Consider the following 105,554-nt stretch of genomic DNA (forward strand, 5'->3'; position numbering starts at 1 on the left):
TTTTAGCGGCATATTTTGTGGCATTTTGATAAAAAACGCCGCTAAAAATCGAGCATTAGCGGCGCAAAGAATAAAACGCCACTAAAGATCTAGCATTAGCGGCGATTCTTATAAAACGCCGCTAAAGAACATCATTAGCGGCGTTTACCACATAGCGCCGCAAAATCTCAAGACCAACACGCAGCGTTCTGGTGTTGATGTATATTGGCATTAGTGGCGCTTACGAACAAACGCCGGTAATGTATAGTATTAGCGGCGCTTAGTGGAAGCGCCGCAAAAGATGTTAACCAAAACGCAGAGTTTGGTCTTGATGTATATTTCAATTAGTGGCGCTTATAAAGAAAACGCCGCTAATATATAGTATTAGCGGCGCAAAGCCTTAAACGCCGCAAGACATCTTAATCAAAACGCAGCGTGTTGGTCTTGATGTATAATATAATTAGTGGCGTTTAAGGAAAACGCCAGTAAATGATAGTTATAGCAGCATTTGGTGGTAAGCGCCTCAAAATATCTTAACCAAAACGCAGAGTTTGGTCTTGAGGTGTATTAGAATTAGTGGCGTTTGATGAAAAACGCCGCTAAAGTATATCATTAGCGGCGTTTGTGGAACGCGCCGCAAAGTATCTTAACCAAAACACAGCGTTTAGTTCTTGATGTATACTGGAATTAGTCGCGCAAATGGGAAAACGCCGCTGAAGCATAGTATTAGCGGCGCTTTTACCGAAACGCCACAAAAAACCTAAGCCAGACGGCATCGTTTCGAAACTTTTTAGTGCTTTAGAGGCGTTTTTCCTTAAAGTGCCACAAAATCATTTTATATGTTTTTTATATTTAATTTGTTTATTTATATTAATTAAAATTTAATTTATTTTTAATTGAATATTTGTTAAAAATGGAAAAATTGAAATAGTATTATTTAAAATAATTTTAAAAAATTTTAGGTACATGACTGATTGATTTGTAATTTATATATTAAATAATTTCATATATAATTATAAAAGATACGATAGTATTAATTTTAAAATATTTAATTATTTATCATTATAGTTTAGGGTTTAATATATATGCGGTTTAGGGTATACGGTTAATTTAGGATTTAAGGTCGGTTTAAGAGTTACAATTTTAACGTTTATATAGATTATGGAATTATGGATTCTGGTTAATTTAAGGGTTGTAATTTAGGGGTTATAGATTAAGAGTCAGGGATTTAAGGTTTATGGATTCGGTGTCAGGTTAGGCTTTAGGGTTTAGATTAATTAGTGTGTTTTAATTTTTGTAAAATATGGTTTAAGGGTTAGGGGTTAAGGATTCGGGTTAGGATTTAGGGTTTTTATTAATTAATATTTTTAATTTATGTATTAAATAAGGTTTAGGGTTAGTACAAGTTAGGGCTAGGGTTAGTGGTTTAAGGGTTAGAAGATAAGAGTTAGTGATTTAGGGTTTAAAAATTCGAGGTCAGGTTAGGCCTATTGGGAACTTTAATGGCGCTGCAAAATTTTTATTTTATTTAAGGGTTTACGTTATAGAATATATGATTTAATGTCCATGGTTTAGAGTTTTAGGGATTACAGTTTAATGTTCATTATTTTGGGTTAATAGTTTATGTGTTAGAGTTTGTGTTTAGGGTTTAAGGATACTGTTTAAAAATTGAAGAACATTTAGATTTTACTAAAGATTCATGCAATTTAATATATGAATATAAAATATATGTTTTGTACAGTAACATTGGCCACGCAATTACCCTAAAATATGGTTTAGGAAAATTACGGTTTGGGACTTTTGGTTTTGACTTTTACTGTTCGGGGTTTAGGGTTTAGGGTTTGGGGTTTGGGTTTAGGGTTTAGGGTTTGGGGTTTGGTTTTTGAGGTTTAAGGTTTACAAATTATAATTTAAGCAGGTTTAAAACGAGAATTTATTTTTTTTAAATGTATTACTCTCTCGTTTTTTTATTATTAATTTTTCCATTTTATAACTCTGGTTTTAATTTTGGATCAATTTAACTTCAATCTTGGATGACACTATTTTGACAACTCACGTGCTAGTATATTTGTATTCTATTCTTAGCGTATATATAATTTAAAATAAATTATAAATATTTTTAAATTTTGTAGAAATTTTAAATTTTTTTAATTATGAAAGCCGTTAGAGGCGTTTATCTCAAAACGCCGGAAAGAGTATTTAACGTTAAGTAAAACTGTGTCGTTTCCTATCACTGGGAAGGGAATGGCGCCGTTTTGTTCATCTGTATTAGCGGCGCTTCAAAAAACGCCGCCAAGTTGGATTAGGAGTTAATGAAACTGCGCCGTTTTACGTTGCTATTAGTGGCGCTTTCCATAAAACGCCGCAAAATTTTAATTATGTTTATTGGAATGTTGTCGTTTTTGTCTATTGTATTAGTGATGTTTTTCGGAAACGCCACAACATTGGGTAAACTGTTGGGGAAACGGCTTCGTTTTGAGTTATAGTTAGTGGAGCTTTACTTGAAACGCCGCAAAATTGTTCAAACATTTGTTGAAACGTTGCCGTTTTGTAAATGTTATTAGTGGCGTTTTACCGAAAACGCCACGAGTTTGAGGTAAGTGTTGATGAAGCGACCGCGTTTTGAGTTATAGTTAGTGGCGCTTAGTTTAAAACGCCGCAAATTTTTGACCTATATTTTGTGGCGCTTTGCTTAAAACGCCTCAAAAATGTTTTTCAATGTTTGATACGATGCCGTTTATCTATGTTATTAGTGGCGTTTATTGGGAAATGCCACATGTTTCAGCTGTTTGTTGATGAAACGACCGCGTTTCAGTTAAATTTAGTGGCGCTTTGATGTAAACGCCGCAAATGGATATTTTTTTAGATGAGAACGGCGTCGTATTTTTTCCATCAGTCTGACCAAATTAGACCCGATATTTCTCCATCAGTTATCCCCCAAATACTCATTCTCCCCCAAATCCCTAAAATTTCCCCTAATCCCTAATAGCCCCCCAAACCCGACCACCTGCTACTCTGCCGTCTCCTGTGCTGCATCACTCTGTCCGTCTGTTTCCGGCGCCGCAACCATCGGTAAGTTCAAGTACTTCCTTCTTAGTTTCTTTTAAACATGTTCGCAATGTCTCTCTGTTGCTTCTTCATTGCTGTTGTTTTGACTCATTCCTCGTAGCAACCCACGCTTTCAATCTTCCAACTTCCCCAGAAGCTCCAAGGCTGAAACCGAGGAGAAGACGCCGCAATTAGTAATTTCGGATTCCATCTTCGCTTTTGGGCAATACCTTTCCAAGGTATAAAGCTCTCGGTATTAATTTCATCATTTAAAATTACTGGCTTTGGGTCCTTAGTTCTGATATGGTTACTTTTATTGGACTCCTTCATGCTCAAAAATCGGTCCTTTATGAGTGAATTAGTCGATGCTTTTGATTAGTTCGATAGTGGGTTTAGGGTACGACATGTTTCTTTTATGTGAAATGCCTTTAGTCTGCTACTTAGAGAGTTATGGCGTGGAAAAGTTATTGGCATTTGTTATATCTAATGAAGTTGTTTTAAAAACTTTTCAATGGGAAACTTTTTTGTTAAAGAAAAACCATTCTTCTGTTTGATTATAATGAATATATATAGGCTTCCTTTTATCATTTCTGATTTGGTTTGATTCTGTTGTAACTTGTTATAACCAAACTGAAATCCAAATTCAATTGCTATAGGTGCCTAACTGTTATTTTGCAGTAATGGATTTAGAGTTAAAGTGTTTTATTTTTTCCTGTTTATTTGGGTGTAATTTACATATTTTTTCCTTTTTTTTTTGCAGTATTTACTCCTATTTTAAATTTATTTTGCATGCATTCCAATTTTAGATGAAGTGGTTGTATGTTTGATATCGAAGTCAATATTTACTTTCATATTTCTTTCATGCCATTCCATAAATCATTTCAAAGAGAGGCATGAATTCAAAATTGTTCGTATCCCGCAAATGGCATTGTTGATAAGGATGCAAAATTTGTTTTCGATGTTAATATAGCCTTGATTTTTCTCATGTATAGTTGTTAGTTGTTATGGGTAAATTTTAAATAATTTTATTTAATTTTATAATTATTCGAATATATATTCATAATTATACTGTATTTATAATTATCGATTTGCAATTTTATCGATTTACAATTTTATTTCAATTAATAAATGTTTAATAATCTATGATGATTCAATAAATTGATCGATTAATTGATTGAATGTCAATGAATTATCAATTTTGGTTAGTTAATTGATTGAATGTTTAATAAATTCATTATATAATGAATTCTCAAAAATTATTACTTGATTGCATGTTTAATATAAATAACTTATTAATATATATATTTTAAAGTTAATATATAATTTCAATATTTATTATATTTTTACAATTTAATTTAACTTATTGATAATATATATATTGTTAAGTAATAATTTTTAAAATTGATATCTTACATTACTTAAATATATATTTTAAGTATATTCTACATGACTTACATATTACTTACTAAAAATATTTTTACTAAAATTTACTTTAATATATTACTTGAATATATTACTTAAATAATTTACTTACTAAAATTTGTTTAAATTTTAAATACATTACTTAAATATATATTACTTACTAAAATTTAAGTATATATTACATTACTTACATAACTTGTTAAAAATATTATAATTTCAATATTTATTATATTTTTAAATATATTTTACAATTTAATTTAACTTATTAATAATATATATATATTCTTAAGTAATAATTTTTAAAATTTATATCTTACATTACTTAAATATATATTTTAAGTATATTTTACATGACTTACATTACTTAGTAAAACATATTTTTACTAAAATTTACTTGAATGTATTACTTAAATACATTACTTACTAAAATTTGTTTAAATTTTAAATACATTACTAAAATATATATATTACTTACTAAAATTTAAGTATATATTACATTACTTACATAACTTGTTAAAATATATTATAATTTCAATATTTATTATAAATAAGATACATAAAAGTGACTAACTATTAATATTTACTTACATAATCAAATTTTGTATTTACAAGAACTTACATAACTTATTAATATTCAATAAACTTATATAACTATCACACATACACTTATTAAACTTACATAATACATAACTTACATGTTAACTTACATAATACATGACTTATATAAAATTCTCAAATAAACTTACATAATACATTAGTTACATAATAACTTATATAAACTTACATGATACACATTACTTACATAGCATACATAACTTACACAACTTAAATAATACAAAACTTACATAACCTACATAACCTACATAATACATAATAACTTACATAACATACATTACTTTGATAACTTACATAACTTACATAATACACAACTTAAATAGCTTACTTAATACATAACTTACATAACTTATACACGTACATAACTTACATAATGGACTTAATACATAAATATATATCATATGATATATATTTCAAAAAACTCATTTGTAGTTACCACTGAACAACATACCCTTGTAATTTCTGGTGAAAATCAGACATCAAGAAATAAGAAATGGACCGGTCTTGGATGAATTTGTCAAAGGTAAGCGACGGTTATCGAAATGGAGTACAGACTTTTCTAAATTTTGCATTTCAATATGCAAGCCAGGAGAACATGATTCTTTGCCCGTGTAAGAAGTGTGTCAACATAAACTGGCATTATCGTGAAGTTGTATACGAGCATCTAATTGTTGATGGGTTTGTTCGGGGTTATAAACAATGGTTTTTTCATGGAGAATGCCCGCCTAGTACTTCCTCTTCAAGGATGGATGTATCTTATGACAGTACTACTTACCACCAGTCTGATAGAGGGGATGACATGGAAGGTATGTTGCGGGATGCATTTAATATGCACAATCATGGTGTCCAGTCGTTCCAATGGACTTTGTGGCTTCGATGATTGTAATATTGGGAGAAATGCTTTTACCGAACCGGGAAGTAGTGTACGTCATGAAGAGCCGAACGAAGAAGCGGCGAAGTTCTACGCGCTACTTAATGACATGAACGACGAACTGTATGAGTGATCAAAATTTTCAAAAATGTCTTTCTGTGTTTGTCTTATTTCGAGGTGATTGGGCCGATGTTAATACAGGTCGTGGAATTAAGCAAGATCAATTTGGTTTTACAATGGTGAATTTTGACCGATTGATTCACACAGGACAACAACTGATAGATGAGCCGTATGTATTCTCATCTCAAGTCAAATAAGTTTTTTACTCAAAAGATCCAACTGATGAGGGTTGGTACGTTGTACTCCGTAACATCCCTAGAGACTTGTTTGACATGGGCAGTGGAAGTAGACATAACATCGACGAGTACAAATCAGAAACTTTGTCCTTTCCAGAACAAAACTTAAACGACAATATCCCTAGTACTAGTGCACAATTTCAATAGGTTCGTCAGGATACCGATGAAGATATTTACGAATAATGATGTCGTAAGATTTTACGATTGTTTATTTATATGTAATATATTATAATTTAAATCTTGGTCTTATTATATATTTCAACTGTTTTATATGTGCTGATATTGTTGTAATTAGTTATTAAGTTGTCAACTATTTTATGTGTATTGCAGATAAAATGCTTAGAAGAAAAATTCTAAGGGGAAGCATTACGAGGAATGATCCTAACTCGACAGAGACAAATAGTACTGAACAGCAGACAGCAATTGGATCTTCGAATGTTTCGATTACAGCTGAGGATCCTATAGAAGTTCAAAGTAATTTTACGTTTAATTTACATGCGTGTGTTTCTGTTTTAGTTGATTTATTTTTCAAATTCTTATATTACAATATACCATTTGTAGCTGAAAATGGTGGGACACGCAGAGGTCGATGACGTACGCTACTTAGAGAGTTATACGAGTTAGATCCAGTCGAGCGTGTCAAAGTTGAACGAAACAGTTTTGGTCAGCCTGTTGGATCAGAAGCTCGACTTTTAGCAGGATACATGAGCATTTTAGCACGAAATCCAAATATGTTGCCTATCAACTACGAGTCATGGCATGAAATGCCCGAAAGCAACAAAAACCAAGCCCTTGATAATATTAAGGTAACAAAATGTTAATGCCATCTATAATGCTTGGGAAATAGTTTCATTTATATTTACTTTATTAACTTGTGTTTTTTGTTTTTTGTAGGCGAGGTTTGCTTTAGAGGTATCGGATGCTTACGTAAAGAAGGCATTGGGAAAAAGATGGAGAGACAATAAAAGTACTTTGAAGAAAAATTATTATAAAACAAAAACAACCCTAAATGAGAAATTGCAAAATGTCCCGCCAGGTATGTTGAGGTACCAATGGGAAGATGCGGTTAGATTTTGGGATTCGAAGAAAGGCGAGGTATGACGTACTTCCAAACTATTGTGATTATTTTGGTTTATAGTATTTTCTATTTACGTACTAAAAATTTCATAACGTAGGATCGTGAACAAGTTGGAAAAAGCAGCAGGCAGAAACAAAAATTCACCCACACAGTCGGGTCGAGAAGTTTTGCATGTGTAGCTCAAAGTGAGGTATTTTAATTTTTTAATATTGTCGAATATGTATAACTTTCATTAAATAATATTTATACTACCATATTGTAGGAATCGAGTCCGGTCAAAAGTTGGACGCCTTCAACTTTTGAAATTACACATAGGAAGAAAGATGGATCTCCCATGACTCCTGAAACTGGTGAAATAATGGTACGTTTACTTAATAAGATTTGACTTATTTTAGTTATTTTTAGTGTTTATTTTCTAATGGTTTAATTCATTGCTTGTAATGCGACTATTGTTATGTTGCATATGTTTTTTAATATATAATATTGTGTTCCTAACTATGTGATTTATTTATTAGGAAAAACTAAAGGATAAAAAGGCGGAGTACGAAGCGATTGCTTCTAGTGATAGTTCTGTTCATCTAGAAGACATTGATAACCGGATTATTACTGAAGTTTTGGGTCCTGAAAGGTATGGTCGGGTTCGATTTCAAGGATCTTTTGTTAGCCCAACCCAATATTTTGGATCCAGCTCCCACCAATACATGGCTTCGGGGAGTCAGGCTCAAGCTGAAGTTCAGAGGTTGAAAGACCAGATGGCTTAAATACAATCGACCACAGTTGAGGTTCAAAGGAAATATGAAGAACTCCAGCTACAACTTAAAGCAGAGGCGGCAACGAGGGAAAGTGCTGCGGCGAGAGAAGCGAAGCGAGCCAAAAGTACGACAAACTCCAAAGAATGACTTGTCAGTGATGAAGATGTTTCAGTCGCAACTTCCGCCTTCATAGTGTATGACATAAATATTTTTATCATTTTAACATCTAACATTTTTGAAAATACTACGAATTCACTTTTATTTATTGATATTAATATAATTTTATTCGTTTAATTTGAAATATTATATAAATTTATTGCTTTTGGCTGGTTTAAATCTGGTTGCTTTTGATTTGTTGCTACAGAAGAGCTGAAAAAATGAAAATTTTAATACAAAAAAATCCCAAAAATAGTGGTGTTTTTGTATAAAAGCGCCGCTAAAGAACACGTTCTTTAGCGAGGTTTAAAAAAAAATGCCACTATTTTTCATGTTCTTTAGCGGCGCTTAAGAATAAACGCCGCTAAAAAACATGATCTTTAGCGGCGTTTTTTTCTAAGCACCGCTAAAGTACATGGTCTTTAGCGGCGTTTTTGTTTGTAAACGCTGCAAACGTTTGCGACGTTTTCGTTAGTGGCCTTTTTTGTGGCGCTTCTGGAAGCGCCGTAAATACCTTTAGTGGCGTTAAAAAGCGCCGCTAAAGGCCTAAAAAAACGCCGCTAAAGACCTATTTTGGTGTAGTGGCTTTTCAGGTTACTTGTCTCAATCACGGTAATGGCGAAAATGAAGTATGATATTCCACTATTGGATCATAACACCAAATTCGCGTTGTGGCAGGTAAATATGCAGCTAGTTCTTGCGCAGATGGATATGAAGGATGCCCTGTTAGGGTTAGATAAGATGGTTTCAAATTTTACGGATGAAGAGAAGAGACGTAAAGATCGAAAGGATTTAACGTAATTACAGCTGCATCTATCGAATGAATTTCTATAGGACGTCTTGAAGGAGAAGATCGCCATTGCATTATGGAAGAAGCTTGAGCAACTATGTATGTCAAAAACCCTAACTAGCAAGTTGCATAAGAAGTAGTGTCTTTATGCCCATCGTTTAAAGGAAAGTGCATCTGTGCAAGAACACTTAACTATGTTTAAAGAAATCTCAGACCTAGAGGCCATGGAGGTTCAATATGATAAAAAAGATTTAGGGTTAATTCTATTTTATTCGTTGCCTTCGTCTTATTCAACTTTTAGAGATACAATTATGTATAGCCGTGAACCTCTCATAGTTGATGAAGTCTATGTTTTCTTAACCACGTATGACAAGATGAAACATCTTATAGTTGGATCCGACTCTCAAGAAGAGGGTCTCATTGTTCGTGAGAGACAAGAATAAAATACTGATGATAATCATGGGAGGACACAAGAGTGAAATCCTTGCAGTAAATCTAAGGGTAAATTGAGATATTCAAACAGAGGTAAAACCTATAACTTCTAAAAGATGAAAGTGCATATTAAATCTGAGTGCTATAAGTTGCAGAACAAGATCAAAAGGGAGACTGCGAATTAAAAGGGAAAACAACAAAAACAATCTGGTGAAGCTGATGTTGTAGAAGACTACAATGATGGTGAACTCCTAGTTGCTTCCGCTGACAACTCTAAAGTGAATGAAGAGTGGATCCTCGATTCTGATTGCACCTTCCATATGAGTCACAATTGGGACTGGTTTACAACATTTGAAATAGTGTCTGAATGTGTCGTTTTGATGAGAAATAATACTTTATGTAAAATCGCAGGTATTGGCACGATCAAAATTAAGATGTTCGATGAAGTCATTAGAACACTTAGTGGCGTACGACATGTACAAATATTGAAGAGGAATTTGATTTTGTTGAATACTCTTGATTCAAAAGGGCACAAGTACACAATTGAAAGTGGGGTTCTGAAGATTAGTAAGGGTTCCCTCATTGTGATGAAAGGGTAGAGAAATACTGCTAAGTTATATGTTTTGTAAGGTTATACTATTATTGGTGATGCAATTGTCGCTTCCTCTTCCTCGTCAGATGATGATGTTACTAGACTTTGGCATATGCTTTTTGGACGTATGAGAAAGAACAACATGAAAGAACTAAGTAAAATAGGACTTTTTAATGGATAAGGCATTAGCAAACTGAAGTTCTGTAAGCACTACGTTTTTGGGAAGAAAAAGAGAGTTCGATTCACTAAAGAAACCTATAACACGAAGGAAATGCTAGATTATATTCATTCTGATCTCTAGGGACCATCTAGAGTGCCTTTGAGGGGTGGCGCTAATTATATGCTGACGATTATTGATGATTTTTCCAAAAAAAAGTTTGGGCATTCTTCTTAAAGTAGAAAAGTAATGTGTTGTCCACACTTAAGAATTGGAAGATTATGATTTAGAAGCAGACAGAAAGACAAATAAAACATCTCCATACAGATAATGGCTTGGAATTCTATTATGATGAGTTTAATAAATTGTGCAAATCAAAAGGGATTATGAGACACTTAACTGTTCAACATACTCTACAGCAAAATGGCATTGCAGAACGAATAAATAGAACAATTATGGGAAAAGTTTGATGCATGTTGTCGAATGCTCATTTACTGAAGTTGTTTTGGGCTAAAGTGATCTCTACAACATGTTTTTGATTAACTGATCTCCATTCATTTCCATTGAGAAAAAACTCCACAAGTGGTATGGTTTGGTACCCCTGCTGATTATTCTGATTTGAAGATTTTTGGGTGTCACGCATATGCTCATGTTGATAATGAAAAATTAGAACCTATATCCATTAAATGTGTTTTTCTTGGTTATAAGGCTGGTGTTAAAGGGTACATGTTATGGTGTCTTGAAAATAGAAAAGTTGTGATTAGCAGAGATGTTATTTTTGATGAAACTGCTATGCTACCTAATTTACCTCATAAAAACTCTTCCAATAAATACTAGAAAAGTTCAAACACACATTTGAAACATGTGGAGCTTTAGATTGATCCAGGATATACAACAACGTTTACTTCTTCACCACAATCAGTACCATAATATTTTATTGCCAAGAATAGACTTAGAAAAGAAATTAAACCTCAAAAAAAGTACATCAAGGCTAATTTAGTAGCTTATTCTTTAAAACATCAAGGCTAATTTAATAGCTTATTCTTTAAACGTGATTGAAGATATAGATGCAAATCAAGAGCCATCTACTTATTCCGAAGCAGTTAGTTGAAGATTTAGGAAAGTAGATGTTTGCCATGCAAGAAGAGATGGAATTGCTTCATAAGAATAGAACATGGAACCTAGTGAAGCTTCCTAAGGGTAAAAAGGTTTTTCATTGTAAATGGGTGTTCAATAAGAAAGAATGGATTCCAAGAGTTGAAAAACCCAGATATAAAGCAAGGCTGGTTGCAAAAGGTTATAATCAAATTCCATGTGTAGACTTCACAAATGTGTTTTCTCCAATTGTGAAGTATAGTTTGATTCGAGCCTTGCTTGGTATTGTGGCCATATATGATTTGGAGCTTGAACAGGTAGATGTAAAAACAACGTTCTTACATAGAGAACTTGAGGAAGATATTTACATGCAACAATCAGAGGGTTTTATGGTCTCAGAAAAAGAGGACTATGTTTGCTTGCTGAAAAGTCTCTTTTATAGCTTGAAATAGTCACCAAGGCAGTGGTATAAGAGGTTTGATTCATTTATGACTACTCATGATTTCAAAAGAAGCAACTTTGATAGTTGTGTTTATTTTAAGAAAAAAAAAGTGATGGTTCTTTTGTATATCTACTCCTTTATATTGATGACATGTTGATAGTAACCAAAAATAAATGAGAGATAAGAAAGGTTAAAACCTAACTTAGTGAAGAATTTGAGAGCAGTAAAGAAGATATTTGGGATGGAGATTCTTTGCACGTTCAATATATAGAGTGCCAAACTTGTTAGTACTCTATTAGTAGCCCACTTCAAAATTTCATCTACTTTGTCTCCATAATTAGATGATGAGATTAACTACATGTTATGTGTTCTATATTCTAGTGTAGTGGGATCTCTCATGTATACTATGGTTTGCTCACGTCTAAATTTATCATATGCAGTTAGTGTAGTTAGTAGATTCATGACGAATCCCAGTAAATAATACTGGAAAGTAGTTTAATGGATATTCAGATATTTACGAGGTACTGTTGATGTTTGCTTACAGTTTGAAAAAACTAGAGATGAAGTTATTGAGTATGTTGATTCTGATTTTGCTGGAGACCTTGATAAAAATATCTCTCACAGGGTATGTCTTTACTATTTGGGGTTGCGCAATTAGTTGGAAAGCCACTTTGCAAATTACAGTTGCTTTGTCTACTACTGAAGCTGAGTACATGGTGATTACTAAGGTTTGTAAAGAAGCTTTTAGTTAAAGGGACTCTTTGATGAACTCAGTAAAGACCTTTAGATCAATATAGTGTTTTGTAATATTCAGAGTGTCATATTCCTTATGAAATATCAAATGTTTCATGAGAGAACAAAACACATTGATGTTCGGTATTATTGGAGAAGCAAAAAATTCATTAATTGTTTGATTTGAATGATATAAGAGGAGAGATGACTACGTCTATTTATAGATTTAAAATCCTTATTCTAATCAAAGTCTAATACGGATTCCACTTCTTCGGCCTTCGGCCTTCGCCCTCACAGATCCCCCTATCTTGTCATTTTTTTAAACATGAATTTGGGTTACACAACTCTAACAGGAGTAATATCATACATACCGATAAAACACATTTCTAGAATAAGGTTAAAAAGGGAGATATTAACACAAAGTTCATAATGGTAAGATTGAACTAAGTTTTTTCCCTTCTCATCTACATTTTTTTTCTTATGATAAAATACCTAATTGTATAACAATTATATCCGAATTGATAGGAATGATAATGTTTCAAAGTTTGAGTAAGATGTTACAAAGGTATGGCATTTATGTGTTAGTAACAAATTAAACCACAAAAATACATGTTAAACTAACATATTGAATTTCATGTACTATAGTTGGGTAAAGAATGACGAAAAATATGCATAAAAGACTATGACTTCATAGAAATACATCTAAAGATAGGTACATTCTCTACTAATTTTTCACCATATAGACCTCTAATTTCGGCCATAATGATCAACATTTATATATGAAAAATCTAATTATGTGCAAAAATCACATCAAAGAGGAAGTTTACTATAACAACCCAAAATTTAGTAGTGTCAAAAAATACGGTTTTAAAACCCCATTTTCGTAAACCAAGTCTGTAAATATAAAATAAAAATATTTACGAGTTAACATAAAAATATATTGAGGAATGATCGAAAAATTTAGCCCATAAAATACTTAATTAAAGCTCGGGGACTAAATTGTAAATGTATAATTACTATGTAGTTTTAATTAAGAAAAAGCTTGAGGATCTAGATAGAAATTAACCCAAGGGGATAAAAATGGTTGTTTAACCAATAAATAACATGAGTTAGTGGATGCTGATGTTAACATCCATTTATACCAGTTATGTCATTAAAATTACATAAGTATGCTTGGTTAAGATAATTAAACATAATTTATTAGTTTAATTAATCATTAATTGGACTATAAATAACAACTTAAGTGGAAAGAAAGAGAAAATCATCATCTTCTCCATCCTTACTTAACCGTTTCACCATAGAAAGAAAAGGAGAAAACCATTTTGAGGTTTAACCATTCGTCCCTTCAAATAGGTATGGAAATCAAGTCATTTTCTTGTAATTTTTATAGATTTGTAATCATGTATACTATGGTTTAGCTAGCCTATGCATCAAAATGATCAATTGTTACAGCTTTAGCAAGTTGCCATTGTTGATAAATTGATGAATTAGGCTTGAAACTGATAGAAATTAAGCTTATATTATGATAATGACTAAATTGTAAAGCTTAATAAACTTGGTTGTTAACTTTGTTGGATCTGGTGCCTTAAGTGTAGTATTTTCGTTAATATACACTTGTAATTTTTTTGAATAGATTGGTTAATAAAACAAATTCACTGATTATATTAATATACTTTGTATAATTATCCTCATATGGTTTTCGCACTCAAAGCAAAATGGGAGCCAATGTTGCTCATTGGTTGTCTAATGTTTAACTAATACTAAGCTAGTATTACGTGATCGGATCGTAGTACAAAAAGACTTGTATTAGTAGACAAACCTAACATGTCCTTAGTCTAAATAGAAATGATCAAAATGATTGAAAGATTAATGTGTATCAAGTCCAATTAGGGAGATGTCTTGTCTTGGGCATTGGAGCGGAGGACTTTCAGAAGATAGAAACATAGCTGTGACTAACTGGATTGACAGTATATTGGATAGGACCCAAGCAGAATAGATCTTGAATCCGTTTATGGGTTCATTCACTTGTAACGTTCATAGTGTGGCATACCTAAATCCTGAATGGCTGACGGACTATATATATATGACTCGTACACTTTGATATAAGTAAAAGCCTGAGTTTAAATGGATAACGAACTAAAAGCTAGTGCAATGGGTGTACGACTTCTATAGTATGTAGCATCATTCACAACAGTTGAATTCATAGCCCAAAATATGGGTAAGTGATATCCTCTTATTGGCATTATTACATGGTTGATGAAAAGTAAACATGGCAACAGGTCGTCCGTCTTTGTGATAAATAACTTAATCACTATTTGATATTGATTGACTTTTCATGAAGGAAGATGTAGTGGTTACCATGAGATAAAATAGGGCTATATTGGAAGAGTGAATATTATCCCAAAGAAATCAAGGATATCCTATGAGGGTAACACACTTATGACAAGGTTATTGGATGGGCATTGAATAGTTGCTTTCGTAATGGTATGTCGTTGAGGAGAACTCAGCCATGTTACTATAGTGGAAATATTTCATGACTAAATAAGTTTATAATTAATAGGTGAAAAGCCAGAACTTAATTATAAATCATTTGAGCCTCAACTACATATGTCCAATCGGTCCTCTACTAGCTCATTGAAACCATAAATGAATTGCATGTTTGAATAGAAATGAACGGAATGAATAGAAAAAGAGAAATGGAAAACATTTAGGAATGATTACGGTTTTCTCCCAAATGGAGAAATGAAATCATTTGGAAATGAATGTAGGTTTCCAAAAATGAAAATGGAAATTGAAATGAAAATAGAAATGTACAATCCTATATAGGATTACTTAAAAAATGATGGAAGAATGAGTTTATATTTTTAGATTATTCTGAAGCCCGAAAATGAAAATAAACCATTCGGTCATAATGAACATATTGAGTTGTGACATGTTGAATGAATTTTCTCGAAATTTTATAGGGGGTAAAATCGTCAAAATTTTACCGGGGATAAAATTGTCAAAATTTTATTGGGGTAAAATTAGGATGAAAAAATTATTTAATATGTAAATATTAAATTTTATTTTGGGAAATATAAAAACTGAATCGGATTGGATCATATTATAGAGTATTAGGTCAAAAAGGCCTAGGAAGTACTCGTAATTGGACCCGATGAGAGAGAGCCCAAAACTCGTTCAATTGGTTCGAGCCCACACTCGAAGCAATTCCTGGTACGAGAATAGCGGAGAAGATCATTTGGTTGAAAGTTGGAAAACATAAAGGATCCGCTTATCCGAAAACACATGTACATGTTCGGTTAAGGTTTATTTCTATAAATATCACAAATCGAGTCGATTTTCAAAATTTTAATTTTTCGCTGTGCAAGAAAATCGTTTTCAAATCAGGATTTTTTTCCAACAAACTTTGTTATATTAGGGACCAAATTGAATAAAATGAAAATACGTCATGAAATTATGCTAGGAATAGAAAGTATAGAGTCCTTAATTAATAAATGTGAAATCAGATTTTAATCCAAAGCTAAATATCGAAAGATATGCTTATCGCGAGTTTAGGGATTAAATTAAGTAAAATGTAAAATATGTGTGGATTTTTATTTGGATGTAGAATGAATGAAATATGATATTGTTTTATTTATTGAATTATCGGTCGTAGAGAAAGACGACATCGGGTCGTCGAGAAAGAAAGGAAAAGCGAGAGTCGTCAACGAGTGTCGTAAGATTTTGATTTGTACTTTTATGATTTGAGAATATCCATGTTAATTGTATGATTAAATATCGATGCAAGTATATAATTTTCGTGTGAATTGATTTGTTGTGATTGATTTTGAATATCGAGATAATGGATTGAATTAAATAAAATGGGAAGTAGTATGATTTAGTGGAGCAGGGTTTGTAATATGAGAATGGATTGAAACATGCTAAATAATATAAAATATTGTGTGTTGATGATGAATTGAAATGTGATCCTAAAATCTAATGTTGAAATTATACATATATATATGAATTGGATTGAAATGAAATAAATGATTGTTATGCGATAAAACAGTGTACAGGGTGCAAAAATGCAAATGTGACCGAACACAAGGTTTGACAGGTAAATGTAAATGATTACAGGGTACAAATATACGAATAAGGGTAATTACATGTATGATCATATAAATATGAATATTGATGCCCATATGAACTTAGTAAAAGGTTAGGATATGATTGGCATGTCAATAGGGTCATATACAAGCTTGTACGAAATATATGATTGTACAAAGATTATTACAGGTTATATTTAGATCTAGCATCTATTGCGGATCATTGAGTATTATATGTCTCTACAGAAACTTTGGTATGATGGAGGTATGTATTTGAAAATGTTTATACCTTTGATGCCTACGGGCTTTGCACTTTGGTGCCTTGATGTAGTGTAGTTTAAGCTCCTACAAGCTATCAGGTGTGGTGCAGTTCACTCGTGTATCCAAGTCCGTTTTACTAGGATTCCATTGGGCGAAACATTGAAATCAAAACTTGAAATTGGAAAATGAAATAAACTAAAATTTGGTAACTATTATAATGTATGATTTGAATTGAAATGGTATGGAATTGTGATTGATATTAGTATATGAATTGATGTGATAATATAGAACTATAGGAGTGGATATATGTAAATCGATATAAAAGTATATAAAAGATTATGTCATCCATTTAGATTCGAGCCTTGGGGGACGAGTGGAATACGAATAAGCCAACAGACTCCAGTAAAAGGTTTGAATGGTAAGTTAAATGGTTAAATGGTTTTGATTGAACATGAATATTGAATAGCTTAATGTCAATGGCATACATGGTTGATACATAAATACTTTTGAATGTTTAATTGGCATAAAGATTAACATTTGACAATTTTATGATTTAGTCAATTCTATTGAAATGTTGAATGGCATAATATGATAAATTTAAATGTTAATATCAAATGAATTGATGTACAAAATGAATATATGCATATTTCATATGATAATGAAAGCTTTTGGCATGTAAGTGTTTGTAATATGGCTAAAGATTGAGCTTGAATTGGTTATATGCTTTTGAATAATACTTGTGTTCTACTGACTTGAATTATGAAAGTACCATTGAGCGTTATCGCTCAGCATATGGTTTGTTTATTTCGTGCTCAAGTATAGGTGGAACTCAAAGTTTTGGGAGGTGATTTCAGCATCCAACCCATGGTCCTCGACTTGATAATGCTTGTATAGTCCTTTTTTTGTTTAATGTATGGCATGTACCTAGGTTTGAGTCGATTTAGCATAGTATGAGATTTTGTTGATATGTAAAGCTAGAAAGAGTAAATTTGATATGACCAAATGGTTAGTTTTCATGTTTGAGAATGATATATAGTTCTGAATTGGATGAATAGATATAACAATTGTGGCATGTAGGTGAATTACTACCAAGTGATCAAATGATTGGTATCATGAAATTTGATTATGTGTTTGAATTGAAATGATGAAATTGATGTAATGCAGATGTATATAATGTGTTAAGGTTTAGAAGTGAACCTATTGGAGATGTATCTTTGGCTAGAAAGGTGAATGGAAACATTGAATTGTTTTGTTTAGGTATTTCCAATTGGTACCTTTTGGACCATTTGGAAATAGGGTTCACGTCGCGACGAGGAACCTCCAAAGTTGCGATGTCAACCCGATATTTTGTAAACTTTGCAATTTGGTCATAATTCAACCTTGGGTTAGTATAAGAGCTTTCGAAAGCTCGTATAAGACCTGAGAATGATTATGTAATATATTGTGAATATGTAATATACTTATCTGCATGTGTAAATAGTTTCATTGTTTATAATTTATCGTAGTTGCTCCGACAATGGATGTGGCATCCTGTAACTCGAACTAGTTAACCGAGTCAAGTATGAAGTGTTACATTTATATAATATATGTGAGATTATAAAAATACTAACAATACAATGCAACATATACCATTTTGATGAGGAATCGATGATCATAAAATAATTTTGTAGTTTTCAAACAAAATAAAAATATACAAAGGTCAAAATATGATGAAATGTGTAAAATTATTACACGGTATGTAACACATGTTTACTATATTTAGCATAATTGTGCTAATTCAATAATGCAATATGTATGCATTCTTCAACTTGTAATATAACATATGTATTTCATTTTGACTAGAAACATTGCCAAACAAGCGGGAAAGCAATTGGAATGCATGTAATATTGTTTAAGAGATGCATCTACTTATATTATATTGCTTTCGACTAATTTATTTTAATTTTTTTGGTAAAAAATAACAGCTCTAGGCAATTACATTAAACTGTCGATTCCTTTAGAAACATTCATGTCTTCATGTAGAACTCCTTCAATTAAGTTTGACGAATCTATAAACAGTAATAAATTTTGTGTATCATTATTCGCACGCTTAGTCAAAGTAATTTTTCCACACACAAGTGAGATACATACTCGTTTAAAATAAAAATTTAAAATTAAATTTATTTTGACCCGCGTTGTAAAACTGAGTCATTATCGGAAGCTAATTGGGTCACCGCATGTAAGGCCGCGGGCCATGAAATGTACGGCCCCGATCCTATTTGTAATTGTATAAAAGCAGCTTTATTATAAGCAATAACCAACTAATTAATGAAAAAAAGAAACAACTAGGTCTAATACTGTCTCCAGTCCCTATACTCTTCTAAATTTGAAATTTAATCTTTCTTTTCTTTTTAATTTCAAGAATTTAGTCCCCTACTTATTCAATTTTTAAAAAAATAAAATCTAATTAATAACACTATTAATTTAATTTTATTAGATTTGAATATATGTTATTAATTAAACTTCAATTTTAAATCAAATGTTTAAAATGAAAATATCACATATTCAAATTGGGATAAATACCAAAACTATACATGAACTTTGATATAATGTGCATTGTCATACATAAACTTTGATTTTGTGTAATTTTATACATTAAATTTTGATTTGATTCAATTTTTAGAAATCACTAACGGCATTATTAAATTAGCACTATTTTATGTTGATATATTGCATATAACTATTATATCGATCCGATATGAAAAATAAATGTATTTATTTATTTTTTAAATGTATACATTTGAATTAAAGTAAAAAATTTCATGTATACATATAAACCATAATTCAAGTTTTACGTGCATAATTGCACCAAATCGAGTTCATGTTAAAACAAAATTCATATATAATTTAATGAAAGTTCATATATAAATCATGTTATCATTTGAGCGCTCTAGATTTCTAAAAATAAAGACAGAGATATTAAATTTCAAAAGTTGAAAGAGTTCCGCAATTAAACAAAAATCGAATTGGTAAATTATTATTTAAATTTAATATTAGGAATTAATTCTACACCAAATAATTTTTATCATCGGATCTCACAATATGAACCCTTAACTAATGGGTGAAACATGAGAATTTACATATTAAATCTACAGCTCATAAGTCATGCCAACCTTAAGCATGCGCTTATGAGGGATATCAAAAATTTCCTCGCTTTGTCTCAAGTTTTTCTTCATGAAATTGTAAGCATAATCTATTAACAATCTTTTCCCTATCCCACTCCCTTTGCTTGCAATCACCTCATTCTCACCTATCAAATGCACCACCCCACCTTCCCATGCTTTCTCCACCATGCTCGTCTCGCTCACCACTCTCTCTTGCCACTCCTCTCCGTTCATCACCCCGTTTTCATCTTCCTTACCTTTCTTTCCATCTATAATGTGAGCCAAATATATGTTTTCCGTGATGAACTCTTTCAACTGCTCGACTAAAGTCTGTTCCAACGGTTCTACTTTGTTGCGTATGTCGGTGTACCCGTATCTGACGACGCAACGGAATATGTTTAACTCCTTTGGTTCCACCCTTCTGAATAGGAACCGTTCTTCGGCTGGAACTTTGCTGATAGGTAGTGACTTGATGGAGACAAAAACAAGGACCGAATGCAATGCTTGTATGTTCGCCACATAGTGCTCGAATATGGGTGGAATGCCTTGAACGAGCTCGGAGTAAAACAGGGCAAGTCCCGGGATTCTACACAAGTTTGTGTCGGAAGCAATGTCCTTTACCCTTTCGAGGGAGAGTTTGTGTTCGAGCTCGAAATTGTACTTCTTTCGGTACACGTTGTTCCAAACGTACATCACGGTCATCAAAGCCGCCGCGAAAGCCAAAGGCAAGTAGCCTCCTTGATCAAATTTGTAAAGGACAGAACTCAAGTAGACGAACTCAATTGAGCCGATGATGACAACGTAGGCCACCACCAAAAGTATATCGGTTTTCCATATCATGATCATGATGAGAACCAACAGGGATGATGTTAGAGTCATTACAAACACCACTGCAATCCCTGCAAATATTACATTACATTCAATAAGAAATGAAATAAAATTGCATTGCATTGCATGAATGTGAACTGAATGAAAATATTACCATATGCATTGCCGATCTTCTCCGTGGTTCTAAATCCGAGAGTTACCCCTACACAAGCTATCATCAACAAGTAATTCACCTCCGGAATATAAACTTGACCTTCGTATTTAGCCGATGTATGAACGATTTTAACACGAGGGAAACACCCCAACGACAGCGACTGTTGGATTATAGAGAATGTCCCCGAAATCATTGCTTGACTTGCTATAATCGCAGCCGCCACCGCCACCACAAACATCGGCCAATACAAAGAGTGCGGAATCGATTTAAAGAACGTATCGGAGACTAAACTTTGGTGTTTACGAAGGAAAGAGGCTTGTCCCGTATAGGCCATGATTAAAGCTGGGTAAGTCACCGAGCACATGCTAATTTGTATCGAACGAACCGTGAAATGGCCAACATCAGCAAACAAGGCTTCGGTCCCTGTTATGGCAAGAACCACCCCACCAAGGGAAACCCATGCATCTTTTTTGTTCCTCTTAAAGTAATCCACAATATATTTTGGGTTTATGGCTTTGATCACTGTTGGGTCAAATTTAATGAAATTGTAAACCCCAATGCCACCAATGAGACTGAACCAGACACAGATTATGGGAGCAAAACTGTACCCCACTTTGTCTGTTCCAAATCTTTGAACCATGAAGAGACAGATCAAAATTGCTGTTGAAATCCAAACAATCCTATCTGTACGTATTAAAACCAAATGTTAGCAATGTTCCAAAATATAAGTATATGTATATGTTGATATATGGACCTTCTGTCATTGCAGATGTAGCTTCCTTGATGCCACCCACAGCTGATAAAACTGCAATGGAGAGTTTTTTTTTTTTTTTAAAAAGGTAAGATAATCGTTTTATGTTAATGGATGGTGAAAGTATATGGGGGGCAATGGGAGGTAACCTGAAATGCAAGGGGTGAGGACGCCATCGCCGATGACCATGGAAGTGCCGAGCATGGTGATGATCAAGAGAAAAAATTTAGCGAACTGGCTGTTTTCAAGCTTGGACTTGAGCTTTGAAGCTCTACGTAAACGGTTGCTGGGTAATTCAAGCTGGAAATTGGATACATCTCGATCCTCGGCTTGTTGACTTGGGATTAAACCCACCCTCGCGTATCGGCATATTAGTGAGTATAGTGCAAATGTTCCACCTGAAAAATACCATTCAATTATGCATAATTCTTTCAAAGGTCTTTGGAACTGTTCTGAACCGGCTGGTCGACCACATGATTAGTATATCGGTTCAGACAAAAACTTGAATCGAATTTTGGGCTAACAGTTCAAAACTTGGTTTTTCTATTTTTAATAATTTTTTAATGATTTTTGAAGAATTTATTTAATTAAAATCAAATCAATCAGAACTGAAAATTAATGGTTTGATCGGCTTAATTATCGGTTTAAATTTAAAAATTTTAATTCCTTTTATTAATTCTCATTTGCACCTAGATTTTAAATTGGTTTTAATTAAGTATCGGTAACATATCAATCATGTTATTTTGTTAAACTTAATTGTCAATTTAAATGTTAAATGGTAGTTTTGAAACACATAAATCAAATTGGAAATAATATTTCTAGATTTTATTGACGGCCTATTTTGTAACACGTTAGATTTGAATTGTTGATACAATAAGTATACATGAACTTTAGTTTGATGTACAATTGTATACATAAAATATCGATTTGATCCAATTCACACAAATTATTAACACAATTGTTGATATAGCATCGGTTTATGTTTATGTATGGCATACATAAATAATTATATTTATTTAATATAAAAATAAATTGATATTTTATTTTTAAATGTATACATTAGAACTACAATCAAAGTTTCATGTGTATAATTACTCCAAATTAAAATCTATGTATTAAATTGCACATAAAACTAAAATTTATGTACAATTTTAAGATTTACCACTTTAAATTTAAATAAGTTGTGCATCATATTTGAAACTAAAATTGAACACATAGACCAAGACTTTTATGAATTAGCCCTTTATTTTAATTTATTTTCATAGGAAAGTCCCTCTCTCTTTCTTTTAATTTATGTAAAGAAATATTTTAGGGATCAAGATGCTTTTGATTACTTCTAAATTAACTTTTCTAAAATATTATTTTATGATTACTTGTTTCTGAAATTACCATTAATCAATTCCCCAACAAGTTGGGATTGACAACGTTTTATGCCAACCCCGACTGATAATTTTTTAATTTTTAATTCTAATTAAAATTGAAGGACTAAAATATAATTTTCTCATGACCACATAAATAAACAAAAAAAAACGCAAGCAATGGATTTTTTTTTTTGTTTAATCAAGACTATTTTCCCCAAGTAAAGTTCTCCCCCAGATGGTTATGTAATTATTTTATAAGACTCTTACATTAACAGCCAATTTGCTTCTTTAACTTCTCTAATCACCCATGTTCAAACTGACCAAAATATAATTAATTAATTAATTAAAATTTGAATATTCAGACCACACAACAAGTTCATGCATCATGTCATGTTTAAGATCTCAGTATTCATTGGATTTGTTGATATTTAAATATAAATATAAATTAATTTCGAGGTAATTAATGAGAAAAACAAAAACAGCTTCCATGCAATAACTTAATCATGTAATAAATGAAATGTTTTTAAAGTCTTTTTATTTTTTTGTTTAATTACCTTCACCATTGTCGTTGGCTCGTAAGACGATAAAGACGTATTTGATCAAAGGGATGAGAGTGATGGTGTAAAAGATCAAAGACAGAACACCCAATATGTCGTCGCTGTTTTTAATACCGTCGGCGAAGGTACTCGCGTAAACGTAAAGCGGCGACGTCCCTATATCGCCGTAAACAACTCCGATGCTTTGAAATGCTAGTTGCAGTATCACCGACCATTCCACAGCCTACTCGCAAATTGTTCAACGTTATTACAAACTACTCATATACATATAATCTGAGACTTTATATATATGTATATACACATACCTGAGAGGCACGAATGTGATGGCTGGGGACCTTGGTGGATTCCAAGTCCATGGAATCGAACCTGTGGAGCTTGTGTAATGATGGGTCGGTTTTAGGGTGATGGGTGTCGGCTGATTCGACATCCTCGGAGTCATCATCGTTATGGTGGGTTTGTTCAATAGGTTCTTCTTGAACGAAGTCATCAGTAGGCATAGTATGTGAAAGGGAAAAAGAAAACAGGAAAGGAAGGGCCGCTGGGGTAAGTGAAAGATTGAAGAGTTTAGCTCCCAAATCTGAGGGTGGGGGATGGGGTTTTTATATTATTACTAATTAGGAGAATATTCTCCTTTCCTCTTCACCAGTTGGGCACTTTTCTTAAAAGGATAAATTCACTATTACTAAGTTTTTATTTTGGTCACTTAATTAAAAAAGTTATAATTTCACCATTAACGTTTTTACTCTTTTTCTTTTCTATGAAATACTTTTATAATTAGTATAATAACAATTTTAATACTTAATGTTTATATTTTTTATTAATTTGATGTTGAGTCTATATAAAATTACAAAATATTCAAAAAATATAAAATTCTATAATTCTAAAAAATCAAAATATCGAATGCATTTAATTTTTATTTCATATACATATTAGTTCGTCAACAATAACATCTTCTAGGATTTTATTTTTTAGAATTTTTATATAGAATTTTCTATTTTAAAAATATTTTAGGTTTTTATAATTTTTATATAGGGTCGGTTGACCAAAAATAATAATTCGATGATCAAATTAAATACTAGAATCAAACTTTTCTAAAACAATCACGCTATATTATCATTTCGTTATGATAGTTAAGTTTTTAGATTTAATCATCTATAACAACTTTTCACTTATAACAACAACATCCATAATTATGAAATATGTTCTTTATTAAATTAGTTTTCTATAGCAGATATGGTCTAAAATTTTAAGTAAAATTATAGTTATTTTATATAAGTAAGACCATTAATTATCATTTATTAAATGAAAATGATCTTAATTAAAATATCATTTCAATAAAAAATTAAATTTTACATGAAGAAATCATTAATTATATTTTATTAAATGAAAATAACTTTGAGTGCAATTAAAGATATCAATTCAATAATAAACTATTAAGTTTCCTAATTACATATTCTACCATCAATTTGAACATCATAAACCTATAAATTGATATTCAATTTAGTATTTCATGATAAATTAATTAATTGAACTTGTTAAATTTATGAACATTATAATTAATCATGTAAAATAAAATATACATAAAAGCAATAATACATGCACCTATTGCATGTCTTTTAATTTTGTTGATTTGATTTTCACTTTCTTTCTTTTTTTGAACATAATTTTTACTTTCTTTGTTTGATTAAAATTCACGATATAAATTCTATGGTAAGCTTACAACGATTAACTCTCAATAACAACTTGTCATAAGTGTGTAACAACCACTTCTCTATAGCAAGCAAGATCTAGACAAACAAACGTGACTATTATAAAAAGGGTTGACTATCACGCTCTCATGCATGGAAAAGAATTAACAATAGTTTTATTATTATGGGTTTTTTTATGATTTGACTCTAAATTCTATCAATTTTTTTTCATTTTGATATCCGAGTTACTATTTCCATTCTTTTTATTTCAATTATCATCGCGCGGTATTCAATAAAATGTGCCATTTGTCATATTATTATTGTTAACTTTTTTAAGTAAATTAAAGATAAATGATAATTCAAGTATAAAAAATATTAAAATACTAAAATGAAAAATATATAGTTCAAGGAATCAAATTGTAATACAAGCCTCTTATTATTATTATTATAAACTTGGCTTCAAAACCCAAGGGATTAGTAGATAAATAATATTATAATGTTATTGGAGTAACCAAAGTTCGAAATTAGATCCAAAGTTCAACAAAAGACAAAATTATAAATAAATAACGTGTAATGAAAAAGTTAAAAGTTTATAAATTTATAATTTAACCCTTCAAAAAGAGTCAAATATTCTACACGTGTAACCGCGGACATCATACATCTTGACTTCTAAATATGTACATATACAATGACTTAAAGAAAAAAAAAACAAGTACTTCGGGTTATCACCAATGTTAGCCCCCATTATTTGATGATCACCAGTGTCGTGTTTGATGAAACTCTTTCAATCTTTCCATCAACTTCGGGTCCAAACTGTCACGCTCGTGGCGTTGGTGGACCCGTATCGAATCACACAACGGAACCAATCTTTTCGTAATCGGATTAGTAGTGGCCTTGATTACTCCACTGATTCTTTCATTCGGTTATATTAAATATATTTATAAAAAGATTAAAAATTCAATTCAATTATTTTACATCAATTCGTTGGTTAATCGATTCAACTTCTTTCTTTAGACTGATGTACCGATTAATTTTCGATTTACTGATCTAACAATCTTAAATGAAACCTACAAAGTTCTTTTGACTCTAGGGGTGTAATTAATCTAAGTTGAGACGAGCTCGAATAATGTCAAGCTTGAGTTCAAGTTGAAATTCGGAGTTTGATACTCAACTCGAACTCAATAAAACATCTATTTTTTTGGAATAATGCTTGAAGATGGCAAGTCCCGGAATTGTACTGAAATTCGTGTTCGTGGTTATCTGCTCGAACTTTTCGGCAGAAACCATGATGGTCGAGTTTGTAATAGTACTTTTTCTGATATATGTCGTTCCAAATGTTTCTCACGATCATTAGAAACGCAGCAAAGGTCAATGGCGAGTACACTGTTATGGAAAGAACGACGCGACCACCAAGGGAACCCCACGCATTCTTTTTGTTCCTCTGTACATTGGGTTAATGGCTTTCACCGCTTTTGGGTCACCATAGATGGAAATGGTGAATGCTTGTACGAAGTAGAAGAAAATGTAGGTTACCTTCTCCGGTATCATTGGCTCGTAAGACCATGAGTACGTATTTGATGAGAGGACTGTGAGGGTTTAGGAGATCAAAGAAAGAACCCTAATATGTCGTCGCCGTCGATCGGTTAAACTAGTGGCAATGTCCCAATATCCCTATATTACGTCAATGCTTTGGGATTATCCAATAATTACAGGAATACAATAAAATCTATTATGTAACGCTCAAACATTTTATCACAATGTATAAACCCACATAATTATATAATCGTTTCATCTAATCCTTTCAACTTATGCTCAAACCTATAGAGTAGGGGATTCAATAATTCGAGCCCGACGTAAATACCCCTCTTTAGCACAAAGATAAGAGGAGAGGAGTACATACATCAAAAATAGTTCTAATACTTTGCTAAAATACAACCTCTAAACTTCTATTCTAGCAGCTTTCAGCCCAATCCCTCATTCTCATCCCTACCATGTGAACTTTCATTATTGTACTATTTTACACATTATATAATTTAATTTTTTTAAAAAACACATAAAAAAACATGGATAATTTTAGTTGAGGAATAACTTAATAGGTTAATTTCAATATACTTTAATGTTTCGTTTAGTTACCAGTGGATAGGGGAGAAACTAGGGGCCTGGCAAGAGTCTCGGCCCCCCTAAAATGAAAATTTTCTATTTAAATTCTTTAAAATTTTTAATTAATAAAAGTAAAATTACACTTTAGCCCCTTATAAATATAAAAATTATAAAGATATAGGCTATTAAAATGGTGAAATTACATTTTTGCTAGCATAAAAATTACAATTTAATTTCATTTTTAAAAATTTTTTGGTTTAGCCTCTGCTAGTGGAATAACATTAGACATAAAATAAAGAATAGTTAATACAAATTTAAACTTAAAATTAGAAAGATAACTAAAATTCCTGAACAAAATTAAAACACGAGAATAACTAAATATTACCAATGCGTTAATTTATTACTAACTTATATAGGAAAAAATTAATAAATGTAAATTTTATCATCTTTTGTTGACTTTATTTTCTCATTTATATATGCCATGTAGTGATGGATCTAGCATTGATTACCCAAAAAGTAATAAAGAACTACAATCATTATGTATTAAACTATTAGGGTATAATTTTAATTACCCCAAATCCCTTTCAACAAAAAAGCCTACATGATGAACTTATTTTATGTAAATTTGAGGATAAATTTGGTATTTTCATTTAGATTTATGTAAATTTATTTTAAAATAATTATTTTATTTTTAAAATTACGAGTACAAATAATGTATCTGAATTAATCATTACAAAATATATCAAAACTTAAATTAAAAATTAATGATTGGATTTTTTTTTTGCAAATTTTTTCTCGGTTTTAAAGAATGGTGAATCTTTAAGGTCCTTTTTTAGGTTGTAAATGAAAATAAAACATGATGAACAAAAATAAATTTTAAAATTTATAGAAATTTTTGGGTAGGCTTCTTAATATGGAGAAGGGATTGTATGAAACTGTGATTTCACGTCATCCTTATTCTTTTCCAATAAGAGCATGACAAATTAGATTTTTTCTCCCGATTTTTAGCATTTTTAGTTGGATGTGAATTTTTTCAAGAGGAAAAAATTGATTTGTCATGGTCCTATTGGAAAGGAATAGAGATGACGTAGAATCACAGTTTTGTACAATCCTTTCTTCTTAAGATAAGTTTTTTTTTTTTGGTAAACTTTAATAAAATACAAAACTTTTAACCGATTATTTCTATAAACTTCCAATATTTCTAACCAAATATTAAATTTTATTAATACTTTGAACATGTGGTTACAAAATTGTGTTTTCTTTATAAATTTGAGTAAATAGTTAATGAATTTTGTAGTTGTTGTAAAATATTGTTATTTAGAACTTTCAGTGTGTTCGGTTACAAAATCGTGTTTTCATTAAGAATTGAAGTAAATAATTTATGATTTTTGTAGTTGTTATAACAAATTATTATTTAGGGAGATACTTTTTATGTATTATATAAATAAATTTTTGAAACCATTGATGTGGTACGTTGATCGGCGTTGATTGTTATTCACCAGCATTTTTCACTTTTTCATTAAATGATTAATTGAATGTATTTTCCTAATTGGCATCATAACATTAAATCAATATTAATAAAGTTAGTGACAAAATTGATATTTTCTAAATTAAGTGAATAAAACAAAATTAATACTTAAAAAATTATAGTTTTGGATTATGGAGTTTAGGGTTTTTCTACTGAAACGGCAATGAGCGATGCCTAGTCAGTCTTTACAGGTCCCATCGGATCTACTAATTAACAAAATTTCATTGCTTTCTGAAGTTCTTCGTCATTCCCCTTTTACCTTCTCCATCGTCTTATTCTGCGTCTCCTAACTTATTATTTTCACAAATAATAATAAAATAACATCAACTCTTTTCAAAGATATCATTGAGCCCTTTATTACATCTTTATTATTCTCGTCATTGTCTTCCAACTTTAACGAGAGTTTGAGTGTTGTCGCTTAAAATACGAGTTTATAAAATTAAAATGTCTTGTCAAATTAAATCGTGCATGGTACAAGATTACCTATTAAGGGGATGTGAGCATTCATGCATGGCACTTGTGGGCTCAAACACATGACCAAGGCAAATACAAGAGGGCTCCCGAATGAACAAATATATATTTAGTGTGGGTTTAGATGGATGCATTTAGTTTACTTTTTGTCTTACCCTACAATATCGCTACAGTATCTATGCATATAACTTGATTTGACCATAATACTCGATGATCGTTACTCTATTTTTGTCTTAAACTCTCAATATTCAATACCCACATTCAACCTTAATTAAATTTAAAATTAACAAAATCCATTGTCTCTCAATATTTAAAAACTTCAAACCTCAAGCGTAATCACTTGCTTCAGCTAAAACTTTTTTTGCTATCACCTCAATCGAGTTTGTCAGTATGATGTTGGATTATTCAATGAATTCTCTACTAAAATTGATTGCTTGATTTCATTAATAATATCAAACAATTAAATTGGACTGACCTTATGTTAAAAGCATATATAATATGGTAGGAAATCAAGGAATATTCGAAATGGAAACCCTAATGAGATCAATTATATCTGCCTCTATTTTGTTTGTCACGAAAATTTCTAAATCATATTTGTACAAACAAAGATCCAATCATTTTTGTCCATCCACTTCACCTTGGGTTGGATTTTATGCACTTTGTATTTTCCCTAAAATACTAAATAGAAGTTATTCAAAAATTTTTTGTGTACACGTTTTTGTCAACTAAATTAGTATTTAAATTTAATGAGCATGTTAAATAATTATTTGAGTACATATGGGAGGTGCTCATGGGCCAGGCGGCCCGGCTTGGCTCGATGGCCCGCCCGAAATATAGGAGAGTTCGGGTAAAAATATAGGTTTGGGCAAAAAACAAGGCCCGTTCTACTTTTTTGGCCCGAGCCCGGCCCGAATATAATAAATATATATTTTTAATTTTAAAATATTTTTAAATTAAATTTTTTATGTTTATTAAAAAAAGGGTCGGGCCGGGCTCGAGCTTAGGAATTTTTTCTCGAGGCGGGCCTGGACAAAATTTTAGGCCCATATTTTGGGCCGGGCTAGGCCTGGGCCTAGAACGCGGGCCGAAATTTTTTCTGGGCCCGGCCCATGAGCACCTCTAGTACATATGTTAAAAGTTAAACATTTATTGATTTGGGTATAAAATAAAAGTAATGATCTTATTCATATATGAGACTAATATAATTTGAAGAAATAAACAATAAACACGTAAGTGGTGAATGACATGTTTTATCAACAGAACAAAGGTTTTAACCTCAACATTAATAAAATTTTATGACACGTTGGCAATTGGCTCTGTCACAACTTAAGTACGACAAATTTGGAGTGATTGTAAGCATTTAATATGATAAGAACATCAACCTTGGATGGTTTGAAGCAACGGTTAAAATTTGGCAAAAGAACCGAGTCCACCAAACTGGAGAGGGCAGTGACAAAATCATCCTTAAAATCACTTGCAAAAATAAGACTAAAAAATATGCTATAATTGCAGACAAAAACTTCTAAAAGTGAAAGTAAACAATGGAAAACAAACAAACAATATATATATATATATATATATATATATATATATATATATATATATATATATATATATAACTTAAGACAACACGAGTCCAAAGTGGCTGGTGAAATCATTTATTATTCTGAAATACTCTCAAAATAGAAACAGATTAAGAAGTTGACGAAGAGTTATCCACTTTTCAAGAGAAACTGTTGGTGGCCGGTGGAGTTTTGGTGGCGACAAGCATCATTATCTATCCATCACAACTTGTTAAGACAACAAAGATAACCATAAAATATATCTGCAAACTAAAAAGGGGAAAGGCACATAGAGTGAACAATGAGAAAAAAGAAAAAAAGAGGGTTGATGGGAGTATGAAAAAGACAGACGGTAATCAACCTCCGGACTGGCACAATCGCTAAGCAAAACAAAAGAGAAAAAACAAACGGATAGGAAGGCTAATAAATTATAATGTAATAAGTATTTAAAAAAAATCTATATATATAGGTTTTTCTACACTAATAAGTGTTATAGGTAAATCATGGGGGGAGAATAATATGAAACAATTATGCTATATTATTTTCATTCAAATCTTGTCACATAAACGCATATGATAATTAATTTTTCTATAAATATGATTACATGACATGATTTGAATGAACATGACATATGCTAATGCAACATAATTATTTCGTACGTTTTCTTTTTTTTACTTTATATATGATATATGTGTTCATGGTCCTACTCAGACTTAAGCTGAATTTAAAAAAAGTTTTCAAGATCGAGCTCGGCTCAATCCAACTTGCCTGAATAACTTTTTTTTGTTTAAAAATAATAAAAATATTTTTATTTAAATTTAATTATAGAAATATATAAATGTTTACATAAGTTTAAATTTTTGAACAGTAAATCTAGGCCAGCTGGACCAACCTAAGATTGAAAAACTAAACCAAGTCTAACCCTGATGAACACGATGGAATGGGACAAATATATTGACTTTTAACTTTCTTATTTTTTAACCCAGATCCATAATTGGGCCTCCAAGCCCATTTAACTGTCCAAAATTGGGGCCTTCAACCGGAGAGGCGTTGACCCTTGACTCTAGATCTTATGCAGCTGTCTGTCTGACTTATTCAGACATTGACTTTTCTTGGGATAACAAATTCCACGTTGACTTTCCACTATCAACTAACGAAGCAATCCCCTTGGAAACCAAGAAGTTTCATTTCATCCTCTAACTTCAACTAAGCTCCCTTGTCCGTACCTTCTATATACATATATAGACACACAGTACTTTCACCATCATCATCGCCAACTATTGACATTAAGGGACAATCAGAAACAATAATGGAGCAGAGACCCTTGGAGTTAACTGTAGTTTCCGCAGAAGGTCTCAAAAAGGTGAAACATCTCTCCAAGATGGACGTATACGTCGTCGTTAAAGTCTCAGGAGGAGAGTCGACCACCGAGCAGAAAACGCCGGTGCACAAAGACGGTGGAACCAGTCCCAAGTGGAACCATCCCATGGTGTTTAGCTTCAACGAGTCACTTGCTCAAACAAATACTACTGATCTGGCCATCACTTTTAGGCTCATGTGTTGCCGCACTTTTCGTGGTGACAAAGAGATTGGTGAAGCTCGAGTTCCCATAAAGGAGCTACTCGACGGCGCCGGTAACGGTAACTCTGCTAAGTACACTACGTACCCGGTTAAGAAACCCTCGGGTAAGGCAAAAGGTAAGCTCAACTTTGTGTATAGGTTTGGGGAGAAAGCAGCTAATGCAGTCCCTGCGTATCCATTGGTTATGACGGCAATGAATCCACTGTACCCTCCGTCGCATAATGCAGCTGTGCCGGCTTATCCTACCGTTGGTTATAGTTATCCACCTCTAGGGTTTCAGCAGCTACCAGTTCAAGAAGGGTACAAACCAGCTCCACAACCACCCGCTGGGTATCCTCCTGTGGGGCCTGGATTGTATTCTACACCACCACCGGCAGGGTATCCACAAATGGGACCGGGAAATGGGTACCCGCCGGTTGTTCAGCCGGAGAGAAAGAATGAGAGTGGTGATGGGTTGACATTGGGAGCCGCAGCATTGGTGGGGGGATTGCTTGGTGGGATCTTGCTAGGGGATATGGTGTCTGATGCAGCCGCTAGTTTCGAAGCTGGTTGTGATCCATATGCCAACGCTGCTGATTACATTTAAGTTTGCTACCTCCCTGTTTGTAACATTGGTGCTGAAAATATGGTTCATTTGATAAAATGATGTTGCATTTAAGTTGAGCACCAAAAATAAAAATGTATTTGTATCAAGGATTTATTACAACGCGACTCGATTTAACTTTTATATTCGGAGTTTGAGGTTATCCTTTTAATATAATATAATTTTATGATTTTAGCAATTGGGACATGCTGTTGACTTTGGATAATTCAATCGAGGGACGACTAATTACCAAACTTAGCATTTATACGAATTTTTATTTTAAATTTTTATATAGTATGTAGCTTTTTATTAGTATATACTTTATATTTATTTTATCACTTATACAAATTAATTATTTTAAAATTTTATTTAAATCATTAAACCGTTAAAATTAATGGTATATGATTTTTCCTGTTCACATTATTTATATAATCGAAAAAAAATTTAACAGTTGAAATCCATGGTCCAAGGTTGGACCGTAAGGTACTACTCATACACAATCCAAGGTCTGAGCTTTGAAATTTCGGCAAAGCCGGGACGGTTTTCAAAGGGAACACACCTTATTATAAAACACTGAGTATCCAATGCTCATTCCAAGGAGTTTGATTACCACTGTGCAAGCCATATCTTTGATGATGAGTTGATTCACCTATTCAGAAAAGTGAATTGATGGAATCCCATTAACCGATGAATGTACGATGTCAGTTTTCAACAACTCAAAGTCTCCTTCACTATCAAAATTATCATGGCTTCTGTTTGTTCGTCAGCCCGAAGTCCAGTACCCAGCAAACAATCTTTCCATGACAAAGGTTTTCCTGTAGTCGGAACTGAGTCCATGACCACATCCGGATCACCCTTCATCTCCCTGATGCGAACCTTTTTAGTTTATCAATGTTTTCATGTTCCATCGCCGATATTTTTCTTTAGATAATCTATTCAAATTAACTATTAATTTTTAAATTTAATGTTGTTTTTTTGGTATAGAACAAGGAGAAACAATCACTACACCAATCCATTATCATTTTTGGTCTCCGCAAACCATCCCGATCACATCGCCCCACATCTGACACTTCCACCGGCTCTTCGTTATAAATTTGGACCCCAAAAGGGTTACTAAAGGCGATGTTCGCCATCACAACAGCTAATGCATTGCCTTCCCAATAGGTATGGTGCACTTGTACTTCCCAATTTCGCTTGAGCATTTCCTTTATAGACCGGCATACAACATTCAGTTCAGTTTCATCCCCGCTGCAGCCACCAAGGACCTTCACAGCCGCGAGATTATCGACCTCCAAATATAAAACCTTTCCTGCCCCCAGTTTCCATGCAACCTTCGTATACCCCCTATAACTCAGCATCAAACACAAAACAACACCCTCGCAACAGCATGTCCCCATTCGGTATTGCGCGCATCATCTGTATTGACTTTGAACCAACGCAGTGGAGGCCTTTCTCATTGTATCATCGCAAGCTGACTCTCACGCCTTTGTTTTACTATTTGCCAAGCCACCTCTAGTGCATTTATAATATATTCAAAATTTTTAGTTTTAATATTAAACTATTTTTATCAAATTATATTTTAAATAATTTTTCTATTTAAAACTAAATAATAATTTTAGTAATTAAAAATATAAATTCAAATTGTATCAAATATAACCAAATTAAACTTTATGAATCTTGTTCAAAACTAACTTGTCTAATTGAGATGAGATTATCATAACATATTTTCCAATTTTGTAAGTGGAATAACAATTAAGATTAAATAATCCAATTGTATTAACTTGTCCAAAAGTACCTAGTTGGTACTTAAATTTGTATTCTGTCACCCAAGTTGGTACCCTACGCTAAAATTGTTAGTGTGTATTGATGTGGCACTAATGGCTAACTTTATAGTGGCAAGTGGTAGTCTCTCAATATGAAAATCTTTTAAAAATATAAATTTTTGGACAAGTTCAATCTTTAAATTACTTCGTTTTCTAGTTGTGGAGTTGCATGAATACTGTGGATGTTATTGTTTGAAAATGATTAAATGTTGAAAATTATTTATAACGGTAAATTTTAATTTAAATATATATAAGTGTAACGTTAAATATCTACTAATTAATTGAATATTATACTCAATTGTATTATTAAAATAAATAAAATTCTATTATTATTGAAGGTTATTTATAATGATAGATTTTAATTTTAATTAATATATAAGTAATTAATTTAAAATAATATCCAATAATATAATTGTAAAAATAATTTATAAGGATAAATCTTAATTTTAGTATTAAAAACATATTGAGTATAATAAAATGTATTTTCATATATTTAAAAGATTTACAAATTTAATCCTGGTTCCAACAAAATTAAGTCAGCAGAAATCTTCCGTCTTTCAGTTTCAAGGAAGTTGGCGTAGCGACGAAGCAAAATTCTCTATTTTCGATGGACACGTGTCATCAAGAGAAATTTCTTACTGTTTTTCTATGACCATAACCTCAGAAAAGGACACAATTGTCCTTCCCCTTCTTCTTCCAGTAGGACCCCATCGTAATTTGCTCTGTTTTTCTTCCCTATTCCCTTTTGCTCTGCTTGTTTTTAGTTTTTAGTTTTTACCGCCGTCGGCCCCAAGAATCCTCCATAATTGTTTTCTAGATCCCTCCAATGGCCACCCTCTCAGCTTATCCTAACACTAACACTAACACTAACACCAATTTCCTCTCCCCCACCGATCAATCTAATCTCGACCGGGAATCTATCCCTCCCATGCAAAATCACCCTTCTGCCGAACCGGACTCCGATGCTAACCCTAATTTTCACTCCCCACTTTTGGACCCGCCCGATTCGGTTCCTCCAGCCGTGGCTCCGTCGTCTCTTCTCCACCTCTCCTTCAACCAGGATCATGGCTGCTTTGCCGCCGGCACTGACCATGGCTTCCGAATCTACAATTGCGATCCATTCCGCGAGATCTTTCGCCGAGACTTCGATCGCGGTGGCGGTATCGGGGTTGTTGAGATGCTTTTTCGTTGTAATATTTTGGCTCTTGTTGGTGGTGGACCCGATCCGCAGTACCCGCCTAATAAGGTTATGATCTGGGACGATCACCAAAGCCGGTGCATCAGCGAGCTTTCGTTTCGTTCAGAAGTGAGATCGGTTCGGCTTCGGAGGGACCGAATCATAGTCGTTTTGGAACAGAAAATTTTCGTTTACAATTTTGTGGATTTGAAGCTCCTACACCAGATTGAGACCATCGCGAATCCAAAAGGACTCTGCGCGGTGTCTCAGGGAGCAGGATCATTGGTTTTGGTTTGCCCTGGATTGCAAAAGGGGCAGGTTAGGGTGGAGCATTACGCCTCGAAGAGGACTAAGTTCATCATGGCTCATGATTCGAGAATTGCGTGCTTTGCGCTCTCGCAGGATGGCCAGTTGCTTGCTACCGCTAGCACTAAAGGGACATTGGTTCGCATTTATAATACCATTGATGGTAGCTTGCTGCAAGAGGTATGTTACTCAATGCTATTAACACCACTCCGTTTTCAGTTCATCATAGGGTCTTTTCTCGCACTCTATGCAGCTGAAAAAATCCACTCTTCCATGGCTTTTTATTGCACTATCATCTGGCACTGTATTAATTTTAATGTGCAGTTGATGTAAGAATTAAACATAATAATCTCTCACTTTCGTAGATTACTCCTAAAATGTTTTGATGTTCTGAAAGTTCTCTTGTATTTGAACATAGGTAAGGAGGGGTGCAGATAGAGCTGAAATTTACAGTTTGGCATTCTCTTCAAATGCCCAATGGTTAGCAGTTTCAAGTGACAAAGGCACTGTCCATGTTTTCAGCCTTAAAATTAGTGCCGGATCTCCTGGCACTACCCAATCACGAAGTACATCGGAGCCTGTTGTATCTTCCCATTCATCTCTTTCTTTTATCAAAGGTAAAATGCCCTATTTATGCCCCATGCATTTGCTCTTCTCATTGTTTTAAACAATGTAATTCTATTTGTGTTTAATCTTCACTGGGTATCTGTGAAATTGACAATTGAACTATTTCATTTTCTTTCCCTAGAATTATTAGATTATACAAATGCTCAAGCTTCCCTTTACTGAATTATATTAATAGAAGCCATGGAACAAGAACATCCATGTGAATTAGCTTTGATGTCTTCCATTTTTTTTTTTTATATCTGAGGTACTAGTTACTCGTGGCCTGAGAAACAATACAACTTTCGGTTGGATGACAAGTATATCTTCTCAGCAAGTTAGCATTCTAATAGCATGAAAGAAAGTTGTGGCTGTTTTAGCTCTAGAAAATAGGCATTTGAGGTTATTGTCTTCAAAAATTTCTTGAGCAACTATGATGAGCGTCGAAACTGGTTTTCTGCATATTGGAGACTTAACCAAGTACTTCAGGCAGCAAAGAAACTAGCACTTGAGCAGACCTTAACAAGATTGTGTCTAACATATCTAGAGATTAGTTGTTTGAGAAATTTATTTGTTTTTGGGGAGTGTACCATGGTAATCATGTAAATATGTTTTCTGCTTGCAGGTGTGTTACCAAAGTACTTCAGTTCAGAATGGTCAGTGGCTCAGTTCCGCCTGGTTGAAGGTTCTCAGTACCTTGTTGCTTTCGGTCACCAAAAGAATACAGTGGTAATTCTGGGCATTGATGGAAGGTAAGAAGGAAAAAAGAAAGACCAATAATGGTATCAAAAGAATTGGTTGGAACCAACCATCAATAATCGGTATAAAATTTTCTATGGTTGCTGTTTAAGTCTAATTTTGATATGCTGATGAATCAATAAACTAACATTTAGGGTAACTTTAGGAAGTATCATGTGACTTAACATAACCTTAACATAGAAGTTGTTGATCCACTACTCTCCAAGAGTTATCTGTTTGTCAGAGCATAATTTGTAAAATATGCTTGGAGTAAATTTTCCTAGGAAATTTCCTTGAAGCATATAGGTGAGATGTCTTCAAAATGTTCCCCCTTGAGGTTGCCAAAACCTCTGATAATATTTACATCGACTTTTCTCTCTCTCCTCCTCTAGCTAGCAATTTTAAAAACGACATGATCACAAGGTAGTACAAATGCAACCGATAAAATGGCGCATGATATGGGTACACGAATTGTTTTATGTACTTAACATGCACATGACATGGGGTTGACTTGCATCCTTTTCCCTTGGTCTTGTACATTATAACATTTTTTATGTCAGTTTTTATTAAAGGGGAAAATTTTTATGGGATATATATATAGGAAGGGTCTAAAAGTGGTAATTGATATAATGGAATGCAGCTTCTACCGATGCCAATTTGATCCGGTGAATGGTGGGGAAATGACTCAGCTGGAATATCACAACTTTCTGAAGCCAGAGGCAGCTTTCTGAAGATTTACATTTATATTTACATATTTACAAATATATGTTTCTCTATTTTATTGGGTCAAATATTTGGCATCTTCCACGGTCCACTTCCTCCTTTCCCATCATTCACTTAATGCATTTCCCAATCTGTAAATATATATTTAAGCATAGTTTTGTAAAGTTCGTAACTGTTCTTAAGAAAAAGTAAATAAATTTCAGCTGTTCATAATTGGATTCCTTTTATTTAAGAATGTGTTTGGACCAGAGATTTGAGGGATTTCATTAGATTTCTAAATTTTCATAAATGATTTTACCTTTTGGTATTAAAATTTTAATAAACACAAATTTCACCTCGAAAATGGTTTTGAAAATTTCTTTAAAGTTCATTTAATTCATGTGGTTCCATTTCAAATTGAATTTTGACATTATATTTTTTACACATTGATCAATCATTGGATGTAATGTGTTGCGTGTTACGCAATATTTTTATTGGAGTTTTCAACGGAGTGATTAAAATGAATAAATTATTTAATATTTGTGCTTAAATTATAAATATTTTATTTTAGATGCATAAAATGAGAAGGTGACTATTTGTGTAATTATCCTTTTATTAATTTTAATATATGTTTTTATATTTTATATTATTATCCACATGTTTTTCTCCTATATTTTCTTCCATCCAATCTTTTAATACTTTGATCTAACGGTGTTAAATTTAATGTATCTTGACATGTGGACCACTAAAAGGGTGCCACGAGGCATGGTGAATAGGAAAAAAATTAAATGGACATATAAGATCAAAATCATTTAAAAATAATTTTTTTAACAAAAAAAAATTTAATTTAGACATTTAAACACTAAAAAAGTTATAAACCCAAAATTATTTTCTTTCTTTATCTATCTCTTTCTTTCTTTCTTTCTCCACAATAAACCCTAGCCATCGCTGCCAATGCCACTGCCGTTGCCTCTCCTATGTCACAACAAGGTTCGACTAGTGATGTAATGGAATAATTTGGAGGGTGAATTACCCATAAATGTTGATATTTTGGGGAAATTATAAAATTACAAAATTAAAATAAAATTCAATAAGATAAAACTTAACAGGTTTTTTTCTAAAAAAAAGTTCCAAATATGCCACCGATACAAATGAGCTAATGATTAAAATAGTCATTTTTGTTCATCTCAGGTTACATTTTTAGCCTCTTATATTTGAAATGTTAAGCTATTGTGTTATAACATTTTAGTCATTGAGTCGTTAATTGTCGTTAACGATGTATCAGTAAGCCAACGTGGCACATTAAATCATCATTTCAGACCAAAATTCTAGGTTAAATTATACAATTGGTTCCTTTTTTTTTCATTTTGAGCAATTTAATTTTTTTTCTTTTATGCTATTTTAATTTTAATTTTTTTCTTTTCCTTTTTTTATGTTTCTCCCTCTGTTTTCCTCCCTTTTTCATTTCTTTTAACGTAGTTTTTCTATATTTTCCATTTGTTAAAACTAGTCCACAAACTCGCCTCACTCAAAAAAGTTAAATTATTTACAAAAAATAAAAGTATAGGGACTAGTTTTAACAAATGAAAAATATAAAAAAATCACGTTAAAAGAAATGGATAATGGAGGAAAAGAGAGAGAAGCAGAAGAGAATGAAAACAAAGGAAACTTAAAAAAAGAAAAGAAAAAAATTAAATTACTCAAAACAAAAAAATTTAGGGACCGATTGTATAAATTATCCTAAAATTTTTGTTTGAAATAATGATTTAACGTGCCATATCAGCTTACAGTTACACTGTTAACGACTTAGTGACTAAAATATTAAAACGCGATAACGTAAGTGACTAAAACATAACGTTTCAAATATAAATAACTAAAATATAACCTAAAGTAAACAAAAGTGACTATTTTAATAGTTTATTCGAATAAACAAAAATCTACTACCAAACCAACTTTTTAACTCTTTTCTTCGGGCGTTCATAACTACATTTCATGAGGTAATTTTTTTGTAAAACCTAAAAGTTAAACCCAACCCTTCTCTTGAGTCTTGCCTTCAGATTTTTTACACAACCAAAAATTGTTTATCTTTTACTTACATATTTCTACCAATTTTTCATAATGTAATTTCCCATAAGTTTATTTTAAATATTTTTATTTATGGGTGAATAAAGCTTGATTTGATTTTAAAAATTATTTTTTAAAATTTTAAATTAATCAATTTAGTTATTCGATTTTTCGAGTCAACTTGAATAAATAATTGAGTTTCAAGTTCGAGTCGAATTAAATTTTCTAATTTGAATAGCAGATTAGTGTAAATACCATTTTGGTTAATGTCAATTTTGAAAATATGCAAATTAGTCTTTCTCAACAAAAATTACAAATTTTTAAAAAATTTTAAAAAAAAATTCTAAAAAATATATAAAGAAAGTTAAAATTTTAAAAATTTTCTAAAATAATTGTAACAGGCCCAATTGGCCCGGGCCCTTACAAAACAAAAAAATAAGGCAGTCCAAGTTTTTTTACAAGCCCAATTACTTATTTACAGACCAGACCCAACCCTAAGCAAGCCCACTAGCCTAAAACACAAAAAAAAGAGGGAAACCCTAAAGCAGCCACCAGCAGTCGTCGCAAGCCGCAACAGTAGCCACCATTCGCGCGAGTTGCGCCTCCACGTACGGGCGCACTCCACGGCCACCGAACCTGCGAAAAAAGGGGACGTACAACGCAGCAATAACAGAGTAACAGTAAAAAACGCAACGAATATTGAAGAGAAGATTTTTTTGCTTATTTTATTGTCTTTTTTCGGCTATTTAAAGGCCGATTTAAATCATGTAGGGGTGGGGGAAGTCAGTCGAAAATATATGAAAAGAGATAGAGAGAAAATAGAGAGATCAAACCTGTTTTTGCATAGGTGATTTCTTCTTTGTTTTGCTTTGCAGTGTCCATCGTTTTGCATATATATTGTTTTATTCTCTTTTATTTTCGTTTTATTTCATTTAAAATAATAAAGAAAAGAAAGGGATCTTACCTCTTTCGTCAAAGTCGCCGGATGGTTGCCATCTCCGTCGCAATCGGAGCGTTGGCACGAACGGCGACGCAAAATGGGTTAAAAGAGCCCTAGCAGAGCAATTATTATTTTTTTTTTTTTTAAAATGTTTGTTGTGGCTGTTGTTTTGAAGAAAACTAAAGGCTTTCTAATTAGGGTTTTGGGTTGGTTTTTATAGTGGGAAAAGTGACACCGTTAATGGCCAGTGATCATTGCATTTTGTCTTAATGGCCTAATTGCGCATCGGGTCCTTCATCCTTTTATTGCTTTAAAATTAAGTTTTTTTTTGTCTTCAAATTGCCCCTAGGATTTATTTCGTTTTCAAACGGGTCTATAGTTGAACGGCGCCGTTTTGGAGGTAGTGGTTTATTGCCATTTTAGTCCCCGAATATAATGCGCATTGCAATTTGGTCTTTCGTTTTGATTTAAGTTTTTTTTTCTTTTTTCCATTCGTTTAAAAAATAAATTGTTATAATTATCACCCTTATTATATTATTTTCCCATTATTATTATTATATCATTTACTATCACTATAATTATTATATTTTCTATACCTAAACATACCCATATTTTATATATAATATATACATGCATATTTAATATTTTAAGCTTTTATAAATACATGCATATATTTTATACATATGTTTTATTTTTATTTTTTTATTTTTTACTTTTTATATATACTTTATATTTTATATATACACTTTTTTTAAATATATACACATGTACATATTTTTATACTTTTATCTTATTTTCATAAAGTTCAGTATATATATACATGCATATTTTCTTAGAAATTATAATAGGTTTTTGTTTTGTTTTATATATTTCATTTATTTTTTTATATACGTATACTTATATATACCTGTTTTGATATATGCTTATACATGTTTTCAAATTTTATTTATGTCTCATACTTATATTTTGAAAATACATATATACATATATTCTAAATTAAAGTATTTGTTTCATATTGTTCATTAATTTTAACATACCCTTTTGGAAAATAAATATTAGTTTTTTCGATAAATCAAAATCATTTTTTCTTGATTCAAGGTTTATTTTGAATAAAAGCAATATTCAAGGTTTGGGATTTTCAAGAAAATTGAGCCCTAACGTATTGGGTTCCGATTTTCTTTGTTAATCCTAAATAACCGAGAATATTCTTTATTCAAAATGCATGAGAATAAAAATCATTTTTGGGAACTTAACTTGTTGTGTCCTAACGTATTGGGTGTGACATGTTATTTTCTCAAAATGAAGATTTTCACATAAAATAAAGTGATATTCAAAGTTCGGGGATTATGAAGAATTGTACCCTAACGTATTGGGACTCGATTTCTTTACATGGCTTGAGCAATTGATTATCCATTTTCAAATTCCATCGTTTGAGTTGATTTTAAAATCTTTTTAAACCTTCGACACTAAGACATCAAATAATCAATTTGGTACCGATTTTGGGCGTTACAAGGGTGCTAACCCTTCCTCGTATGTTCGACTCCCGAACTCGTTTTCTCAAAATTAAAGAGCCAAAATAATTTTAAGGTGAGCCGATCACACCTAATAAAGGATCGGTGGCGACTCTAGTTTTATTTTTTAAAGTCGACAACTAAATTTTTGTTTTTAAAAAAACGGTTTCGACAATAATAATTTTGGGAACCTAAATAAGTTAATTAATAATTCAAGTTTATCATCTTTGAAGTAATTTTTTTCTTATTTTGTTTTGATTTTTTCAAATATATATGGTTTAAAATTTATATACTCTAACATGAAATTAATTATATTGTAGCAAGATCTTAATTTAACTCAAATAATTTTACTCAATTCAACTGTTCGTGAGGGATGACTTGTGATTTAAATATCTAATAAAAAATACCATGTGTCCTTTTTCATTTACTTTATTTGTTAAATAAATAAGGGGTTTGTTGGCTGAATAAAATAATAGAATTTGGTGCTTTGGTCAAAAGTAGAAGAAAAATGAAGGTATATATATATATATATATATATATATATATATATATATATATATATGACCTTAAAATTTTATTAATTATGAAAATCACCTATTTTTTTAGTGATACACAAACAATAAAAGTTGGTGGAGTCAAAATGTTTGGTGCCACCAACATGCCACGTTAGCCACTAGAATAAAAAAATTATTTTTTGATGGAATTTTGTAGAATGGCACTACCTGTATAAATACCAAGAAAATATTGTTATTTATGAAAATTTGGGATTTAAAAATTCCATTTTTTGGCGGAGCTGGTAAATATGGTGCCAGGGCTTTTCTTTTTTTTTTTTAGTTTTTCGAAATTTAAAAAAAAAATTTGGGTGGAGCTATTTAGAATGGCACCACCATTTTATTGTAGGGATTTTTTTAAATGTGTTTTTTTAAATAATATTTTATTTGGTGGAGTCATATAGAATAGCGCCACTTGTGTACTGTGTATGTTTTTTTCTTTTAAAATGTATTTTTTAATTTAAAATTTTAAAAATAATATTTTATTTGGTGGAGTCATTCTCTTTTGCGTGATCAAATAGCTATATATAACCCCAACCCAATGGCAAATCACTTTAAGTCGGAGAATTTTTTTGTTAATTATATCATGTTAGAGGATGAAGGGGAGAGAGATGAGGAGTGTTTCTTTTTTTATGCTTTTATGTTTAATGGTTATTTTCGGTTGCCAGTTATTTATTCGGTAATGGGTTCAAATTGGTTATGCAGCCAACAGGTGGATTATTTGGGATTCTCTAGGTCAACAAGATGTTTGAAGGTTTTAAGGAATCCCAAATTCAATCGCACGAGTGAGATCATCAATATTACCAGCATCCGAGCTGCAAGATAATAGCATCGAGAAACTTGCTCCCGTTGCAATTAAACAATTTATTTTTCAATTTGTAAGGCACAATGCTATCGATTTTGAACAAAATAGTTTAATTATGTTTTGTTTGTAAGGCACAATGTTGTCGGTCTTGAACAAAATTGTTTAATTTTTTTTTAGTATTGAGAAAGTTGCTCGTATTGTAAAATTATATATTGTAAGTTAAATGAAACTATTTTAGAATGTTGGAAATGTAAAATTATATTTTTGAAATATAATTTTGAATTATGTAAATTGATAGTTGTTTGAGCCACCCAATAAAATAGCATTTTTAAAATTTTTAAAAACACTAAAATAATAAAATTATAATAAAAACTAAAAAAATAATAACTATAATAAACTAAAAGAAGTTAAAAACTAAAAAAAAAAGTTGGCACACAATAAATAAAATGGTGGTGCCATTCTAATTGGAAACACCCAATAAAATTATAATTTTTTAAATTTAAAAAACCAAAAGAAAATACCCGCATTAAAAAAGTGGTGGCGCCATACTTAATGGCTCCACCAAAAAATGGATTTTTTTAAAACCTCTCAATTTTTCATAAATAACAGTATTTCTCTGATATTTATATATGTGATGTCATTTTACATGGTTCCATAAAAAAAATTATTATTTTTTATTCCGGTGGCTGACGTGGTATGTTAATGGCGCCAAACTCTTTGACTCCACCAACTTTTACTGTTCATTTTAAGTCATTTACGTGTATAATCAGAAAAGTGAGTCATTTTTGTAATTAATCAAAATTGTAGGATCATTTTTATAAAAAACCAAAAATGAAAGAACGAAATTTGGCGAAGTTTGTTGGTCCAATGCATGGCTAATATATTAAATAAACCTTTCAACTTTTTTTATTTTATTTCAATAAATCATTATACTTTTATTATATTCAAATAAATTGTTATACTTTTGAATCCCATGTCATGACTTGATGGTCAAGATGTTCATCGTCCCACGTGTGGCCTGGGTTCAAGTTGCGCTAATTGTGTTTGTTGTTTTGGGCTTTACTCTGTTCTCATAATTCACAAAAAAATTGTTATACTTTTATAGCATTCGAATCCTTCATGTTCCAAGTATTGAATCCATTGCAATTTTGCTGTCACTCTCAACTAATAACCGACGTACCCCTTTGCCCCATGCTATTCTGACCCCTAAATTACGACCATAACCAAACACCCAATCCCCCTTAAGACCTCTCACCAAACCCTCAACTGTAGCATTACCAGACTTAACATCAACCCCACAATCCGTATTCAATTTAACCCATCTAATCGGAGGTTTTTCCCAACACAGAATTTTGTTGCTGCAAGGTCGCGCCCAAATTTATTGACACCTTATCCTAAGACCAACTAGTCATGACAATGTCATTTGTACTCAGATGTTGGTCAACAAATATCGCAAAGTTTCTACCTTTCCACAACCTCCATACAACATTAGCAAACATGATTTCCCACCTTACCCCCTTAACTAACAAATTATCCTCATTCTTAATATTAACCATAAACCAATGTTCAAAATCAAGGGTAAAGAAACCATTAGACAAACCATCAGGAGCTAATCTTTTCCAAACTGGTCGAGTCTTACCTCAATTGGTATGGACATTATTGCTAATACAGGAGGATGTGGTTTTGAGTGCACTGAAGTGCATTATCCTCCTATTTATGAGTTGGGGAGGGGTTATTGACAATTTTAGGCATTATGTCAAAAAGAGCAAATATGATCAAAACCTATAATGAGATAGTTAAAAAAAATGTATATCGTATGATTGATTGTCTATGTTAATTTATGTTTTAGTATTACTTAATCTTTCACCGAATTTGTATTTAATTAAGCTTACATGTTTCTTTTCTTAATTTCTTTTCCTTGATATATTCAATAGATTTTTATATTTATAATTATTTTAGTTATTTAAATTTCAATTCAAGAATTAAACTTTCACTTGAGATGGAAATCAAAACCGAAGGTATATAGTAAATGAAAATATCATAAAGAAGAATAAATTTAGTTTTACATAATATCAAGTGTTAGAAATTTTTAAAATATAATATAATTTACAATAGCCACTTTTACATAATAATAGCTTAGCTAGATACAATTAAAAAGTTTAATGGCTTATTTGGGCATCAGTTAAAGTTTAAGGACTTATTTAAATGTAATAAAAGTATAAGAGCTTATTTAAATAAAGTGACACATTTTAAAGGCTTATTTGGATGTAACTATTGAGGCAAGTTTTGGAAGTGGTTGATGGAAGTGCCTACTTCGGTCAATCAACTTGTCTTATTTATTGGCATGTTTGATCAAAATATTCTAATGATTTGCTTGTCTCTTTTTGAAGATTTTGTGTAGCCAATCTTGTATTTGTCATTAGAGAAGAGATTGAATCAAGCAAGATTACTTTTCAAGCATTCTTATGTGATCTACTTACCTTGTATGCTGAGATATGTTATCCAATGAGTTACGGGTTAACTTTATGATCTTTTGTATCCTTATATTAAGGATAATTGATTTGATGTGATTTGGGAAGATCAAAATGGATTGAAGCTTACCTTGCGAAGATGGATGTGTGCTCTAAATATGGAAGGCTTGATCAACCTTGATAGTGTCAGATCTGGTGCTCTATATGTAATATTTTCATCTATGTACATTTGTAATTTTTTCGAACAAATTGGTTAATAAAATAACTCATGGATTTCATTAATATACTTTGTATAATGTCATCATGTGGTTTTTGCATGCAAAGCAAAATAGAAGTAAATATTAGCTTACTAGTTGTCCAATGTTTAAACTAATATTAAGCGATATTACGTGGTCAAGTCGTAATATGGAAAGAATGCTTATATTAGTAGATAAACCCAAACATGTCCTTGGTCTAATCGGAAATGAGCAAACTGGTTACAAGACTAATATGTCATCTATCAAGTCCAATTGAGGAGATGCCTTGTCTTGGGTATTGGAGCAGATGACTCCCAAAAGATAAAGATATAGATGTGACTGACTGGACTGACAGTACATCGAACTGGACCCAAGAAAAATAGATCTTGAATCCGTTTATGGATATATTCACTTGTGATGTTCAAAGTGTGACACACCTAAATCTTGAGTGGATAACAGACTATGTATGTGTGACTTGTATACTTTGATGTAAGTAAAAGCCTGAGTTAAAATAGATAAGGAATCGAAAGTTGGTGCGTTCGATATACGACTTCTGCATTATGTAGCGTCATTTACAACAGTGGAATTTATAGCCCGAGATACGGGTAAATGATATCCTTTTATTGGTATAACATGGTTGATAAAAAGTAAATGTGGTTACGAGTCGTTCGTCTTTGTGATGAAAGACTTGATTAATATTTGATAGTAATTGATTTTTCATCAAGGAGGATGTAATAATTACCATGAGCTAAAATAGGATCATATTGAGAGAATGGATTTATCCGAAAGAGATTAAGCATATCTTATCAGAGTAACACACTTATGACAAGGTCATTGGACGAGCACTAATCAAGTTGCTTTCATAATGGTATGCCATTGGGGAGAACTCAATCACAATACTATAGTGAAATGATTTCGTGACTTAATGAGTTTATAATTAATAGGCGAAAAGTTGGAACTTAATTATAAATCATTTGAGCCCTAATTGCATATGTCCAATCAGACCCTCCTCTAGCTCGTTGAAACTAGAAATGAATTGCATATTGAATCAAATGAACATAAATGGATAGAAATGGTAAAAATGGAGAAATGAGAAATATTTGAAAATGAATGTGGTTTTCTCCAAAATGAAAATGACTTGGAAATGAATTTATGGTTTTCAAATTAAATGAAATTCAAAAATGGAAATAAATCATTTGGTCATTGTGAATCCGTTGAGTATAGAAATATTAAATATATTTTTTCATAGATTCTTTTATGGTAAAGTCATCATGATTTTAACGGAATTAAAATTGGAATGAGAAAATTATTTAATTGAGAAATTAATTAATTTAAATTAATTTGAGGTGTTTATTTTGAGAAATAGAAAAATAAATATCAGATCGGATCGAATCGAATCGAATCGAATTAAAAAGTATTGGGTTAAAAGTCCATGAAGTACTTATAATTGGACTTGATATAAGAGAGATATAAGAGCCCTCATGTTTAAGAGAGGGACAACAAACCCTAGTTTATTGAACTAGGGTTGTCGCGCCCTATACCCTTAGTTAGACTAGGAGTTCGTTTTTCTATTTAAAATAAACTTTTATAATTCAACTGGGTTTTCACCTTTTCTTCCTATAAATAGATAGTATCGGTAAGGCTAAAAACAAAACTTTAAGATATTGTTACTCTGCTAAAAAATAGTTAGATTTTATTCTCTAAGTATTAAATCTATTTTTTGAAATAACAATTTTGTAGGTTTCTATTGAGAGAAGTTTTGTTGTCACACTGAAAGTAAACTATTTCTGATTTTATGTTTGATTGGAACCGTTTGAGCCCACACTTGAACCAGTTTGTGGTACGAATAGTGGAGAAGGCCATTCGGTTGAAAGTTAATAATGGCAATGATCTGTTTAGCCAAAAACACAAGTGTGATTTTCAAATTTTTTATTTTTCGCTGTGCAAAAAAGCCGTTTTCTAACATGATTTTTTCCAACATATAAAGTGTCAAAACCTTTTTTTGAAATCGACCTTTTTTAAGAAAACGAAAATGGGAGTCGCCACCAATCTTTTTTTATGAGGTGTGATCTGATCACCTCGTAATTTGATCGTTTTAATAAAATGTTTGATTTATTAAAACAATGATTTTTAGTCTACAAAATTCAAAGAAATGGGTTTGGGAGTCAGTTACACACGAGGAAGGATTAACACCCTCGTGACGCCCAAAATTGATACCTAGTTAATTACTTGATGTCTTAGTGTCGAGAATTAAAAAATTGAAGAGAATTTAAAAAAACATGATCCCACTTTGCAATAATGTTATTTTTAATTAAAATCACTTGAATAAATCAAAACGTGTGTAAAAAGCCTTCCTATCTCGAAGTAACAAAAATGCTGCATCCCGTAAGTTAGGACACGACATCTCAAATCTTCGAAAATAAGCTTGTTCTTTATTTAATTACTATTTAAATCTCATGTATTTTAATTTTAAAAGGGATGTCCGGCTATCTAGGTTCGAGGAGAAAGCCGAACCCCATAAGTTAGGGCACAACTTCTCGAATCTCCAAATACGGGATATGACCTTAATTTTAAAATTTCCTTCATTAAACAATAACAAATGTAACATTTGAAACAATGTGTATTTATCTTATTTGGGGTATAGTATAAAAACAGCCAATTATATTTAAACATAATGCATGATGTAGTGATTATAAAATGGCTATATGGGTAGAATATTAAAATGATATATAATAATTAAATAAGGAAATGCTATGATGATGCTAATGTAGTTATAGTAATAATAATATTAATAATCGAATCATAGTAATAATGAAATAAATAAGGTAACTTAAAGTAAAAATAAAAAATGGAAAATGATTAAAAGATAAACAAGCATGACATGAGAATGCTAAAAATAATAAGAGAAATAATAAAATAACAAGAACACACTAAAAAGTAAAAATAAAATAATAAATGACAATACTAAACAAAAAAAATGTACCAATAAAAGCATGTATACAATCCAATTCTTAAGTATGTATAAAAAGGAGTAATAAATAAATAAATAGACAATAATAAAATAAATAGATGTTCGATGAAAAGAAAAAAAAGTAAATATAACAAAAAGTAAAGGAAAAATGAATAAGCAAATAAATAAATAAAATAATTAAAATAAATAAAGGACTTAATCGTAACTTAAATTAAATTAAAAGGATAAATTAGGAGAAAATAAATAAATAAAAGACTAAAATGAAAAGCGCAAAAACAAGCGAGGACCAAATGAGCAATTATCCTAATCCTCAGGACACGTGTCCCTTTTCCAGGAGATCATCGAACTGAGGACGTAATTGAAAGCGAGGTAAAATTGAACGGTAAAATTTCTAAAAAGAAAAAATAGTGAAATTAGGACTAAATCAAAACAACTCAAAAGGCAAAAGGACTAAAGTTGTAAATATCCCTCTGAGAAAAACAACACGCGGATCCTAAGGGTGTTTTGGGTTGTGTCGCACCGAAGAGAGCTGTCCACCATCGGGGACGGTGTCCTTCTTCACTTGCGGCGGTGGGATCCGAAATGATTCGGTAAGTTTTGATTTTGATTTTATGTTTTATGCCTTTTTTTTAAATAAAAAAAATAAATAACAGATAAAAATGAAGCAAATCACCTTTGCAAATTTTGTTTTTTGTTTTTTCGATTGCTTTCTCGCTGCGTACATTCAAAAAAAAAATTACATGTTGTTGATGGCTTTTATAGTTGATTTTACACTGTTGTCCTACTGTTTATTTTCCTATTTCGTTACTGTTTTGCGTCTATTCTTGCACGTTGTCTCTGTCCCTTTTTTTGCTCTTTTCTTGCAGGTGGTGGAGTTAACAGAGGGCGATGGGACATGCACCTTTGCCACTTTGGTGTAATAGCGGTAGTGGTAAATCTTGGGACGAGCATACTTATGTAGCATGAGGAACTACGCCAAGGGGTCTAGGGTTTTTTTGGTTTCTGAAAATGTTTAAGTTGTTGGGCCAACGGGCCGTTAGAGTTTTCTTTTATTTTGGGTCATTTGGGCCTCTTTTGTAATTGGACTTGTAATTATTTTATTTTTATTTGGTTTGGTTTGGGCCCGGGCAAAAATGGCCTATTACATAAAGGTTTGACTGTTGGCACTCAATAGTATCCACTGCAAACTGCCACTGAGGCAGTGAAGTTACTTTTCATAATTGAGTTGGCAATTTAATGAAGGAAAATCTTTGGACTAGTGAATGTGTTGATATGTCGAAGATACTATGGTCTATCTATAGAAATCTATGGTTATTGAAGATTGGATTGGATTCAAGTGAATCGATTCAACCTATGTTATGTGGAGATTTAATCGAGATCGTGCCATTGATTTTAAGAGACCATATCTTTATTAGATTATGCTTTTATTAGTATATTATGAAATTGCTATTTTTAAGGGGTTGCTTTGTATTTATTTAATTTCTATGTTAGCAAGTCGAAACATATATATGGTTTGTCTAGGTTTAGAATAGAGATTTATTGAGAGCACTTTGTTTAATTCATTCTGGAATTGTTTTGAGAGAGTCCAATTGGATTGAAAAGTATTAGAGTTTATAGTCTAAATTCTCAGTGGGAGAATTTAGAGGTGAGTGCTCTAACCTTTAGGTACAAAGGTGATATCTCTATACTTGGGGAACAATAGAGTGTGATTCACTTGTTGTATTTTGGACTAAAGATAGTAGAATTACTCATTGAGCTAGACTCCACAAACATAGGGAAACTGAAATGCGTAAACAAACTTGTGTTATTTATTATTTTGTTTACACAAATTTCATAGTGCCAAGTCGTAATGACCACTGCAATCAGATACTTCCATTCAACTTTGATAGTTAAAGCAATTAACTATTTTAAGTGGTAATAGTAACAAAAGTATGAGGGCTACCAACAAGTGCTAAGTGCACTCGTAAGACACATTATACCTTTAAAAAGAGAACTATAGTTTGAATCTTAAAGATAACATTATTAAGAGGAGCAACTACGAGTCAAGCCTCAAAAAAATCAATATGAGAAATATATTCATCATATTAAAAAAATTATGAAGACTTATTCAATTAAGTTGAATCACTTATTTAATATATTCACCTAAAAGAAAAAGACACACTAACATGCAATCAAGTATTCCACAATTATTATACCAGTGAAGGAATAATCCTAAGTTGGCACTAGATTTTTATAATGCAAGATGTTCAGTGCCATTCAATTATTAAGCTGGAGGAATTTTTAACAGAAAAAATCCTGAAGAAATTCGTTTACCTAATGCAAGATTATTACTTTGATAGGATTTTATTTGTATATACATGACTAACATTTTAATAAATAAACTTGATACATAACTTGCTGATTAAATCTTAACTAGATTAGTACGGGTGCAGGAGGATGAGAGTTCGAGTGTGTTGAAACATATTATCCTTCTATTAATGGGTCGAGAAGGGCTATGGATAGTTCTAAACATTGTATCAAAAAGAACAAGTATGATCAGAACCTATAATGAGATTGTTAAAAAAAAATACTTTATAATTCTTTTTTATATATTTTTATCTATTCTAAATTGAAATTTATGAAATTTAAGTGAAATAAGAAAATTGAGTTATTTTATTATATAAGACTTTGGTAATTTAGCTCACCTAAAAGCGAAGTCTATTTCACACAACTCATACCATTTTTCGTGGGGGTTTGGACTTTGAAAAACTAAATCATTACACCACAACTACTCCAATTTTTAAATATGGTTTTGTTTAACTTTTTTAGATCAGTGTTGCTAATCTCTAATATACAAATTATCTTTTTAAAAATATAATATGTAATATTTATTGGTATATAATACTCTATATCTTTATAAATTTTAAAGTATTCAATTAAATTTTTTTATTTTTAGGGGCCAAAATATAATTTTATCATTACTAATTTAAAATTTGATAAACTATAAAGAGCCTAAATAAAAAAATTTATTTTAAAAGGTTGGGAGTCCTACCAGTCCCTTAACTCCGCCACTACTCCATCACATAAATTATTAAAATCTCCTAAAAAGTTAATATAAAAAATCTATATTTTTCTAATAAAAGAAGTGTTGTAAGAATAATATATTTTAATTTTCTTATAACTTTCAATATAAATTATGAAAAACAACATAAATTAGATTAATTAAGTTTTTTTTAACAATTTCATTATAAGTTCTGATCATATATATATATTTTTACATTATGTCTAAAACTACCTATAGCCTCTCCCAACTCATAAATAAAAAGATAATGTACTTCAGCACACTCAAACCTGTGTCCTTCTATATTGTTACCAATACCCATACTAATCGAGCTAATACTCAAACGACAATTATGTTTTTATATTTTATCACAAATTTTTTATATGCGCTAAAATATAAATTACAAGTTGTTGATTCCACCCATTTTACACTGATTTTATTTAAGTATGATATTGAAGTAAAATGTCCTGATAACTCCAAAAGTTATTGATTTAAAAAAAATTAAAAGTAAAATATATAATTGTTTATTTGGGGTAACCAACAAATTTTTTATTTTAAGTGCTATTTTAAAATTGTTTTATTTTGGTCACTCATCGTTAAATCAATATTATTGTATATTTATTTTAACCACTTAGTTTCAGTAAATTTTCGTTTTGCTTACTTATTTTATTTTTAAAATTAATTTTAGTTTTTATAAAAATAAAAAACTTGATTTTATGGAGAAAAACTTGGGTTTTACATAAAAAAGCATTTAATCTTTTATTTTTAGAGTTAATTTAAGTTTTTCCATTGAAAGGGGAAAATTGGAATTCTATAGAGAATTACATAATTTTATAGAAAAAATGATTTTATCTTTTTAGTTTAATTTAATTTTTCCTTTTAGAATACATTTTATTTTTATTGATAAAGGAGGAAAACTTGAGTTTTTATGAGGAAAACTTGGGGGTTTTATAAGAAAAACTATTTTTATCTTTTTAATTTCCTTTTTCCCACTTTTAAAAATAAACATAGTTTTTTAGTATCAAGGAAAAACTTGGTCTCATTTATGTAGTTGAATAACTCAAATTCTTGTAAAAATACAATTCAAAAAAGAAAACGAGTTACTAAAATGGAAATTTATTAAAGTTAGATGACTAAAATGAACATATAATAACATTGAATTGACCGGGAGTGACCAAAATGAAAATTATTTTTGACGGTAGTGCCTAAGATGAAAATGATTTGTAAGAGTAGTGCTTTTAAGATGAAAATTTTTAGTTTTTAGTGCCCGAAATAAAAAAAAATTATGAAAGTTGGATGACCAACTATTTAGTTTACCCAAAAATTAATTAAAATGGAAACTTCAAGAAGGACGGAAAGGTGTCTCCTCCCACCACGCTTTATAAATTAAGTGCATAAAGCGTTCCATTCGCCCAAAAACCCACAAACAAAAAAAGTCTCATTTTTAGCAAACTTACAGTCGTCCTCATCGAACAACTATGGCAGCCATCAAAGTCCACGGAAGCCCTATGTCCACTGCTACACAGAGGGTTCTTGCATGCCTTCACGAGAAAGGTACTGATTTTCAGTTTGTTCCCATAAACATGGCTGCCGGTGAACATAAATCCGAAAACTACCTTTCCCTCAATGTAAGTTTTTCGATAATCACAGATCTGTTTTTTTTTTTAATCTTTTTTATCTAGTAATCCGTGTTTTCCATGAATCTAATAATTCTCGTCCGGTTGATACAGCCATTCGGTCAAGTTCCAGCTTTTGAAGACGGGGACTTAAAGCTCTTCGGTGCATTTTTATGACCCAAACCCTTAGTTTTCTTAGCAGTCCTACTGTTTTATTTAATACGATGTTACTTCCTCATAACCTTAAACTCTTGAATCGGAGAAAAATAGGCGTTAAAGTGTGATGATTATTAAAATAGCAACGGTGTTGCGGATTTACTGCTATATATGGCTTGGTTTGAGTATGAATTTTTCAACAAGGTAGTTAGTAATAAATTAATTTTAGGGTGGATTTGGATGGGTTATGAGTGTATCTTATAGTATAAAAATAGTGGATAGTGTAAAACCACCTTTATTTGAGGTTTTTTTAGCTACTCACTTGAGTATAGGTATTTTGTTGGGGGGCAGAATGAACTTAAAAAAATTGAAGGAGAAGGAAAAATTTTTTAATTCATTAGTATGAGATTAGGGGCGAAGCCAGTCAGGGGCTAGGATGAAATTAAATTTTTTTGTATTAAAATAGTTTAAATTAAATTATTAAATTTTGAGAGGGTCGAAGTTTTCCTTTCATAAAATGGCAAAAAGAGATTAAATTGATTTTTTATTTCATTTTTCATGCCTGTTCTAAACGGATATTGAGTTGCTTATCATTTCTTTTCATGATTAGCTAACCTTAACTTTTGTACAATGCAGAGTCAAGAGCAATCACCCATTACATTGCTCATGAATACAGCGACAAAGGGACCCAACTCTTAATCCCTGGCTCTAACAAGGATATGGCTGTCTTAGAATTATGGAAGGAAGTGGAAGCCCACCAGTTCGATTCTCCATCTTCAAAAATAGCCTGGGAGGCGTTTTACAAGCCATTTTTCGGCATGGTTACCGACTCCGCGGCTGTGGAGGAAAATGAAGGTAAGATTGCCAAAGTTCTTGACGTGTACGAGGCTCGATTGACACAGTCAAAATACTTGGCAAGTGACTACTTCACCTTGGCCGACCTGCATCACATTCCCAACATTCAATGCTTGTTGGCTACACCTGCCAAGAAGCTGATTGATTCTCGTCCGCATGTTTGTGCTTGGGTGAAGGAGATCACTGCTAGGCCTGCTTGGTCTAAGGTCCTCGCTATGCAAAAACAGTGAAAGGTTTCGGCGATTTGGAGCCCACCCGAGCTTATATCAGTAGTCCAATGTTGAATAAGTCCTTCGCATGTTTATTTCGGTGTTTAAAGTCTAATTCGCATAGACTTTTTTTGAGTGTGGTCTGCATTCTTGGGGCCCTCTTCTTATGTTTTTTGTCCTTTTATGTGTCGATTGACTTTGTGCTTGTGGTTGGTTCATCGCTCATCTACAACTAATATACTACAATAATTTACACCTGCTGTTGAATATGATTTCTTAATTATTTTCATTTTATTTTATGGTATGAGTGTAATTAGAATACAATATTTATTTAAACAAAAGAATCTAAAATATAAAAGCTGTCAGAAAATGAAAATATGTAAGAACTTTATTAAATTTAAATACCTTTTAAGGGTAACATAATTTATAGAATTTATATTTTGGTCATTTATCTTGAAAATAATAATTAAAATTTAATGGGTTGTTAAAATTATTTGCTGATCGAAAGTTTTTCATCTCTTTCTCTTTTGTAAGTTTTTTTTTGCTTAAAATAACTTTAAATGTCACTAATTCACAATTAAAATTTAAACATTTTTCTTTTATCTTCGACATTGACTGATAGATTGATTTAGATTTAAAGTATGTTTTCTCTGATTAATGGGTATTGATTTACTATATCAATCGTTGAGTCATCGTTTAGAGCTCTTGCTAGTTGAACTTTTTAAAAAATTTAATAGCTTAGTGATCTAAATAAAATTTTTGAATAGTTTAATGATTTAAATAAGAAAATTTTGATTAATTTAGAGATATTTTTTATCCTTTTAAAGTCGAATGATCAAAATGTAAATTTATTAATAGTTAAGTGATATTGGATGTAATTTACCCAAATTTTATATATTTAAATTTCCCTTATTCAAGATTTAACTAAAATCTGGGATTCTATTTTTCAAATTAAAGAAGTAAAGAAATTATCAGGGGAATTAGGTCAGGACTCAGGAGTAAGACATAACAGATAGCATAAAAAATAGTAGCAAATTTGGGGCATTATGGTGTGCTCCACTTTCAGGTTTGTGTAAACGAGGTGGTAAGTTGAGCCATTTTGGGCAGAAATAAAGGCAAATGCTGGTGGGTTCTTTTGGGATCCAGAGGGTGTCGGTGACACAACAGTTTTGTCTCTCTATCTTCGGTATTTCTATATTTCATATGTTACACGTTTGAATTTTTGAATCAGAAATCGAATTTAATTTGTAATTGGAATTAAATATTTTCAAATATGAAATTACCTTTAAAAAAAAAGGAATTCATTTTTTTCTTCTATTTTTGTTAATTAAGTTTGAATCGGAGATTGATAATTTTTTTTAATAAAGTAGGCGGCGAAGGAAACAGGGGATTGGTCAAAGGGAAAGATCTGAAACAGGGAGCGAAAATGAGGTTAGTAGGGCTGACCGGCGGGATTGCTTCAGGGAAGAGTACCGTCTCTTCCATGTTCAAGCACAACCATATTCCCGTCGTCGATGCTGACATCATTGCTCGGGTACTCTCCCCTTTTTCTTGGGGCCTATCACCTGTTTGATGAAATTACGAACTGGTGCTTTTTATTTTTTATTTTGCAGGATGCCTTGAAGAAGAACTCCGGCGAGTACAAAAAAGTGGTGGCGGCATTCGGACCGGACATTTTACAAGATGATGGCCGAGTTGATCGTTTGAAATTGGGACGAATTGTCTTCTCTGATGCCTCCAAACGTCAACTCCTTAATCGGTTGATTTTTCATTCATTTCATCCTCTTCCTTTTTAAATATTTTAAACTCATATTCATGTTTGGAATAGCTTTAAAGCTTTGTTTCTCTACTATTATACTTATCCGGTAGTCTATAGTAGTCCTGGAGGTCCGAATTTTATCTCCAAATTGCAAATTTTATTAGCATTTTTAGTGTAAAATTTGGTCTTTCTTTAGTTCGTTTTGTATGCATGATTTTCTCAATGTTATGGCAAATTGATATCATGATCTCCTAGGAGGTTGCTTTTTAACGATTTAAAGGCTATTGGAAGTTATGTATGTTGCCTTGTGGTTCTCAAGTCATGGAGGTTAAATTCTAGTACTTTGACGTTTAATTTTTGCCAAGGCTAAATGGCGGAAAATCTAAGTGCCCTTTTATCCCTGGAGGTAATCTGGATGGAGGCTTGATTACTATCATCTGTCATTTACCTTGTCTTGAAACTGCGGATTGTATTGATTCCTTGATTTGGTTAATTTTCTTCTCGTAGGTTATTGGCTCCCTATATATCTTCTGGCATATTTTTAGAAATTTTGAAGCTTTGGTTAAAAGGTCATAAGGTGATCATTCTTGACATTCCGTTGTTGTTTGAGGCCAAGATGGATAAGTGGACAAAACCCATTGTTGTTGTATGGGTTGATCCTGAAACACAACTTCAACGACTTATGGAAAGAGATAATTCGACAGAGGAGGATGCCAGGAACAGGATTAATGCTCAGATGTCTCTAGATTTGAAGAAGAGCCAAGCAGATATTGTGATAGATAACACTGGATCACGTCAAGACTTGCAGGAAAGGTTCAGTGAGGTACTGTCGCAGGTCAAAAGGCCCTTGACATGGACTGAATTCTGGCTTTCAAGGGATGGAGCCTTGACAGCTTTACTTGGTGTGATAATAGGTGTTCTTGCAGGCAAGAAATTTTTTTGGTAATTTAAAGGTACTGCAATCACCACCGAGGCACCAACTTGTGGTTTCAAACTGGTAATAAATCTAGTCTTTTCTTGATGAGGAGGTGATGTTGTTGTAGGTATAAATAACAGCAAATAAGATGAATTATGCTTACTCCTGCCAATTTTATATTTAAGAATTCACTACTGTACCTTTTACTTAAAGGTTGTAGAATGTTGTTGGTTTTCTTTCGATTGCTAACTGTGATATACGTAGTTTTTTATACCATGAAACTTAGATTTACCTTCAAACTCTTTACATTACTTGGTATAAATTGAATAATCATTTAATAATCTAGATGTGAATCTGACTATATTGTTACCGAGACTAAAGATGCCTGCTGTAAAATTGAACTTGCTTCTGATTATTTTCATGCCATAGAATGAAATTATGGAATTGGTTTCTGTTTTTACTTTTAACTTTAGGACCATAGAAGTAGGTACCTTTTTGTTGCTACTGCAGGCTTACTGGGTTCACACCAGGCTGAAGAGATTTCATTGATTGTAGTGGAAAAGTATTTCAGCTCGCTTGGTTCCATAAAACTCCTGGCTGCTGATTACTTTCTTTGATTGATTCTGTAAGTTCCTTCCATCCCCGCCTCATCCTTCCGTGGGTTCATAATTAAATCAGATTCTTCTGTTATTACTTGAATAATATACTTGAATTTAACTACTACATTTTTGAATTGCCTTGTTTTATGATTTGATTGTTCCCTACCTAGCATTCATCATCTGTGGTAGTCCTTCATTTAGTATTCCCCGGTATAATATGCTTCATACTTTACTGCCTTACCTATTCTACAGCTTCTTTTGATCTAGTTGAAGGCAAATACCATAATGAGTGGTCTACTCACTGAGATAAGTCCCCTTAAGTGTGGTTGTATACTGCATTAAGGTTGTTGCCGCCATCAGATTTTATTGAATTCTTCTTTTGAGATTTGGGTGATAAGACTTTTAATGATAATAAACTTGTTCCTTTTACACTATTTCTGTACAAAGGGCATAAAAGCAAGACCTATGAATTGTGAGTGCCAAGTGTTGTCACAAGTCAAGCATGGTAGAGCCATTGGCTTAGACAAAGTGTATTGGGTGGTGTTTTACAAAGTCCATTAAAGTTTCTTAACCTCTTTTCTGGGGTAAATATCTATACATACCAGTTAACTTAAAAGCTTCCAATTCTTTTTCAAAGGTGCTCGTACCACTGAATTAGGTTGTTCAAAGCTAGCAAGGTTACAATGGCTATATAATTTATTTTGTAGTTGAACTTTGTTAATTTCTACTTCCGTTAAGGGCACTTGCGGTCGTTGTTCACTTTCATGTCTGGCTGTTGAAAGCATGAACTGGACAAATCGAGAGATTTATCTTCATACAGGTACGACTAGGTTTTTCTTATGCTATCATTTGTTGGTTTATAACTATTTTTCATTGAGATGTTTGACATAAATGAGAACCAAAACTGATAAGATATTCTCAGAGTAGAAATGGGGGTAAAGCAAGGGACGGGAAGGAACACTTGCTTCTTTTGATGTCTGATTTTATGAGGTCTAATTCTGCTTTTATTCAATTTACTCTTTGTACCTACTTTTTTTATTATTTAAAAATTAAGGTTCAATTAATAACACCATTAGAGACCATCATATTAGGTGGCATTTGTAAAAAAATAAATTTGATCATATGACCAATTTGAAGCCTTGTGGAAACCATGTAAATAAATAAAGTTGCTGTCATGGTTGGGCTATGAATGGTAAAATATATGACTAGAAAAATAAAAAATAAGAACAATCGGTTTTCACTTCTTGCTTTTCTAAAATGAATTTATTTTCTTATTCATATAATCTAATTCAACGTAAGTCTTTTATTGGTATTGTCTGTTGGACTTCAAAATTTAAATCAAAAAGAGTAGAGGGATTAAATTTCAAATGTGTGAAGGGTAGAGGGACTAAGAGCATAATTAAACTGTTTTATGGTCCTTGTAATTAGTGGCATATTGCAAATAACTGAAGTATGTGTGACTGGAGCAATAATTAATGTTCCCCGCTAACCGGCCGCTTATGACAAAACTGTAACTCTATGCGAGGTCTTCAGTATACCTTTTTAAGCAGCTTCAAGAAGAGCAAAGGCACAACAATGGTTATTATTAATTATTAGCCACTCTTGATTTTTATGATTTTAGGTAGGTTTGTTTGTAATTATATATGTGTGACATATTTGGATAACTACAGTAATCAATGAATTTTACTAAATTCGGTTTAATCGGAGTATCTCAATTATATTTTTCAATTTTTGAATAGGGCAAGAATTTGAGTAATTATGTAAATATTTTTACAAGTTTAAATTATAATTTTTATATTATAAGCATGAATACGTGTTTGGGATTATTATGGTCAAAATTTTATTATATTATAAATCTTAGAAAAATTATTATAAAAATAATTTTTGTATTTTATAAAGTTATAATAAAAAATTTATATTATTTAAATCTTAAAATATTTTAAATTTATGGTCAAAAGGTTTATTATAAAAATAATTTACATGGTCTAAAATTAACTTATTTATGTGTTCATATTATATGTTATAAAAATAACATGCTTATTCAAAAAAAAAAATTATAGTTTTATTATCATAATTTATTTGTAAAAAATCTAAAATTATGACAAAAAATATATTATTTATAAGAAGTGTTATGAAAATTATTGGATAATTTATAATTGTTTTATAAAAGTTATATATTATAAACTTTATATTAGTTTTTTCTTCAGCATAGTTTTTCTCCAAATTAAGTTTGTATAAATTCTTATAATTAAAGCTACTATTTACACCATGAACTTAAATAATATAGGGTAGAACTTGATTATACAAAAACAAAAGATTTTCTTGCATCATATCATGAGTTATGATATTATTTGAGAAAATGGAGTTAGACACAAGCATTAAAAGCGATTAGCGAACTCTTTAATTTGAGACATTCAAAGTTTCAAAGTGTGGCTGAGAGGACATTTGTTGTTCTAAAAGAATTATTTCTTATATTAACATCTTATTAGTATAGCATAAAAAAATAAGATTAGATCGTACTAGCATGTTGCATATTTCATAATTTTATTCATAGGTGGATTTGGGATGATTCATATTTCGAAAGTACATGGAAGAAAGATATCTTGATAACTTTAATGATATCAATTCAAATGATGATGAGCTCGATCAAGGACCAATATTTAATGAAATGAGTTTACTTTAAATATTAAAGAGGAATAACCCAATAAATATGAAACACTAGAAAAGTAAGATAAAATTGTATATAATGTTTCTTTTTCTTGTTAATTTTATTAGTAATCGTATTATCAATTATTTTTCAAGATTAACATGATACATATAATGATTTGATTTTAATTTTTGTTATTTTTTAATTTTTTTATCGTGGTAATAATTTTTAATAGTAATTAATAAAATTTTTTAAAAATAACTATATAATTACAATTTGTACTACTAAACATGATATAAGAAATTAAAATGTAATTACACTCCATCAGTCAAACGCGTTTAGAGAATTACAATTTTTGTAATTACAAGAGAGTGTAATTACCACCCTTGTAATTGCACTTTTATTCAATTACTCTATCTTGTCTAAACACCTTTAAGGTTAAAAAATAGTGCTAATTAAATACTTAATCTAATAGCATCGGTCATAGAATATTACATCTTTAAATTATGTGTTTTGTCTTGTTAAAGGTTGAGCAAAAAAATTGAGAAAACCAAAAAATCAATTCGACCAATGTATTTGGTTCGGTAATGGGTTGATGTTATCACTCAAAACGTACAATTCAGTTCGGGTTTAATTTTTCATATGAAATCCGTTTTATTTAAATCAAATTGGATAAAAAATCTACGGAATTGTCCTAATAGAATAGTTATTATTATTATTATTATTAAAATTAGATACGATCATAGAAAAATTAAAGTTAGGAAAATATTTCATAAAAGGTTATGAAAGTGTAGTTTTATATTATAGTAAGTGAAATTTTTTAAGTTTAATAATTATAATTATAAGCATATGCATAATTCTAAATTTAAAAAATAGTTTATGAAATTTTATAATATTTTATTTATAAAAGAAATAATTATTTACAAGTTGTCAATTATATATATTTGATTGTTAAAAATTTAATCAATTATGCAATGACCCAGTTATAATTAATCGAAACTAATAATTAATTAAACTAGTTGAAAGAAATGACACAACCAAATAGGTATACGAATGATTTAATATTAATTTTTTAACAACTTGAATAATTTAACTTAAAATATTTTTTAAATAGTGTTATGGATCATTATGATATTAATTTAATTATTTAATTCACTTTGTACATGTATAAATGAATATAGAGCATGTATTATGTTGTGAAAAATCAATAATTATAATAATTGATTTTTTGGTCCAAAATAAGGTGATATTGATTTTTTTACAAGGCCCAAATTTGCTAAATACCAATCGAACCGTAATTATTGGTTTTGAATATTCGATTTTTATTCAATATGGTTGCGATATCAAAAGTTAAAAATTAAATAGAACAGCTCGATTCAATTTTTATCCAAAAATAGAACTGAACTGAACCGAACTGAATACACTTTTAATTAAAAGATTATTTTAAAATTTTAGACGATAGTGTTATTATTTATTTTATTAACATGCTCGTAGATCAAATATTAAATTTTGTGGCTTAATATATTTTGGTTTAATTTTAGTATTAGTCCTTATACTTTATGAAAGTTGTGGATTTAGTCTTTTGCTTTAATTTGATCATTTTAGTCTTTGTGCTTTTTGTATTGGTCCACTTTAGTCCTTGTATTTTTGAATTTTGAAAATTTGAGTCCAAACCTAAATAGTAGTAGTTAAACATGTTTAGTTAAATTCAATTACTAGTCATGTACTATGCACACAATTGCAGATTTAGTCCATATTCTCCACTTGAATCATTTTAAGTCCCTATACTTTTCGAATTTTGAAATTTCAATGTTGACGCAAATGGTGTGTGGCTAGACCATGCGATATAGCCCGGGCCGTGTGGCCAATCATGTAACTTTCAAAATGATTTCACACAGCTGTGTAAAGAGACCGTGTGCGGCACATGGCCTTGTGACAACCCGTGTGCACCCAAAATGACCCCTAATGCAAACCAATTCAACATCCATTTCTTGGACGCCAAACCAAAATTTTTCCAATCACTTTCACATGGTTAAAACACATTCAAACATATAAAAAAACATGCCAATAACAAACCCTAAGTGCCCATCCATTGTATACTTATTGGTACCACAACAAAACATTCAAACATACATATTGCAATAGGAATTTCAACATTTAATTGCTTCTACATATGCTCATTGTAACACCCTTTGCTCGACCCAATCGTTGGGTCTGAGCTATAGAATACTACACTCGTTGCCAAAGTAACAATGAACGAAAATATACTCAATTTATGTTCTTATACATTAAATATGAGAAAAAACATGCATATGATATGATATAAAACAATTCTGGGTCTTACACGAACTTACGAAAGCTTTTATGCTAACCCGAGCTTGAACTAGGACCAAATTGTGAAGTTTTAAAATTCTTGAATCGATGTCGTGACTTCGTTATCTCCTCGTTGCAGTGTGGTCATCTCATGAGTCACGTCACGAATATATGCATGTGAACGCTACGACGTCACTCTCTATCAGACAACATTGCGACGTCAAAAGCCCGTCATCACAACGTTGCCCTATTTTTGGCAAAAATACACATTTGATACCCAATTCAATTGTATCAAACCATTTCCTAAGTGTTTCATTCAACCTTACACAAGAATTAAGCTATTAGACCAAGTCAATGACTACCAATTCAAGCATCTAATCATTTAATCCAACCAATCTTTAACATACAAGCCAACAATTTAGCGTTTAAACATATTTAAATCCATTTCACCTATCCACGCCAAAAATGCTTTCATTACAATCTCAAAACAAGTTCATTTTACCTATTGGAAACTAAACCATTCAATGAGTTTGACTAAGCTATAAAGCATGTTTAACATTTAGCTTACCATTCCTACATCCTTAATCCAATTTAACTAATACATATAGTCTAATTGATAGCTTAAACATACCAAAACATTCAAAAGCAAAATCACTATTTATATAGCATCAAACTTAACCAAAATATGTACCATTAAGTTATATACCAAATGGTATGATCAAAATCAACCATTACCACAACTAACATAAGACTTTCATTTCAAAATGATAATTTGTATACTAAAAGCCCTTATATACATGCATGCCACATAGCCTAGAGGTCAAATTGAACATATAACTACCGTCTGAAGATACTGTATGCTCCTTATCCCTTGCCTTTTCCCTAGTGCTTCAGCTATTGGAAGTAGTTCTAAGGATGGAGTGAGTTTGGTGTCCTCCACGATTTTTTTACCTTAGTGTCACCACTTATGGGGTGTTGTTTCATTGTCCATTTCTCATCTTTTAATTACTCAATCTTTTGTCAGTACCGATGCATTAACCCGAGATCTCTCTGATCTAATGGTTGAAGCCTCCTCTATTAGGTTTGGTGTTATTTGTGTGAGTCTCGATTGGAGGATATTGATCTTTTATTTGCTTTAGGGTTGTTTTGTTTAGCCTATAAGATTTAAGATGATTTATGGCCTCTGTTACTATTATTTTCAAATACCCAATTTGTTGCGCTCGTTGTGCTTTTAGTAATGAAGTTTTATTGAATCCCAACATTTGGTTTAGCGGTACTAGACATTGACCCAAAGACTCAGTTTGTGAGCTTGGATTGTAGGGCGTTTGTTTGTGATGTTTGAGTTGACATTAATTTACCCCTCTTAAATTCAGGGACTCAAATGATAAATGTAAAAAGAAAAACTTTTATTTGAAAAAAAAAACATAAAAAATTGAAAGTCACGTGATTAAGCTAAGGCCGGAAGTAAGAGTTCCACGCCGAATAATATTGCACTGTACATCATATTTTCAGTTCCATTTTTCTCCTATAAATATAATCATTTCTCATTTTATTCTATAAAGAGGTTTTTGGTCCCCTTCTCTCAACACTTTCCTTCCCCCCTCCCTCCACTCTCTCACTCAGAGATGGCTACTAAAGCTGCTGATGAAGAACCTGTTGGAGCACTGAAATATAAGGTGAGACATATACATACATATATACTAATGGGTATTTCATCTTTTGCTCATATTTGATGCATTTAATGTTAATTTTCTAAATTAGTCCCCCCCCCTTTCTTTACTGTTTTATAGACATGGGTCTTGAAAGTCCTCATCCATTGTGAAGGCTGCAAGAAGAAAGTCAAGAAAGTTCTTCAAGCCATTGATGGTACGTCGTACATACATATATACAGATATATGTATGTACGTATTTCATAAGAAATGGAGATACTGTTTTTATTTCAGTCTCTTTTTGTTTCACTTTTAATTATTCTTTTCAGGTGTTTATGAGACGAAAATAGATTCTCAACAGCACAAGGTGACAGTCACTAGCAGCGTCGATGCAGAAACACTCATCAAGAAGCTGACCAAGTCTGGGAAATACGTTGAGCTTTGGCCGGAATTAAAGCCTGAGAAGAAAGACAAAAAGTCTGGGAAAACAAATGACAAGCAAAAAGACGGCGGAGAAAAAGCTGGTGATGATGACCATGGTCCAAAGAATAATTCAGCAGAGAAGAAGCCTGAACCAGCCGCTGCCAAAAATGGCGGTGTTGGTGGCGATAAAGGTTCTGCTAAAGATAACCAGCATCCAAAAGGGGACCAAAAGGGAGGTAAAAGCGAAGAACCTGACCCTACCCAAAGTACTGCTGCTGGTGGTAAAAAGAAGAAAAAGAAAGGGCAGAAAAGCAACCCTGGTCCCAACGGTGATACACCACCACCACCCAGTGAGACTCAGTCAGCCATGGCAGTGGCACTCCCAGTCCCAGTCCCAGACCATACCTCACCACCACCAGCACCACCACCCAATGCTTCAATCGATCTAAATCCTCCAAATCAACCAATGTATCCTTACACACCTATGTACTATGGACCTCCATTTTGTGGGGTAAGTTACAACACCATTTACCCTAGCTCAAGCTCTTCATATTATGCTCCCACCATGCATTCAAATCCATACGGACCACCAGCTACACCGTCTGATCCAATCAATAAATTCAGTGAAGATGATTCTTACGATGACGATGAGAGTGGCTGCTCAATCATGTGAACGTTGAAAAAATGGGGTACATGCAGAGAAGAATTTTGTGTTAATGAAGAGGGAGGATATAGGAAGGGATTAATTTTGTAAGATGCAAAAATAATTTTAAAAAACAAAAATATCAAAAGGGGTACTTTATGCTTAGGGAGAAATAAAAAGCTGTTTCTGCTTTTTATTGGGGTTTGTAGGGTTTTTATAGTTATTAGGTTGTCTTTATTTATGTTGTCTGTCTGTAATATTTTTGCTACTGTTTTTGGGGTTTCGTTATTAAGCACTATAAAAGCCCTTTTAAAGGGGTATTGTAGGGCCTGAAGAAAAAAATCTCTCACTTCCCCCTCTTTGTTATTTTATAAAAAGAAGAATTTTGTTCATCTTGCCTCTCTCTCTCTCTTTCTATCTCAGTTTCCCCTATAAAAGCTCTCATTTTTGAAATATAAAAATAAAAGTAGGACCAAAATCCAAATATATGAATAGTATAGGGAGTAAAGCACATTTTAACCAAATATATATTATATTAAGAAATGCTTAAAGATGTAGTTTTAGGAAGCTATTTTAATTATATATATATATATATTGTTTTGGTTAAGACATGCTTGTATTGTATGTATGTCTTTTGCTTTCAACGCTAAGGGGATATTAGTAGGTTCCCATTTCTCCCTAAAGAAAGAAAATTTAGGTTTAATTTGAAAAATTGTCTATTTGTTTTTGTTGTTTAATCCTTTAACCCTAAACTTTAGCTAATTAGGCACTTAAAATGCTCGAAAACCCATGTTTGGATTCCGATGATTATGTATGTACGGTACCTCACATAACAAAGAGATAAGCTTTTGTTTCAATTACCTTGAAAAAAAAGGGGGGAAGGTACAACCTTAAAAACCGGTTAATTGCACCAAACATCCTTAAATTATTGTTTAAATTTTCAAAACGCTTTAATTAAATACTAAAAAATATAACCGTTGATTTAGGTGTTAAATGGTAGTTTGGATATATTGCAAAGCATATTCAAAACACACTAATCAAATTGTAAACGTGATTATATTTAACTCGCCAAGTACAAAAACATTTACAATTCGATCCAAATAATTTTAATATATTTCATATCAGATTTAAGCTAGCATTTAATGCCCAAACTAATTGTTAAACTGATGGAAGGTTAGGTTTAGATTGATGTGAAACTGATAATTTAAGGATTCAATTAAAATATTTTAAAATCCATAGACCAATTTAAAATCTAAACCCTAGTTTAAGGTTGCCTGTTTCAATTAACCCAATAGGTCATAACAGAATTTTGGCGATATCCCCCATTCCACATCTTTACCTTTTATCTTGAAGCAGAATTTCCATGGTGGATTATACCTACTTTTTACAAATCTTGAAAGGGAAAGTTGGGGAATATACGTATATAATACAATACCTATGCATAATTCATCATTCCTCAGTGTTTGAATTATTGGTTACTTCAATCCATCATTCTCACCATTCCCACTCATTAATTAAGGAGGTTCTTGTCAAGCTTAATCACATGTTGCACTGTAAATATATTTTTGTCACTCTTCTCTATCGAATAAACTAAGGGTTTCTTTGAACGAGCGTTTAGCTTTCTTTTTGTCTCACGCTACAGTATCTAAACTCATTGTCCACCGTACATCCAAAAAGACCCTAAGATTAAAATCAAACCCACCATTTTTAGAATTATAAGATAAGAAGTTGGTTTCACAATAGTAACAGAAAATAAAGTTAGAACAACATATACTATTCAAATATTTGGCATTTACACCCTTTAGATGTCAAAGATGGAATGATAGCATGCATGATGCTGATATTTTGGGACCCTCTTACCGGACAATGATTTATAAAATCTAGACAAGAACCCACCCTTATTAATTTGTCTCTATCCCAATTCCATCACTTAGTAGTTTATTTTATTTTTGTGCAAAGAACACAGCTTGTTTGATTCCCTAAAACCCTAAAAAATCAAACCTCCTAATAATGATCATGAATTGCAGCTTGTTAGAAGATTCACATACTTTCCGCCAACCTTTGAACGCAATTAATCTCTCTCTTTCTAACCAATAATTTACTTTTATTACCATGTAAAAACCAAACTTCATCAACAACCCCAACGATATGATTACATGTTATAAAATTAGGGTTTTGGGAAAATGCATTCAATTAACCCAGTTGAAGCTCATTTATTTATATATAAAAAAATGTGATTGGGGTTGAGATACATATGGTGACAAAATGCATGGCAAGTTGAGAGGAAATGAAAGGGTAGTAGGTGTAGTAATGTTAGGACAAGATGAAGATATTGTAAGATTTTTTGATTTGAAAGCCAGAAAAATGGAAAATGGAACTGCTAATCTGCAGGACAGTTCATTATAACGATGGAGAAAAATAATTTTAGTGCAGAGGGGAATCTTAGTTCAAAACCAGACACGTCATCTGTTTTCTTTGGGGGGCTGTTTATTAACTTAATTAATCATTCTTATTAAGTTACTAATATTAGTAGGCATTGCAATGCCCAGTTTTAGTAGCCAAATGGAATGATTAAGGTAATTGTTGAAAGAATTTTTTATTCAATTAATCCCGAGAAACATGCAATAATTTACGGCTAATCATTCATTAATTGCCAACAAAAATTAAAGTGAAACATAAAAGCTAGAATTGGACATGGAAATAACATCTGCTTACACTTTATTTGTCTCTTAAAATTACTTTTATTTTTTTTCCCTATTTTATAAAATTTTAAAAAAAGAAAACATTCTAACATACATGCTTATGGATCACAAGTGATGGAAATATATATGTGTGTGGGGGTGACAACATAATATTAATCCATATCTGAGTAGATACATATTTTATAAGGTTGAACTTTGGGGTATTTTAAAATGGACTATTTGTTCTACTCAGCAAAGGATATAAACGGGCCACGATTAAGATAGCCAATCCGAATGTGGTCAGTTGGAAGATTCAAGTATCACTGTACTTAGAAGGGTTCAACGGATTTGGTATATACCTAGAGATAGAGGTGGATACAGGGGGCCCCCTAAAATAGAAAATTTCTATTTAGGCCCTTTAAATTTTTTTAAAATTTTAAATTAGTAAATGTAAAATTGTACTTTGGCCCCCCTGAAATTATAAAAATTCGATCTAATCTTTTAAAAATTATAAATATATAGGCTATAAAAAATTAAAATTTCATTCGCCCCTGCCTAAAGAAGATAGCACTATTGCAGATCAATTGGCTAAGCTAAGTTTAGCGTGGCAATCAAGTTTACAAGTCTTTGATAAGGCTCTTGATGAAGTTTTAGAGGCTATACAATAAGACAAAGCGCGTGGTACTTTTGAGAATTATAATTTGATGTAAATTTGTTTCCTCATATATGATGATTGCACATGATAAGACTCAAATCTGGATAGTCAATGATCCAAGGTTTTAACATTTGCCACTAATGTCAATACCTCATTATCAATCCAATAAAGAGTCACGAATTATTAAAGTTGATCTTAAATAATGTTTTAAAAATTAGAACAGTGGTCGAACCGGTCACACGATCAACTTTTCTTTTGATCATCAATCCAACAGTAACTAAATAAACAAATAAAAAAATTCGTAAAGCTTGTTAATACCCAAATAAACTCACATGAGAATGAGATCCTGGAGCTAGTCAATCAACGAGCAACATATGAACAACCCATAAATTTCAATTTTTTATCGGTTATGACCTTTTTCACGCATGCTTTTATTCTATTGTCATCTTTAATTTTGTTTCCTCTTTATTAAAATATTAACTTAATTATCAAACAACATCTCTACCTCTTAACTCACTTTTATTTTGTAATTCACGCACCATAAAATTCAACTCAACAATCACATAACCAAACTCAACCTATTTCCCCAGCCCAACAAGAAATGACCTCAACAAAACTTAATTAAAAATCATTTAAAACAGGTATAAACTTGATTAATTATTGATTTTTATCTCGACTTTTAATTTTTAATGGTTTCGAGTAGTTCGCTCGTAAGTCAGTTCGATTCCCTATTTAGAACTAGTATATCAATTTATTTCTGATCCAACCGACCGGACTATCTAATCTAATTCGATTCCAACAACACTAATATTAAATTATTGGGTAAACTACTAAAATAGTCACTTTCGTTTGCCTTAGGCTACATTTTAATCACTTATGTTTGAAATGTTACGTTTTAGTCACTTACGTTATCATGTTGTAACATTTTAGTCACTGAGTCATTAATTGCCAACAATGGTGTAACGGTAAGCTGGTGTGGCATGTTAAATCATCATTTCAAACAAAAATTTTAGGGTAAATTCTACAATTGATCCCTATATCTTTTTATTTTAAACAATTTTAAAATTTTATTTTAAGTTCTTTTAACTTTTTTTTTTCCATTCTTTTCTGCTTCTCCCTCTATTTCCCTCCCTTGTTCATTTCTTTTAACATAGTTTTTTAATGTTTTCCATTTGTAACTAGTTCACAAGCTTGCCTCACTCAAAAAAATTAAATTGTTCAAAAAAATGAAAATTAGCAAAACTACGTTGAAAGAAATGGAGAAAGGAGGAAAACAAATGGAGAAGCATAAGAGAATGGAAAAGAAAGAAAGTTAAAAAAACATAAAAGAAAAAAATTAAACTGCTCCAAACGAAAAAATATGAGGACCGATTGTATAAATTAACCTAGAATTTTTGTTTGAAATGATGATTTAACGTGCCACATCAGCTTATTGTTACACCGTTAACAGAACCTAACGGCTCAGTGACTAAAATGTTACAACATGATAACATAAGTGACTAAAACGTAACATTTCAAACATAAGTGACTAAAATGTAACATGAACCAAACAAAAGTGACTATTTTAGTAGTTTACCCTAAATTATTTATATTAAGGGCCCATACTGTATAAGAGCTTGACTTTGGGCTTGAGCGTTAATGGGTTACGCTGGACCCAAATATAAAATTGCTAGCATTTTAAAATTAGTTAAAATTTTGTCATTAGTCCCTATACTTTGTGAAAGGGGTGGATTCAGTCTCTATACGTTAATTTGATCATTTTTTAGTCATTATATTTTTTATATTTTAAAATTTCAGTTCTCACCAAGTGATAATTGTTAAGTTTTTCTATTTTCAAAATTCGAGGAGGCAAACATATTGATCATATCCTTATAGTAGAGGGACCTGCAAGGTATATCCACCAAAATTTTTGTGTTGTAAGAAAATGATAAATGATAAATTAACAACTTGACCTTGTACTTTTTATAAATTTGAAATTTAGTCCATATACTTTTATTTTTAAAGTAAATTCTTGCGCTGAAAATTAAATCCCAGATATTTACTAGCATTTTAGAAACACGCTATTGTGTCCAAAGATTGCAAAAAGATAAGTCTTAAGTTTTTCAAATCCTGACGCTTGGATGTATGTATAAAAATCTGAACTACAAGGGACAAAAATGGAAAATGAAAGAACGAGCGGGCGGGTCCTCGAGATTCGGCCCGAGAGACAGAATCCAAAAAGGCCAGGTGTCAGCAGCTGCGTGCCTTAACCGAAGTGGTATGAGTGAGGTGGTTTTTGGTGATGAAGTCTTTTACGAGTCGTTGAAGCCAAATCTTAGACCGCTCATCATTCACCGCAAAAAATGGCATCGCCATCTGATCGTAAAGCTACCATTATCGACGGCAAAGCCATCGCTCAGACGATCAGGTCTGAAATCGCCGACGAGGTCCGTCATCTCTCCCAGAAATACGGCAAGGTAATGGTTGCATTGACTTTGATTTGGCGAAGGGCACCCATTAATTTGATTTCATTTATTAAGGAGTGATTGGTAAAGTTGATAACATCCTGATCAGGTGCCGGGCCTAGCTGTTGTAATTGTTGGGAACAGGAAAGATTCTCTAAGCTATGTGGGAATGAAGAGAAAAGCCTGTGCTGAAGTTGGGATTAGATCTTTTGATATGAATCTCCCTGAAGAAGTACTTGAATCCGAGTTGATCAGCAAAGTTCACGAGCTAAATGCAAATCCTGATGTACATGGTTCGTTAATTTTGCTTTATTGTTATTTATAGATCCATTACTTTTAAGTATCTTAGCTTTATTGTAATTTGTAGCTCAACTGCTTATATGGAGGTTTCCTGTGTATATATATATATTAATTATGTATTGTTTTGATGAATTCATAGGCATATTGGTTCAGCTTCCTTTACCAAAGCACATAAATGAAGAGAAAGTTTTGGGTGAAATCAGTCTTGAAAAAGATGTAGATGGTTTTCACCCTTTGAATATCGGCAAACTTGCGATGAAAGGCCGAGAACCCCTTTTTCAACCTTGTACTCCCAAGGCAATCTTACAATGCTGTCAAATCTTGTATGATTTAGCCTTTGTTCTTTTTGCTAAGATGGTATGTAATTGTTTCCCCTTTTCTCTACAGGGGTGTCTTGAACTGCTATCTCGAAGTGGTGTAAGTGTAAAGGGAAAAAATGCTGTTGTTGTGGGTCGAAGTAACATAGTTGGATTGCCTGTTTCCTTGCTGCTTCTCAAGGCTGATGCTACTGTTACCATTGTTCATTCACGTACACCAGATCCCGAAAGGCTAGTTCGTGAAGCTGACATTGTTATAGCTGCAGCAGGACAAGCTATGATGGTAATTCGATTTTTGGTTGCGCAAACATTTTGAAGTTTTCTGTACTGGTTTAGCCTAGTCAATTATTCATCCTTGCTTTGCTTCTCCCATTAAATTTTAGCATTTAGGCTTAGTTTATAGCTTAAGTTTGTTGAGTAATAGTGTTGGTCCTCTTAGATTATGACATGATTGTGAATTACAAGAAAGCACTTTACTCTAAGCACTCCACGACACCAAATATCCATAATATAACCTTGTCTGGAAAATTGAAATGTAATGAAAGTGAACCTTAATAATTGTTTGCTTTGCTGTGGGTTAAATGATTGATCCTCAAATCCTTTTGGGGCTTCATCATTTATATTTACTTTGGTTATTTTGTAATGGTATGGTTTGGCCATAAGTTATTCTAATTGACTTCCAGATCAAAGGCAGTTGGATCAAACCTGGTGCTGCGGTTATTGATGTTGGAACCAATGCCGTCGATGACCCAACTAAGCGATCGGGATACAGGTTAGTGGGAGACGTGGATTTTGAAGCAGCATTTAGGGTTGCTGGATGGATAACACCTGTTCCTGGTGGCGTTGGCCCGATGACAGTCGCAATGCTGCTCCGGAATACCTTAGATGGTGCAAAGCGTGTGATTGAGGAATGAGGTATCTCATTTCCATCACTTGTTTACTTCATAATAAAATTTGCTTAAGTTTAACCTCTGAGTTGCATCTCTGACTTCAAACAAAAAAAAGTGTAAGGAATCATTGCCTCCCTCCCATACTCAAAAAGTGTAATAGAAATCAATTTCAGAAAGCTTTACAGAGCTGTTTTAGGACTTGGGATTTTGTCTGTTGCAGGTTTAAACATGTTCACCTTTTCTTTCCATGAAGGTTCCAAATATGCTGTCAGTTTCTGTATTTAAGCATAGGTTAATTAAAATTTCTTACCTTTTCGATTTAAAATTTCAAGTTAAATAATTTATATTGTTAATATTTGTCATCAAAATTTGTTTACTATGTATTTGCTTCTGGAGATGATATGCTTTTATGGATGCATTAATGGCAAATTTTGATGGTAATACTATTTCATATCTGAGTTTGTTCAGTTTGGTACCCACATCATTGCATGGTGGTCAGATTAAATGGCACCGTCTGTGTGCTCTAAAACAGAAGAATTAGAGATTAAGGTTAAACCCAGGTACCAAAAAAAAAAAAAAAAAAAAATTCAATCTACAAAATTGTGAATGTTTTATATTCAAGAAATATTGGAAGTACAAAAATGAACTGTGATGGAACACTGGTCTACATTGGATCACACTTGCCCGTAGAACTAATCATTTTTCTAGGTATTCAATATCATACTTAGTTATGTTATTAAATATTCTTAGATTATTATTGACTTTTTCATTCTATAAAATTTGACATATTTAAGCATAGGGACACTACTGTGATGGTAGAGTAGTCTAGAAATAGATAAGAATGAATATTTAAGTTTAGATAAGAATGTGGGATTGAATTCTTAAGAAAGAAACTTAATTTCTACAGAAATCCTTTATTAGGAGTGTGGGTTTTCTTTTATATTAATGGGATCACTCGAAATGGAAGAAAAATTCTGATTTATTTAATGTAAGAAATCAATTTTACGTATTTCTCTACTACATTATTTCATATCTCCTTTCTCAAATAAATAAATATAAATCGAGGAAGAGAGATGATCATTTAAATTTAAAAAATATATGTTACATTTCTTGAACGATACTAATTTGAGTACAAAAAACCAAATCTAGGAATCTAGATCATCAATCTATTTTCGGGTAAATTACACTAAAAGTCATTCAATTATCAGTAACTTTTTGGTCATTCAACTATGAAAAATAACAAAATGGGTCACTCGACTATTCAAATTTGTCATTCTGGTTACCAGTTGGCTAACTGTGACAATTTTTAAAAATTGGCTTAATAACAACTTTACCCCTCAACATTTATACATTGTGTCAATTTAGTCTTGATTTTACAAAAAACCTAATCCTCAACATTTGCACATTTTGTAATTTGGTCTTTTTTGCACTTTGGTTCAGCTTTGCGACCCTTTCGCTTAAAAAGTTTAAAAAACAAATTTATCAGCTAAATTGGATTGAAAATATACAAAAAAATGAAAATACTAAAAATTTTAAGATAATAATTAGCACATTTTGTAGTTATTTTAAAATGAACATTCAATGTTACAAAGAAAAACAAAAGTATAAAAAAGACCAAAGTGCACAATGTATAAATATTGAGGGTTAAATTTTTTAAAAATCAAGACGATATCGGCTAATATTGAGGTTGCCCCTACTGTATAATTAAAGAGTTAGTAGTCACACGTTTTTTTTAGTTGAATAGGCAAGGATGGGGGAATAACCAAGTTGGCCAATGTTTCTACAAATTGCTTGATCTGGACGTCTTTTCTACTTTGAATTTTTGGTGCATTTCATATAGTCATTTAACTAGAAAACCAACCCTACCACCACCTCCTGCTAAGTTTCATCCATTTATTGCTTCCCATTGGGATTTAAAAATTTGATTAAAAAATTCTTTTATAATTAAAATAAATAATATTATATGAGAGTATTTAGGCGTTTCACTTTAAAAGAAAATCAATAAAATACGTGTTAATTACACTATAAAACTTTTAATTTACATGAATAACCTAAATCATTAATTTTTTTTAAAAAAGTCGAATCACTTTTCTTTAATGAAAATATTAATTAGTACATTAATTTTTCAACGATGTTGGTGTGACAACTTATGTACGTGATTCCCAAAATGGAAAGTAACGTTAAACTTATCATTATATGAAGAAGTAAATGAAAATGAGAATTCAACTATAGCACACGTACACGCCACTTGCAGAGAAGTAATGAAGCAATTAATATTACCCCCAACATACATGGAACCTATAGTATACCAAAATTTCTCCCATCTTCTTCTCTATAAAAGCACACTAACACAGCCGCTGATGAACATCAACCCCATTTTGAATTTAGTATAAGCAATTCAAAGAAAATGGCTAACCCATCATGCTTATTGTATGCGTTTCTTTTACTTGTTGCATTTCAGTCTACTATGATGAATGCCAATACTGTTATTCAGCCACCTCAGTGCAGACCAGTAGCTGCTTCCTCCAGAGAAAAGATCATATTCTCTGTGAACTTGCTCTTATATCAAGCGGAGTTTCTTCTCCATGCTTCAGTTGATGCTGGAATCAATGATATATCACCAGGTCTGGTCCAAGGTCCTGATCCCATTGGAGCCACCATTGCTAATTTCAGTAACCCCGTCCGTAGGGTTGTTGAGGAACTTGGTTTAGCTACTGTTGGCCATCTCAGGTTCCGATCTCTTTCATACGTTTCATAATCCTTTTTATTGAGTTTAGGAAATGGTGAAAAGATCTCTCTGATTTCAGCAGATTTATCCCTTAAACATTTACACCCTTTTTTTTTCAATTTGATACCGTGGGATTAAATTTGTTGAAAACACCGAAGGTTAATTTTGTTATTATACCAATAGAGAGTAAGGTAGAATGACAAAAAATCTAAAGACATAATGATAAATTTAGTCCTTAATATTTATATCTTTTCGTTTAGCTCTAATTCTTTTTTGAGCAAGAATTAACTCTCAACTTTTAAAAGAGTCAAATTTGACAAGTAACATTTTAAAAGAGTTGAATTGTTGTTTTTTTAAAAAAACTAACTAAAACATTAAATTCTTAAACAAGGTGACCCGCATGATAATTTGCGTTTATTTCAGGCTAATTTTAAAGCTTTTGAATTTTTTTATGATTTTTGAAAATTTTAATTTCTATAAAATATAAAGTATTTGTCTAGGCAACATATAAAACAAAATAGTCTCACGTCGAGGTATAAATAGATTGCCATATCAATATCGTTAAAAAAATTAGGGTAAACAACACTCATAATCACTAATCTATTGATAAGATTACATTTTAGTCACTTAACTTTAAAAATTATAAAATGACCATCGAACTATTAAGGTATTTTAGATAAATAACCTAAAAAAATAAAAAATTTATAAAAATGACCCTAATACTAGATTATTTAGAAAAATAACCTAGTTTCTACAGTAAAAGTAGGTTCCCCCACCTCAAATGGCAGCACCACCCCAAAATCATTGCATCATCATTACAAAAAATGATAGAAACAAAAAAAAATTAATTTTTTCATAGTGCCGCCACTTCCCAAGGTAGCACCGATATAAAATGTAGTATTTTCAACCGTATTTTTAAAGTTACATGAAAAAAAAATATTTTAATATTTATGGTACCGCCACGTTACTTGGAGACACCAAAATGAAATAAAAAATTATTTTTTGATGCAGCCACATTATTTGGAGGCACCCAAATTGAATAATTACTAATCTATTGATAAAATTACATTTTAGTCAATTTTAAAAAATTATAAAATCATCACTGGTATTATGTTACTAACAGATTTCCTTATCTGGCTGTCAACTTATTGTTTAACCTGTATAATATTTAGCAGCCATGTTTCCAGCTGGGTACGTGACTTAAAATATAGTCATGTCTTCACCTTTTCTTGCCTGAAAAGTGAAGGAGAGAAGTTTATGCTGTTGTTCAACGAAATGAAGAAGAGAAATTAGGTTTTAACATTTTAGAGGTTTATATCAATAGAAAAATCTAGAAAATTCCACATCAGATTTCATCAATTTTTTTTAATTGTTGAATAATTATTTTTTATTTTTTTAAAATTAAATGATTAAAATGTAAATTTATTAATAGTTTAGTAACTATCGGTGTAACTTACTTAAAAATAATAATGTTTTAAACGACATTAAAAAACGATTGGAGTCAAGTTTAACTAAAAAAAGAGCTAAATTAATAAAAGGTGTAAGCATTTAGGGACACGGATCTAGGGGGTTAGCAGGGGCCCCGGCCCCCTAAAATTAAAAAAATTTCTATTTAAGTCTTTTAAAAATTTTAAAATTTTAAATTAGTAAAGATAAAATTGTACTTTGGCCTTTCTTAAAAATGATAAAAATTTGATTTAATCCTTAAAAAATTATAAAAATATAAGCCATTCAAATAATAAAATTACATTTTTATTATCATAAAATTATAATTTAATTTCGATCCTTAAAACATTTTCTGATTTCACCTCTATAAACATTGAAGATTAAATGTGTGATTAAGGGAAAAGTTGAAAAAAGTTTGATTTTTTTTTTCAGGGCTCTCGTACAAGCCGGAATACTGGATGCCCCAATAACACGCCCACAAATGGATGTCAGCGCAGAAGCATATGCCGGATTTGTGAACGTGGCTTTCAATGTCTCTACTTTGACTCCTCCATTCAATATTTACGCCAACACCCCCAGCTTTGTGGCCGCAGCGAAAGGTTTTTCTGCATTTATACAACAATATTACGCCGGAATTATACCTTCGATTGTGGGCAACGTTCAACAGCAGGTAATTTCAATTGAGCTCTTATTAAAAAATTACTTTCAATTGAATTGCTAATGATTTAAAAAATATCAATTCACCCCATTCTTTAATAGAAATCATTAGTCCATCGATTTGATCGTAAAACCGTGGTTGGCTAAAGTTATCAAAAAAACTATCACATGGCAGTATGCTGACTTGAATAAAATATGCATACAGAATGAATCTGAAATAATTATTTGTCTAGATTCATTTTTGATGAGTGCAAAATTAAAAGAACTTCCAAATTTTAAAAATATATAATTAATTATTTAAAAATTCTAAAATATACATAAAAATAAAATATGAAAAAGTTTAAAAGAATTTAAAACGATAAAAAATAAAAATAAAAATAAAATGTGCCGTTAGAATGTACCTAGACAAATAGTTGTTTAGGTTCAACTAAATTTGGACAATCATTTGTCCATATTAATTCTAAATGACTTCAAAATTATAAAAATTTAGAAATTATAAAATATAAAAATTATATAAAAATAAAATGTAAAAAATAAAAAATATTTATTTTTTAAAAATTATTTTATAATTTTGTACATATTTCAATGCATTGTTTAATTCTACTTTTTTTAATAGTTTTAGCCTAAATTTTTAATTATGATGTTTCAAAATTTGTTCAGATTCATTCAATATGTACATTTTAATAATTGTTCTCATATTAGCACCTTGACTTTTTTTTTTCCTAACCTTTTTTACAAAGAAATGTTAGGGACTAACTTGGACAAAAAAAAAATCAAGCCCGAAGGTGCGAACAATTGTCAAGTTTAAGGACTAATTTGGGAAAAAAAGTTCAGGCCCTAATGTGAAATAATTATCAAGTTCAAGGACTAACTTGAAACAAAAAATAATTCAAGCCCTAGTGTGGGAACAATTATCAAGTTCAAGGACTAACTCAAACAACAAACTTTAGATCCTAATATGGAAATAATTACCAAATTCTACCCTAAAAAGCATGTGATTTGTGTATAGGATTTTATATTATTTAAAGAAATTTTCACCGCCTGTTTATAACTTCATTGTATTAATTATTTTTCCTTCTACTTTATTTTTAACATTGACTTCATATAAAATCATTGCCTTCATTTTTCTTATGTAGCTGGTGACTGGAATCGGGCTCAGCCAGTCAGCAGGATTAGGAGTTCTCCGAACACTACTTAACGATGTGATCAATTCAACAGTGCAGCCATACACATTCACAGCGGCGGAGCTCAGCAACCGTACTTCAGAAGTGGTTAACCGGCTTGGGGGATGTGGTGTGAAAGCTGAAGGTTTGATTGTGCCATTGCAACTTGGAGCAGAGAATCGAACTACCAGTAACGTCGTGCCCGGGGATGTCAATTCCCTTGCGTTTGTACGGTTTGAACGTGAGATCTTAAGCATGGTATTTGGAACCGGTAACGCCACCATGCCTGGTGGACTTTTTCCACGTGGTTTCATTGGGTCACTTTATCGACGCAATCGTGACTCATAACTTAGCTAATTAAGAGCTTTTGAAGCTTTGACGATGATAATACTATGTTCTATCATAAATAAAAACCCTTGCATGTAATAAAGAAACACATGCATGCACTATGTATGTGATTTAGCCCTATTTTGTTTTTGCACATCATAACAAAATTGCATGGCGCCCCACCAGGGCATAACGACTGCCACTAGTATACCTCATCTTTCTCTAGAGGGAAAAATGATTTTATTATATAGAATACATTAAAAAAGGGTTAAAAAAGGACTTACACACCATCGATGGGCCTAAAGTGCAACCCTCAATGATGACCTACTATAAACCCTAACTGGTGGCTCAACCCAACAATTGTCGACTATCCACCCCTGTAAAGATGTTAAAATGTTTTTGTAGAAATGATACTAGAATATATAAAGACGTTTGAAGTGGGGACACTTTTCTAAATACAAAAGGACTACCCTCCTCAAAATTCCTCTACCTTTTGCCATGATCCTAGGCATAGGTGGCCCCTAGGCATCCTATCCTGCTAAAGTTGGCAAAACATGCCCAAGCATGAAAACTTGGTCATGTTGATTCGAGCCCGTAATGATTCAAGTTCCAAAAAAATCAAGCTTGTAATAGATTCGAGTTGAAAAATCTCAAGCCGGAGAAAATTTGAGCCCAAGAAAACTTGAACCTGTAACAAATTCAAGCTCAAGATCGATCTAGGTTGAGCCCGAGGTAAATCCAACCCAAAGCCGAAATTTATAATTGAACAAATATAATAGACACTAATAATTAATCTGATTTTATGATATCACTTAAACTAAAAATAAAATATAAATAAATGATATTTTTTATTTTTTTGAAAATTTATCCATAAGCACTGCATACTTATATTAAAATTTTATTAATAGGAAAAGTAATTAATAATATTTTTAATATTGAGTTATAAAAAGAAATAAAATTTTAAAAATATTAATTTAATATAAAATATTTTAATACTATAATTATATATGTATAATATATATAATTATTAAAATATATAAAATAAAATTTAATGATAATATAAAATATATAATGATACAATTAATTAATCTAATAATACAATAACTTGTGTAATACATATTACAAATGATTAAACATGATTTCTTATACAATAATATTACTAATAAATTTAATTTTAAGCCCTATATCTTTTAATAAAAATTTATCTATAACAATATAAATTAGAAAATTTAAAAGTTGTTTTATTCATTAATATTTATTATTTTATTAATATTAAATTTTATTAAAATTATTATTTTATATTAATTTTAATTTGATTTGAGTTTTTTTTATTTAGGTTGGATTTTGAATAAATTTTAAATTGGATTTAAGTTTGGGTTTGGTTGGTATTTTGGACTACTGGTCCAATACTATTGAGTTTGAGCTTAATATAAATTATATTTAATATGTGTAAAGTTGGTCAATTCAGTTTAAACAGTGTTGGACACAACCATGTGAGCCACATGGCCTGAAGACACGACCATGTGAACCACACGAGTTTAAGACACGGTCATGTGAATATTGGATGTGATATTACGTGGAACCACAAGGTTCCCAAAAGGCACACGGTCTGAAAACACGGTCATGTGACCCACACGAGTTGACAACACGACCGTGTGAATACTAGAGCATAATTTTATCTTAGCGAAAACCACATAGGCTGAAAACACGGCCGTGTGAGCCATACGAGCCAACGACACAACCATGTACAGACTGTGGACCATTTCTTTCCTTCACTAGATCCTTTTTCGTTTCTCTTTTTATTTTGCTTTCTTTTTACCTTTTTATTTTATTGTTGCAAGGATAACTTTACTTAACTTCGAATCTCTAATGCTCCAAGATTTCACACTCTCCATCCATTCATCCCAATTTAAGGTGGTTTCAGTTCTTTCTTCATTTTATTATTTTATTCAGTATATTGTGTTTATCTTTGTTTGTACATTGAGGGCATTGTACATCTTAAGTGTGGAGAGAATTTTATATTTTCGTTCGACTTAGTCCTTGAAATTTTGCATGTTTGCTTAAGCAATTTTCTTAATTTTTACATGAGAGTTATCTTTTCTAAATCTAAATTTTTTGTTGATTCTGTTTTGTGATAATTTTAGATTTTTATGTATTTTTCATTTATACTTTAATACATGAGAGAGCCAAGCATGATGAGCTATTTTCAGAAAAAACTTATTTTAGGTTTTCTCCTTGAATTTAATACTTGTAATGAATTATAACTTTACAAGCTTTGACATCGAAACCATAATTTTGTGAGCTTTTGAGCCTTTAGAGCATCTATCCTTTTATCCTCATTATATTTTGGTTTTGAGTGTGTCAAATAAGTCTGTTATTCTAGAACTTACTTTTGTTATGAATATCAAAACCACATTAATGATGTGATATGTTGAGATGATAGAGACACTTAAGATTTAACCCATTTAGCCTTTAAATAGCCTACCCACTTTATTGTCCACTAGTAAACCCCTTTGAGCCTAATTCTTTTTTTTTTGTTCATTTATCACTCATTCATTTTAACCCTTAATTACCCTTCTATTTCTTTCCTTTAGTTGAGATTAGATTTTTATAAGTTGTCTAACCATGTTTGACCATTCAGATTGCTGAATTTTCCTTTGTTTAAAAAAAAGCGAAAAAAAGAAATAAAAACATGGAAAAACTTTGGGCTATCTTGTTTAATTGTGAGATCACTCTTCATGTTATATCCCCATTATATTGTTTGTTGAGCTTAAATCATCACTACTATATTTTGTATAAAGGCTCACTTCAATTGTTTGTTTATTACTCATGTCAATTCTTTGCAATTTAGCATCTTATTTTTTTGGTCAAGTAGATTATCAATTCAACTCTCGACTGTGATCACCCTTTCATACCCTTAATCTAAGCCCCGTTGTAACCCTTATAAAGATCTTTTGATCTTTGTGTAATCTTATATTTTTAGTGGTGGAGTTTGATTTTTAAGCAAGCTTAAGGCAATAACATTTCTCGTTTAACTATTGAGTACATGTAACGGCCCAATTTTGACCCTAATCGGACATAGTGGTTTCGAGACCACAAATTCGAGTTAGAAAAATATTTTAAAATTTTCATTAGTATTTGTAGTATGTGAATTACTATGTGTGAAAATTTCGTATGAAAATTTGATCGTTTGAGTGCTCAATTTGATAAAATGACTTAAACGCGTAAAATGAAAATTTAGGGGGTTAATTTAAAAGCATCAATTTGTTGATCTCTTTTTAATTGGGAGGCTTAAAGGTGCAATTAAACCACTATATAGATAGAGGGCGATTAAGGACAAATTTAACGTTAATAAATATATATTATATAATTAGTAAATAAGGTTAAATAAGTAAATAGTTATATATTATAATATATGATAAGTAAAAGCATGAAAATTAGGATTATTTTCATCTCCCTTAGCCGAAACTAGGAAGTAAAGAAGCCATTAAAGCTTGGAAAGGTTTGGCCATGTTCATACCAAATTAAAGGTTCGTTTTTGTTCGATTTTTGAAAAATTTTACGTTTTTGAGATCGTTGCTTTGTGTACTTCAAGATCCATGCTTTAATTTTAGAATTTGATAGTGATTTTGAGATATGCCATTGATGAATGTTTGAGCTTGGTGATAGTTGATGATGAAAAATGAAAGATATGTGAAAGATTAACATGTTTTATTTTTGAATTTTTGGTGAATTTGAGTAATCAGGGCTAAATTGTGAAAATAAATTTTTGAGGGACTAAAATGTGAAATAAATGAAATGTGTGGACTTGTATGAACACTAGGAATATTCGACCCTAGCATGGTGTGTTTAAATTTTGTGTATTTTATGTTTAGTGCAAAAAGGACTAAATTGCAAAAAAGTGTAAAATGTCAGGGGCAAAATCGTAATTTTTCATTTATGTATTTTTGGATTTAATTGAATGATTTGATGAATAAGAAGGCTAAATTTGAATATGTTTAGATCAAGAAACGAAGAAACCAAAATTGGATCGGGAGAAAACGAAGGTAGTCGAATAGTCGATCGTGCCCGTCGATATCCAAGGTAAGTCAATTAGCAACTAAATATCATCTAAATTGAATTTAGATATATTTAATTATCATACATATGATAAGTTGAAATTTAAAATATGTAAGTTGATTAAAACATTGTTATGTTCCTATTTGATAACCAAATATATGAGTTGATCTTGGTAGGTTGTTTTAATGACACAAATTATATATATGTTAGCTAGATATACTTTAAGTTCAATGATATGAAACTAATAGTAGAATATATATATATATATATATATGTAATTGAATGTAAGGCTTATTTCTTGGGTTGGATTTAAAGTTTTGAGTTATAAATATTGGTTTGAAAGTATAATACAAGTTCTTGAGCTAAAATTAATATTATGAATTACATATATTAATATGCGTGTGGTTCAAACATACACACATATATATATTCAAGTTCTTGAGTTGGAAAAAATTAAGGTATGAATTTTATATATCTAAGGAAGTTCGAATACAGGTTGTAAAGTCTTTTGAGCTGAATTTAATGTTTTTGAGTTATACTTATGTGGTTCGAATGCATGTTTACTTAGAAGAATCGAATATAATTCAATGTTACAGATATACGGTTGTTAAGTAAGACTTATGTAATTAAAAAGATCTTTATGAAAGATCATCTTTGTTTATGAGATTTTCAGGCTTTGTGCCTAGCAGGCTTAATGGTGGTGAAATATTTCGGACTATATGTCTAGCAGGCTTAATGTCGGTGTTCTGAATCAGGCTTCAAGCCTAGCAGGCTATGTGCCGGTGATTTTGTTCAAAACATGTGATTAGAATGTTCTTGTCAATGTAAAATTAGATGCAGTTGGACATGTGAATGAAATTTGTCTGCAGGTATGTATTAGTTTAATGAATGAAAGGAAATAAGTGATTATAATATTGTAAGTTATCATGTTTCCTTATAAATGTGAATCGGCTTAGTTGATAAATAAGTTATTGTAAAGAAGGCTTATATATTTATACATATGTGTTAAGGTATGTTTGGATTAATAGAAAGGTATATGGAAATAAAAGTATAACAAAGAGATGTATATTGTCTTTATAAAATAAGTTAAATGTTTTTTCATTTTATTAGTTAAAATTTTATCTATGCTATTGACTTATTAAGCTCTCAATGGCTTACTGTATGTGTTTGTGTTTGTTTATTTTTGTTTTATAGATTTTGAGGTTGTTACGAGCTCAGGGATTCGTCAGAAAAGTACATCACACTATCAAATAACTACGGTATTTTAAACTGAGGTTTCTTTTGAGACTATGGCATGTATAGACTAGCTTTGAAATTGTTTATTTTGAAAGTATGTATGTATTAAAGCCGTGCGAATATGGCTTAAATAACTTGTTTTGCTTGGTTTGGTTTGAATTAAAGATTATGCATATTATGTAATACCCTAAAAATTTTTACACTAAGATATTATCTTTGATATAATAAATAAGGAAATAAAGCGACAAAAAGGGGAAATTTTGGAGTTATGTCAACATTGGGAAGTATATTATGACATATTAGTTCAAGAAAGAATTAAATCGCAAAAGTGAGAAAAGTTTTGTTGCCCAAGAGTAAATACTCAAAAATTGAGGGGTTAAAGTGTAAATATGAAAAAGTTGAAGGACCAATGGTGTAAATATTTTAAGGGTGGAATGATCTAGAAACTAAGGAAAATGGATGGATTAGGACCAAATTGAAAAATGTGAAGAATTTTGAGGGACTAAGTCGTAATTTTACCAATTTAAGTGATGACTCAACGATGAAATTGTTAAAGATCATAAAGGGCAAAATGGTCAATTAGAAGAGAGAGAAATCTAGAAGATAATGATGATGTTGGAGATATTTTAGGATTTTAATTTGATTTTTTAAATGATATTTTATTATTTTATTTAGTATATATATAAGAAAAGAAAGATGAAGAATCATGCAACCCACCATTTTTCTTTCATGCACCAACGTGAGAAAAAGAGAGAAAGAAAGAAAATTTTGCTTTCTTTACAATTTGGTCCTTTCACAGAAAATTCACCATTTTCATCTAGAAATCAAAAGAATTTCCATATCCATCAAGAGAGAAAGATAACAAGAAGACTATGGGGAGCTAGAATATCAAGTTAGGTTCAAGAAATAGAGGCTGGAGGAGAGAGAAAATCAAGTTAAAGATTGAAATCAATAGAGCAATGTAAGAACATCAAGATTTCAATATATTTTTGAGTTTGATATTATTGAAAAAGTATGAAATTGATGTTAATGTAGGGTTTTATTATATAAGGTTCTATGTTCTTGATATCTTAGTGAAGAAAAATAAGAGAAAGTGATGAGAAATACTATAGAGAAAGGGAATAAGGGTGTTATAAATTTAGTAATCAACATTTTGCACTAAAACAGTTTTGAACAGCAACAGTAGGTTAACTTGGAAAAATCACCATAAATCGTGGAAATTGAAATAGAGAATTAAAAAATATGGAATTAAATATTATTGAGTCTAGTTTCTCATAGAAGAAACGGTGTAATAATGGAATTTTAAATTTTGAGATATAATAAATTATGTGAGACAAGATCAGAATGAATTCGGGTTCCCCTGTTCTGACTTTGGAAAATCATTAAAAATTGTAAAAAATTATTATGAGTTATAATTTATATTCTTAGAATCCTTAATAAGTATATTTTCAAAAGGAACAAGCGAGAACATCATCTGAATCCTGTACAAGGAGATAATTAATTTTTAGTGAGGAAGGGTCGAAACTGTCAGATAGCAGAATAGGGATGACTTTAAAGCATAAACTGTACTTATTGGATGAACCAAAAATTCTGAAAATTTTATGGTAATAATATTTGTGAGTATAGTTTCATATAAAATTTACAGATTTCAATTCGGAGTTCTGTAGCTTAAGATATAATTAATTTAGTGACTATGACTCAAGTGAACAGCTTGTTATGAGTAAACAAGTAAATAGTGGTAATATATGTATCAAGGATGTGGAATGGAGTGGAGGAGGAGAAAAATAATATATATGAATATTCAGCTAATATGAGTTTATTTTAAAATAGCTAATTTACATGTTTTTGGTTCGGGGACTAAATTGAGTAAAGTAAAATTTTAAGGGTAATTTTGTAAAATGTCAAAAATAACCAAATTGCATGAAATGAATTGTTTTATCATTTAAATTAATAAATTGAATGAAATATTAATTTAGATCAAGATTTGGGTGGAAATTTGAGAAAAATGAAAAATTACCAAAATGTCCCTAAAATTTGATATTTGTGCAATTTAGCCCGGTAAGTTCGTGTAACTTGAATTATATTCTTAAATGCTTGAAATGTATGTTATTGATGTGAATATGATTTGAATGTTCATTGTATGAAAATTGATGAAACATTGATATATTTGATAAAAAGGGAAAATAAATCCCAGTTGAATGGAAGGAAAATTCGATGGATCTCTGAAAAGGAGTTGACGGTAAAAAGGATCTAGCTCGGACGGGTGATCCTATCCTGATATAACCCTCCCGAAGAATATGTGTGAAAAAGATCTAGCCTGGACGGGTGATCTTGATATAGCCCTCTCGAAGAATATGTGGAAAATGGATTTAGCCCGGACGGGTAATTCGAATTAGGGTCTGAATTTAGCCTTGACTGGTAATTCAGATCCAAGCTCATTAGAGTAATTATCGTTGCAGGGGATTTAGCTTAGACTGGTAATCGCGACAATACTCTATGAGTTTATATTACGAGGATTTAGCTTTGGGTGGTAATCCATTGTAAGAAATGAGGTTCGTGGGAGTGTGCTCTCTTGCAGGGGATTTAGCCTGGACTGGTAATCCCACTGTAAGGATGAGATTCGCAGGAGTGTGCTCTCTGAAATGGAAATATGCACACATGAATATGAATTGACGGACCCAGAATTGTACACTAAAAGTGTACATCTGAAAATCCATCGAATTTCTAAGAAATTCAACGGGATAAATATGGGAAAATAATAAGGGTAATAGAAAACAATGAATTGAATTATTATTGGAAATATAATATCGAATTTAGTACTCAATTTGGATTGAACGCGGGATTGAGTACAATCGTTCTGTGGCAAAAGGTGAATTGACGAATAAAACCATAACTGGGTTATGGCACTATGAATGTAAGACCATGGTCGGACTATGGTAGTGTTTATATGTGCAAGACCATAGTTGGAATATGACACCAAAGAACGATGTACTCATATCTGTAAGTCGTTCTTCGATTCAGAAAGAAACGTTAAAAGACTTATGTGATTGAATTGAAAGGTTTATAGGTTATTATTGGTATTGATCTGAAGTAAATGTAACCGTTGATATTTAAATGATATAACGTGTAAAGTTTTGAAGTGAGATAACATGAATTTGAAATGAACTAGTATTGGTATGTATGAAATTCAAGAAAATGATGGTACATGAAATATCGAAATAATGAAATGAATTATATATGTCTATGAAGAAACGACAAGAGAATGATATTTATCATGACATGTAAATGTATGATTGTCTTTAATATGTTGATACAAGAAAATTATGCATGGTGAGTTTATATGTAATGTGCGCAAGTACACTAACCAGTATTCTTGCTTGATGCTTAGGCAAGTGCCCAGCTATTGGTTGAATGGTATTATGATTATTTATTTAATGCATTGAATTGGAAAGTATTTAAGTGAAAATATGCTAGCGCTCACAAAAAAAAATGGTAAGGTTTAGATTATGCAATTTCTTAAGAAATGACTTATCATGTGATCAATTCGAAAAAGACTGTGGTTAAATGCATTAGCTTGTGACTGTGGTTGAATGATATGTTTATGACTTGTGTATCACGCATATGGAATAAACGTGGAAAGTAAAGAAATGCAAATGAAAATAAAGAAATTATGAAGAGTTAAAGTTATATAAAATCCTACTAAGCTTGGAATAATATGTTTAAGTGATACTGTGGATTTATTCACCTCGTAAGTTGATGAATATAGCTTCATGAGTATTATGGTATTAATATTGGATTATTCTTGATATGTATAGATTTCATATTTTAGATGAACTAATATGATTAAAGATTTCTCGAGCTTACTAAGCATTCATTACTTACGTATTTGTTTTTTTTATTTACCCTACAGATTATAGAAAGCTCGATTTGGTTGGAAGCTTGTCAGAGATATATCACACTATCCAATGGTTCTATCGGTAATTTTGGATGATTTGATTCTGGTTATAATGGCATGTATAAATTAATTTGGCCAACATTGGCTCATTAATGTTTTAATTTTGGTTAGTTTTAAATATGAATGCTAGATGAAATGAAATGTTTGAAAATTAATTTGTAAATTTCGGTAATGCTCCGTAACCCTGTTTCGGCGACGGATTCGGGTTAGGGGTGTTACATATTATGGTAGTGGTTTGGCATTATATGAAATATGTCTTATAAATGAATGTTATGTGTAGTTGTTCGATTTAGTTATAAGCTGAATATATATATAACATGATTATAGATGGAAGTATGCACTGTTTTAGAATTGAATTTGGTCATGAATGCTAATAAAAAGTTAAACTCGTGAGGTTGGATTTTATATGAATGTATATATGTATAAAATGAGATATGAAATGCATTATTATAAGTTAATGAAATGAAAACTCTGCAAATGGTTTTGTTTAGATAATTACAAGTATGCATATGCGGTCTTAGTATTTTATATATATATATATATATTTGTTAAGTAAAGTTTAGCCTTGTGGTATATAATATTTTGGATTAAAATGATGTTTGATTATGTATGTTTGGTTTGGTTATAGATTAATGTTAAGTAAAATGTATTATATTTCAATTGAACATACCTAGATAACTTGATGTTAGTTGAATTAATAAGAAATGCAACCTTGTTCAAATTTAAATAGTTCATTATGTATAATTAGCATTTTTTAAAGTACAGTAATGCAAATTTTATATAATGTGAATTATATTTGTGCCTTTAAAAAAATTAAATGTGATCGAATATTTGTGCGTTTATATCTATCTATCTATATATATCATATCGGGATGTTATTTATAAGGTAAAAAATTATAACTTTGTACTTGTATTATTTTGAATTCAACAAGTAGAGAATAAGTTTTATTGTTTATATGCAAGATGTTTTAAATAAGTGAATAATAAAAAATTATTTATTTAGAACTGTTTGTAAATTATGATTTTGTATTTATTTGTGTTCAATTGTGATATGTTTGGTAATGCCTCGTAACCCTAATCCGGCGGTGGATACGGGTTAGGGGTGATACAATGCATATTAATTATCATTTAAACACTTTGAGTGCTTTGAGTGAATCTTAGTGAGGATGTTAAACCTTATTGAGTTTGATTTTAAGTAATTATTAAGGTAGGGGAGACACCTAGGTTCGCACATACAGGATTCGCACACCTAGGGTTTGCTTTTCTAGGTTGGCCTACAGGGCTCGCCTATAAGGGGTTCACACTTAGGGTTTTCATGCGTAAGGGTTCGCACATATAGGTAGTTCGCATGCATATGTTTGCATAACTGGCGGTTCTCATCAAACAATATATGTGATATACATAATATTTCCTATAGGGTTCGCATATATTAGATTTATGGGGTTCGCATAAAACATAAAGGGTTCGTATAATTCAATATGTAGGGTTCGCATACCTAAAACATGAAGGGTTCGCATATAGTAGAATGTAGAGTTCGCATGAATAAAACTTACAGGGTTCACACCTATGCACTAAGGGATCACACATATGTTCCCCTAGGGGTTCACATACTTAAGGTTTGCATATATGAGGTGTTTCGTATAATAATTCATATATAACGAGGGTTAGCATACAATCCTCTTACTCAGGGGTTCGCATACATGTATTAATGTTTCGTATTACAAACTACCTTAATTCCTACTTCCTCAATTGAATAATCATACATAATGATTTATGTTAGATCCCACACTTGATTTGAGAAAACACAAAAACCTTAATTTGGAAGAGGAGATTGAAGATCTACTTCAGGGAGAGGGATGATTTTGAAACTTTGACTCCTTTAGCTTTGAAAATTGATTTGGAAACAAAAGAGTTTAAGGGTGTTTTTCTTGAAAACTTGCTAGGTAAAAATTCTAGAGTTTGATTAAAATTGGCTATTTATAATACTTTCTTTCCCTAATTGAAAGAGATTGTAAAAATTGATGTAGAATTATGACTAATTTAAATCATGGACTAAATTAAAAAAAAAGTTTTGGGTTGGGCTATTTTGTAAATTTGACACTTTTATGGGTAAAAATGAGAAAATAAAACATTTTAGCTAAATGCTTATTAGGGGTTTCAAACTTAAGACTTAAGGGAGTGCTAAGGCTTTACCATCGAACCAATAGACTTTTCTATTTTATATTTATATATAGTATTATCGGCCAAAACAAAATAAGCATATTTTTTTTGTTTTACGCCTCGTAACTCTTCCTCAGCCAGGGTTGGGCAGAATAGCAGGGCAAGTACAAGTATTAGTAGCATAGAAAAAATGCGCTCATTGTCATTAAATTAATGTGTTTGCTCGCGGTAATTGTGGCCTCTCGGGAGAATCGACGACTGCATCTTTAAGGCATTTGCTAGTACTAGTCCATCTGAGAATTCTTAATTGGCTGGTTGTAAATAGCCTCGGGACTATGGAACAAAGGATTATCCCGGACACCTACACCGAGGTATTGACGGTGATTCTCAAATATCGCAGAACAGAATGTGATACGATGAGATAGAATGCAATAGAAACAAAGACACAGGGAACGGGTTACCTACTCTTAAAAATAATTTCTAAGGCAACTAAATGCTCTTACCCTTTGTTTTAAAAAAAATCTAATTTTTATCCCTATTTCTTCTAGTCCTATTTTTGGGATTTGACATTAACCCTCGATTTTCCTTAAAACCAATAGATATCGTTTTCCCGTTGTCAACTTTAAAAAATTAAGATTTTGAGGATAATAAAACAATTTATAACTGAATTTTCTACTGAATTAAACATATTTTAAATTAATTGTTTTCAAAACCCTGATAACCCTGCTAGGCCATCTTGGTGGTCGATGTAACCTCCAACCCAACGTCTAGGCCCCTTAAATTAACTACTTAACCACCAAGCCTAATTCATTTCTTAATTAATTATTTCAACTAGGGGGCATGGCATAATGACTTTCTTCGAACTGGCACCCTTGTTGATTTCGATTTAACTGGTGCGACTGAATGATCTGGTCCAATTTAAATTTTTAATTTTTTTATCATATTTATATCTTTATATCAATTTTAATATTTTTATGATTTCTTATAAGTTTTTAAGAATTTTTATAGGTTTTTTTATAAAGTTTTAAATATGTTTTATTAATTTTTTAGAATTTATTAGAATTTTTAATATTTTATTTTTATAATATTTAAAAAGTACTTATTATTTTATATTTTTATAAATTTATATCAATTTTAATACATATATTTAATATTTAATAATTTTATAATTTTTATTTTTAAAATTTTAAAAATATTTTAAGATTTTAATCACTTTTATGATAAAATATTAGATTAAACCGAAGCTACCACATGTCACGATTTGATTGGTCAACCAATTTATTTTAATGGTCAACTACTGATTCCTTAATGAAGGGATTAATTGATTATTTTAATTAACAACAAGGTTCAATTAGATGCAAATTTAATACAAGGACTTAAGTAATTTTTCACATTTTTAAGAGCTTTTAACAAATAAACAAAAAAATATTGAATATCAATTTATTAAAAAATAAAACCAAAAAAATTAAAATCATCATTTCATATATCAAATGATGTTTTAGATGTATAAACCTTTGGCACAAACCATACTTATCTACTTGAAGCAATTTAAATAAAATATAGAATGATTTAATTAAAGGTGAGCTTATAGTATAAAATATTTCAAATTATTATTTATCATAATTGAAACAATGAGCATTCAAAAGGGTAAAAGTTAATGTGAAATTATGCAATTCCAAGTGAGCATTCAAAAGGGTTATTTGTACAATTTATTTTAATTTAATATTAATAAATTTAAAGAATTGATGACACATAAAAGATGAAATTAACAACACGGAAAAAGTGATGAGTAGGACACGTATTTCAGTTAAATTTGAAAGATAATCACTTAGTTAAATTATGTTTATTTGTTTCAGTCGAATTTTGATTACTCTAGATTATTTTATAATTATTTGATCTATGAATTGAGCTTATAAATAGACTCTTTTATAATATTAAAAAATACATCCATTAAAAGATTAGAACTCATAACATTTTTGGAGAATTTTGTGTTTATGTTTTGAAGGTTCTTTGTTTTCGGGTTTCGGGGTTTAGTTTTTTTATCTCCATCTTTTGTACTCTTCGTACTCTTTTGCCATTATAGTAAAATTATCTTTGCCCATGGTTTTTTATCCTCTTTGGAGGAGTTTTTCCATGTGAAATGTGTGTGTTCAGTTTTTCAATTTCTTCCTATATTTTTTACTTGTTCGTTACTTAATCGGGTTGATCTCTAAAAAAAATATGTTGAAAATGAAGAAATTAAAAATAATATTCTTTAAAATAAATTTTAACAATAGTTGTGGACATTTATATAGAATTTTAAGAATTAAAATTTATATATCTATTAATCTTAAATGTAAATTCAAATTAAATAATACATATTTTATGATCATTTTAAATTTAATGAAAATAGAAAAAATCTTAAAAATTTAAATTAATTTATAATGATAATTTTTATACCTTTGTGATGATTTTATATATATTTTCTATAAAATTTATGTAAAATATTCAAAATTTATCTAACTATTTCAAATTTTACTTGAGAAATAGGCTACAAATTTGAGTTTATCAGTTAAGTTATTCACATCAACTTTGGATCTTACATCTTGTAATATATTATATATATAGAGAGAGAGAAATTTAATTAGCTATTAAATAAATTAAATATATTATTGATACATGGGTAAAGGGAAGCATTTTAAAGTTGAATTAAACAAATTATAGTGTAATAATACACTTGTAACTATTCACATTTCCAACTTTAAAAACATTCAATTTAACATGTTAAGGTTTCTTTCCTTTAATATACATACACACCTAGGGGCGAAGTCGAACAATTTTTAGAAGAACCGAATAAAATTTTAATTTTTTATAGTCTATATATTTATAGTTTTTAAAGGATTAAATCGAATTTTTATAATTTTAGGGAGGATCAAATTGTAATTTTACCTTTACTAATTTAAAATTTTTTAAAAAAATTTAGAGAGCCTAAATAACAAATTTTCATTTTAAGGAGGACAGGGCACTTGCGATTCACCTATGAACACACCCCATTTATAAGGACATTTAGAAGGGGAAAAAAGCATAAAAATGATAATTTTATGCTGAATAATGTAAAATAATATTACTAAATACAATAAATAAATGTAGCTTGGATCCTATTTCATTTCATCATACTTATAACAAAGTTAAAAATTCAGTATAAAAAAATTACAAAATGTACTTAGAAATGAAAATGTTCATCCAAGAAAAACCAAAGAAGGGTATAAACACACAAAAGAAAAGTGACTTGTATGAAAATTAAAAGATATAAAATATAACTTTCAAAAGTTAAAAAGTAATAAAGTTATGCAGTAAAAGAGTTTAAGTTATTAAAATAATTTAATAATAAATATGATATTTAAAACACAATTCATTTAAATAAATAATATAAACCATAACTTCAAACAAATTGAAAAATAAGAATGAATCAAATATAATAATAAATTTAAAATAGTTAATTAGAAGTGTGTTAAAATTTTCATTTCATTGAAAACGAAAATTTCCAACATTTAATATTTTACTTTATGGTAGATTAGGTAATAATCTATGGTAAAGCATGCCAACCACATTCTCATTTTATTTTCGGCAAAAGGATAAATTACCCTATAGCCCCTTGAAAGTTTGAAATCCTAACTATTTACTCCCCTGTCCTTATTACATTAGGATTTTATTTTATTTTTCATTCCAAAATAGAATTCCTCCCACTTTTCTCTATATCTTCATCTTTTCTTTTCATCATATTTTAATCCATTGCTGAATTATTATTGACTTTCTTGAATCAAAGTCAATCTTCATTAACTCGTTTATCTACCGAATCGAAATTGTTATTAGAAATATTCCAAAACTTAACCAAGAATCGGTAAGTACATCTCAATCCCGATGTTTAGATTTTGAATCTTTAAAGAATTCTTATCTAACGAGAATCTTGCAATTGATTTTAGGATATCGAAATATGAATATTAATTATGCATGAACTTGGTTTTTATTAAAAGTTTAAACTATTATCACTTTTCCGCTTCTAATTTATAAATAAGTATTGAGTAGTAAATAAATCGGAAAATTAACTAAGTTTTCTTAAAAGTAGTCACCGTTACATAGGAAAGCTAAATTAAATTGGTTTTTTTGATAACCTGTGAGTTTTTTTGAAAATAGACTAAGTTTTCTTCAAAAATAAATAAATGTTCTAAAACAACTATTTTAAAAACTCCGATCATACTAGGCCATCGCAGTGGCTGATGTAATCTCCCAAATTTGGGTCTAACGTCTAGGCCGGGTTGAGGATGTTACATTTGGTGGTATTAGAGCTACAAATTTACAAAACTCGGATTGTAAAAATTTAAAAAAGTTTGCATGCATGTCATAGAAAGGGGTATTTTGGGACAAATCATGCCACAAACTTTTGAAAAACAGATTTTCTACAGGAAATTAAATCCGAGACTCTGATGTCGGTCCTACTGTAGTTACTGATACTTTTGGGAAACTTTAGATAAATTGTGATTGTTAGACTGTAAATACTCAGGAAATAGTTAATGCTTGATTTTTAAAAAAAAGAAAAGGATATATAAAAAATTCATAATTTTTTTTTAAATGAAGTACACACGGATTGCCATGTGGGCTGCTATGTTTAAAATCTTAACATTTTAGTTAGAATTTCCGGTAAAAAAATAGTTCAACTCTTTTTAAAATGTTTTAAAAAGTTGATGGTCAATTTTGACTCTTTTTTAAAAGATTGAAGGCCAAATTTAATAAATAAAAATAAAAACCAAATTGAAATTTAAGGCTAAATTTTACATTAAATCAATAATTAAATAAGAGCTCTATATGGACGTACATGCCACTCGTACAGAATTAATTAAGCAATTAATGTTAGCCCCAACGTACATGCAACCTAGCTATATTGCTTGCATTGATATCGAATTTTCTCTCATCTTCCTCTCTATAAAAGTAGACTAACACAGCCGCTGATGAACATCAACCCCAGTCTGAAATTCGCATAAGCAGGTCTGGTTATTAAGTAATTCAAACAAAATGGCTAATCGATCGTGCTTATTGTATGCGTTTCTTTTACTTGTTGCATTTCAATCCTCTATGATTATGGCCAATACTGTTATTCATACACCTCAATGCAGACCAGTAGCAGCTTCCTCCAAGGATAAGATCTTATTCTCTATGAACTTGCTCATATATAAAGCAGAATTTTTTCTTCGTGCTTCAGTTGGTGTTGGAATCAATGGTATATCACCAGGTCTGGTCCAAGGTCCTGTCCCCATTGGAGCCACCCTTGCCAATATCACTAACTCCGCCCGTAGGGTTATTGAGGAACTTGGTTTAGCTACTGTTGGCCATCTCAGGTTCCGACCCTTTCATACTTTCCATAATCATTTGGTTAATATATGCTCCAAGTCCCTATACTCTTCATTCATTTGAAATATAGTCCCTTTACTTATCTTTCCAAGTTCATTACAATGTTTTCTATTTGTTACATGGTATCAAGTAGGGGCGAATCTGACCGGGTAGGCGAGGCCATGACCTCCTAAAAAAAGGGAAAAATTTCTTTTTAAGTCCCCTCATGAATGATTAAATTAAAAATTAATTTATGGTAAAACTACACTTTGGCCCTAAAAAAATGAAAAAAAATCTATTTAGTCCTTTTTAAAAAGATGAAATCATAAATTAATACATGATAAAATTATTTGATCACTCAAAAATTTATTGTTCAATTCTGCCCCCTAAAAATAATTCTAGATTTGCCTTTGCTATTAACTGAGTATTTTCTTATTTCAAAATATCACACCATCAAATTTAATGAAAATATTTTAACGATGCTAACAATTAGATCTGAGTTTTAAATCTAAAAGGTAAGTAGACTAAATTCTAAATGCACGAAGATTACATGGACTTGGAGTATATTTTAACGTGATGCTTTTTATTAAACTTTAAGAAATGGGATAAATGTTTGGTAAACTATACCATTAGTCACTAAACCATGGGTAAGTTTTAATTTAAATCACTGAACTATTCAAAAAAATTTAAGTTACTAGACTGTTAAGTTTTTTTTTAAGAAAAATAAAAGTTCCACAAGTGAGTTCCAAGCAACGATTTGATGATCGTTATGGTGGATTAGTACCCATCAACGAGTAAAAGAACATGACTTAGATTCAAATCAATCTGACGGTTAGCGTCAAAGATCGGAGAAAAAAATGTTTGAATTTTGGTTTGCAGATTCATGGCATCCAAACCTAATTCATGAAAAAAAAATGAATTATAAAAGAGAAGGGGAAAGAGAGCTTTCGATGGTGTAGGCAATGCGAATAGAGAAAGCCATTAGTATAGATATTTACAGCCCAATGACTTAAATAAAAACTTCTGAATAGTTCAGTGACTTAATTATAGCTTTTTTTAGTTAATTGACCAAAATGAAAACTTACGCGTAATTTAGCAACTATTTTAGTTTACATGTTTTAATGAAATTGATTTTTGCAGGGCTATCAAGCAAGTACTCCGGAGCAATCTTCCATTTCCAGGACCACAGTTGGATCTTAGCGCACAAGTATTTGCCGGATTTGTGAACCTGGGTTTCAATGTCTCTACTTTGTCTCCTCCATTCAATATTTACGCCAACACTCCCAGCTTTGTGCTGGCAGCGGAAGCTATTTCTGCATTTATAGTACAATATTACGCCGGAATTATACCTTCGATCGTAGGCGACGAGCAACGACAGGTGACTACATTTTCCTCCTTTCATTCTTTTGAATCTAATCTCGAATCATTGCCTTCATTATTTTTCTTATTTAGCTGGTGGCTGGAATCGGGCTCAACGAGGCAGCAGCATTTGGAGTTCTCCGAACAATACTTAACGATGGGGTCAATTCAACAGTGCCGCCATACACATTCACAATGGCGGAACTCACCAACCGTACTTCAGAAGTGGTTAATCGACTTGGGGGGTGCGGTGTGAAGGATGAAGGTTTGATTGTGCCATTCCAACTCGGAGCAGAGAATCGAACTACCAGTAACGTGGTACCGGGGGATGTCAATTCCCTTGCACATGCACGGTTTGAACGGGAGATTTTGAGGATCGTTTTTGGAACCGGCAACGCCACCATTGGAACCGGTGGACTGTTTCCAGATGGTTTCATTGGGGCACTTTATCAACTCATTATTAACCTAAAATTTAGCTAATTAAGAGCTTTTGAAGCATTGATGATGATAATTATATTGGAGAAACACTAGGTTCTATCATAAATAAAAACCATTGCATGTTATGAAGAAACACATGCATGCACTATATATGTCGTCGTATGTTAGTTCCAACTTGGAACATTAATCAAATAATAGAGCACTGGGATTATGTGATTCACCCATATTTCGTCTCATCTTTTTGCACATTATAACAAAATTGCATGCCTTGTAGGTCTCCAACTTTCCAAGTAAAAACAAAAATTACAGTACATAAAAGGAAAAGAAATTTGAGAACAGAGCCAACCAAAAAATTCGACATATACTGATTTTTGGGCATTGAAATACGGAATGTTGGCAATTGTAATATCGATTGCTTTAAACAATTCAACCTGAGTATGTAAAAATAAAAATAAAATCCCAAGAATAATAGATGTTTTTTAGGAGTAAATTGCATCAAACATCCCCAACTATGACCCTCATTTTAAATTGGTCCTCAAATTTTAAAATATTCTAAATACATCTTCAAACTATCGATTTTATATAAATAAGACCCGAATCTTACGTGACATAATTTAAAATAAAAAACTGAAAGAAAAATGAATCTTGTAAAAATCTTGGTTGCAGTTTTTGAAGCTTTTATAGAAACTATCATTCACTCTCTCATTTTTCAATTTTACTTTTTTTAGTTTTTAATTTTAAAAATAATACAACAATATTTTACTTTTCTTTAAAATTTTTATTTTAAATTATCTCAAATAAGATTTTACATGTCATTTGATGGTTAAATTAAGGGTTTCAATAATGGATGGGATTGACTGATTTAACATTGGTAGTTTAAGGATGTAATTAGAACGATCTGAAGTTTAAGTATCAATTTAGAATGAGGGTCATAATTTAGGGATGACTAGTACAATTAACTTTTTAGTGACCCCCCAACAAAGCAAGCAAGCTAGCCACATTTCATTATTTGACCAAGTTGTTATCTTATGAAAGAATATGTGAAAGGATATTCTCGGTGATGATGGAATCATACATTGTTTGAAAACCTAGATTGCTGCAAGCAAAATCCTTGTACATACAGATATAAAATCCAACAAAAGAGGGTCCAATTTTGCTAAGGCAATTTTATTGGATGAAAACAAATTACAGAAAAGTCAGAGTTCAACGTCAAATCCACAAAGCATACAGGGAACGACACCAAAGCCAAGAACATACGCAAATAAAAAACAACAGTTAATACCAAGCAAATATATATGTTTTCTATGTGCACCTGCCTTGGCTTGCGAGTCTGCTAACAAAATATTTTTTTTTATACATATGTGTATATATATAAATGCATATTTCGATTCATAAATATTCAACCGCAATACATTGTGTAAAAGATTACATTTTATTAAGTTGAAATTGTTTTATTTATAAATTTTCAAAATATTCGGTATTTGGGATCTTCGAGAGGATTGAACCCTAACGTATTGGGTTCCAATTTTTCTCGTTGAACCTAAATAATCGAGAATATTCTTTATTTAAAACACATAAATAAAAAATCATTTTCGGGAATTCAACATGTTGTGTCCTAACGCATTGGGTATGACATACTGTTTTCTCGAGATGAAGATTTTCCTAAAAAATGAAGACAATATTCAATGTTTGGGATTCTGAGAAATTGTACCCTAACATATTGGATCTCGATTTCTTCTTCTGACTTAAACAATTGAATATCCTTTTTTCGCTTGAATTCTTTTTGGACAAGCTCATTCTTGAGGATATAAAATATCATGCCTTAACGCATTGGGTGTGACATTTTCTTTTCCCTAAATGAGAGAGTTTTAACATGTAATTTGATTTATACAAGTTTTTAAATACAAGGATCGTATTTTAAAATTTTTTCAAACTTTTGACACTAAGACATTAAACAATCAATTCGGTACTAATTTTGGGCGTTACGAGGGTGCTAACTCTTCCTCGTGCGTAACCGACTCCCGAACCTATTTTCTCAAAATTTGTAGACCTAAAATCATTTTCAAGGTGAACCGATCACACCTCGATAAAATATTAAAGACGACTCCAATTTTCGTTTTTACGTCGACAACTAAATTTTTTGTTTTATCAAAAAATGGTTTCGACAAAAGTTATTAATACTTATTTATAAATCATTCACTAACAATCAATAAAATATTTACCCATTATCTTAAGACCTTAATTAAGGAATTATTATCCCTAAAATATTCTATTATTAATATGATTGTATTATATTAAATTTCATGTATTTTTACATATTATATTAATATTTTAATTTATTATAAATTTAAAATTACAGCAAAAGATAAATTTAATATATATATATAAACTTTTAACTGTTTTTCTGTTTTCATAAAAAACTCTTTTCTATTTTAAAATTTGAAAATAAAAAATTTATTATATATATTATTTTTAATTTATTATTAAAAATTATTTTAATAAATTTAATTTTTACTAAAATATTTAATTTTATTAGTTTATTTTTTAGAAGAGTTTAAAATATATAACGAATAACAACTCGTTTTATTTGATTTTTCCTTTAAAACCCTAAATACTCAAGTAACCCTAAACCCTAATTTATTTGATTTCTTCCTTAAAACCCTAAACCCTAACCCTAATCTAATTTTTTAAAATTTATAATTAATTTACTCAAGTAACCCTAAACCCTAATTTATTTAATTTTTTCTTAAAACCATAAACACTAAACCCTAATCTAATTTTTTAAAATTTATAATTAATTTAATTAAGAAACCTTAAACCCTTATTTATTTAATTTTTCCTTAAAACCCTAAAATCTAAAAACTCAAAAACCCCAAAACTCTAACTCTAATTGCAAAAAATCCTAAATCCTAAAAAACGGAGAAAGTGCTTCCTTGAGGAAGCACTTTGTCAACGTAGACACAAAGCGCTCCCTCAAGGAAACGTTTTCTGTCCATGTGGACAAAGTGCTTCCTTGAGGAAGCGTTTTTTGTCCACGTGGACAAAGCGCTTCCTTAAGAAAGTGTTTTCCTGCTTTATCCCCTGACAACGCTTTGACGTGGACGCGTTTTTGGGAGTAATGGTCCATTTCGGTAATTAATTCAGAACCTAGTTCATTTCGGTAATTTTAAAAATAAAGGGCCTTTTATTAGTTATTTGCCCCTATAATTTAAATCATCTAGTTACAAAAATATTAAATGCACATTTATACCTAAATATAATATATAGACACCCATTAGGGGTTGCTTGTACAATTTATTTTTAATTTAATATTAATAAATTTAAAGAATTGATGACACATAAAAGATGAAATTAACAACATGGAAAAAGTGTTGAGTAGGACACGTATTTCAGTCAAATTTGAAAGATAATCACTTAGTTAAACTCTGTTTATTTGTTTCAGTCGAATTTTGATTACTCTAGATTATTTTATTATTATTTGATCTATAAATTTAGCTTATAAATAGACTCTTTTATAATATTAGAAAATACATCCATTAAAAGATTTGAACTCATAACATTTTTGAAGAATTTTGTGTTTACGTTTTGAAGGTTCTTTGTTTTCGGGTTTCGGGGTTTAGTTTTTTTATCTCCATCTTTTTTACTTTTCGTTCTTTTGTCATTATAGTAAATTTATCTTTGCCTGTGGTTTTTTATTCTCTTTGGAGGGGTTTTTCCACGTTAAATGTATGTGTTCAATTTCTCAATTTCTTCCTCTATTTTTTACTTGTTCGCTGCTTAATCGGGTCGATCTCCAAAAAAAAATGTTGAAAATCAAGAAATTAAAAATAATATTCTTTAAAATAATTTTTAACAATAGTTGTGGACATTTATATAGAATTTTTAAGAATTAAAAATTTATATATCTATTAATCTTAAATGTAAATTCAAATTAAATAATACATATTTTATGATCATTTTAAATGTAATGAAAAATAGAAAAAAATCTTAAAATTTAAATTTAAAAGTATAATGATAACAAATTTAAATATTAATAGAAATAATATTTATCTTTATGATGATTTTATATATATATTTCCATAAAAATTATGTAAAATATTCAAAATTTATCTAACTGCTTCAAATTTTACTTGAGAAAGTGAACATCCGACTAATAGGCCACAATTTTGAGTTTGTAGTTAAGTTTTTCGCATCAACTTTAGATCTTAAACCTTGTAATATAATATATAGAAAAAGAAATTTAATTAGCTATTAAATAAATTAAAAATATTATTGATACATGGGTAAAGGAAAGCATTTTAAAGTTGAATTAAATAAATTATAGTGTAATAATATACTTGTAAAACTATTCACATTTCTAACTTTAAAAAGTTCAATTTATCGTGTTGTAAGGTTTCTTTCCTTTAACATACATACGATTCTGGTAAGTCGAACAATCTTTTAAGAGAACCGAATGAAATTTTAATTTTTATAGTCTATATATTTATAGTTTTTAAAGGATTAAATCAATTTTTATAATTTGAGGGTTAAAGTGTAATTTTACCTTTACTAATTTAAAATTTTTTAAAAATTAGATAGCCTAGATTCACCTATGGACACACCCCATTTATAAGGACATTTAGAAGGGGAAAAAGCATAAAATGATAATTTTATGCTGAATAATGTAAAATATTACTAAATACATACAAAAGTTAAATAAATAAATGAAGCTTGGATCCTATTTCATTTCATCATACTTATAACAAAGTTCAAAAATTCAGTATAAAAATATTACCAAAAAAATTACAAAATGAGTAAAGCAAATTATACTTAGAAATGAAAATATTCATCCAAGAAAAACCAAAGAAGGGTATAAACACACAAAAGAAAAGTGACTTGTATGAAAATTAAAATATATAAAATATAACAAAGTGACTTGTATGAAAATTAAATCCGAGACTCGATGTCGGTCCTACTTTAATTATTGATACTTTTGGGAAACTTTAGATAAATTGTGATTGTTAGTCTGTAAATACTCAGAAATAGCTAATGCTTGATTTTAAAAAGAAAAGGATATATAAAAATTCATAATTTAAAAAAAACATGAAGTACACATGGATTGCCATGCGAGCTGCTATGTTTAAAATCTTAACATTTTAGTTAGTATTTTCGGTAAAAAAATAATTCAACTCTTCTTGAAAGGATTTAAAAGGTTAATGGTCAAATTTGACTCTTTTTTAAAAGATTGATGGCAAATTTTAATAAATAAAAAAATAAAAACTAAATTAAAATTTAAGTATAAATTTTACCTTAAATCAATAATTAAATAAGAATTTAAGGATAAATAATTTAATGACGCACATGCCACTCGTATAGAATTAATTAAGCAATTAATGTTAGCCCCAACGTACATGCAACCTAGCTATATTGCTTGCTTTGATATCGAATTTTCTCTCATCTTCCTCTCTCTAAAAGTAGACTAACACAGCCGCTGATGAACATCAACCCCAGTCTGAAATTCGTATAAGCAGGTCTGGTTAAGCAATTCAAACAAAATGGCTAATCGATCGTGCTTATTGTATGCGTTTCTTTTACTTGTTGCATTTCAATCCTCTATGATTATGGCCAATACTGTTATTCATACACCTCAATGCAGACCAGTAGCAGCTTCCTCCAAGGATAAGATCTTATTCTCTATGAACTTGCTCATATATAAAGCAGAATTTTTTCTTCGTGCTTCAGTTGGTGTTGGAATCAATGGTATATCACCAGGTCTGGTCCAAGGTCCTGTCCCCATTGGAGCCACCCTTGCCAATATCACTAACTCCGCCCGTAGGGTTATTGAGGAACTTGGTTTAGCTACTGTTGGCCATCTCAGGTTCCGACCCTTTCATACTTTCCATAATCTTTGGTTAATATTTGCTCCAAGTCCCTATACTCTTCATTCATTTGAAATATAATCGCTTTACTTATCTTTCCAAGTTCATTACAATGTTTTCTATTTGTTACATGGCATCAAGTACGGGTAGGCAACGCCATGACCTCCTAAAAAAAGGAAAAAAATTGCTTTTTAAGTCCCCTCATGAATGATTAAATTAAAAATTAATTTATAGTAAAATTACACTTTGGCCCTCAAAAAATGAAAAAAAAATCTATTTAGTCCTTTTTAAAAAGATGAAATCATAAATTAATACATGATAAAATTATATTTTGATCACTCAAAATTTATTATTCAATTCTGCCCCTAAAAAATTCTAGATTTGTCTTTGTTATTAAGTGAGTATTTTCTTATTTCAAAATATCACACCATCAAATTTAATGAAAGAATTTTAACGATGCTAACAAATAGATCTGAGTTTTAAATCTAAAAAGTAAAGAGACTAAATTCTAAATGCACGAAGATCACATGGACTTGGAGTATATTTTAACGTGATGCTTTTTATTAAACTTTAAGAAATGGAATAAATGTTTGGTAAACTATACCATTAGTCACTAAACCATGG

General features: G+C 31.0%; 9 protein-coding genes and 1 long non-coding RNA gene across 12 annotated transcripts; 8 read left to right on the plus strand and 2 right to left on the minus strand.

Moving 5' to 3' along the window:
• Positions 1-19,852: 19,852 nt before the first annotated feature.
• On the minus strand, positions 19,853-24,212 carry LOC105762662 (potassium transporter 5). The gene is made up of 6 exons (XM_012580476.2): positions 23,963-24,212; positions 23,655-23,880; positions 21,889-22,137; positions 21,743-21,793; positions 20,989-21,672; positions 19,853-20,905 (listed from the first exon to the last, which is right to left on the minus strand). Exons 1-6 carry the CDS (start codon positions 24,152-24,154, stop codon positions 19,992-19,994), a joined length of 2,316 nt encoding a protein of 771 aa, XP_012435930.1. The 5' UTR covers positions 24,155-24,212; the 3' UTR covers positions 19,853-19,991.
• Positions 24,213-32,219: 8,007 nt separating this feature from the next.
• LOC105762310 (hypothetical protein) lies at positions 32,220-33,314 on the plus strand. Its single transcript, XM_012580178.2, has one exon. The coding sequence runs from the start codon at positions 32,316-32,318 to the stop codon at positions 33,171-33,173; it is 858 nt and encodes a 285-aa protein (XP_012435632.1). The 5' UTR covers positions 32,220-32,315; the 3' UTR covers positions 33,174-33,314.
• Positions 33,315-35,673: 2,359 nt separating this feature from the next.
• On the plus strand, positions 35,674-38,753 carry LOC105762663 (autophagy-related protein 18a). 2 transcript variants are annotated; one of them, XR_001124006.2, is made up of 4 exons: positions 35,674-36,656; positions 36,895-37,093; positions 37,705-37,900; positions 38,458-38,753. XR_001124006.2 is itself a non-coding variant. In XM_012580477.2 (4 exons), exons 1-4 carry the CDS (start codon positions 35,820-35,822, stop codon positions 38,546-38,548), a joined length of 1,254 nt encoding a protein of 417 aa, XP_012435931.1. In that variant the 5' UTR covers positions 35,675-35,819; the 3' UTR covers positions 38,549-38,753. The 2 variants fall into 2 exon arrangements, 1 of the variants encoding a protein (XP_012435931.1); XM_012580477.2 differs by having other exon boundaries at positions 35,675-36,656; positions 37,705-37,831.
• Positions 38,754-40,938: 2,185 nt separating this feature from the next.
• Positions 40,939-41,825, minus strand: LOC105762311 (uncharacterized). Its single transcript, XR_001123832.2, has 2 exons — positions 41,548-41,825; positions 40,939-41,219 (listed from the first exon to the last, which is right to left on the minus strand). It is a non-coding gene; the product is annotated as an uncharacterized LOC105762311 (long non-coding RNA).
• Positions 41,826-54,510: 12,685 nt separating this feature from the next.
• Positions 54,511-56,211, plus strand: LOC105762664 (glutathione S-transferase F6). Its single transcript, XM_012580478.2, has 3 exons — positions 54,511-54,736; positions 54,839-54,887; positions 55,517-56,211. Exons 1-3 carry the CDS (start codon positions 54,587-54,589, stop codon positions 55,963-55,965), a joined length of 648 nt encoding a protein of 215 aa, XP_012435932.1. The 5' UTR covers positions 54,511-54,586; the 3' UTR covers positions 55,966-56,211.
• Positions 56,212-56,865: 654 nt separating this feature from the next.
• Positions 56,866-60,919, plus strand: LOC105762665 (dephospho-CoA kinase). 2 transcript variants are annotated; one of them, XM_012580479.2, is made up of 4 exons: positions 56,866-57,130; positions 57,312-57,478; positions 57,558-57,703; positions 58,211-60,919. In XM_012580479.2, the coding sequence occupies exons 1-4, from the start codon at positions 57,064-57,066 to the stop codon at positions 58,647-58,649; spliced, it is 819 nt and encodes a 272-aa protein (XP_012435933.1). In that variant the 5' UTR covers positions 56,866-57,063; the 3' UTR covers positions 58,650-60,919. The 2 variants fall into 2 exon arrangements, with proteins under 2 accessions (XP_012435933.1, XP_012435934.1); XM_012580480.2 differs by having other exon boundaries at positions 57,315-57,478.
• A 4,857-nt stretch (positions 60,920-65,776) lies between these two features.
• LOC105762667 (heavy metal-associated isoprenylated plant protein 35) lies at positions 65,777-67,285 on the plus strand. The gene is made up of 3 exons (XM_012580481.2): positions 65,777-65,854; positions 65,969-66,044; positions 66,157-67,285. Exons 1-3 carry the CDS (start codon positions 65,804-65,806, stop codon positions 66,921-66,923), a joined length of 894 nt encoding a protein of 297 aa, XP_012435935.1. The 5' UTR covers positions 65,777-65,803; the 3' UTR covers positions 66,924-67,285.
• A 5,205-nt stretch (positions 67,286-72,490) lies between these two features.
• Positions 72,491-74,505, plus strand: LOC105762668 (bifunctional protein FolD 2). The gene is made up of 6 exons (XM_012580482.2): positions 72,491-72,685; positions 72,783-72,966; positions 73,113-73,270; positions 73,361-73,573; positions 73,974-74,205; positions 74,401-74,505. Exons 1-5 carry the CDS (start codon positions 72,572-72,574, stop codon positions 74,202-74,204), a joined length of 900 nt encoding a protein of 299 aa, XP_012435936.1. The 5' UTR covers positions 72,491-72,571; the 3' UTR covers position 74,205; positions 74,401-74,505.
• Positions 74,506-76,538: 2,033 nt separating this feature from the next.
• On the plus strand, positions 76,539-80,642 carry LOC105762669 (ferritin-like catalase Nec2). Its single transcript, XM_012580484.2, has 3 exons — positions 76,539-76,910; positions 78,787-79,024; positions 80,148-80,642. Exons 1-3 carry the CDS (start codon positions 76,588-76,590, stop codon positions 80,520-80,522), a joined length of 936 nt encoding a protein of 311 aa, XP_012435938.1. The 5' UTR covers positions 76,539-76,587; the 3' UTR covers positions 80,523-80,642.
• Positions 80,643-96,922: 16,280 nt separating this feature from the next.
• On the plus strand, positions 96,923-99,282 carry LOC105762670 (ferritin-like catalase Nec2). Its single transcript, XM_012580485.2, has 3 exons — positions 96,923-97,283; positions 98,416-98,653; positions 98,728-99,282. Exons 1-3 carry the CDS (start codon positions 96,961-96,963, stop codon positions 99,112-99,114), a joined length of 948 nt encoding a protein of 315 aa, XP_012435939.1. The 5' UTR covers positions 96,923-96,960; the 3' UTR covers positions 99,115-99,282.
• The last annotated feature ends 6,272 nt before the right edge of the window (positions 99,283-105,554 follow it).

Source organism: Gossypium raimondii, chromosome 12 (genome assembly GCF_025698545.1).
Source record: "Gossypium raimondii isolate GPD5lz chromosome 12, ASM2569854v1, whole genome shotgun sequence".
In the NCBI taxonomy this organism is placed as follows: Eukaryota; Viridiplantae; Streptophyta; class Magnoliopsida; order Malvales; family Malvaceae; genus Gossypium; species Gossypium raimondii.

What these genes read in the sequence shown, in the direction of transcription:
- LOC105762670 (XM_012580485.2), top strand. Translation starts at nt 96,961, where the DNA reads ATGGCTAATCGATCGTGCTTATTGTATGCGTTTCTTTTACTTGTTGCA. An exon ending in GCTACTGTTGGCCATCTCAG is followed by an intron (nt 97,284 to 98,415) that starts GTTCCGACCCTT and finishes TGATTTTTGCAG; the next exon opens with GGCTATCAAGCAAGTACTCC. An exon ending in TAGGCGACGAGCAACGACAG is followed by an intron (nt 98,654 to 98,727) that starts GTGACTACATTT and finishes TTTCTTATTTAG; the next exon opens with CTGGTGGCTGGAATCGGGCT.
- LOC105762667 (XM_012580481.2), top strand. Translation starts at nt 65,804, where the DNA reads ATGGCTACTAAAGCTGCTGATGAAGAACCTGTTGGAGCACTGAAATAT. An exon ending in TTGGAGCACTGAAATATAAG is followed by an intron (nt 65,855 to 65,968) that starts GTGAGACATATA and finishes ACTGTTTTATAG; the next exon opens with ACATGGGTCTTGAAAGTCCT. An exon ending in AGTTCTTCAAGCCATTGATG is followed by an intron (nt 66,045 to 66,156) that starts GTACGTCGTACA and finishes TATTCTTTTCAG; the next exon opens with GTGTTTATGAGACGAAAATA.
- LOC105762665 (XM_012580479.2), top strand. Translation starts at nt 57,064, where the DNA reads ATGCTGGTGGGTTCTTTTGGGATCCAGAGGGTGTCGGTGACACAACAG. An exon ending in ATGCTGACATCATTGCTCGG is followed by an intron (nt 57,479 to 57,557) that starts GTACTCTCCCCT and finishes TTTATTTTGCAG; the next exon opens with GATGCCTTGAAGAAGAACTC. An exon ending in AAACGTCAACTCCTTAATCG is followed by an intron (nt 57,704 to 58,210) that starts GTTGATTTTTCA and finishes TTCTTCTCGTAG; the next exon opens with GTTATTGGCTCCCTATATAT.
- LOC105762668 (XM_012580482.2), top strand. Translation starts at nt 72,572, where the DNA reads ATGGCATCGCCATCTGATCGTAAAGCTACCATTATCGACGGCAAAGCC. An exon ending in TTCAACCTTGTACTCCCAAG is followed by an intron (nt 73,271 to 73,360) that starts GCAATCTTACAA and finishes TTTTCTCTACAG; the next exon opens with GGGTGTCTTGAACTGCTATC. An exon ending in CAGCAGGACAAGCTATGATG is followed by an intron (nt 73,574 to 73,973) that starts GTAATTCGATTT and finishes ATTGACTTCCAG; the next exon opens with ATCAAAGGCAGTTGGATCAA.
- LOC105762663 (XM_012580477.2), top strand. Translation starts at nt 35,820, where the DNA reads ATGGCCACCCTCTCAGCTTATCCTAACACTAACACTAACACTAACACC. An exon ending in ATGGTAGCTTGCTGCAAGAG is followed by an intron (nt 36,657 to 36,894) that starts GTATGTTACTCA and finishes ATTTGAACATAG; the next exon opens with GTAAGGAGGGGTGCAGATAG. An exon ending in ATTCTGGGCATTGATGGAAG is followed by an intron (nt 37,832 to 38,457) that starts GTAAGAAGGAAA and finishes AATGGAATGCAG; the next exon opens with CTTCTACCGATGCCAATTTG.
- LOC105762669 (XM_012580484.2), top strand. Translation starts at nt 76,588, where the DNA reads ATGGCTAACCCATCATGCTTATTGTATGCGTTTCTTTTACTTGTTGCA. An exon ending in GCTACTGTTGGCCATCTCAG is followed by an intron (nt 76,911 to 78,786) that starts GTTCCGATCTCT and finishes TTTTTTTTTCAG; the next exon opens with GGCTCTCGTACAAGCCGGAA. An exon ending in TGGGCAACGTTCAACAGCAG is followed by an intron (nt 79,025 to 80,147) that starts GTAATTTCAATT and finishes TTTCTTATGTAG; the next exon opens with CTGGTGACTGGAATCGGGCT.
- LOC105762662 (XM_012580476.2), bottom strand. Translation starts at nt 24,154, where the DNA reads ATGCCTACTGATGACTTCGTTCAAGAAGAACCTATTGAACAAACCCAC. An exon ending in CCTCACCCCTTGCATTTCAG is followed by an intron (nt 21,794 to 21,888) that starts GTTACCTCCCAT and finishes TCTCCATTGCAG; the next exon opens with TTTTATCAGCTGTGGGTGGC. An exon ending in TACATCTGCAATGACAGAAG is followed by an intron (nt 21,673 to 21,742) that starts GTCCATATATCA and finishes TAATACGTACAG; the next exon opens with ATAGGATTGTTTGGATTTCA.
- LOC105762664 (XM_012580478.2), top strand. Translation starts at nt 54,587, where the DNA reads ATGGCAGCCATCAAAGTCCACGGAAGCCCTATGTCCACTGCTACACAG. An exon ending in AAAACTACCTTTCCCTCAAT is followed by an intron (nt 54,737 to 54,838) that starts GTAAGTTTTTCG and finishes CGGTTGATACAG; the next exon opens with CCATTCGGTCAAGTTCCAGC. An exon ending in CGGGGACTTAAAGCTCTTCG is followed by an intron (nt 54,888 to 55,516) that starts GTGCATTTTTAT and finishes TGTACAATGCAG; the next exon opens with AGTCAAGAGCAATCACCCAT.
- LOC105762310 (XM_012580178.2), top strand. Translation starts at nt 32,316, where the DNA reads ATGGAGCAGAGACCCTTGGAGTTAACTGTAGTTTCCGCAGAAGGTCTC.